Source organism: Podarcis gaigeae (assembly GCF_964106915.1).
Source record: "Podarcis gaigeae genome assembly, chromosome: 8".
Taxonomy (NCBI): domain Eukaryota; kingdom Metazoa; phylum Chordata; class Lepidosauria; order Squamata; family Lacertidae; genus Podarcis; species Podarcis gaigeae.
Window position 1 is genome coordinate 3,118,503 of NC_139684.1, and position 125,748 is coordinate 3,244,250.

The 125,748-nt window shown below is 47.1% G+C and overlaps 2 protein-coding genes across 6 annotated transcripts in view; both read left to right on the forward strand.

Moving 5' to 3' along the window:
• The first annotated feature begins 4,405 nt into the window (after nt 1–4,405).
• On the forward strand, nt 4,406–121,521 carry KCNIP3 (potassium voltage-gated channel interacting protein 3). Of its 5 annotated transcripts, none has more exons than XM_083753381.1 (9): nt 4,406–4,755; nt 30,721–30,886; nt 106,414–106,538; nt 110,643–110,712; nt 112,340–112,410; nt 114,582–114,689; nt 115,496–115,600; nt 117,334–117,396; nt 119,007–121,521. In XM_083753381.1, the coding sequence occupies exons 1-9, from the start codon at nt 4,741–4,743 to the stop codon at nt 119,052–119,054; spliced, it is 771 nt and encodes a 256-aa protein (XP_083609507.1). In that variant the 5' UTR covers nt 4,406–4,740; the 3' UTR covers nt 119,055–121,521. The 5 variants fall into 5 exon arrangements, with proteins under 5 accessions (XP_083609507.1, XP_083609508.1, XP_083609505.1 ...); XM_083753382.1 differs by lacking the exon at nt 4,406–4,755 and adding an exon at nt 15,504–15,674; XM_083753379.1 differs by lacking the exons at nt 4,406–4,755; nt 30,721–30,886 and adding an exon at nt 46,691–47,135.
• A 2,679-nt stretch (nt 121,522–124,200) lies between these two features.
• The window catches only part of LOC310851180 (oxaloacetate tautomerase fahd2, mitochondrial), a 17,542-nt gene continuing 15,994 nt past the window's right edge, over nt 124,201–125,748 (forward strand). Inside the window, exon 1 of the mRNA XM_083753408.1 lies at nt 124,201–124,322. The gene's annotated coding sequence lies outside the window, so the exon portion shown is untranslated. The remainder of the gene's footprint in view (nt 124,323–125,748) is intronic.

The following is a 125,748-nucleotide window of genomic DNA, read 5'->3' on the forward strand; positions in this document are numbered from 1 at the left end:
CAAACAAACAAAGAAACCAACCAACCAGCCAACCAACCAACCAGTAACCCCCTCCACCCTCTCTCTTCCTTCATAGTAGTTAGCACATTATGATGTCTGAGTTTATCTTTCTATGCAAGTCATGGGGGGGGGGGCGTTCTTTGGAAAAAAACAACAACCCCAACCCCAGTTTCAATAAGCAATTGCATATTGTGGCATGTCTGCCTTGGGACAACGAAGTGTCAAATGGCAAGACCTCTGCTATGAAATAATAAGCAATTGTTTATTCTGTGGGCAAAAATAGAGCTGTCTACTTCTGATCCTCTTATAATCAGGATAGCTTAAGAGCTGAGCTGCAAAAAGAGGCCTTGAGGCAGTATCTATTATTCATATCCTGTCCTGTGCCTGAGCCATGTAGATTCCAAACACCCACATTTTTGTTCCTCAACTCAAGGATAGTGACTACCATGGTTCTCCTTTAATCGTCGAAGTGCGCAGAGATGGCAGCAGTCACATTTAATGTGTACATGACTGACATTTCCTTTCTCAGGCTGACCAAAGGCACTGAGATGCAGTCCGAGCAGATACTGAAATGGTTTCACACTTAAAGGGGCTGGCATTGCATTAAGAACAACCCCCCACTCCAAAAAATCATCAGTTGACGACTAGCTGGTCAAAACTTTCCATGAAAGATGGAGGTGAAAATAACAGTGAAAAGTAGAGCAAGGCTGAAACCTCCAGATAATATTCTTGTAGAGAATCATGGCCACATGGCCTTCCAGTGAGTCAGGCCATTGGTCTCTCTGGCTCAGTACTGTCTACACGGACTGGCAGCAGCTCTCCAGGACTTCAGAAAGAAGCCTTTCTGCTCTAGCACTGATCTGTAGTGTACCATAGTTAACAGAGATAAACAACAGCCTGTATTTTGTAATAAAAGATCATAACCGGAGAAAGAAACATGCCAAACACTTAAATGTTATATCCACATTTGGCTTTGACTGAGGTTGCTTGAAGCATCTGACACAGGCTTGTGTCCGTTAAAGCATCAGTCATTAATTTTGTTGAACACATCAAGGGAATGGTGAGACGCACACATGCACACAGTAGTGGCCCTCAAGGGGAAGCTGATTTATTGATTAAACCCCATGTTCTGCCTTTCTGTGGAAAAATGCCCAGGGCAACTTGCAATTACGAAGTTTAAAAAATGATCATTTTAAAAGAGATATAAAATAACTCTAAAAACAACCACATCTGAAAGTGGTTGCATGTGAGCAACACATGCATGGGGCTTATAATTCTCAGGGCACTTCCAGACAATCCATTTGTGGAACGATCCACCCGATTTGTTTGCAGGGAGGTTATGCCATGTTGTGTTTGTATGTGACTGAATTCCATCCACAAAATGTCTTGAAGCAGCCAACATCTAATTGGATTCAGTTGAAATGGGTTCCATATAAGGGCTTAACTGCTTTGCTGTTTAGCACTACTCATTTAGAGATCGCCTCCCATTGGAAAGACCCCAAAGGGATGGGATGGCAAGGGATGTTTGGGATCTGACTCTTTTCCAAAACAGAAGAGTTGTCAGAGGCCGAACTAAATGCACACATTTTGACAAGGTATGGTTCCCATATATCACCTGTGTAAACAGAAGTGATTTAATGTCAGATCTCTCATGGCTATGCCATGGACAGTTAAAGCACTGATGAGGCATTCAAAGATTCAATTATTTGACAGGCTCCCCACTCAATTTTCCTCCTCCTCTGTGACTGGTGTGGTGTATGCATGTAACACTGCAGGCTTTGTTGGAGTTTATTAATGTTGTTCTATTATAAAACCAATAAAATGTCTATTTTTAAAAAAGGAAATTGGGAAACAACCCATTGATTTCTGCAGAGCTGAGTGCAAGGCTTGTTAATCCTTGAGAAGCAACAGCCCTTGTGAAAATGTGCAAGGAGTATTCCTTTGATATATGAAGCATCTGCAAAACGGAAGCAGGTGGGAGGCAACAAAAGGGAATATAACTTGGCAGCTTTAAGGTGAGGTCACCGATTAAGGACAGCATCCACTTTTTAATCTGATTGGGAGAGATCAAGATGGATTTGCCACTGCATGGGTTGCCTTTGAAAGTGCTTTTTGTCTTGTCCTGGGAAAGGCAGCTAGACAAGCGGCAGGACCAGGAAGAAAGTTGAGCCCATTTGTACCAAGTGCCCAGTCTGTGTTTTGCCTCCATGGGGTTGCTAAATTGTTCAAAGATAATTCCAGGATAAAAGGGGTTACTGGCTGTAAAGCATCTCAGAGTAGAGAATCTGTTAACAGCTGAAGGTTGCAAAGTGAGTATAATCTCAGCTGATCTTTGAGAACAAAAGCAAATTCTTTTGGAGAAAAGCTCAACACAAACTGAATGCCTATTGCTTTTCCGCTGCCACTTTGAGACCCTGACATGAAAGACTCAATAAAAAGAACAAGGGAGACAGGGATCTACTAATACCCCAGGGACAAGATGCTCTTCTTGTGAAAAACAAGGGCACCTACATTGCCTCAGAAAGGATGTGCTGGCTTGTTTGTTGCAAACAAGCCTTTGGTGTCAGCGCGGGTGGGGGGTGGGGAGAGAGAGCAATAAAATAAAAAATGGAGCTGTGGTAGAGGATAACCTCCTTCCCATTTCAAAGATGGCAAGAGTGTGCTTCGATCTGCCTTTGGTTCTACAGGATAGCTTGAAAACCTATGACAACATACATGCTAGGTGGGGTCCAGAAAGCTACCCGTCAGCTTGGCTAAGACAAAGTGCACAGTGTTGGGTAAGACCCAAAGAGGTGGATCTGGGACTCCAATCCAGTTATAATATTGAAAGCTGCCTTCTACTACGAGACTCATTTTGTCCATTGAGGTCATATTGTCTACTCTGATGGGCAGTGTCTCTCCAGGGTCTCAGGCAGCCCAAGGCGCTTCTCATCCCCTCCTACCTGACTCTTTCCTCCTCCAAATTGGAGATGGGGGGGGGGGACTGAACCTGGGAGCTGCATGCAGAGTAGAGTATGTACTCGGACCCTGATCTGCGGCATTTACCTGACCTCTTCCCAAAACAAAGAGGAATTTGGGGTATATTCCCCCCCCCATAAAGTTGCTGTCTGATGTCTAGTTAGACAGTGGAGCCTAGAACACTGGGGTGTATGGGGCACTGCCCCACCATCCTCAAGGTGCTCTCAGCCAGCCCCTAGCAGCGTGCCTCCTTTCTTACAACCCATCAGGGGTTGGCTCTGACTGCTATTTGCTCTGGTTCCGCCTGCTGTTGCTCCCCCTGCCTTCCTGGCACTCTGCCAGTCAGTGCAGACAATACTAGATGACCCCTTTCCAACTCTACAGTTCCATGATGGACCAATGCTCTCAGGACTTATTTTCACTTCCTCTTGTCCCACTGCTTTCCCCCATAGAAAACTGCACTTTAGTGCTCAGTTGGAGCAAACAGCAATAGGGTTTTCTGTGGCTTGCTGTTTGTTCTGATTTAGAGCTAAAGAGTGGGTTTTCCCTGGGGAAAGAGCGGGGCAAGGGGGAAACCACTTGGACTAGGGCTTTCTGGGCATGTGGCAAGTGGAAGTGTGGGTGAGCCCTCAGTCAACATAAATCAGCTCCTTGTGTCCCTGTGTACTTTGAGTGCGCCTTTGAGATGGCTTCTCTTGTTATCTCAGCAGTGGGGAACCTCCAGCCTACAGTAGGCCCACCAGGATTCCCAATTCACCCCGCCAGGCGGCATCACCCAAGCCATGCCCACTTGCCCTACCCTGACATTGCAGATGAAAAGGTGGAACTCCCTGCTGGAAGCAGAATTTGCACCCCATGCCTTTGTCCCACCCAGCTAGGCTTCAAACTATGATGTGCACAAATGAAAATGGGCCCCTTGGGGTCACTGCAGTGCCAGGTGAATTTCAGGTGGGTGCGTGGGCGTAGCTGGGGGGACAGGTGCCCCCCAGGTCAAGTAAAACAATAGAAATACTTAACTAACTGACCAATCATGTTGTTTCTGCCTCACCAACAAAGTCCTGCTCCCCCTAACAAAAACCCTGCCTACGCCCATGGGTAGGTGGCCCACCCACCAGTCAAAGCTGGCTCCCGTCGGGTGGGGGAGATCCAGGATCTGGCCCTCTGGCTGGCCCCAATTCCCTCACTCCTGTGTTCTTCTGTCTCCTTTCCTTCTGGTCAAGGTCTTCCACAGACACAGGCAGCAAGAACGTCTGCCTTTCACAGACCCTGACCCCTCCGTACTGATTGGGGCTGCCCCCTTTAAATCCCCCTGGCGGTCTGCGCGGGGGCCATGGGGTTCATGTATTCAGCTCATGGGCTGCATTAGGAAAGAGAGAGCAAAGGGGGAGGGGGAGGGGGCGCTGAGAGTTCGGTTGCTATGGAAACTGGCAGCCTAGGCTGGCATGTTGCCTAACAGAGAGTGGGAATAATGGTTCAATAGGTAAACTTGGCACAGGGGTGTTCTCTTTTGTTGAGGATGCTCCACAAGGACAAAGGCAGCTGGCAGGGCCACCTTCGCTCCACTTTTCCGCCTCTTCTTCGCTCAGCTGCCAAGGCAGGCCTGGCGAGAGCAGCCTCAAGGGAACAACTCCGAGGGAAGTCGCAGGAGCAACAGCCGGCGCTGTTTGGATTTTGTAGGCCAGAGAGAGAGAGAGAGAGAGAGAGAACACCTCCCACCAGCCCCCACATTGGGACTGAATCCACAAAACAGCCGAAAACCACCCTCAAGTTTCCAGCAAGGAGATGTTTGAGAACCTGGTGAGTAAATGCCACGCGAAAGTGAAGCCTGCAGGTGGGGTGGCAGACGCTCGGAAGAAAATCTCTGCCTCTGAGGTTTCATGGGTCCCATCCACACCTTCCGTTTAAAGGACTCTCATACCACTTTAACAGCAGTGGCTTCCGCCAAAAGAACACTGGGAACTGTAAAAAAGGTAAAGGACCCTTGGCAGTTCAGTCCAGTCAAAGGTGACTCTGGGGTTGCGGCGCTCATCTCACTTTCCGGCTGAGGGAACCAGCGTTTGTCCGCAGACAGCTTTCCGGGTCATGTGGCCAGCAGGACTAAACCGCTTCTGGCACAACAGGACACCGTGAGCACCAGAGCGCACAGAAACGCCATTTACCTCCCCACTGCAGCAGTACTATTTACTCTTGCTGGTACGCTTTTGAACTGCTGGGTTGCCAGGAGCTGGGACAGAGCAATGGGAGCTCAACCCATTGTGCAGATTTGAACCGCTGACCTTCTGATCAGCAAGACCAGCAAGAGGCTCAGTGGTTTAGACCACTGGGAGCTGTAGTTTGTTATGGACCCCCTAACAACTCTTAGCAACCTGTAGCAAACTACAGTTCCCATAATTTGGGGGGAAAGTCATCACTGTTAAAGTGGTACTAGAGTACTTTAAATGGACTATATGGATAGAGCCATAGCCATAAAGTTGTGAAAGTGGTGCATTTCTTGCACAAATGCATGCCTTGTGTTTGTGAATGCCGGCAGCTGGGTATATAGGAAAATTTAAAATATGCATAAAAGTGAAATAATATATGATGCTTGTTCCTGTGATCATAGTTGACTAGTTCACACGTACCTTGCTTAGAACTCATTTTTCCTACACTTGGTGACTAGTAGCAGGCACGGCATGCGTGCACTGAGTCCTTTGGAAAACTTTGCTTAAGGCGGAAGTTTTCAACCTTTTTGGGTCCTTTTTCTGCAGACTCCTGCAGGGCTCAGGAGCCCAGTTATGGCACCTCTTGCCTGCAGAGCCGGCAGCCCCTCCCCCCTCCCTTGTGGAGGGTTCCCTCAGCCTCCTCTTCTCCCCTCTCCTTGGGAGTCCTCTGGGCAGCCGCAGCTGCTGCAACTGGTCTCTGAGCTGCCCCCCCCCCCCGCCTCCAAAAGAGGTGCCTCCTCACACTGCCCCACTGGGGCCTGGGAAACACCTCCTGGTCAGCCCCAGAGGGACCTTTTGCCTGGGGAGCTTGTAGCCAGGGCTGCTGCAACAAACAGCTGTGCAAGCCTTTGGGAGGCAGAGATTCAAGAGGGCATCAGAGGAGGGAGGGAAAGAAAGAGGGACAGAGGCCAGTGTTGCCCGTGGCACCCCTGGCCACCATTCAAGGCACCCCAGAGTGCCATGGCACACGGGTTGAAAACCATTGGCTTAAGGTGATGTGGATGTTCCATCTGTGGTGCCATATCCACACATGCCAGTTGTGGCTTGATGCTGCAGGGATCAACTTGCATGTATGAACTATCTTCAAGTTTATAGCAGTTAATTGTTCAGAAATCAAGAGGTGTATTGGCACGTGTGAGACAGTCCAAGTGTAATCATGTATAATTAAATGATGTGAATCCTACACTTCCAATATGGCCTTCCATTAGATCTTTTGGCTTCCCTTTCACATTGAATGAAGAGCCACATATGATACATTCCTATTTGTGTCCCTATTTACCAGGAACAATCTGGTGCCCATCGTGGTCAGGGTTCAGACCTCTCCTGCCAGGTCTCCAGAAGTAATATTTCGGAGTGGAGGATAGATATGTCCTCTTTTCTCCAACAAACATGCTCTAAAAGATGTGTAAGGATGCACTTCCTGCACCATACATGCTGAGGTGTGTTTTGACCAGTGATAGTATATAATCACACTGGTGTGTTTTGCTAATGTACCGTTAATGAAAAGAAGTAACACCAATTTGACTTTTAAACTGGTAAAGAGCAGAGCATCCAAGGCTCTGCTAGGGTTGCCATATTTCCAAAAGTAAAAACCAGGGAACCATGAAAGTTGTTGAGCTTGACTTGCCTAAGATCCAGGAGAAATCTGGGTGTGTGGCAGACCAGGCCCTGCCCTCCGTGAGCGGCCACCCATTGGCCTGTTTGAACAGCCCCAAGATCCTGAGGCCATGGGGGATTCCCTGCAATGCTGGGAAGTGAGCCTGGCCAGGCGATGGGGATCGAGGCCTGAGCCTGAGGGACGCAAGCACCGCCCCCCCCCCAGGAAAGCCGTGAGAGGCCATTATTGCAGAGTAAGTGCATATAGCACACAACTGAAAGAACAGAGTCCCACCACCTTTGGGGCCCATGGGTCAGGGGCACCACCACAAAATGACTGCTATGTGGGAAGGTGCTTCCAAGCTTTTTCAGATTTCATTTTTCTTTCCCATATGAAACACAGCTCACCGGACCAGTACTGTAGTTGAATAATGATTGCTCACTTCACTGAAGGCTGAGAGACAAGTCGCTTGCTCAAGAAACGGAGTGGAAGGCAGAGTTGTGATCTGAGTGCTAAACTCAAAGCCAATCCTTTCCCTCCACCTTGTTTTGCTGCAGCATAATGCCCATTTCACAGAAGCCATATAACTTGCCCAAGAAACTGAAGGCAGATCCACACCATACATTGAAAACACACTTGACACACATTTTTCATATTGATTTTTAAATGCTGCTTTTAATTTATGTGCTTGTTTGCTGTGGCAAAAGAACAACTAATAAATCATAAATAAATAAATAAATAACCAGCAACAATAAAACACGACTTCCTCCAAAGACACTGGTCTTCCTCTCACAGAGCTACAATTCCCAGCACCTTTAACAAACTACAGCTCCCGGAATTGTTTGGGAGAAGCCCCGTGCTTTAAATGTGCACTGAATGTATTTTATTTGAATTTTTATTTGAATGGTTGTTTGATGTTTAAATGCCAGGTGTGGATTTGCCCTGAGTACAAGACAGTACATTTACTTTAGCGATGTGCAGTTCTGGGGGTGGGGGTGGGAGAGAAAGGTGAAGGGGCTTGGTAATTTATCTATGATATGAGAACAGAAGTGTGGCAAATATGCCTTTATTTGGGTTGGTGCAGCCATCTGAGACCATTTGTGATACCATCTGCCCTGTTCTGGTTGTGTGAGAGGCCTTGTTCCTGCGGGGGAAAACTGGTTTTCTGCAGCACGACCACATTCCTCAAGTAAACCGAGTGTGATGGGACTCCTCACGTGCTCAGTGGTCACATGCACCCACATGCTGTGCTGAATTGTTATCATTATCACAAAACTAAAGCAGTTCAAAAGCTGTCAGGAAAAAGATGCACACTTGAAGACGAGGAGGAGAGCAAATCAGGCATCAGGGCTGGGCCAGCAAAGAGTGACAAAAATAGTTTAGCTGAAAACGTAACACCTGTCAAACTGTAAGGACTGAGATTTTCATATTAAAGAGAAAAAGAGAGAAAGTAGGGCTTTGAAATTCAAAGAAACTCCCTCACCCCGTGCCATTAAAAAAAAAAAGCCACATCATTTTATCTCTCCAGCTGGTTAAACATAGTAGTGAGGTAGCAAATTCAGAAGTGCGGGTGTGTGGGTGTGGGGGGAGAAGGGGGGTCCCCTTCATGCTAGCACAGCCACATCCCCTCACAGCCATGCGAAGGGCCAGCCTTCTAAGATTATGCAACCTTCTAATATTATACAATATAATTATATAATAATTATAATTAGGGATGCACTGCAACAATCAGTGCAGATCTTCCTGTATTGCCTTTCAGCTAGATCTACTGTTTTCTGGGCCTTATAAATGGGCAGTGATTTGGAGTGCTCCAATATCTTATTTCAGAGCAACATAAATTGATGCTCCAATGTATGTAACAGAACTTGCACACCAGTCTCTTGAAAGAGAAGCGCTTTGTGATTTCAGATCACCTAAATGCTTCACTTTGAGCCTACAGAACAACTTCTTGGTGTTCTTCCCGTGTGCTTTCTCCAGTGAAACCAACCCTCAGAGGCTGACTCACCTCATAGAATCAAAGGATTGTAGAGAGTTATAAGGTACCCCAAAGGCCATCTAGTCCAACCCTCTGCAATAGAGGAATCACACATCTTTTCACTCTGATTGGTTCCAACCAGCACAAAGGGAGGCGGTGAAAAGTTCCTATTTCATTCTGACTGGGAGTTCTAGGATGAGGGCGACAGGGACCCTGCTTCAGAAATATTAACACGACTTCAACCATGGACCTCTATACATTTGGTTAGACATCTGGATTTAGATTGGCTCTTAATTCCTATAAACAAAATGATGACAGAGTTCAAAATCAACAGATTTGTTGAGGTCAGCTGTGGTCATTACAGGCACCCTCCAAATTACATGTGTTCAACTAGTGCATGTTCAGCTTTATGCACTTAGCATAATAATAATGGGGGGTGTATCCAGGAAATTTGTTTATTTTTCAGTCCCACCCACCACTGAACCGAATGGTGCTCCCACTATACGTGATTTCACGTATATGCGTGGTACCCGGGAACGTAACCCCTGTGGAAGCAGGAAATCTCCTGTATAGGACAACCTGTTCCATCCTGGTGCCCGGATAGCTCAGTTGGTTAGACCATGGTGCTGATAACGCCAAGGTTGCAGATTCGATCCCTGTATGGACCAGCTGCATATTCCTGCATTGCAGGGGGTTGGACTAGATGATCCTCAGGGTCCCTTCCAACTCTACAGTGCTACGATTCTGCGACTTTCTCATTGCCCTACATACGTTGCTTTGCAGTACATCTCCCATCAGCCCCTGGTGGGGCTGATGATGGGAGGTGGGAGTCCAAAACATCTGGAGGGCACCAAGTTGTTGAAGGCTATTAGAGTAGCTAATTTTGGGGCTGGACCCATTTCCAAGAAGGTACCTGCATTAGTCAATTGCAGCAAAAAGAGTCCTGCAACCCATTAAAGAATAACCAACTGGTTATTGTGGCATATGTTTTGTGGATTACAGTACACTTTACTGATTATGTGGACAAAAGTTTATGTCTTTTGGACTGGAAAGATTCTGGCATTTGGGTGGGCTAAGGAGCAGAGAGAGCCCAATGGAAGCTTAAGGGCAGAGTAGGGTCCAATCCTCCCTGCTAACCTGAGTAGGAAAGGAAGGAAGTCTAACAAAGTTCTGCTTCTCCCCATGAAGACTACTTTGACATTTTATTCAAATGTTGAATTTTGCTTGTTTGCTGGTGCCTTGAGCATATGTTTAGTCTGCTTACTGGATAATCCAGCACTGGTTGGGGCTGATGCAAGTTGGAGTCCAAAGCCACTGGAGGACAGTTGGTTGGTGAACTAATGTTATTTCTGAATAAGGAAATATTGCTGGTACGGAGGGGTCCTTTTAGTGAAAGTTTGGAGAGCAAGCCAGAGGTGAAAGTAATGCCCCCTAAATTATCTCTCTTTATTCAGCACCGAAATGAAAGTGTTCCTCTGCTGCTGGAACACTGACTGGGAATTCATTCCGCACAGAGATTTCCATCTCCACCAGCAAAATCAGACAGCTGCTTCTGGCTGATGGCGAATGAGAGAGAGAGAGACAGAAGGAGTTGCGTTGCAATTATAATTAGATCCCAGAGTCCAAATAAATGTGATAAGGCTGCCAGATACAAATTGTCTATTCATAGTGATTTTGTAAGTTTCCCCTTCGAAAAGGAGGAGTCTATGCCTGCTTTTGTAGGGATAACCTTCTGTATGAGGAAAGTGCAATGCATTTCTTTGGGAATTGGAGGAGCAGCCACAGGATGGAGATTTAGACACTTATGAACGGCATGGAGAAAACAGCCGAAAAGTCTCTTTCTCTGCCCCTCTCATGAAGGGTGGAGAGCCTTTTTCAGTCCAAGGGCCACATTCACTTCTCAGCAACCTTGCAGGGGCCACATGACAGGGGTGGGCAGTGCCAGAGACAAAAACAGGCAGAGCAATAAGTGTGAATTCTGCCTTTGCACACTTGCAAAGTTAGTTTCTTCACACTCACGCATCACTCTCCATCCTCCACCCAGTCATGCAAGAAGCATTGTCAGGGTTCATGGGCGCATTCCAGCCAGGCAAAAACACCCATGAAGAGGGGCTGGAGAGGATGCGGCCTGGGGAGAGTCTGATAAAGAGGTCTTAAGGGCACATTTGGGCCCCTAGGTCTGCGGTTCTCATCCCAGAGGAACATTTAGAGCAGCTCTGCAAATTAGGTCAGTATTAGTTTCCTCGTATTACCTGGAACATTCTAAAGTGCAGTATAAATGTCAAGCATGATTGTATTCTTATGAATGAGCCATTTGTGTGTAGGAAATGGTACAGCTACCAGTGCCATTGTCTGTAAGTGTCAAACAGACCATCCTGACATTCCTTCTGGAATTAAAAAGTGCAGCTACAGAACTTCCACATCAGTGGAGCAGGGATGACGTGCCACTACTTATTTCACAGCAGGGAACAGTGACATCATCTCCTGGGGGGCTGTTTGCCAGTTCCCTGCATGCCAACTAAATAAACTTTGCTCAGGGAGAGACCCACCAAATAAATGAGCTCAACAGAGGAAGAGGCAGATTCTGTTAGCTGAAGTTCCTTCATTATGACGAAATGTCATGTCACATAAATGCAGCAAGCTTTTGAGCCACCAAGAGCTCTTCATCGGGCTGGATGTTACATAACTTGGGAGGCAGGAAGTGAGAGAAAATCTGGCTCTGCATTGATGTTGCAATGTCTGCATTGGTCAAAATTCATTTTTGTTGCATAGTCTTAGAAGCTGTGTGGCTCTGGGGGTTGCCATGAAGAAAGAGCATCTGGGCTTTGGAAATTTCCCACTATGCTCCTGTTCTGCGTGAGAATCCTGCAACAATGACTCAGAACGGAAGGTGAGAGGTGGAGTGCCAAATGTTGGCCTCGCAACAGAGCACTGTTGCATCACTTCCTGAATGCAGGTGTACTTGATCTCACTGTCAATCAAGTGGCAACTTTTAATGTGATGTAATTGCTGGTGTCTGTGCTGAGTTTTCAAATTCAATATTGGGGTGCAGACTGCCCTGTTTTCTCAGTTCTTGTCCTTCTTGCTTGATAAAAGTTAGGCAGGGGGTTGACCGGCAGGGGATTGACCGGGGATTCACCAGTTTCAGGGACTGGTGAATACCTTGTTGCAGGAGAGGGAAGTGCCAAAGCAAAGCCTTAAAGGAGGCTGTGTTGTGCTTCTCTGGACCCAGAAGTTTACACTATAACTTTAGTTCAGTTGCAGATATTCCCTTTGGGGGCAAAGTACTTTGGGTAGGTACAGACATGCTTGGAGAAAACAGAGTACAGTGGTACCTCGGGTTACAGATGCTTCAGGTTACAGACTCCGCTAACCCAGAAATAGTACCTCGGGTTAAGAACTTTGCTTCAGGATGAGAACAGAAATCGCATGGCAGCAGCAGTGGGAGGCCCCATTAGCTGAAGTGGTACCTCAGGTTAAGAACAGTTTCAGGTTAAAAATAGACCTCCAGAATGAATTAAATTCTTAACCTGAGGTACCACTGTACCTGGACCCATTTTAATCCAGCTTCAGGCCTGGATTTGGCACTGAAACTGCCTCTGTCACCATGATTGATGACCCTTATCAGGAGAGAAGGAGGGCAACCATGTAAATAAACCATGATACCTCTATAGCTTCTAATACCATTGACTGTAGTATCCTCCTGGGCCACCTTCAGGGATTGTGTGTTGAAGGCCCTGTCTGGGAGTAGTGGTTCTGATCCTATCACCAGATGCTGTTCCTGCTCATTCCCCTGGGGACTGACTTGCAGGGTCCCACACGGCTCAGTCTTCTCTCCCAGGCTCTCTGAGATCTAATTGAAGCTGTTGGGAGCTGCCTTTCGGAGATTTGGACTGAAGTGTCACCAATATGTGGATGGCACCAAGCTCTAACTCCCTTTAACTTGGCTTGAGTTTTGCTCTTAGCTGCAGCCCTTAAATGTTCTCCAAGCACCATTCCCAAGGCACTAGGCAGAGACAGCCTGCCCTCACCCCCTAGGTGTTATCCTCCAGCTCTGCCCAGGTGCCACTAGGCTCCGACTTTATCCCAGCAGGCTCCATCCTGACCTCATCCTAATCTGACATAGAGCGGGGGTGAAATTTCCAGGAAGTCTGTCCCCTCCCCACAACAAAATCCATTGAGGGTTTTCTTTTTGGAACCCCTCACCAGATATCATCAGCTATTAATGCTATTTTTTAGGAGCAGCAGAGATCTCCTGCATCACATGTCCTGATGATGTTATGTGTCTAAATGTGAATATGTATATTCCCAGGAGACTGTAGGGGAATGAAGTTAACATCCCAGAATGTATCTGATGGAACTGTGTGTGTGTTTGTGGTTTATGTGCTGCACACTCACTGTTCCTTAATCTCAGCTTCCTACATCTTAAGATCAAGCCCATACTGGATCCCTTTGTTTACATCATCTAAAATAGCTGTACCTTTTCTCAACCTCTGTCAAATGCTGGTGGATATGAAAAGTATAATATCAGCTCAGCTCAGAAAGCGGAAGGCTGTGACGAAGCAAACAAGAGGGACAGGCACATCATTCCTTGGAGCAAAGTGACTTTGATGGCACTTTGTAATGTTAACGGTTTGACAATTTGGTTCCTCAGTTGGACCAGCTCCTTTTTCTGAAATAAGTCTATAAAAAAGAAACCAGCAAGAAAACAAATGGGACAGCCTGGAGGCATATCATACATTTTGGCTAAGTATGGACTACAGTTCCCATTGCTAATGACGGTTTTCTCCAGGCTTAGACATGATTCTTTGATTGAATGGGGTGGAGGGAGGGCTGAGCTATTTATGAGCACATATCGGAGAGAGTGGATGTGTGCAATGCACGAGAGCAATGTAGAATGAGAATACGGTGCATTGGATTGGGGTCTGTTTTCCTATATATCTATTAACGAAGTCAAACTAGCTCTGACTTGCCTTTGGCTGCACTTATGGCTGTAGAGAGGTGAATAGGGTGTCAAATAAAACACAGAATATGTAGTTTTGCGGAGGAATAGTACTGGGGCCTTTAGTTTTGTTTTTTGCACTTTATCTCCCAAGTTACACAAATTTACCCAAAGGAGAAGGGGACTTTGCCACCAGTTGCTGCAAACCACAGGAGGGCAGGGTCCTGCTTACACATTTCCTCCAGGCAGCTGGTTGGCCGCTGTGAGAATGCTGGACGGATGGGCCATTGGCCCAAGGGAAGGAGCGGGCAGCACTTCATTCTCCCTCCAGAACCTCCTGGCCATTTTCTTTTGTTGCAGGACTGAGCTAGGATGTGCCTCCCAGTTTATGCTGCACTCCCTAAAGAGCGCTACTCCCAGGTGCAATGGAGGGTGCGATTCCATCTCCACATGGAAGAAAGATGCAGCTCCTGGTCCAGTTAAGTTTTGTGCATTCATGGAATGGGAAGGGCTGCCATCTTGCCCTTTGCCTCGGGCAGCAAAAGGTCTTGGGGTGGGTCTCTGAAACCTCCTTAGTTATTGCCTGCAGGAGCTCTGTCCTTAGCTAATCAAATGAGCTCCCACTCAACATTGAATGAGGGGCTGGAGCACCATGGATCTTCCAGCTGCTGAGATGTTTTCAGCACAAAAACTGTCCCCATGTAAATCCTAGGGAGAGACAGGGTGGTGTGCTGTTGGTGGGATGGGGTTCAGTAGAAAAGGGAGTAGGCGGTGGCACCACAAATAAGCAGGCTATGTGAGTGAGCGGGGGGGGGGGGGAAGGCTCAGAGAAGGTACTGGATGCAGATACTGTATGTACTACAAATGTATGTGGGCCTCCACTTAGCAATCAGTTCATTTTATGGATGCTTTGTATTGCTATTTATTCAGCTGAGATCACAGAATTGTAGAGCTGGAAGGGATCCCGAGTCATCTAGTCCAACCCCCTGCAACGCAGAGATGGTTAGGCTCTATAATTCCCAGCCATTGGGAAATACTCATTATGTCAGATTCCTAATGCCGGCTTTTCTTGGGACATGAGCCTGAGATGGCCGGTGCTACGTGTGGCCATTGAGGCATGTTTCGCTGGGCCCTTGAAACCCACAGGCAGCTTGGCTTCTCCCTGTGCTGAGCTCTTGGTGTGAAGGTGCTCAGGACATGGAGAGACAGAGGAAGCAGCTTCTAGGGCTGCCTCCCCACCCTGGTGCCTTCCAGCTGTTTTGGACTGCCAGCCTCAGCATTGTATGATTGCCTGGTGGCAATTGGAAAAGGCTGTTCTAAGGCTGAGTCCCAGCAGAGTCCAACTAAGCTCGGTCTCCGACATCATTTAATTAGAAATAGAACTATCAGTAGGCATCCATTGCAAGTTCATCCAAACTCCTGTTCCCATCAGAGTAGTTGGGCAAAGATAGGCTGAGAAATGGTTCAGGGGCCCCCAGCAGAATGGGATGACAAGGACCAAGTGGAAGCTCCGGCAGTGCCAGGGGCTGCAAAGAAAGGACCCAACTCTTTAGGCGGGGGGGGGGGGGCATTTGGGCAGAGGCGGCTTCCTCAACCCTCGGCCCCGCCATCGCCTCCCGCCGGCCTCCTTCGAGGAATCGGGGAGAAGGCACAGGAGCGGGGTGGGCGAAGGGAAGTTGGCAACCCCCGAGAGGCAGGAGGGCAAGAGAGCGGGGCGCTGGTCGCTGCCCAGGAGCCACCTGCCCGCCCCTCCCGCTCGCCCGGGGCGGGGGCGTTGCGGGGCCGAGGAGCCGAGGGAGTTAACGCCGCCGCCGCCGCCGCCGCCGTGCAGGCGGGCGGGTGGGTTTTCGCTCGGCATCGGCTCAGCTGCCGGCTTGGGAGGGGACGAGCCGCGCTCCGCCGCCGCCGGTGCCCAGCGCGTTACATCACGGCCAGCTCCGCCGCCTCGTCCTCTTGCCGCCGCCGCCGCCCCACGGAAGCTCCGCCAAGCCCGCCATGCAGGTAAGGGGGTCCGGGGGGCGCCAGGCTGGTCCCCTCGAGGGGCGCCGAGGCAGGCGGGGGGCGCGTCCGGGTGCCCCTCGGGGTGGGAGGCGGAAGGGAAAGTTTCTCTCCGGGGTGGCAGCCCCCCCATCCTTTGGGGGCGCCGGAAGCGGAGCCCAAAGTGGGCGAAGGAAGCGGGTTCTGGGAACTGTTGCTGCTGCTGGTTTTAAAGTGCTTCTCCAGCACTTCTGATGTTTGGACCACAGTCGGGTTTCCTTTCAGCCTTACAACAATCTTGCAAGGTAGGTTCGGAGGGTGGAGGAGGGAGAAAATAAATGGTCAGCGAGGGAGGTTCTTAGCCTGTTCAGCGATCTCCAAACTTGCTGCTTTGTGACTGCCCCCTTTAAAGTGCTCTAGGCGGTGCGGGGGTGTCTGCCCCCCCATCAGAACAGGTTCGGGTGGGTCTGCAAGGGCAGGCCAGGGGGCAACAAGGGCACTAGAGGTGCAGCAATAAAACTGCTAGCACATTTGCAAAGCTAAGCAGGGTCTGGTTTCAATTTCCATGGGGGACCTGTTTTGAGATTCCTGCATTGCAGGGGGTTGGATAGATGACCCTCAGCGTCCCTCCCAACTCTACAGTTCCATGATTCTCTATGACAGGAGCTCCTGTTTCCAGGACTGGCTGCTGAGTGGGGCCATAAGTTAGGAAAGTCTAGGTTTGAATCTGGTCTCTGGCTCACAAGGTGGCTTCTTGCAGCCATCTATGATAATAAGAGGACTGTCCTATCCTACAGGGTTCTTGCAAAGATCACTGAAATAATGCACATGGACTTGGGCTTTGAACAGTTGAGAACGCTGAAAAGTGTTGTTACAGTCGGTATTCATTTAAGGACATGCATCCACCAGGGATCCAACAAAAGCCTGGAAGGTTGAAGCGGGGCATTTTGGGGCTGGCAGCTGAGGCTTCCCACTCCTGCCTGCACGGCAAAGTCCACTGCACACTCAGCTTATATAGGGATTTTTCTAGCATTCTCCCCCCTGCCTTTCCCCCCTCACCATCTTTAATTGCCATCTTTTCCATCCACGCTCCAGACCTACCACTTCCCCAAATTAAGGCAAACCAGCCAGATCATCTGCATTTTGTTTCTAAGAAGAAAATTTAAATTAAAAAGCAAAGCAAAAAACAGGAGCACAGGAGCCAAGGAAGCGCGCTTATACCAAGTCAGACACAGCTCAGAATTGCCAACACTGACTGGCAGCACCTCTCTGGGTTTTCTGAGTGGGGGGAATTCCCAGCTCTTCCTGGAGAAGCCAGAGGTTGAACCCAGGACCTTTTGCCTGCAAAGCAGGTATTCTTCTGCTGTTCTTCTACAGCCTTTCCCTCAAAAGATTTTGAGTCAATTATGACAGTACTCTGCTGCAGAGAATCTTTTCTCCCAAGGAACTCAAGGTGGTGCCCATGGTGCTCCTCCCCATTTTATCCTCACAACAACCTTGTGAAGTAGGCTTGCCCAAGGTCACCCAGTGAGCTTCACAGCTGAGCGGGGATTTGAACCCTGGTCTCCCAGCACTCTAACCATCATGCCACACTAGCTCCCCACCCTGCTCCCCACATGCGCAGCAGCTGGCAGGAATCTGGTACTGTTCACATATATTTCCTAGAGAGGAAAGTGGGTCTTTCTGTGCCTAAAATGGAGCATTTCCCACAATTATTCCCCTGCAGGAAACCACTCAGAATGTGACAAGAAGAGGTCAAAACTGGCCCTTTCTTGCCAAGTAGCTGGCGAAATGGGCAACTCTGGAGCAAGCCTGGAGTGACAGGAGCCTGTCAGAGAAGCCTGGAAGTCAGAGTGGCCTCCTTGGGTTTTTTGAGGTCACTTGGCAGACCCCCCCCCCCCGTGTTATGCAAAGTCTTTCCTTGTTTTCCACAGAGGAGACTTTTTCTCCTCTTCACATTATCATCCTCACCATTGACCTTAATTCCCCAGTTCTAACCCCTCTTTCATGCACTCTGCCAAAGCAGCATGTGAGCAACAAGTTGGTGTTGCCTAAGAGTGTGAGCTGCTTCTAACCTTAACCCCTGCCACTGGACAGCTGTGTGCTACAAAGCCACTGCTCTCAGCCTCTGCCCCACAACTGGGGGGGGGGATAATTACAGTCACTGACTCACCTTGCAGGGTTGTTGTACAAATGACTGAGATAATGTCACTGAAGGGGCTTTGAACACACAAAAGATGCTCTAAAAATGCTGCCTATATTTTGGCTGCACCTCAGCCGCAGAGCACCTGTTTGCCTTCAGAAGGTCTTATGTTCAACATCCAGTGGCCACAGGCAGGGAGAAGTGGGGAGGGGGGCTGTCTGAAACCCCCGAGAGCCACTGCCAAACAGTGTTGACAATACTGTCAACTGTCAATACTGGCTAGCTGGGCCAATCGTCTGACTTGGTATAAGGCACTTTCCTGTGTTCCTATTGGAGGAAGAGTTATGGCTCAGAGGTAGACCACCTGTTTAGAATGCAGGTCTTCCCAGGTTTAGTCCTTGTCATCTTCAGACAGGGTTGGGAGAGACCCCATCTGAAATCCCAGAGAGCTGTTGGCAGTAAAGGAAGACAGCTGAGGTTTCATTCTGGGGCATAATTTAGCCCAGGCCTTGCATGTTAGCGGTAAGTAAGTTCCACGGAGTTTGATCGACTGTGCATGGGGTTGCCACCTGAGAGTTAGGGCTCAGAGCAATTGCTGCACCACCTCCCAGTTTCAGTGACCATTTTGTGTATGCTGACTGTTGGCAGTGCAGATGTGCTGCAGTGCTAGCCCTATTCCACCCCTGGGTATGTCCCTCTTTTTTATCGCCTTCACTCCCCTCTTAGCTTGTTCTCAAAATCTCTTCCAGTTAGTCTGTGTAGTATCATATGTCTGCGCATCTTCTTCCATGACAAGAGCCCCTATGAACAGTCTGCCCAGGAGATTCTGGAGTTGGGGACTAAGGTTGTAAGAAGGCTGTTCTCACCTGTATTGGTTACAATCAGTGCTGTCTCTGTTCTGCTGCAGTTTGGTTTCTCCCAAATTGTATGTTATTCGTCTCACTGTCCACTATTTAATGTCAGTTGCATAAGTTTTGTAACTATTTCATAGAATCATAGAATCATAGAGTTGGAAGAGACCACAAGGGCCATCGAGTCCAACCCCCTGCCAAGCAGGAAACACCATCAGAGCACTCCTGACATATGGTTGCCAAGCCTCTGCTTAAAGACCTCCAAAGGTCTTTATTTGCATAACATAAGTTGCATTCATTTCAATGAAAAGGGAATGTGAAAAAGAATTCTATCCAGGGCTGTTATCAGGGGTCCCACTCTCAGATTTCCTGCTCTTCCCCACCACTTTTAATCATATTGTTTTCTTTGCTGACAAGATGTCTGAGCTCCCTGCAAATCACAGTTGAGACCTGAGCCATCCACCATCATAACATGATCAGAGGCAAATGTGCCCTGAGTCTTGGAAGTACCTACATGCCATGCCCCCAATTCTGTCTGTGGCATTTTGACCTGTGACAGCCATTTCACCACAAGTGCATCACAGTGCTCTCATCGAGGGGAGAACCTGCATGTGTGAACTTGCTTCTGAGGCTGTTCCAATCAAGTGATTCCTGCACTGCAGGGAGTTGGACAAAAGGGCTCTTGGGATCCCTTCCATCTGTTTCACTATGGCTGCTCATCATGATATCTTAGAAGGCCTTCAGAGAGTGAAGTGGGTTGAGCCACAGTGGCTTGCAATCTTGGCATATCCATAAGAAAATACCACATCAGAACCCAACCTCCCCCACCCCACAAGTCATCCAGAGATGGGGGGTGGGGTGGGCTAAAGACTGGAGCTTGAAGACCTCGATTCCTGCACTGCTTGAATCAGCTGGTCGATTACAGGACTAAGTCCCAGGCTGAATATCTCAACTCAGCCACAGACTTGTTTTGTGTTCTTAGACCAAGCATCCTTCACTTTAAGAGACATTCCTACAACACCATCTGTAACATGTGGATAATAATAATCCAGGGTTTCCTTACAAAAATTATACAAATTGATACATAAGTTCTAAGGATCATTTCTTACTGTTTTAGCTACATGTTATCTGGGCGACCACAAGCAACTTTCTCAGACTTGTTTCCCCATGTGTAAAATCTGAATAATAGCAACCTGTTTCATAGGGCTGTTGCAAGAATGAACCTAGGTTGTGGAACCTGTGTCCCTCCAGATGTTTTTAGAGTCCAGCTTCCACCAGCTCCAGTTTACATAGCCAATGGTCAGGAATGCTGTGAGCAACATCTGGAGGCCCAAAAGTTCTCCATTCCTGAATGAGAAGTTGTAACACTCTTTGTGCAGCGGAAGAACCCATATCAGCCATCTCAAATCTACATGCTGACTGGGGCTGACGGGAGTTGTAGTCCAAAACAAGCGGAGGGCACAAGGTTGGGAAAGGCTGGCAGTGAGACTTGGCCTCTCCCCCCAAATCTGAAATTTCTCCCGCTTTCCTTTGCTCAAACTATTCTTGCTTCCCCCCACATTGGACTCCAGAGCTTCCTATTAGCCTCTGACCCCACCATTCCTCTATCTCCTTCTCCATTTGTCTCCTTCTTCTTATGCCACACAGTCCTCTTGGGTGAACCCAATGCCAGCTTCAGTGACTGATGCCTTTCTTATCTCAAAGAGCAGCTGCCAGCTGAAGCAGCTGCTATGCCAACTGACCCCCCACTTTTTCTGCTGAGGGGGGAGGACAACCTCTCTTTCAGGCAGCACAGATATGAGAGAGAGAGAGAGAGAGAGAGAGAGAGAGAGAGAGAGAGAGAGAACATAAGAAGAGCCTGGCTGCTGTATCAGGAAAAGCATCTCTCTGGTCCAGCAGCCAACCAAATGCCCTAGTAGGAAGGCTCCCAAACAAGACATGAGCACAACTGCACTCTCCCTATTTGTGATTCCCAGCAGCTGGTATTCGGAGACATTCAGCCTCCAGCACTGGACGTAGAGTATAGCCAGCATGGCTAGTGGCCATTGAGAGCCTTTAGGATATTATTTACAGAACGACATAAGCAAACAAGTAAAACAGGTCCTTGCCTTCACTAAATTTATGCTAGTCTAAAATTACACAAACGGGTGAATGAGGAGGAAGACATCAGGAGAAGGGAGAGGAGGTTACAAGGGATGAATGCAATAGCCCATGAGATTACACTGACTTCGTAAGAAGAGCACAGCTGGACCACGGCCAACTAGATGCCCCAAGGGGAAGCCCATAAGCCGGGCATGAGCCCAACTACACCCCACCTTTCCAGTTCCCAGCAACTGGTGTTCAGAGGCTTGTTGTCTCTGACAGTGCAGGCAGATCATGACCATCATGGCAGAGGAAGACAAGCAATGAAGACCCTTCACCCATTATCTGCTTTAGGTGTACGTTTAAAAGCATAAAGTATGAATGGAGCAAATAATAAGTTTGCATGTGTCACAGGGATGTGCTTGTCAGGGAACCTGGACTGTCGGTAGAGCCTGTTAAGTGCACACTTGTGTTGGTAGCAACTCAGAGTGTGAAAAGATGACCCAGAGAAAGACCATGGATTCACTGGTTCAAGAGTTTGCTTCCTCTTACTGCTTTTTGCACTAAACAAAAGCACAAAGCTGAAAATTGGGAATGACCTCCCCCCCCCCTCATTTTTATGTCAATTGCAATTATAATACAGGAAAAATTAATTGAGTTTGCATTTAAAAGTGAACCTACCTAATTTGCACTTCCTGAAACAATATACAAATCAACCTTCAAAATTCGCACTTATCTGATTTTTGCAGAGCTGTTCTCCCAGCCAAGAAATGTATACAAAAATGCATGTACTGGGGGGAAGGTGTGCATATAAATGCACATATGAAAATAGCAGATAAAAACACATTATTTTAGGGAAAATATATTTGGGAAAATTGCATGTAAAAACTAATGCTTTAGGATAAATTTGCCCTAAAATGCTAATGAATTTTCATGTTAACTAATACAAATTGATGTAGAAATGTGGAGAACTGGATTTAAGATTGGGAAAATTAGAAACTGAGAGAAACTGAAAAGGACAGATTCACCTCTCTCTAGCTGCAAGGCAGCCAAAAAGTAACGGAGAACAATTGCCCACAGAACATATGGTAGACTTTCAAAAAGATGTTAGAAACTGGTAATCCAGCTCTCAGCAGATCATGGAAGTTTTTCCAGCTTGAGAGGGCAGTGGCTGGAGATGCACTTGCACAAACAGGAGGAATGAAGTGTTTTTTGCTTAGATTGGCTTGAAAGGCAAGCCCATAAAAACTTACACTGGTCCAGAATGCCTGTTCCCACAACAAGAGCAGAGCGTCTGCTTTGCAAGCAGAAGGTCCAGTTTCAATCCCTGCCGTCTCCAGGTAGGGCTGGCAGTTTTCCCTGCCTGCAGCTCTGAAGAGCCGCTGCTGGTCAGTGTAGATCATACTGAGTTAGATGGACCAATGGACTGACTTGGTGTAAGGCAGCTTCCTCAGTTCTTATTCAGGATGATCAGCAAGCACCGTGGGTGAAAGAGGCATCAAACACGTATTAAGCCTCATGTGCGCAGATACCCAGTAGCAGTTGTTGTTGGCATCTGTCTGTCTTGAGAGACAATGGAGTGTGCCTCCAGGGGTGAAATTAAACCGCTGTGTTACCAGCACCAAAGTGGGTGCAGTCCTGGGTAGTGTGTATGGAGGTCCTGGGCTGCCCAGACGACAATATCCTCCTCTTGCCCTTGCTGATGTGGTCCAAATGAAAACAGAGCAATACATTTGACACCAGCTTGGCTGCAGGAGCTGCTGGAAGGAGGCCTACAAGATGCTATCCAACAGTCTAAGGGACTCCACTATGGATTTGTTTAGAGTTTACACACAGAATCATAGAGTTGGAAGGGACTCTGGGTCATCTAATCCAACCCCCTGCAATGCAGGAATCTCAACTAAGGCATCCATGTCAGACGGCCATCCAACCTCTGCTTAAAAACCTCCAAGGAAGGAGAGTCCACAGCCTCCAGAGGGAGACCATTCCACTCTTGAACAGCTCTTACTGTCAGAAAGTTATTCCTGATGTTTAGTCAAAATCTCCTTTCTTGTAACTTGAGTCCTCCCCTCCAGAACAGGAGAAAACAAGCTTGCTCCATCTTTCAGGTGACAGCCCTTGAATATATGAAGATGGCTATCATCTCTCCTCTTAGTCTTCTCTTTTCTAGGCTAAACATACACAGCTCCTTCAACTGTTCCTCAATGCAGGGAGGGAATTGGTATACCTGTCTGACTCTCACAGAGGCTGATTAGAAGGAGATAAGCCCTGAACAATGATTCACACTGAGCCGCTGAGTGGGACTTCAGAGCTCCCTGAAGCCCTGCCTTGATTGGTTGATTTTTCCTGGCTCATGACTTGTGAATTACTTCCCTGCTCCTCAGTTGGATGAGGGAACACTGGGCATTTCAGGCCAGGTAACGAACACCTGGTTCTCTAGAACACACTTCCCCAACCTGGTGCCCAACAGATGTTTTGCACTAATACTCCCATCAATTTAAAATTGTGTAAATACACAGACTTCTTGGGGAGGTGGGAGAGGAGAGTAAATCACTTGTAGTTTTGCTGGTTGGAGGATTTGGATCACAGAGAGAAGGGACAGTGGCTGGAGAGAAGGGGGGAAAGGGAGAAATGGAAGAGGAGTGAATTAATGGAGGGTGGGGAGCAAAAAAAAAAAAGTGAAATATAAAAAGGAAGGATAAGTTGGAGCAGGATGGAGGGAACAAGAAAATGAATTGAGCTGAGAAGATTCCACCTAAATATTAGGAAGAACTTCCTGACAGTAAGAGCTGTTTGACAGTGGAATTTGCTGCCAAAGAGGTGGTGGAGTCTCCTTCTTTGGAGGTCTTTAAGCAGAGGCTTGACAACCATATGTCAGGAGTGCTCTGATGGTGTTTCCTGCTTGGCAGGGGGTTGGACTCGATGGCCTTTGTGGTCTCTTCCAACTCTATGATTCTATGAGGAAGAGAAAAGGGAGGGGTCAGGAAAGGCAGCCAGAGGCTGGGTAGATGGAAGGATGAAGACAAAGAAAATAGGAGAGGAAGTAGGAGAATGGTTTGCTCTGGCATCCTTGCCTAGCTCTGCTGCAATGCCTATGCAGGTAACAGTTATAATGATGGCCATTCTCATTCTCATCATTAATTATATCCTTAATGAATACAAGTAAAACATAAATATGTAGATAGGGATGAACTACCCCCCCCCCTTTATGGTGCCCTGCCCCCTGAACTCTAAGGCTGGCTATGGTTCCTGCCTGCCAATCATGACCAAATACTGTCTTGTGGCAGAACCATTTTTGGGATTGTTGGAGACTCTGTGGCTCTTTGCGGAATGGACCTCCTTCAAAGAGCGGCTTGATCTTCCTGTGCCGCTGGCTTTTGAAACAGGTGTGCCAGCCGGTGGCAACAAGGCCGACACCAATAAATAATGAACAGCCTGCGAATGCCGAAAACAAAAGGGGGAGACACTTGTCTGAATTATTGATGCACCCAGAGAGAAGGATCCAGCAAAAAGATAGAATATAATGACATGTTTACCTGGTCAGTTATATGTACTTCTTAGTTCATTGTCATCTGCAGTTGGACAAACATTTGCTGGTCTATGTTCTGAAGCTGCTTCTTGTAAAAATAGAACATGTTAATACAGTGGCACCTCAGTTTTTGAGCGTCTTGGAAGCCGAAAGTTTCGGTTTCCGAAGGCCGAAAAACTGGAAGTAATTGCTTCCATTTTCGAACACGCATTGGCAGTCGAATGGCTTCCGCTGCGTGTTTTTCAGTTTTTCAGTTGCAACCAGACCTTTGCACCTCAGTTTTCGAACATTTCAGAAGTCGAACAGTCTTCCGGAACGGATTACGTTTGATAACCGAGATACTACTGTACTGCACTTTGTTGTTCTCGCCATTCTCAAATCATTTTTTTCCTTATGTCTTTCTGTTTTAAGAAGGAATGTAGGATGATCCACTGTTTCTGCTAAAACCTACATTGAATATATTTTGTTGGCATAGAAACATCAAACCGTGCCCAGAGGGCTTTTTTGCATAACATACCAACAAGACAGCCTGAACCAACTTGGCGACTGCCAATTGTCTTGGACTACAATGTGCAGGCTGGGGCTGATGGGAGTTGTAGTTCAAAACATCTGGAGGACATCAGGTTGGCAAAGGTTTACATTACATCAAGTTTTACGTTTCCGGGGGTGGGAGAGGGGATTAAAGGGTTTCCTGCTCTTCATAACAAATGTTAACTCGCTGCCTTGGGGAGCTGACTGTCATCAAGCATTATGACCCCTTAAGACCTAAGTTACAACCTAAGTTAAGAAGTTCAGTAAATGAGTAAATGTTTTAATGCAAGTCATAGTCTGAAAAGATCTGTTGAAATAATACAGCTGCCTGTGTCCCTGTGACCCGGAGGCAAAATCCAGGAGCAGAAATGAGCTAACTGGAGTGGGAAGATGGAATCTAAATTTAAAGGAGGTAACATCAGCCAGACCTAAAATGGCATCTACATGTTAAAAGTGCTTTTCAGAAAATGATGCACAGCTTCCCCCACTTCTCCAAAAGCGAGGCTTGCTCTCCAGCTATTAAAGATGCTTTAGCTGAACACAAAACCACTTCAGAGGGTTGAATCATCCGCTGTGCCTCTGCAGCCAGGCAGGCTAGAATCCAGAACACATCGGCGGCAGCACCGTGGCCTATTTTCAAACAAGGTGTGCATGAGGGGAGGGAAGCATCTACAGTAGCCAGCTTACAACAGGGTGTGGTGAGGATTTGCTGCCCTTTGGCAGAGTAGTCACCTTAGCAGAACAGAAGCCAAGCCAAACCTGTCCTTTGTTCGGAATGTTGTTGAGGAAAAGGGCCAATTTATGGAGTATCTCAAGAGAGACTCAGAAAGTTAGCTTGGCTGCAGAGGGGCATTAACCACTTGCTCCACTTTTCTTTTTGCTGGAATGATGATGGTATGCATGCAAGCAATAATAATAGAATCAAAGAATTGTAGAGGTGGAAGGGACACCAAGGGTCATCTAGTCCAACCCCCTGCAATGCATGAATCTCAGCTGACAGATGGCCATTCAATCTCCGCTTAAAAACCTCCAAGCAAGGAATCTAAAATCTCCCGAGGGACACCGTTCCACTGTTGAGCAGCTCTTACTGTCAGAAAGTTATTCCTGATGTTTAATTGGAATCTCCTTTCTTGTCACTTGAAGCCATTGGTTCAGAAGAAACAAATTGCTCCATCTTCCATGTGACAGCCCTTGAATATTTGAAGATGGCTATCATATCTCTTCGCAGTCTCCTTTTCCCCAGCCTAAACATACCCAGCTCTTTCAGGTGTTTCTCATCAGGCTCCTTCGGGTGTTCCTCATCATCATCTAGGTCACCCTCATCTGCACACCTTCCCGCTTGTCAACATCCTCCTTAAATTGTGGTGCCCAAAATTGGACACAGTATTCTGGGTGTGGTCTGACCAGGGCAGAATAGAATGGTACTAATCTGGACACTATACTTCTGTTGATGCAGCCTAGCATGGCATTATCTTTTGTTGTTTTTGCTGCATCACACTGCTGACTCATGTTAAGCTTGTGGTCCACCGAGACCCCTAGATCCTTTTCACACATACTGCTAGTAAGCCAGGTGTTGTCATCCCCCCCCCCATCCTATATTTGGACATCCTAAGTGCAGAACCTTACATTTGGGCCTACTGAAATTTTGTTAGTTTGTGTTTAGTTCTCCAATCTGTTAATATCATTTTGAATTCTGAATCTGTCCTCTGTGGCATTAGCTACCCTTCCCAGCTTGGTGTCTTCTGCAAATTTGATGAGCATCCCTTCAATTCCTTCATCCAAGTTGTTTATAAAGATGTTGAACAACAGTGGGCCCAGGACAGAACCCCATGGTACCCTACTTGTCACTTTTCTCCAGGATGATGAAGAACCATTAATGAATACTCTTTGGATTCGGTCAGTCAACCAGCTACAAATTCACCTAACAGTTACCTCATTCAACCCACATTTTACCAGCTTCCTCACAGGAATATTATGGGGGACTTTGTCAAAAGCTTTACTGAACTCAAGATACACTATGTCCACAGCATTCCCCTGATCCACAAAGGCCCAGAAAGGCAGATTGCCAAGCAGTCTATAGCAGACCCTCACAGTAAGGTTACTGTTGTTTATTTCTTCAACAGTTTTTACCCATTCACTCAGCTTTCCATGCTTTCCATGCTCCAGGTCGTGGATTTCTACACATCCTTTACATATAATGCTCCTCCTCCTCCCTTCCTGTTTGGTCTAGTCCTTTTAAATAGGTTATATCCCTCAATTCCTACATTCCAGTCATGAGTCAAATCCCACCAGGTAAAGCCTATCAGGTAATATTTGCCATCCTGTGTTAAAAGCTCCAATTTGTCTTTCTTGTTTCCCATACATTGCGTATTTGTGTAGAGACAACTTAAACCATGAGTCTTCCTTCCAGCTGCTTCCTTCTTGTAGTTTCTTGCCATTTAGCAGTTTTCTGGAGCACCACTTCAGTTTCCTGTGCGTCAATGAGGCTATTATCCCCAGTATCAGGTGTTCTTCTGTCGTTTGTAATGTTGTCACCCTTCCCTTCAAGATCTGGTTTAAAGCTCTCATGATCAGGTTCTCAGACGCTTAGCAAACACATTCTTGCCAACTTCTTGTGAGGTGCAGCCCATCTTTTGCCAAAAGTCCTTCCTCAAGGAAACGGAGACCATGATCCAAGAAGCCAAGCCCTTCTATAGCCATGCAAAAGTCAGAGATGAGGATGTCGGCCATTGTTGGTCCCAGAAAGGAAAGGTGGCAGAATCAGTCAAATGCCCAGACACAAAACTGGGTAGGTGGGAGGGAGAAATCAGCTTGGCTGGAAGAAACAAGAAATTTGGACAGCTAACTGCAGGGAAAGTTCCCAGGAGCTTGAATTCATTTCCTGCTTGGCCAGACTTTCACTCGCTCTACAGGATTTCACCTTCTTGAGGTGCTTCCAGGCTGTTGCTATTTTCAGGTACAATTTACCGTATTTTTCGCCCTATAGGACGCACTTTTCCCCCTCCAAAAATGAAGGGGAAATGTGTGTGCGTCCTATGGGGCGAATGCAGGCTTTCACTGAAGCCTGGAGAGCGAGAGGAATCGGTGCGCACCGACCCCTCTCGCTCTCCGGGCTTCAGGAAGCTATCTGCAAGCCTTGGGAGCCCGCGGGAGTTCCCACCGGGCTCCCACGGCTTGCGGAGAGCAGCCTGTTCTGGGGGATGGGTCAGGGGAAGCTCGAGCTTCCCCCGCCCCAGCCCCATGCCTGGGGGGGAAATAATTTTTTTTCTTTATTTCCCCCCCAAAAAAAAACTAGGTGCATCCTATGGGGCGAAAAATACGGTAATCACATGTCTGAATATTCAGGTTGTACAATTAAAGTTGATCTGGAGCTCTTGTGCAACAAACCACTTCTCTCCTGAATCAAACAATTTTCAGTAAGAAAGATGTACCAGGAAGTCTGGAACAGCAATTACTTGATGCAACATTGTCTAACCTCCCCACAAACAGATCGGAATGAATGCTTCAGTCACCAATATCTAACCTCCCCACAAACTTTGGTCACACCCACACCATACTTTAAGAACACATTAAAAAAAACACGCTGCTTTTTCCAAAGAATCATGGGAACTGTAGTTTGTTAAAGGTAGCTCTGTAAAGGGTAAACTATGGTTCCCAGGATTGTTTGGGGTAGCTTTGTGCTTTAAGTGTGGGTGGCACCTTTATGCTAACAAATCAAGATAAACACTCAATAAACAGATCATCTAGAACGAAGCTTTATAGTTTTTTTTAAATGAAATATTGTGCTTTGGTGCATTTTCCCTCAAACCAGTTTTGATTTGAGTTGAGATAATGAATGACCTAGCTGCTTTTTAAGCTGGTAATGCCGGATACTAGATCTGCTAACTGGTTTTTAAGGCACAGAGCTACTGATATTGTGGCTGATTTATGCTTCTGCCTCTTCCTTAGCTTTTCTTTGGTTTTGTGTTATTGATGCATTTCTGAAACAATTGTACCGTATTAGCAAGTCAGATCAGCTAGATAAGGTTTGCAAGAGCTGAGCTGCCAAATCAACACATCTTCAAATATCCCAAGGGCTGTCACATGGAAGAGGGAGCAGGCTTGTTTTCTCCTGCTCTGGAGGGTAGGATTCAAACCAGTGGCTTCAAATTACAAGAACGGAGATTCCGACTAAACATCAGGAAGAACTTTCTGACAGTAAGAGCTGTTCAAGAGTGGAACAGATTCCTTTGGAAGGTTGTGGACTTTCCTTCCTTGGAGGCTTTTAAGCAGAGATACTTGAGCTGAGATTCCTCCATTGCAGGGGGTTGGACTAGATGACCCTCAGGGTCCCTTCCAACTCTACAATTCAATGATTCTATGATTCTAACACTTGCCAGACCCTTGCAAGTTAAGATGAACTATGCAAAAACCAAGTTGTCCTGTCAAAATTGGATCTCTTCATAGAGTCCCCTGATTGTTAATTTAATGCAGAGTTTTTCAGCCAGAGCTCTGTGAGCACCTTGAAGAGTTCCACAAGAAGTTTACAGTCTCTTACTTCAGCCACTTCATATTCCTCTCTTCTCCTAGCCATCCCCTGCCGCCTGCCAGTCATAGTCTGCTTCCAGGCACCCTGTTTACTGAGCACTCATTCTGATTTATTTGCACAAAATTTGTGGGAAGCATAGAAGACATTGACCTTTTATTGAGCATTCATTCTGGTATTTGGGGAGCAATTATACAGAGCTGCATCAAGGCAGTGTTAACCCACACTTTCCAGTGTATTTTCCTCATCACCTTCCTTATGGCCAAAAGTTTGGTGTGTGTATGTGTTGCCACCTGTGACTTACCGTATTTTTTGCACCATAACACTCACTTTTTTCCTCCTAGAAAGTAAGGGGAAATGTCTGTGCGTGTTATGGAGTGAATGCCTGCAGATGGCGGGGGGGGGGGGATCTGCTGCAGTCGTGAGCAGAGGATCCATGGTTCCCCATCCTTCCCTCCTCCGTGGTTACAAAGCATGGATCCACATGGATCCTCAGGATTTTTGCATTGGGCTACCCCAAACTCATCGTCAGATCACATGTCTGTGGCCACAGCATGAACCACAAAAATCATATATCCACTATTTCATTTAGAATATTTTTTTTTCTTGTTTTCCTCCTCTAAAAACAACGTGCGTGTTATGGTGTGGTGCGTGTTATAGAGCAAAAAATACGGGTAATTCCAATACCAACTTAATAGCGTCACCTGAATTTGCTTTACCTTTACCTAACTGAATCACACCCGAAAATATCAATGGTCTGGAAGTGCCTGGAAGACCAGTTCAGTCTTGTGATGCCTCTTGGAATCTTCCATTCTTCGGGGCTGAATATACAAATCCAGTCTCAATTTGTGAGTAGTGTGAAAGGCAGGGTGTGCCTTGTGTTTTACCAGTTTATTACCAGTTTCTACATAGTTTGTCATCAAGGACCGCTTATCCCCAGACCCTGCTCTGCTTCGTGTGCCTCCCCCATGAGACGTCTGGAGGGCGACAACATGAGAAGGGTCATTTTTGCAATGACTTCCCTCTTGTGGAATGCTCTCCCCAGGGAGGCTTGTTGTTATGTATGTTTAAAAGTCAGGCAAAAACATTCCTCTTTTTCCAGGCCTTTGGCTAATTATGCAATTAAAAGATCATAAACTCTCTCTCTCTCTCTCTCTCTCTCTCGGATTTGTTTGTTTGTCTGTCTGTTTGTCCCAATAGTATGTATTTTTGTGTTTTTATATTTTAAACCAAGAAGGGTGGTATAAAATTGTATTATTGTTATTGTTATTATTATTATTATTATTTGGTAGTAGGGAGAGTATGGGGCTGGGGCTTCTCAGGATATCACAACGTGTGACATGGAGTATTTGACTAAGAAGGAGTTGAAAACCGCCATTCTGAGGCCTCTTGTACCTGTTCTTTTTTAGGATGACAGCAAGGAGACCGATGGCAGCCTCCTGGGTGATCCAGGCCAGACTCCCCCCGGGAGGAAGGAGAACGTGAAATGGCAGAAGCCGCGGCTCACCCGCAAGGCTCTGATGAAATGTTGCTTGGTCAAGTGGATCCTCTCCAGCACTGCTCCCCAGGGATCAGGTAAGGAGTGCAATGGAAGCAGCTGCTCTCTTTGGATTTTTAAATTTATTTTCAAGAATAATATCTAGGTACAGTGGTACCTCTAGATGCGAACGGGATCCATTCTGGAGCCCCGTTCGGATCTAGAAGCAAACGTAACCCGTATCCACGCGTCTGTGCATGCGTAGGTCACATTTTGGTGCTTCTGCGCATGCACGTGACATCATTTTGAGCGTCTGTGCATGCACAAGCGGTGAAACCCAGAAGTATCACGCTCTGTTACTTCCGGATTGCTGCGGAGCGCAACTCGAATGCACATTTAACCCTGCTTAGGCAGGGAGGCGTGGTGCTCACGTGCGCGACATCGTCACATGCGTGACATTGCCCTCGCAAGCTGTCGCTTCCGGCCCTAACTGTTCCCCTTTGAAAAAATTCACTGCACGTCACTGTTTGAGAGCACCAGTTGTGGATTCATAATTAAATTTTGGGCTATAATTTTCCAAATGTCATAAAAAATGGGAATGTCATGTGGCCTAGAGCTCCCTGGGCTGAGGAGGTTACTGGTTCAATTGCTGGCAAGTCCAAGTGTGGCTAGGAATGGCCCCATCTGAAACCCTGCCAGCAGTGGTGAAGCTGCATACTCTGGCACTGGGGACGGAGAGCAGGGGGGGGCGTGGCTGGTGCGCGTCCTGGGGGGCATGGTGTGCATCTTGGGGGCATGGCACATCACCCGTGGGGTCATGGTGTGTGTCCTGGGGGCGTGGCATGCATACCAGGGGCATGGCGCTTGGTGCGGTGCATGTCCGGGGCGGGCACGATGGTACCCCTCTCCTCGATGGTGCCGGGGGCGGTGTGCTCCCCCCACCCCCCATTCCTCCGCTAGTGCCTGCCAGTCAGTGAGTAGACAATGCAGAGGCATCCACTGTCTGCACTTTCCAGAAACAGGCAGGAGACATTTTTGTTCTTCCAGCTGGAAGGCTTGGTCTCCACCACAGGGACTGCTTGTTAGGGTTTTAGTTTTGTTTTAAATGTATTTGCTGCTTCTGTGTTCATGGTGGTTTAGAAGGCTAACAATAACAACAATAATACCAAGCTGGAAAATACTGAGCTAAGTGGACCAGCGGTCTGGCTCAGTTTAAGGCAGCTTGCTGTTTTCCCCTGAGAGCTCGAGGGTCAATTCCCTGGGCAGTAAAAGCTGCCTCTCTTATATTTTGGTCTCTCTGCTCCTGGGTTTTGAATAGGACAATACACAGAAATGTAATTGGCAAAGCTCTGCCCACTCGGCCAAGTGGACCCTTCACAGTTGTTTAAGGCAGGGCCAGAGAGCAGAATGGAGAGAACTGGGGCTGCTGGGGCGATCTTTTGAGCTGAAGTTCAGATGGGCCTCACCCAGGGACTGAATCCTTTTCTTGGGCATTTCTCTGCTATCAGTGAATGGCCGGTTCGACTGTCATTCTTCTGCCAAAGAAGCTGCAGGGTTGGGTGCTGGGTGGGGAGTAATGCACACGCATTCTGTTCCTTTGGTGGACACTTCCAGGTGAGGGTTCGTATCACAAATGGGTTGTTCAGATTTGCTTCTTCTGTGTGTGCAATTGGCACGAGAGCTTTCACATGTTTCATGGGCATTCTGCTGTTTCCTGCCCAGTGAGCAGGGCTTGATGGAACGTTTTGCTCTGGTCCTTCTCCTTAATTGCTAACCGGACTATTTGGCCAGCTAACTCAACCTGTGAAGAGCAAGATTTTGCCACAGCTAGAGCTGGCCTCCAGGAGGGAAGCCTATTTATTTGGAAGGGGCTATTAGCGGTTGCCGTTGGTGGGTCAGTCCCAAGTGGGTTGGCTCAAAGGGGGAGTCATCCTTGGGTTATGGGGAGGGCAAAGGTGATTGGCTGTTGGTGGGCTTCCTCCTAGATGAGAGTGGAGAGGTGGGAATTTGCCCAGCTTCCAAGTGAGAGGGAGAATGCTGGGAAGCTGCTTCTGCCGTGAGAAACATAAAGGCAGCTCAAAAATATATATCCAGTGTGATTGGTGGGTATTTTGTGGTTTTCCTATTTTATATTGCTTTGATTGATTCATATAATATTCCTTTTGTATTAATATGCAGTTTATCGCTTTGGCAGCCTTTGGACCAAAAAGTGGTCCATAAATAGACCATCACATGACATTGCATAACGTATTCTCCTCCACTCTTTAATAGTTCTTCCAGTTCCAGGGATGTACACAGATATTCCTGTACTTGTGTGCACACCTTAAAAAAAATCTTCACAACATGTGCAGCAGCAAACATAGCAGCAAAATAGAGGTGTTTGGTGTTTTTTTAAAGAACGGAAATGTAACATGTGTTTCTTTTTGAGTTTTTAAAAATAATAATAGTAGTGGCAATAAAATAACAACAACAACAACAACAATAATAATAAATAATTTGATGATGATGATGATGATGCCTTGCAGAAGAACTCTGTATTAATTTGTTGAGGTTTCTGAAGTCAAAATGCATGTATTGTGAGGTCAACTCCACACATGCACTATGTAAAGATCTTGACATTATCTGAATTTGCCTTCTGAAATTCAGGGTGCCTGAAACTGGCAATTGGTGGAAATCGGTAAATGGGTATAGTTTGGGCTACTGGAAGCAAAATGGTGGTCAGCTGAGGAGCAAATGGTTTTAGTGGGTGTGCCAAGAGTCAGTGGCGTAGCGTGGGGGGTGCAGGGGGGGCCGGCCGCACCGGGCGCAACATCTGGGGTTAGGGCAAATCCACGGGTTAGGGGGCGCAAATCCACGGGTTAGGGGGCGCAAATTACTTGCCTTGCCCCGGGTGCTGACAACCCACGCTACGCCACTGCCAAGAGTGATCACTCACCAAAATAACATGGCAAATTACCCACCAAAAGGATGCGCTAAGAAAACTCCCCACCAGCCAGCTGCTATGGCAAATTTATACGTTTTTACTTTTCAGAGTTTTTGTTTGTTTGTTTGTTTTTCGGCAGAAAGGGGAAATCCGGCTTTAATTTGGGGGGGGGGGATACAGGCTGGCATTTCGGTTTTAGCAATGTTGTCTGAATGCCATGAAGAACCCGAATGCAGCGCTCCTTCCAGAACAAACTCCTTTCTGGAAGCTCCTTCAAAAGAACTTCGCTTTCGATTTGTACCCAGAGAAGAAGGGACTGAGGACCTAAAGTACATATTGTTGGGTCACTGGCTCCCTCTAGTGGCGAACATTCAATTTACTGTCTGAACTACTTACAGATAGGTAGCCGTGTTGGTCTGCCATAGTCAAAACAAAACAAAAAATCCTTCCAGTAGCACCTTAAAGACCAACTTGGTGCTACTGGAAGGAATTTTTTTTGTCTGAACTACTGTTTTAGCAAAGGACTGTCACGCTGATGCTGCAACCTAACAAATCTGACTTAGGAGATCCAAGTCTGCCCAGTGTACTTATGGGTTGCCACCTTTTTAGCTGGCCCTGTTCTGGTGCCTTTAATGTTGCCATGCCACTCAGACATTTGGCAGCTGAAGCTTTTTCTGTCGTTCAAGGGGGATAGTTTCACTTGCTGAAGTCCTCTGTTTGTGTCAGCTTACTGTCAACCTAAACAGGGGTACAGCACAGCCGGTTTTAAAATAAAAGAAAGGCAGCCAGCTGCATCATCATGAACTGTGATGCCCCACCTCTATTTGTTCCCAGGTCAAATGTCTACCGTAGAAAATGTCCCAGCAGCTGGGATGCAAGAGATCAGAGCGATGTAGCCCTGTATCTTCCAGCTTCAGCTTTGTGACCAAGACCTGGTCTGTGTAGGACTGGCCATGTCATTCAGCAGAATGAAGAAGCCACCTTGGGCGGCAGAAGCAGAGGGGCAGGAAGTAGACAGACGGGGGGGGGGGGACATGGCCTGCCAAGCCAGCCTGATGCACTCAGGTGCCAGGAGGGATCCTGCCTCGCCACCAGGGAAGGCACCATCTTGTACTTTGCCTCAGGCACCAACATGCTTTGAGCTGGCCCTCAATATAGCGAACAACTGTACTAAAAATACTAAAATATTTGAGCTCCCCTCGCCCCAAGTTGATGGGCATTGCCATTCAAATGGTGTGTGTGCACTATGTCAGGTGATCAATTAGGCGGGGTGGGGCTTACCTGCCCCCCATATTTTGTTCAAGTTGGCACCCCTATGGCAACTAGCCTTTGACAGCCTGGCTGAGATGTCTGTAGTGGTGTCTCCAAACTGCCAGGCCAGTCTGTAAGTGTGACTTCGCACTGGCCCAGCTCAACAGTAACTGTGAGCCACACAGTTTAACATAACTGAAACTGGAGATGTTGGTTTTAATAACAATAATAACAATTTGTTATTTATACCCCACCCATCTGGCTGGGTTTCCCCATATTGCTACCTCAGGCATAGAAATGAGTGTGATTTATTGGGTGGATTTTGCACATGCCTTTTAGAAACGCTGTCCGTATTTGAAGCTCTGACACACCCTTCTTGGAAATGCATCATGAGCCGGAGTGCTAAAGCCATTATGCATACTAAGATGGCTGTGAGCAGCATAATCTGCATATCAGATTATGCTTATATCATATATCGGGAATATTGCTGCTGCTTGTGAACTGCAGGTGATGAGCAGGCTGAGCTTACTCCACAATATTCTTATTCAGAAATTGCTAATTTTCAATTGTAGAAAATAATAAACTGGAATCAGACCCTCAAACAACAACAACTTTTGTATGCTATACTTAGGAACCATCCAAGGTTACAAAACAAAATGAGTTGTGCTTCTTTTAGACTTGCCTGCTGATTTCCGATCCTTTAATATTTTATTGTCATGTTTGCAAACTTGAGGTCTCAAAACTTACTTTAAAGAGAAAGCCCAGCTCCCATTTGTGGCCTTGAAATTGTATACTTCCCATTCTCAGTCTTGCACATCTGAAATCCTGCAAGATCTCTAGGCAAAGGCATCCATAGTTAACACTTTCAGTAGGAGAGGAAATCCCTGACGGCAAAAAAAAACACATGTTTTGTCACTGAGAAATAAATCAACCAACCTTTATTGCAGTTTACAAACCTGATCTGAAACCCAGATTGTGGCTTTCAGGAGAGCATGTTCCATGAACCCACCTGCGTATTTTCTACACTGGCCTTGCCAACCTGGTGCCCTCCTAATGTATGGGACTACAACTCCCACCAGCCCCCGCCAGCACTGCCGTATGATGCTGAGGCTGGTGGGAGCATGGCCATGTTGGCTGTGGCTGATGGGAACTGTGCTCCAAAACATCTGGAGGGCACCAGGTTGGTGGAGGCTGGTGCAGGTCAGTATCTTGTATCTGCCTCCTCTCGATCAAATACCTTTCAGCAGGGTTCTCCTTTTTCCTGCCCTCCTGTAGTACTGGCATGCTGAGCCCAGAACTTTAGCTGGTGAAGCTTTCTCCATCAGTGACCTCCATGCCAGGAAAAAGCCACACCGGTCCAGTGAGGCCTCCTGCCTTCAGGACCAGCCTGGCCTCTCTCGGCTGATGCTCCCAGGGTTGTTTTTCAGAGTTGAAGAATCCCAGCTTCAGCTTTTCCTCTGTGCTGGTGTCCGATAACACAGGGGGAAGCAGGAATGGTCTGGTGCTGAGCTCTGTCACTGATACACCTTCCCGTGGGATCAGGATTTGTGGACACAGCATTTCCTGGTCTGAGCTGTAAACCAAGGGAGGTGGTGGTGGGGAATGGACTGAGATATCACCTGCAAGGGAGGAGAGGAGGCTGGTTCTGCACTTGAACGGAGAAGCAACTTGAGCTTGGCCAGTTCAGAGTGTGTATAAGAGGGGGGAGACCACCTTAAGAGCCTACAACAGCTGGTAGCCCGCTGTGGTTGCTGCTCCAGGGCTGAGAAATCAGTGTGGCTCAGGCAGGGCCACGTTTAGGTGACAAACCTTCAAGGTCATTGCCCAGAGTGTGTTGCATGAAGGAATGGGACTCTTGGGGTGCGGCAGTTCCTAGAGAAAGCTTCATAAGCCTGGTGCCTTCCAGATGTTTTGGACTACAGTTCCCATCACTCCCAGCCAGAGTGGCCATGTGCTGCTCTGGCTCATGAAAGCACAGCTGTACTGGCTATGGCTGATGGGAGTTGTGCTCTGAACATTTGGAGAGGCACAGGTTCCCTGTCCCTGATCCAAGTCTTACACGTGCATCATGTCATATCTTGGCTACAGCAGCATTTCAGGTCCCAAAATAAAATGGTTGCAGAGGCGCCGAGTTGGTGGCACCTGTGGGAATGTTCTGGGGTGCAGGAGAGGATATATTGACTAATTATATCCTTATCCAACTTGTACTAACAAGTTCCCAAAATATCAGCAGAGTTTATAGACATTCCCCTTTAAGTACGCAACGGTAACGTGTGCACAGGTTCGCTAGAACCTCTATAATAATTACTCTGGTAATTTCCCCTTTGTTCCCTCTTAAAATACAAGACACGACACAGTCTTTATAAAAGTATAAAAGAGTTTACTCACGTTCTGTTCACAATATGATCCCAGAAGGTAGGCAGGCTTAAAAAGGTTACATACACTTAGAAATCTATCTTGTAGCAAGATAGCCCTTATCTCCTCTCTTGGCTGGGAGCCAAGAGAGCATCCTTAGATGTTTCCTCATGGAAGGAAGATGGCAGAGAGAGGCAAGAGGCAAGAGAGAGAGATGGCTGCCTGCCCTGTGCTTTTATCATTTACCTGCACAGGTGAGGCCACACCCACCTCTGGTCACATGCGGAGGAAGTCCGTCCCCAGGAAGTTTACCTGCTTGCTGGACAGACATCCCTCCCCATGTTCTAACATGTACACTCTAGGAATGTTGTCATTGACTGCTCCTGTGTTTACATCCCACATACCCCTTCTCAGGCAATACAACATACACAAAACATAAACAACTTTATTCAACCACCCAGAGTCCCAGCTTGACACGTAGATTCTGGAAACTCTCTCTTGGTAGGGGTTTAGTCAGGATGTCAGCAGTCATCTCTTGGGTGCTGCAGTAGGATAGTTCCACAAGTCCATCCTGGATCATCTGGCGTATGTAGTGGTATTTAACCCCAATGTGTTTTGTTCTTGCCAGGAACTTCTCACTCTGCGTCAGCTTCAGGCAACTTTGATTGTCCTCTAGCAAGCTGACAGGCCCTTTTCTCACCAACCCAAAGTCCTTTATGAGTTGATCAAGCCAGGCGATCTCTCTGCAGGCTTCTGTTGCTGCAACGTATTCTGATTCTGTGGAAGATAATGCTACACAGCTCTGTTTATAACTGCCCCATGCAACAGGTCCATCCCCAAACATGAAAACATGACCACTTGTTGATTTATAATCAGCATTATCCCCAGCCCAATCCGCATCAGTATACCCAACCAACTTAGGGTCTCTGACGGCTGGTAACCTTAATTTACAATTCATGGTACCCTTCAAATATCGCACCACCCTCTTTACACCTGCCCAATCATGCTCAGTGGGAGAATTCACTTTTCTGCTAAGAATCCCCACAGCATTAGCTAAGTCAGGTCTACATGTGGTAACTAAATACAAAAGTTTACCAATCGCCGACCTGTAGTCATTGTTGTCTGGCAACTGCTTTGAATCCTGCTGATTCTTCAGGAAGTCAGTGGCCATCGGTGTAGCAACTGGATGTGCGTCTTGCATCTGCATGTGCTCAATTAGCTCGTGGATCTTCTGTCTTTGGCTGAGAAGAAATGAGCCGTCCTCTTCTCTTTCCACCTGGATTCCGAGGTAGTACTGGACATCTCCTAGCTCCTTGACCTCCACCTCTTTGCTAAGGTGTTTTACTATCTGTGTATAGTCTTTCTCACTTGCTGTGGCAATAATCAGGTCATCAACAAATGCTAGGATATATGAGAATTGTCCATTATTTGACTTACTGTACAAGCACTTGTCAGCGTTGCCTTGCTTGTACCCAAGTTGCGTCAGCATTTTATGCAACTTCTGGTTCCAGGCTCTAGCAGCCTGTTTAAGTCCATAAAGTCCTTTCTGGAGTTTGCACACTAAATGTGCCTCATGTGGTTTCACGAAACCTTTAGGCTGTTTCATATAAATTTCCTCAGAAATCTGCCCATGTAGAAAAGCGGTAGCAATGTCTATGTGTTTCACTCTCATTTTCTTGGAGGCTGCAATGCTTAAAAGCATTCTTACGCTGCTGTACCTCACGGTTGGTGCAAAAACTTCATCATAGTCTTCACCAAAATGCTGTGAAAATCCCTGTGCTACAAGTCTAGCTTTGTAGCGCTGCACTTCTCCTTCTGACCCCTTCTTAACCTTGAAAACCCATTTACTGCCAATGGCCTTCTTACCGGGAGGCAGCTCAGTGAGTGTCCAGGTCTTGTTCTGATGCAGTGCATCCATCTCCTCCTGCGCGGCCTTCCTCCAGAGACTGGCTTCTGCAGCTGGCATCTCCTGTATCTCTTCCCAAGTGGAAGGTTCCTGTGGAAACGCCGACCCTGCAAAGTAGGACAACCGTAATGGTGGGACACCTCTGTTGGTTCTGGACGAGCGTCTGACCTCTGGTTCTGGGACCGCATCAGCTTCCTCATCCTCCTCCAACGCAGGCATGTCCCCATCTGAGTCCTCCTCTTCGTCTCTGGTGCCGCCAGGGTTCTGGTCCTCTGCGTCTTCTGGTGCGTCGCCTGTAGGGGGCGCTGCAACACTTAAAGGCAGATTATTACTTTGTGGGGTCTCAAAAGGGAAATATACAAACTCTTGAGTCCTTTCTGACACATCAGAAGAATCCACAACAGTGTTCTTAGTGTCTACTTTTCCATATTCATCAAAATAAACTGCATGGTATGCATTTGTCTTACCAGTTTGTAAGTCCATAATTCTGTATCCTTTGCCTCCAGAGGCATATCCCACCAGGATACCTGCTTTTGCCCTGGAGTCAAGCTTGTGTCTGTGTTCCTTGGGCACGTGGAAGTAACACGGACTTCCAAACACACGTATGTGGGACAGATTGGGAGCTTTCCCATGCCAAAGTTCAAATGGTGTGCGCTCTGCACCTTTAGTTGGCAGTCTATTCTGCAAATAGACCGACGTGTACACTCCTTCGGCCCACAGCTTCTGTGGCAAACATGCATCCTTTAGCATGCACCTTGTCATGTCCATAATGGACCTAAACTTTCTCTCAGCTATGGCATTCTGCTGTGGTGTGTAAGGAATTGTGGTTATGTGTGCAATTCCTTCCTTGGCCAGGAGAGCCTGCATTTCATTTGAGCAGTACTCACCTCCATTGTCGCTCATTAGCACAGCTGGAGCTCTCTGGAATTTGTTCTTGACCATGGCAATGTATTCCTGGAGCTTGTCCACTGTCTCACTCTTCTCTTTGAGGAAATATACAACACAAAATCTTGAAAAGTCATCCAGAAATATTAAAATATATCTATTCTTTCCCAGTGAGGGAACGTTCATGGGTCCACATATGTCAGTGTGCACTATGTCAAGCACTTTGTTGCTTCTTTGTTCTGCACAACGTGGAAATGAAGGTTTTACAGCCTTCTCAGTAATACAGCTTATGCACTTTGCTGGAGCTTCGTTGCTCTGCTTTACCTGCAAACCTCTTACAAGATCTCTTTTCTGTAGATCCAGAATGACGTTGGTGTCTCTATGTCCAAGCCTTCTGTGCCACAGGTCCAGATCTGCTTCATCCTTCTGGCTGGAATGTGCCACTTTTGCAGACTGATTCTCTGAAAGATCAATCTCATATACACCATTGATTAGCTTTGCTTGAGCAAACACTTTGCCATTTCTAGTCACTTTACATTCTCCATTTCCAAATGTGATCTGGAAACCTTTCTTGTCCAATGTGGACACGCTGATTAAATTGCAGCTCAGCTCTGGTACATACAAAACTCTAGAGATTGTGTTCTCAATGCATTCATTGTTTATATTGCATTTCAGACTCATGGAACCTGCACCTTTTGCTTTAACAATGTTGCCATCTGCAATCTCAATTTCAGATCCTTCTTCATCATTTATCTCACTAAAATAGTCCCTTTTATATGAAAAGTGGGAGCTCGCTCCAGAATCAATTATCCATTTATTACGTCTATTTTCACAATTCTGGACAGTTAAATTCCTTTCTTGCAGTAACCATGTGCATTCACATTTCCCCTTCTTTTCCCCTTTTGGCTGAAAGGGGTGGGGTTTCTTGGCTTTAGGAGCCTTGCAATTCTTTGCAATGTGTCCTTCTTTGTTACAATTGAAACAAATCACTTTCTTAGGCATCTCTTTGGACTTTGTACACTGCCTAGATGCATAACTGCTGTCTTTGCTTCTAGTATTTCTCACTGGAGATTCAGCTCTATCTCTGCATTCTTCTTTTAAATAACCAATCAAGTCTTTAAAAGTCAGACCTTGTCTATGATCCATCAAACTTACAAATGCGCTAAAGCGTGGTCCAAGCGATGATAACAAAAATGCTATCTTTGTATCTTCATCAAAAGCTTTGGGAGTCAGATCAATTCTTTGAATAATCTCAGTAAACTTGTTGATGTGCTCTGTGAATTCCTCTTTTGAATTCATCCTCACTCTGGTTAATTTACACACCAAGTTTCTGAAGCAGTTTATGCTAGATTCTCCATACACACGCTCAATATCTCTTAAGATTTGAGATGCATCATCTGTACTATTTATTAATGATAGCTGCTCATCACGAAGTCCACTCAAAATTATGTGTCTAGCTTCGCTGTTCATGCGTTTCCAAGCACTTATCTTGGCTAAATCCTCCTCAGACGATCCCGTAGGCTGAGGGTTTAAAGCTTCCAGAATGTGCTTATAATCTAAACATGCTATCAAGCGCTGCTTCCAGTGTATGAAATTGTGTTCATTCAGCACAGGCATTCCTAGCTTTGCATCACTATCAAAAGCTGCTCTAGCCATCTTAAAATCCAAAAATTTGAAAATTCTTCAAAAATTTCAAAATTTCTCAAAATTTTAAAATCAAAATCTCAAAAATCTCAAAATTCAAAACAGTTCTTCACTGCCTTGGGTCACTGTGAACTCTGAGGGAAGGGGGGGGTTGCTTAATCCCCACTGCACAATGGAACAAAGGACCATGTGCTTACCAGGAAGTTAACTCAGAAAAATACTACTCAATTCAAAATCACAATCCAACACAATCCTTCAAAAATACGCAGAAATATGCAATACTGGGGCCAATAACCCTTTGTGGGAATGTTCTGGGGTGCAGGAGAGGATATATTGACTAATTATATCCTTATCCAACTTGTACTAACAAGTTCCCAAAATATCAGCAGAGTTTATAGACATTCCCCTTTAAGTACGCAACGGTAACGTGTGCACAGGTTCGCTAGAACCTCTATAATAATTACTCTGGTAATTTCCCCTTTGTTCCCTCTTAAAATACAAGACACGACACAGTCTTTATAAAAGTATAAAAGAGTTTACTCACGTTCTGTTCACAATATGATCCCAGAAGGTAGGCAGGCTTAAAAAGGTTACATACACTTAGAAATCTATCTTGTAGCAAGATAGCCCTTATCTCCTCTCTTGGCTGGGAGCCAAGAGAGCATCCTTAGATGTTTCCTCATGGAAGGAAGATGGCAGAGAGAGGCAAGAGGCAAGAGAGAGAGATGGCTGCCTGCCCTGTGCTTTTATCATTTACCTGCACAGGTGAGGCCACACCCACCTCTGGTCACATGCGGAGGAAGTCCGTCCCCAGGAAGTTTACCTGCTTGCTGGACAGACATCCCTCCCCATGTTCTAACATGTACACTCTAGGAATGTTGTCATTGACTGCTCCTGTGTTTACATCCCACAGCACCAACCAGTGATGCATGCGCCATTGTGTCATGACATCACTTGCGCCATCACATGTGTGCGAAAATGGGCTCTGCGCTTGGCCACCCCCCCACTGCTTTACCTCCGCTAGCTGTCCACTCCCACTGTGACAACTAGGCCAAGGCCTCTGCCTCCGCCGCAAGGCCTCCATTGAGGCCCGCGACAGCCACAGACATACTTCTGGAAGTGTGGCCTCAATGGAGACCTCACGGTGGAGGTGTTGGCTGAGTGGCTGTGGAGGTGCAGCGGTGGGTGGGGGGCTGAGCAACGGAGGCCTTGACCTAGCCTCGGCGGACAGCAACAGTTCAAGGTGGTCTGGGCCTCATTTGTAGGCAGGGGGGGCAGCGGTGGTGGGGCACGCTGGACTGAGCGCCCAACTTCAGGAAGAGGCCTACTCTGCCCCCTCAATATTGCAGGGCTCAGTCCCCTGTCTACAAATATTGCAGGAGTCGAGGCCCCAACAGCCCCATAGAGATGGTGCCTATGATGGGTTAGTATTGGCAGAATGCAACTGTGCAGAGCTTGGCAGCAGCCACAAGTGGGTTAAACATGCCCAGCTGCACTGAAAAGTCAACAGGGTGGGTCGGAACTTAAAAGAACAAGAGCAAATCACTATGAATCTATTGCTAAGAAATGCTTGGAAGTCACCCATGGAAATCAGAAGGGCTAAAATTGTGTGCCTGGGCACAGGAGGGTGCTGTGAGTATTAATTAGAAAATTGAAAGTTCCTTCTGGTGAGCGCAAAGCACCCATTCCCAGATGAGGCCACCTGCCGCCTCTCTGCAGGAGTCCTTGCTCTGGGCTTGCCACCTTCCAGTCAGCCCCCTCGATTGTGAGTACATTATTCTACATACCTCTACCTTGGGTGTGTGACCACATCATTCATTCGCTGCCCAATGCATCTCTCAGTGTGAAAGTGAACCTTCTCAGGAGCAACTCTGGAGCTTTCATTCCAAAGGGTGTGGGTGTGAGTGTCCTCTAGTTCCCAGAGATGTGGGAAGTGTGAGTGTAACACATTAAACTCTGTGGAGGCCCCATGTCAGTTGTGGGGGGCTCACAAATTATCTCCTAATACTTGAAAATGTTGTATTAGGATCTGGAGTCAGCGGAAACTCGCAACCCACTAACTCACAGAAAGCTTCATACGTGGAGGTTTCTTGTGTGCATGCTGTAGATTTGACTTAGAAGCCTTGCTTGTAATTTTCTTTCAAGACAGAATCAGTATTATTTTGCCCTGTTGTTGCGGAGCCCCTAAAAGGCATGGGGCCCAGAGGCCGGTTCCTACTCTGCCCATTTGGTAATCCAGCCCTGGTGTAACAGAAAGAAAAGAAGCAACAGTGTGGATCTTTTTTAAAGCAGGGAAAAGATGCAGTGAAGAGGATCTGGATTGGGACCCTGGTAAGATTTAGGGGGCTTTAACCAGTTGTCCCCACTGTGGTCCTTAGCTGGATCGGGGCCCTGGGCCTGCCCTTTGCTTTGGAGGAAAGTTCCCCTTGACACCATTGGAAATGCCCCTGTTGTTTACTAAGCAAATACCCATAGATGATGCCATTGTAAATTGCGTGAACAGCGCCGCCCTCTCTCGTTCGGACCCAAGTTCACTTGTTTAGCAAAGCCTGGGATACTCCCACCTTTAGATCTCAGGAAACAGGGATTTATGTCCCCCCCCCCCCCGCCCTTAACACAGCCAGTGTGGTGTAGTGGTTAAGAGCGGTAGTCTTGTAATCTGGGGAACCGGGTTCGAGTCTCTGCTCCTCCACATGCAGCTGCTGGGTGACCTTGGGCTAGTCACACTTCTCTGAAGTCTCTCAGCCCCACTCACCTCACAGAGTGTTTGTTATGGGGGAGGAAGGGAAAGGAGAATGTGAGCCGCTTTGAGACTCCTGAAGGGGAGTGAAAGGCGGGATATCAAATCCAAACTCTTCTTCTTCTTCTTCTTCTTCTTCTTCTTCTTCTTCTTCTTCTTCTTCTTCTTCTTCTTTAGGGCAATCCTATGCATATTTCGTCAGAAGTGAGCCCTACTGGGTTCCATGGGCTTTCCTCTTTTTCACTATTGTAAGAGGCAGGAGACTGACTTTTCCTTTCCATCCAAGAACCATGGCAGGAAGCAGGAGCTCCTGACGTTGCTGCCCTTGGGGGCTCTGAACCTGTCCCTGTACGGCCTGGTCCTGCTTCCATTTGGTAGATGGAGGGCTGGACATCATGGCAGGCGTGGAGTCCTTGCAGATGTTAGTGCCCAAATAGTGGGAATGTGGGATCAGGGCCAGGCCAGATCCAGAGCTGGGGTGAACATTCTCCACTCTTGTGCGGTCAACTGCTTCAATGTGTCAGTTACCCTGACATGGAACAAGGCAGAAGCTTTGTCTGCTGATACGAAGTGTAGTGGTTACTAGCATGGTGGGCTGTGGTGGGTGTTAAAGGAGTGGTAATAGCTCTGGTGGTGGGGACACGTCATGCTCCGTCTGGGGTGGTTTGTGCACCTTTGGTCCCCACCATGTACTCAGCTCTCACCTGTGGCTCCTAGAAGCTGTCAGCCTGCGACAGCGGCCACAGCCTGGGAAACAGCTTCAACTGACCAGCTAAGCCAGGTGAGGGTAGCTGATGGGTCTCAAACCCTCTGCAAGTTAGGGGGTTCACCTGCATGCAAAGACAGGCTCCAGCGGATTGAGCGGACAAGACCAATACTGCATTCAGTGGTCAAGAAGGCGGTTTCTGCATGTGCTGTAGAGGAAAGTGAGGGGCAGATGGGGTCTCTTCAACCCGGGAAGGTAGCCCATCTAGAAGAAGGAAGACTCTGTTCCTAAACCTAGGCTAAGGAATAATCCCTAAGGCAGTTGGATGGCGCCTTGTTACTCCTCCTTTTGGCAACTCCTGCAGCCAAGATGGTGCCAAATGTCTTGCTCTGCTTTCCTTTGGACCACATCAGAAGAAGAAGAGTTTGGATTTGATATCCCGCTTTATCACTACCCGAAGGAGTCTCACAACGGCTCACATTCTCCTTTCCCTTCTTCCCCCACAACAAACACTCTGTGAGGTGAGTGGGGCTGAGAGACTTCAGAGAAGTGTGACTGGTCCAAGGTCACCCAGCAGCTGCAGGTGGAGGAGCGGGGAAGCGAACCCGGTTCACCAGATTACGAGTCTACCACTCTTAACCACTACACCACACTGGCCCTCAGAGAGGTTGGGGGGGTGTCTTGTTGTCTGGGCCGCCCAGGACCTGCAGACACACTGCTGAGCCGAGAGGGCATTGCAGGGGGGGCCACCACAGTGACTTAGAAGGGAAGGCAAGAGGCAGGGGGGCACCATATTTTGGTGTTGCACAGGGTGCTGCTGAAATTTGAAAGCCCAAATTCTGCCACTGTATTTGGTTGTCCACTGTGAGAACAGGATGCTGGGTAGATGGGACCCTTTGGCCTGATCCAGCAGCTGGGCTCCTCCCGTGCATTCCCGCATGGCCAGGTGACACATGGCTGAGTCAGGCAACAGAGCAGACGACCAGTGAATATTGAGAGGCTCAGGAGGAAGGGGCTGAGCCTGGCCGAGGGGATCTGCGCTGGGGTCCCCAGTTCAAGAATCATAGCTGACCCTCAAGCGGCTGGAGGGAGTGGCACAAGAGAGCGATGAGTGCAGGAAAATAGTTGTGGCAGCTTGCAGGACTCTGAGGGTTAAAATGCCTGGATAATCTTTTTATCGCTCTCTCTCTTGTCTCTTCCCCCTTCTCCCTGGAGACCACAGGGGTTGAGTTTGAGTTACTGGTAAGCAGATCCTAGTTGAAGCAGGGAAGCAGGGATTCGGGGGCTCAGCAGGCGCTCCAGGCGGACGAGGCTGACCCTACTACTGATGGGAGTGACGGCTGCCCAGATCGTGCCCCCCAAGAGCCCCTGGCCACAGAGAACAGCCAGAGAGGGGGAGGAGAAAAGGGCTGGACTCCACGGAAAGAGAAAGGAGTTTGTGGACTCCTGCAATCGGGTTAGAAAGTGAGTGAATCATAAGTCGAGGGGAGGGTGGGAGAGAGGGGAGATGGAGAGCAGCCAGCTAGAGAAAATCCAAATTTGGAAGCGGCCTGCCTTGAGAGGCCAGGAGATCCAGAGAGGCAGTCAAGCGGAGGAAGAGGCAAAGCATAGGCAGGTGGAGAGGGGAGCAGGGTCAGTGCAGCAAGAGGCAGGCGCCCGGCTCTCTCCCAAGGCAGCCCCAGCAACTTTGCAAGTCGGGGGAGCCGAAGGCAGAGGGGAGGCGAGCCTGGCAGGGGAGAGGCTGCCGCGGAGTCTGCTGGAGCGCAACGGGATGCCCCTCAATGGAGAGGCAAAGGCATCAGCGTCGTCAGGGAAGCCTGTGCGCTACCTGGAGGTGCGCCTCAAGATCCGCGACTACCGGCACACTTGCAAGAAACAGCTCTACAACCTCATCAGCTGCTTTGTCCGCCTCATCTCAGGCAACCTGTCGTCTGAAGGTAAGCCCAGGGGTCTGCCAGCAGCTTGGAGAGGCAGCTGAGGTCACCAGTTGGGCTTGCTCAGTGGGGGTAGTTACTTCCCTGGATGGTTCCGAGATGGGCTTAGAGAAGCAGATTAATTTTTGCGGAAGGCGTTTGAGCCCTCCTTGAGGCCTACGCTGTGGCCAGAAGGACCTCGCCCTCTAGGGAATCTTTTATGACAGCCTTTGCCAACCTGGCACCCTGCAGATGCTTTGGACCACAGCTGCTATCAGCCGCAGGACTGCGTGGCTGATGGGAGTTCCCATCTAAAACACCGGGAGTGCAGCAGGTTGGTGCCGACTGCAGACAGTTTCCACTTTGTGGCCCATCTTGTTTTCCTCTCTTTGCATACTTCCCCCTTAGCAGGTACTTGGACATTGTGGCTGCTTCTTCTTCCCGACCCCAGATGTGGAAACAGCCGGCACTTCCGAACGACATGTAATGTTACTATTTTAATGCGCCAGACCATTGTTACCCACAAGAGAGGTTTCCGCAACAATAGTTGGCACTTCCAAAAGGAAAAAAATATGTGGTGGGTTCTGGTGGCACCCGGGTCACAGGGTGGTGTTTTTCAGGAAACTGGTAGATTTCCAGCTCAAGGGCTCAGTGCAGAGAGAGAGACTCTGTTTCGGAGAGAATAAGTCATCTCCGGTGAAAGTTTCGTGTTTCTTGCCTGGGTGTTGTACAGGCAGGAGTGTGTGCCGTTGAAGATCAAATGAAAGTGATGTTGCTAGGATGACAAGGTATAATGTTAATTAATCCTGGATGCTGGCCTTTGCTCAGATGTCTGCTGGTGGGGTGAGTTCCTCATAAAGGAGAAGCCTGCTGGTTCACTCACATCCATGTTCCTCCCTTGAGCTCTGCACATGTGGCATTTGTTTAGCCGGGGGACTGGCAGCAGAATGTGTGAACTGGCTCAAATGGAAAGAATTCTTCATTCGGTTTTCTTTTCTCCCCGCCTTTGGTATTTCAGTATCACACCCACCAGAATATTATAGTCTCAAAAGACATAAGCTTCCATGCCCTTCAGTCTGCCTTTTGTGAGTTGAATCAGGTTGCACAGATTAATCAGCCACAGCTGTAATTGATTAATCTACTGGTGAAATTGCTCAGAGTTTGGAAAGAACCCTCTGGCCTTTTCACACTCTCTTCACCCTGGCCTGGTCTCCTGCTGCCAGGGTGCCCATGCGTCTTGTTTTTCAGAATGCGGTCCTCTAATTGGAGGCCAATCCACTCCAAGTACGGCTTAAGTGGTTGCATCCAATCTGACAGAAGCCAACTTCCACTTGGGCAACAGAACGTCCACTTTCTTGCCTGCCCTGCCCTCTGCAGCCCCCAGATCTGCTCCAGAGAATCCTCCACCCTTCGGAGCAAATCTGGAGGACATCCTGGGGGGAGGGGAAGTGTTGTTGCATGTGTGGAAATGTGTCCTGCTTGTGCACAGACACCATTGGGTACAATCCAAAGACCCGTCTTGATTGAAGTTGTCGCTTCATCCTGCACAACAGGCTGAGCAGGAAGGCACAGGTGTCACCTAGTCACAAACGATGTGAATCGGGGTCATCTTTTTAGATGATTTGTAAGCGGCACCTTACCTGCTACATTAGCATAAACGAAGTAGTGGGCTTCTGAAGTTGTCATTGCTTCGTTGCATTATTTTTGTGTGGCAGCAATTCCATATCAGGGCTGGAGCTCCCTTCTTCTGTTGGGGGGCAGGCTGCAGTCCCTGTGGCACTCCATCTCTCTCTCTCTTCCTCCCTACCCAGTGTGTCTGCTGGGGAAGGGGCAGAGGTCCACCTGCAGGGTCCCCTATTCTTCCAGCACTCCATCTGTTCTGTCCCCCCCCCCATTCCTCTCCCCACCCCCCCACCCCCCCGCTCCTTAAACACCTCTCCTTCCAGGCTCCCCTCAGCTGCATGAAGCTTGGCTAATTTCTCCATCTATATCTCTGCAGAGGTTTTATGCCAAAGTGGCACTCTAGTTCCTTCACACCATATACATTCATCCCATTTAGAAGCTCTGGTAGTCCCAAAGTTGAGATGTCTTGAAGTTAGAGTAATTCATAGATAGTCAATGCAGATAGTCCTTCCAGTGCAGTTCCTTCCAGATATTCATGGACTACAACTCCCATCATTCCTGACCATCCTGCTGGGGAGTAGATTGGCAGTCCCTGGAATTAGAGGATTTTGGATGGGCCTTGTAGTTCAGAAGAGCTGTTCAATAGAAGGAGCTTATGGATGGGAATTGCTTAATGATACCTATTTTTTGGGGGGGGGGTGGACAGTTAGGAGTAAGTAGGGGTGGAGAGAATTCTGGTTCGCTCCATATTTGGAGTGAACCTTCCCATTTCACACATACCCAACCCATGAGTGGATTGGAATGTTCACCTGCGGATTAAACTGCATAATTTGACTGACCCACACATGTGCTCACAAGGCGGTCTGAGGGCTGCCACTCTCTTCTTCCAAACATTCTGAGCATCTTAAGCTGCACGGAGCAGTTCCGCTGCCACACAGTAAAATTGCTTTGAAAATGTTCCCAGGAAGCAACTGGATGTCATAATGTGCAGCCCCTTCCTGGGGAGTTGTACAGGAAAACTATACGGCTGCCCCCACGCATGTACTTACGGAAGTGGACCATCATTTTTTCCATATGCTGCAAGGCTGGCAGGGACATTGTCCCTTCTCATGGATGCCAACTGACTGACCTTCCTCCTGGGCACCCACTTACGGTAGTTTCTCTCTCTTGTGACATGGGCAAAACCTGCCCTCCAGACCCAGCAAGGGATGAGATAGAAGCCATGGTGTCTGTGTAATGGAGTGTGCAGCGCACACACTCTACGGCATGGGTAGGCAGACTAAGTTCCGGATCTGGCCCAATCACCTTCCCAATCCGGCCTGCGGATGGTCCGGGAATCCGCGTGTTTTTACATGAGTAGAATATGTCCTTTTATTTAAAAGGCATCTCTGGGTTATTTGGGGGGCATAGGAATTTGTTCACCGCCCCCCAAATATAGTCTGCCCCCCCACATGGTCTGAGGGACAGTGGACCGGCCACCTGCTGAAAAAAGTTTTCTGACCCCTGCTCTATGGCACCCAGGGCTTTGCAGTCTTGCTCCAAGGAGCACCAGGGCAGCTGTCAGGCAGGGGGAGCTCTTGGCCTGGACTTTGCTGTGCAGCAGCAGCCCCTCCTAATGGCCGGGGGAGGCACTGCAGCTCATTTGCCCAGCCAATATAAACTTAGGGTGTTTTGAGGCTGCCCCTATTTTGCATGTGGGATTCAATCACATACTGCCCAATTAAGGTTGTGCAACAAGAGTTGGTTTGGAGTTCTTGCATTACACACCTGCTTCCCCCATGGACACACACACATTGAGATAAGGAAAGTGACATGAAATGCAGGGGGTAGGTGTGGGACAGCAATTGCTGTGACACAATCTCATCTAACCTGCGGACAAAAAGGGAGACTGAATGTTCAATATAAATAACTGATGTTGTCTAACCTCCTCACAAATTTGGGCAAGGTCCAATCTCCTTCTTCTCATGGCCATTCTGGAGGAGAAGGAAGAGGAGGGTGGAAGGGGTCATGGTGCAAGTTGGAGGCTCACTGAGGCTCATTTCTATTTGTTGCTTAGTCGTTTAGTCGTGTCTGACTCTTTGTGACCCCCTGGACCAGAGCACGCCAGGCATTCCTCATCACTGAGGCTCATTTCTATAGTGCTAAATTATGATTTTGCCTTGCATCCAGATTTTCACCCACAGCCTCCCTCTCTGGAATTTAGTCCTAACTTCAGTCACTCATTCCATTACTGATATAGTATTATAGCATTCATCCCCCCCCCCCAAAAAAGATTATTTGCAATGGCTGGTTTGGCTGCCACTGGTAAATTTGTAATTAGAGGATTGTGTTCCTTTTGTGCCATACTGTCCAATGAACCAAACGAGATCACAGTTGGATTCAAAGACGCACTGTCACCTAGTGATTTTTCCCCAGGATGCTTTCAGACAGAAGTGTAGTTGTACTGAGTTGTTGAAAACTTGCAAACAGGCCATTAGCAAGAGGAAGAGGGGTTGATTGTTAAGCCACCTTGGGAATTGTAGCTTCCTTAAAGGAGAACAGGGATCTCTTAACAACTCTCAGTGCCCTTAAGGAATGACAGTTCCCAGGATTTGGCAGGGCTGGTCAGAGATGGCTGTTTAAAGTGGTATGATACTTCTTTAAATGTATAGTACAGATGGGACCAATGGCATGCTGGAGGACACACCTGCAGAAAATCACCAGGCTGGAGAGACCCAACAGGCTGCTCACTTTCCCTCTGCTGGGAAATGTCCTGCAAGTCCACTGGGCTGAGGGACAGCATCTCTCCTGTGCTGCCTCTACTAACGGTTTCAGCCTGTGGTGGTTTGCAGGGAGCTGAGTGTGTGGATTGTTCTGACTCCCTGTGACTTTTCTGACACAGGCTGAGCCTCTGCGCTGAACCTGTCCAACCACTGAGCTTGCCACTTTACATGTACGTATGAGGTCTTTGACAAATAGGTGTATAGATTTTGGACGCTGAGGCTTCAGATTTCACACAGCAGAACAAAAAAAGGGAAAGAAGGCAGTAGGGGAGATGGAAAGGTAAGAGAAGGTCAAATGCAGAGGAACTTTAGGAATCATTGATGTACGAGATAGTGTTGATTTCAGTCCAGCTGAATCAACCTTTGCCAACCAGGTGCTGTCCAGATGTTTTGGACTAAAATGCCCATCAGCATGTGCTAACTAGGGCTGATGGGAGTTGTAGTCCAAAACACCCGGAGAGGGCCAGGTCAGTGAAGGCTGAACCAGATGATATCATCAGGAAGGGACAGTTTTGTTTGGAATGAATTTTGCTGTAAAAGCGCTTGAGCACGTCAGACCCTGAGTGGTGCCAGAAGTGGCAGAATCCTGCTGCTGGCTGCTCAGTGGAACTAGATTGTGTTGTGCCCAAATGCTCAGAAAATTCATTAAGAGCACCGTAACAGAGAACAGATGCTGAGGCCTAGCAAAGGGGGGGGGGTGAGAAAGAGGTACTGTTAAAGTTATGGTTGGGGAACTTTCTTCAGCCTTGCATGCCCACATATGCAACACCACTGGTAAGCAAGCGGATGAAATCTTGATATCGCTTCCCACTCTGAAGAGCACAAGGTGGAGTGCAGTAAAGTGATGAAATTCTTTGCAGAGGGTTTCATGGGGAAGAAAAATACTTTTTAAAAAAGCTATCCAAAGCACCCTGTATTTCACACCTAGGCTAACGTCTCTTGCACCAATTTAACCCTTGGTAGGTTAAGTTGAAGAAATGTAGCACAAGTTTCAACCTAACACTATTTAATTGATCTCTCCTTAAAATATTATTGTCTCTGGTCCATCTGAGATCTCCTGATGTGCTTTTGGTAGCCTCAAGATTGTTTCATCAATTGAAGTTTTCAAAGTAATAAACTGATGGAAAGCTACCCCATGCTAGACCTGCAGCTTTGTCAGTCTGAAACTCCCTTGATCCTAGAAATAATCTCACTATTATACTGGCATTGAAATCTTTGATATCTGTGTATTTGTCCTCATTGTTATTGTTTTATGATGTGTGATGCTGAGGTGGTTCTGAAAAACCCGGATCAAGCTAGGACAGTAGCAAGGTCAGGGCTGTGCCTGTGCTGGTGTTCTGGTGGGAGGGTCAGTGCAATGATGCCACCCCAGCCTTGTCACTGTCCCATCATAACTCCGTTCAGGTAAGCAGCCGTGGTGCTGCTGTCATTGGGAGGGTGCCATTGAAGTTCCCCACCACCCCACACGCCGCTACTGCACCCAAGCCATTCTCTGCATGATGGGGTTTCCAATCATAGCAGATCTTTGCGGTGCCGGTTATAGCGGCAGAGGACTCATCCGTCTGAGTTTCTGAGAGCAGCCACAGTGAGTTGGTTTCTCTGCTTTCGTATGAGCATAAGAATAGGCTGCCAGATCAAGCCAATGGCCCAATGGCAGTATCCTGCTCTCACAGTGGCCAACCTGATGCCTCTGTTGGGAAGACCGCAATCTGGATTCACGCACAAAACCCTCTCTCCTCCTGTGGCTTCCAGCAACTGGTATCCAAAAACATTTCTGCCTCCAGCCATGGCCACTGTGGCTGGTAGCCACTGCTAGCCTTGTTCTCCATGAAGTTGTCTAATCCTCTTTTTATATCACTGCCTCCTGTGGGACGGAGTTCCATAGTTTAACTAGATGCTGCATGAAGAAATATTTTATATGTCCTGAATCTTCCCACATTCAGTTGCATTGGATGTCCAAGAGCTTTATTTTTATGAGAGAAGAAGAAAAACTTTTCTCTGTCCACTTTCTCCATACCATGAATGATTTTATATGGTTCTGTCATGTCACCTCGTACTCACTTTTGATCATTCTGGTTGCCCTTTTCTAAACCTTTTTCAGCTCTGCAATATGTGAGCAGTGTCTTTTTTCTAGAAAAATTGTGTTGTTACCCACTAGTGGCTCCTGCCCCACCATGACCACCACAAGTCCGCTGATCCCTCTTTTGGGGTGTGGCAGCTCCCTCCCCACTGTCAATGCAGAGCTGGGATGCCGGGCGCTCGTCTGGCCAGAGCGTGAACTTGGTCTCGTGCTCCCGGATTGAAATCTGGCCCTGCGTCAGCCTCTCCTGTACTGGCCAATGGCAGGCTGGCACAGAGGGCTGGGCTCTCCAGGAGCCAGAGGGAACATGCAGTCTTCCCTCAGGTCCACTCCTGGGGAACTTCAACAGCCATGCCAGCCCCCAACTCCCAGCTCTTCTTTGTCAGATCAACCCACCCAACTACTCCTTTAATTTTGCATTTTACATAATAAATTGGCCTTGCTATGACTGTGGTGGTCGCCGTATTAGTGTGGCTGGGTAGGAATTTGCCTATCAGGCGAATTGGCTATGCCCTGGAGGGTTTGCCTACCTCACTGCAGTCATCACAACTCTGGTGGTTTAGGCACTGGGTGACCTTAGTCTTGGTTGTGGGGGGGTTGTACCTCATTCCCCCCCGAAATAGGGTATCCCATTAAAGGGATCCATGAAGGAGTTGCTTCTGTCCATATGCCCAGATGGGGGGCTTGGGCCTCAGTGCTCCTACAGGCAGCAATCCCTGTGGGGATCCCCCTATTTGATGTAAGCCCTAGGAATCCCCGCTGCCGGGTTGACCCTGATGTCATTTCCGGCAGATGGACCGGAAATAAATGCTTATTTATTTCCGGCAGATGGGCCGGAAATAAATGTGCCAGACCACTTCATCTGCAGTCAATAAAGTTGTGGCCTCATTTGATCCCATTCAATGGTGTTGTGTCTTTTACTGGTTTTTTCTCTGAGTGGAGGAGGGGGGAGTGCGCAGGTGGCCAGGGCACATGCAGCCGGCAGCAGAGCACAATGCACAGCGGGGGAAGTGTGTCATGTGCCACACCACCCATTATTGCGCTCCTTGGGGAGCAGGACCTGTGCGCTCCAGCCAGCCCTGGGGTGGGGGTGGCGCATGCCGCAGCTCCCCAAGCGACTGAGCATCTCTGGGGGAATGCCAGTCTTAGGTGCCAACTCCCTGGGGCCCTGGGTGCCCGAGCATCCACAAAATTCCCCATGAAGGGGCTGGGCACCCACAAATTTTGGTATCAGGGCCATTCACACTGCATGGCACCCATGGTCCTGGGCAGCCATGGTTGTGGGGCCAAGCTGGCACCCCTGGTGCCAGTACTGTGTACCACTGAGTACTGCCAGCAAAAATGTGCTAGATGTGAGGTGACACAGTATTTGAAGTGTGGTAGCATCATAGATTTGTATAAGGGCACTATGATATCGGCAGTGTTATTTTCAATTCCTTTCCTAATGATCCCTGGTGTGGAATTGGCCTTTTGCAGAGCTGCCACGCACTGGGTTGGAAACCTTTCCTGTTTGTTCTGCTTGGGCAAATCTGGCAGCAGCAGCAGCTGCTGCTGTTTCTGGACCTACCAGATGCTGGTGCTCTGTGCCCTTCACTGTAGACTACCAAGGGCCATTGCACCCATTGGAAAGATGCTTTCCTTGCGACAACATCCTGTGTGCAAAAGAGGGGCAGTAATTTTCCTGAGTCATGTGAGCACCAGGTGACTCATGCTGTTGTTGTGGTCTGAAGCAGAAGGTGCTCCCTGGCTCTGGTGATTGGCAGGCTGAGGTAAAGTGCTGCACAAATGCGGTAATTGAATCGGTCTGCTTGGCTGGATCTCTGCAGTGGCTGGGGGTGAGGGTGTTTAGGTGCAGTGGCAATTGAGGTCAAGGTGGGCCATTTGTAGCACCAGAGTGAGAGAAGCATCTTTAAATTTGCTGCCTGCCAGCAGCAGTAAACTTTCCTGTGCTGTCGTAATTTGTCTGATGTGACGCAGCAGCTGAAGCTCCACGTCCTGCACACAAGTTGCTTCCGTGTGACAAGGTGACCATGCGTCCCACTTTACAGAGGACAGTTCTCTGTTTTGATGGCGCATCGGGAAATCTGAGAAACTGCTTTGGACACAGCAGAATACCCATTTTACAGAATAAAACTTGAGGATGCTCAGAACCTACCCCAACAGTAAGAAAAATAATACCTGCACACAACCCAAAACAAATAAAATGCAGTCAAAAAAAGGTTGCTAACCCCAAAACTAGTAAAAAAAAAAAGAAACCGCCACAGGAACTTAATTTCTATTTAAATCTGGTTTCTTTTTTTCTAAGTTTGCACCTATACATACAAGCTAGCATATTTCAATTTTATGAAAATCTGTGTCCTCTGTCATCTTCTTTCTTGGCCACATCTAACTGGCCACTCCAGTGATGAAACTGGGAAGTGTCTCTGCTGGAGTCCTTTTCAATGTAATATTTTCCTCAAAGAGAGATTGACTGTTGAAAAAAAGTGTTAAGCTCAGTCAGGACACAGACGCCATACAGATTTTTCATGGAAGATCCATTGGGCAACAGGAGGAAGAAGAAGTAGAAGAAATTGTTCCCTGGTTGTTCTATGCAAAATCTGTATTTAAATATAAATTTTCCACTGGTTATTCTTCCAGGGAGCAGAAACCAGAGATGGCTGAACCTCTTTTCCCACTCCTTCTCCTGAATCTGAACTAGTCCAGAAATCCAAACATATTTTGGACTGGCCTAAAAGCTTTCGCTAGGTCTTTCCTGAGTTATGTGCGGACGCTATTGCAGGCATGGGCCCTGAAAATCTTCACTCCTCAATGGTGTGATGATGGACAGCCTAATGCCTTCCTTCCTTAGTGAGGCTCTTTGGAGCAGATGGAGAGTTCCCTCCTGCTGCCTAAAACGCCTCCCACAAGTCTGGCTTCCATTGTGACATTGCAGCATTCAAGGGTTTCCCAGTACCTGTCATTGGCAGCATGTTTCTCATCCTAGTACAAACTGTGCAAGGCGCCTGGATTTCCCTTAAGACTCAAAACTTTCTCAATATCTCTTTCAAAACTTTCTTAGTCTTCAACTAAATCACAGCAAACCAGCCATACCTCAGTATGCTTTGCATGGAAAACATCCCAGGTTCTTTCCCTGGTGTCTCCAGTTCAGCTGGGGAAAGACTCCTAGCTGAACCTCTAGAGAGCAGCTGCCAGTCAGTGTAGACAATATTGAGCTAGGTGGTCTGACTTGATATGAGACAGCTTCCTGTGTTCTTATGTTCTAACTATATGGGCAAAAACCCCCAGCAAGGACTGAGCCCCAGCTCATGTAGTGATGATTTGACCGATTGGCTCAAGGGCTGCCTGCTTGCATCTTCTTCTGCAGCGTCCTCATTAAACAGTGCTTCACAACGGGTTTCAAATACTGCTGGTTAATTGTACATAACTTACCCAGACCAAGCTGTTGTTGGTTTCCTCTCTGCAAGGCTTCTCAGCCATCTGCTTGTCTGTAGGCAAAAACCTCACCAAGGATGCTCCAGATTGGGGCTTAATTTGCAAAAGGGCCCTTCCGATACTGCAACAAGGTCATTCCCCAGACGGGGCAAATATGGATTAAATGGCGGGGCTAGATCAGGATGCAGCAGGAGATTTAATGAGCTTCAAGGAGGTAGAAATGGCGATGCTGGCTGTGCTCTTCCTTCACAGTAAGAGGCAGAAATGCTTCTACATGGCCATTGCTGGAAGGCTCAGGAGGGAAGACTGCTCTTGTGTTCTGGTCCTCCTTGTGGAGCATCTGGCTGACCACTGTGAGTAGAAGATGAGGAACTAGATGGCCCACTGATCTGATTCTGCAGGTTCTTCTTGTATCCTTAGAGAAAGGTTGAGGAAAGCCAACTTCCTACAGAACCTAGGGAGAGATGAAGCTGTGGGGTGATGGCAGCAAGAGAAAATGTGATCTCACAAGCTTGTCATCTGCCCATTCCTGGTGTAGACAGACAGTCCTGACCTAGATGGACCAAGGATCTGACTCAATATAAGGCAGCTCTGTATGTTCTTCCTCTGTGTTTGGGTCAAATATCCTTCCTTCCCATTGCCATCCTAGTTTGACTTGAAGCACATGAGGGACACTTCAGGCAATGCCCTAGGCCAAGTGCTGGCAGCAACCAGAGCTGGACAGATTTAGGAGTAAGGTCACCCAGGCAGCATCCTGGGGCATTGGGCTGGAATGGTGTTTGGACCTTAGAAGGTGTTTGTCACTCTTGATGGTATTCATTTTCAATTAATCAGCTAGCATCTGAAATGCAAAGAGTACGAAGAGTTCAGAAGGTGTAAATAAATATGGATTTCCATGTGTGCAGATCTATAGGCTTATGTGACAGGGATAAATTGTGCAAAGTGTAGTTCCAAGTTAGGAAAGAAACCATTAAAGCTGGACCCTGTCTTCCGGTTGTTAGAATGCTTTATTTCATTTCTGAACTTTTCATTGCTGTTAGTGGTTTGCATTGATGGTTTTATTGTATTTTTCTATAGGGCCGGGTGCTTTTCATTTGTTGTACACTGTTTAGAGATACCATCATATTAAACAGCATGGAAATAGCCTTAAATGAAATAAAATGGATATGAATTCAGTTTTTAAAAAATAATAATACAGGAATTCACAATTGAACCAATGGAAGGCGGAGGCACCCAGGATTCTCCTTGCATGGGACGCCATTGACTGTAGGGTCGGCCTCTTCCTATGTCAGCAGCATTGATCCGGAGGAGGGGAATGCACTTAGTTGCCCTCTGGTGCTGAGGCCTCTTGAGAACGTGAAGGACAAACGATGGGAACTTGACTGGCGCAGGAGGAAGGGAAATGACCCAGATGAGACACAAGCAGCTCCATTGGATTGGAAAAGTGCAAGGGAAGCAGAAGGGCTTGTTCTGCCCTCCTGGCAAGAGACTTTCTAAAGTTAGCTCCTTGGGGTGAATTGAAAGGGTCTGCCAGGGTGAGAGAAGATTAAAACTTTTGCATTGGTTTGTTAACTAGCAAAGCCTTAGTTAACTGGATACTTCACAGAAAAGCAGCTGTCTTCAGTTCTCCCATTTGTTTATCATTCCAAAATGATCTAAATCATTTCTTTCTTCTTTCAAATATATTCATGCTTTGTTGCCCTTTTCTCACCCAAACATAACGTAAAGGTATTCATAATGGCTGAATCCAAAAGTTTTATGAACTCTTCCTCTGTTATGGGGATGGGGAATCTGTGGCCCTCCAGATGTTTGCAGGACTCCAACTCCTTTCAGCTCATCCAGGACAGCCAGGGCCCAGGGATGATGGGAGTTGTAGTCCAACAACAACTGGAGGGAACCAGGTTCCCTATCGCTGCTCCATTACTAGGCGTTTATTTGCTGCCAAGAATCACGTGGAACACAAGTTGTCCCGTCTCTCTGCTTACAGAAATCAGTCAATAATAAGTGAAATATTGAGGGGTCAATAGGAAATGAATTGTGATAAATAGAGGATGAAGAGTCTTTAGGGTTTAATATGGCTTAAGACAAGTCCTTCTGGACCAGTGCAGCATTGTAGTAGTGGGCAGACAGAGGCCAAGGAGAGCCCCCAAGCAGAGCAGGATGGCAAGAGTCCTCCTCTGCCATCTGCCTGTGCCTCTGAGCATACCGGTTCCATTTAGTTATCATTTAGTCACCTCAGGGATCTCTTCTCCCCATATGAACCAGCCTAGACCCTGCTATCTTCACCAGAGGCTCTTCTTCACTTGGGAGAGATGCAGAGGGGGGGCCCACCTGTGTAATGGTCAGGGATTTTTTCAGAGGGAACTCACAGGTACTCAGTTCTGGCACCTCTCAGGTGGGCACCATTGTCATTCTAAGAGAACGAGGGAGGTGTTCGTGATGAGTTCCGGCACCTCTTTTTCTAGACAAATAGCACTGGTAATGGGGAGGTGCACCTGATACCATCCTTGTCAGACTTTAGGAGCCAAGCTAAGACCTTTTTGCTTACCCAGCCTTTGGTTAATTAATGTTGCTTTCTTCTGAAGTGCACATCTTTTTGTGGGGCGGTAGAACTTGTCTTTATTAATAATATGTTGCCGGATGAACATTTTATGTATTTTGTTTTGCTCATTGTTTTGTTTTTCTGGTTTTAAATTGCTTTTATGTGTTGCATTTTACCTTGTCAGATTGCTTTGAGAGTTTAGACTGTATTGCATGGGTAGGCAAACTAAGGCCCGGGGGCCGGATCCGGCCCAATCGCCTTCTCAATCTGGCCCACGGATGGTCTGGGAATCAGTGTGTTTTTTACATGAGTAGATTGTGTCCTTTTATTTAAAATGCATCTCTGGGTTATTTGTGGGGCATAGGAATTCATTCATTTTCCCCCCAAAATATAGTCCGGCCCCCCACAAGGTCTGAGGGACAGTGGACCGGCCCCCTGCTGAAAAAGTTTGCTGACCCCTGGTGTATTGTGTAAAGTGACTGATGAACGTAATTGAGGATGATAATCATCCTGGTGTATCTCTGACCACTTGGGCATTGCATCCTGCCTGCACGGGGTCAGTTCTAGCTTCCTGATCCCACATTTGCAGATATTTGCTTTGGTTACTCACTGATGAAGAAAAAAGACCTGTGAATGTTTGTGGGCAGCCGTTCTTTCTATGCTCATGGCCTGGAGGAGAGAAAATATTGGGTGTGAAATCCCTCCCTAAAAAGTTAATGTCTGCAGTTTGTAATGGTCCTAGGAGGGAACACAGGAGGATTGATGCAGATGAACAAACTCTTTACAAACATATGCACCATATTTCCGCATAAATCTTCATCACCATGCTGTGCTTTAAAAACACCCTTTTTATGTATGTGCTCACTTAAAGAGCTTGCAATGCAATCTTTTCAGGGGACAAGGAAGAGGAGAGGAAGAAGAGGAAGGGAGTCTAACTGGAAATACATTATTTTGTCTCAAGGAGACCCAGTGTGACCTTGGCACTGAAATCCTTGGACCAGCTCATCTGTGCACCCTCCTCCTCCTGCTGCTGCTGCTGCTGCTTCCGGGGACTTATCCTAGCACTCATGCATTTTTCAGGAGAGTGGCTCCCTGTGTCACTTGCTTCACGATTGAAACTGATGGAACAGGAGAGGAACAGGAGGCCCTGAGAAGTATAGACTTCAGTCCCTTAAAAAACAGGGATAGGGGCCTCAATGGTTCATCGGCCCTGAACAGACTGATGGGAGGTGGAGTCTATCAGCCTCTGGGAGGCCACATGGGTCTCCCCTGAAACAAAACAGTTCAGAACTCTGAAATCTCTCTTTTATTTTGTTTCCCTGAGACTGATAGTAAAATTATAGAGTTAGAAGGGACCACGAGGGTCATCTAGTCCACCCCCTGCAATGCAGGAATCTTCGGAGGCTCAAACCTACGACCCTGAGATTGAGAGTCTCATGCTCTAGTGACTGAGCTGGGGATGTGGTTTGCATTCTGCATGGTTGTGTCAGCAAGCCTGGGGCAGATGTTTTGGACAACACCTCCCATCAACCTCAGCCGACACTGCAGTTGTTGTTTTTAATTTCTTGTATTATTTTCATTGTTTCATTGTTTGCTGACCTGGGCTCCTCTGAGGGGAGCGGAGGGAGGGCAGAATAAAATCAACAGCAGTAACTTGATGAAGAGCTTTATGTTGATGTCCTGTAGAGAGCTGAGAGGGAGACAACTTCTCAATTCCAGAGTAAACCTTTCCCTTGTAATCTTGTCCTCTTCCACTAGGGGGAAGCAGTGCACATTGTCTACAGCAGAGCTTTCCAAACTCTGAACACAGCCTCCGAAAAGTGCATCTTTTGGGCTCCATGATCACGCATGCCACATGGGTCATGCAGATGTTGGAGGGCATGTTGCCCTGGACCCTGTCTTCTAATTTGTTGATTCTATTATGCTAATTAAGTACTGACATGGCACACATGCAGATAGCTAAAACCTTGGGGTTTTTTATACAAAAAATTCCCAACCCAAGACATGTGCAAAAGCACAGTCAGGCAATGCTAAATTTCCGTATGCAGTTTTCTGTTTTTGTGCAAATCTGAGAAATCAAACATGGGTGAGGAATCCTCTATTTAGGAATGCACTGGAAATAGTGATGAGCATAGTCAGAAAGGACATGAGAACCTTGAGGAAGCAGTGGGTGTGGAAAGGGAAGTAGCAGGAAGTGATCCATCCGCCCCAAAACACCAGAGCAAATAATCTGCGACCCCAAGTGAAGCAGTTTAGAGCCCAATTTCCTACAACCTGGTGAGTTTATAGAGGGAAAGCATCAATATTGTTATTTGAGGGTAATGTCATGTGGACTGCCCTATTTTAATGTGACTGCAAAGAGCTGTAAACATACAGCCAGCTCCAGTTTGGAGAAGCCCATAGTGCGCGCGCGCTCTCTCCCCCAACCCAGATCTCCTCATGGGTTGTTAGGAGGCTCAAACACCACTCTGAGATTTTCTCAAATGAAGGATGAGATAAAAATGTAGTCAATAGAAATAAATAAATCATGTCCTGGGGATGCTGGTGATCAGCACTGTTATTCCCCCCCCCCCCCCACTTGCTTCAATGTGCCATTTACAAATGATGCAAAAATTTCCAGTCAGATTGTTTAGTACAGTTTGCAACAGGAGTTAAAACAAAGCTTGTCTTGGGTGGTTTAGGATTCCTCACCATTCCTTAAGGAAACTTAAAGATACTAGGCAGCACCCCATGAATGATGTAATTTTTGTAACTTTAACAATGCTGTAAGTTACATTCACCATCCTAGTACCTTCCAGCTGTTTTGGTCGACAACTCTCACCTGCCCCAGCCACACGGAGACACCAGGTTGGTGATGTCTGCTTTAGAGGCTGTGTGCACCTGCCCTCCTGTACAAAACTTGCACTAATTTGATGATTTTTAAAATGGGGCAAAGCCTCTTGGCCGTCGCAGCGATGCCCTGTCATTTCTCCAGCTTGTATTACACCTGTGCAGAAACAAGTATTCTTGCCACATTGGTGTTAGTTCAGGTGCCGAGCGCTGTATTTGGGGGTCATCCATCCCCAGTGCACTAGGCCACTAAAAATTACATGGCTTTGGGTTTCGTTCATCCAGGCCAGAGGATGGACTTTACACTTTCAGCAGCAATGCTAGAAATTAATGTTCTTCACTTCCTTGCAGAGCTCTTAAAAAAAAAGAAAAGAAGCAACAACACCCCCATGGTTTGGAAAACTCACACATGACACACTCTTTTCTTAAGAGGTAACAAAGGTTTTTGCAACTTAGGACAGAGAGGGAGAAAGTGGGATTGTAGTGATTTCATAATACGTACCGCTGCCCTGATAGTGTTCTCGAAGCTACCAGCATGAGTTTGACTAAACTGTGGGAGGCAGTGGAAGACAGGAGGGCCTGGCGTGCTCTGGTCCAGGGGGTCACGAAGAGTCGGACACGACTAAACGACTAAACAACAACAACAAAAACCGCTGCCCTGAACTGGAAGCACCTGATACCTACCTGCTTGCCATGAATTTGCTGTCATAAGCATATTGTGGAGACCGCAGCAAGGAGTGGGACCCAGGGACAACATCATAAGACCTTCCAAAGCTTACTATTATTTATTAATACCACCCTTCATCCAAGAATCACGGGGCAGCTTATAGTAACACACAGGTCCTGCTTACCAGGGGAGTGGGTGGCGCTGTGGTCTAAACCACTGAGCCTCTTGGGCTTGCTGATGGGTAGGTTGGCGGTTCAAATCCGTGCAACGGAGTGAGCTCCTGTTGCTCTGTCCCAGCTCCTGCCAACCTAGCAGTTTGAAAGCACACCAGCAAGAGTAGATAAATAGGTACCGCTGTGGTGGGACGGTAAACAGTGTTTCCATGTGCTCTGGCACTCGTCATGGTGTCCTGTTGCAACAAAAGTGGTTTAGTCATGCTGGCCTTATGAGCTGGAAAGCTGTCTGTGGAAAAAACTGACTCGCTCAGCCTGAAAGCAGAGATGAGCGACACACCCCATTGTCACCTTTGACTGGACTTAGCTTTCCGGGGTTACTTTACCTTTCTCTTTACCTGCTTACCAAACACAATTGTTTGGAAACTGGAAATTGTTCATTAGGTGAGCATTCACATAACGAATCCACAACTTTCATTGATTCCTATGGGAATATTTCTAATCTGGGATTTAGCCAATCTTTTCTTGCTTCCCTCCATGGCTTCTTCCTGAAATGTTTGCAGCCAACCAACAAAAGAGAGACCAGAAAAAAAACTTATTTGTCCAATCTCTGCTGCTCTCTGAATTGTCCGATCTCCCTCCCTGCCTGCCTGCATGGTTTCTACCTGAAAATGGCTGCCGTTGACCAGCAAAGCACAAACAAGCAAGAAAGTGAGGAAGTGGGCAAGCTCCAGGAAACAAACAATACTGACCTCCCCATGTATAAAATTAGCCCAAGGCATGGGAGAAGAGGAATGTTTTCTTCTGGTGCCTAAATGGGCCTTGCTCTGAATAAGCTCCTAAATGAAAAGGCAGCCATATCCCTTGAAGCCTTGGCAACAGCCCCAGTGACAATGTATTGAAAATAATCCAGCCATGACCGGGGAGGGAGGGACCCCCGTGATTCTGACTCTTCATGGGTAGTGATAAAACCAGAATGCAGAAACTGCTAAGAAATCCTACTTGTGTTTTAAAAGATGTGATGGTTTTCCTCCCTGACTAATGCTACAACTCTCTAGCTAATAAATTGACTAAGTAATGCTATAACTTTCTTTCTAACACAGTAACTCTCTAATGCAGTTACTCCCCCTCAAATCCTGTATCTTTCCACCCCACTCTCTAACAACTACACTCCAAAGGCAGACTCTTACCAAAGATCTTGGGCAAGTTATCCAGCAGGAGGAAATGTCACAATGGAAGACGTGCCATTGTTACTTAGCAACCTTGCTTAACAATGGATTTGCTCCTCTTGATAGCAGTTTTTGATACCTTTCACTGGTTTATGCCATTGTATTTTATTTATTTGTGTTAACTTTAAAAACCCTCCTAAATAGACCACCCCACATCCAGCGGATTCTAGTGAGTGTCCCACCAAAATACACCATACAATAGAAGAAGCAAGCTTGCATTGGAAATTCACTTTCTTCTCAAAGCTTCTCCTTTTTTATGTCCATGGAGTTTTCTTTTTTATATATATATAAAAATTTTATTAAAATTTCAAAGATTTTAGCAAAAACATACAAAGACAAAAAATAAGCAAAAAAAAACTAAAAAGAAAAAAAGAAAAAACACGTATAATTTCAACCCTTATTTTCTTATAACTTACTTTCCCAACTTCCTCGTACCTCCCCTTTCTGTATCCCAATTTTTAACTGAATATCTCAGCAAATCCTTCCCTTGCTTTTAACTTAGTTACAATGTTATCTATTTTCTTTATCTTAACCGTTACCACTAATAACCACTTATTTTCTAATCCAACGTCATTTTAACATTCATTAATTTTACAATACTTCTTTAAATAGTCTTTAATTTTTTTCCAATCTTCTTCCGCTGTTTCTCTCCCCTGGTCTTGGATTCTGCTCGTCATCTCTGCCAAACCCATATAGTCTATCACCTTCATCTGCCATTCTTCCAAGGTGGGTAGATCTTGTGTCTTCCAATACTTTGCGATGAGTATTCTTGCTGCTGTTGTAGCATGCATAAAAAATGTTCTGTCCTTTTTTAACACCAATTGGCCGACTATGCCCAGGAGAAAGGCCTCTGGTTTCTTAGGGAAAGTGTACCTGAGTACCTTTTTCAGTTCATTATAAATCATTTCCCAGAAAGCCTTAATCCTTGGGCACGTCCACCAAAGGTGAAAGAATGTTCCTTCAATTTCTTTACATTTCCAACATTTATTATCAGACAAGTGGTAAATTTTTGCAAGCTTGACTGGGGTCATGTACCACCTATAGATCATTTTCATAATATTTTCTCTTAAGGCATTACATGCCGTGAATTTCATCCCGGTGGTCCACAACTTTTCCCAGTCAGCAAACATAATGTTATGACCAATATTCTGTGCCCACTTAATCATTGCCGATTTAACCGTTTCGTCTTGTGTATTCCATTTCAACAGCAAGTTATACATTCTTGACAAATTCTTAGTACTGGTTTCTAACAGTTCAGTCTCCAATTTTGATTTTTCCACCTGGAAGCCAATTTTCCTGTCCATCTTAAAGACCTCCATTATTTGATAGTAATGAAGCCAATCTCTCACTTTCCCTTTTAGTTTCTCAAAACTTTGCAGTTTGAATCTGTCCCCTTCTTTTTCCAAAATTTCCCAATATCTCGGCCATTTAACCTCCATATTAAGTTTTTTAACAGCCTTTGCCTCCATTGGCGACAACCACCCTGGAGTTTTACTTTCCAACAAGTCTTTATATCTAATCCAGACATTATATAGTGCTTTCCTGACAATATGGTTTTTAAAACCCTTATGAGCTTTAGCCTTGTCGTACCACAAATATGCATGCCACCCAAAAATATTGTTAAAACCTTCTAAATCCAAAATGTCAGTGTTCTCAAGAAATAGCCAGTCTTTCAACCAGCAGAAGGCTGCTGCTTCATAGTAAAGTCTAAGGTCTGGCAGGGCAAATCCGCCCCTTTCCTTTGTATCAGTTAATATCTTAAATTTTATTCTGGGCTTCTTGCCCTGCCAGACGAATTTAGAAATGTCTTTCTGCCACTTCTTGAAACAATCCATCTTGTCCACAATTTGCAATGTTTGAAACAAAAACAACATTCTAGGCAATACATTCATCTTTATAACCGCAATTCGACCCAACAAGGAAAGCTTCATATTTGACCAAATTTCTAGATCTTTTTTCACTTCTGTCCACGATTTCTCATAGTTATCTTTAAATAAGTTCACATTTTTAGCTGTCATATTTATTCCCAGATATTTCACTTTTTAAACCACAGTTAACCCTGTCTCATTCTGAAACCTTTCTTTTTCAAATAGTGTTAAATTTTTCTCCAATACCTTCATTTTAGACTTATTCAATTTAAATCCTGCTACTTGACCAAACTCTTGAATTAGTTCCAAAACCCTTTTTGTACTAGATTCAGGCTCTTGTAAAGTAAGTACCAAATCGTCTGCAAATGCTCTCAATTTATACTGTTTAGCTCCGACCTGCACTCCTTTAACCAACTGGTCCCTCCTAATCATGTTCAGCAGGACCTCCAGGACTGATATAAAAACTAATGGAGAGATTGGGCATCCCTGACGTGTCCCTTTTTCTATCTTAAATTCTTCCGTAACCACATTATTTACAATGAGTTTTGCTTTTTGTTCAGAATATATCGCACCTATACCGTTTTCAAACCCTTGGCCTACCCCCATACCCCGGAGATTCTTCATCATAAAACTCCAAGAAATATTGTCAAAGGCTTTCTCGGCATCCACAAATATCAAAACTGCTTTAGTATTTATGTTCGTTTCCAATTTTTCCAAAATGTCAACTATATTCCTCACATTGTCTGATAAATGTCTTCTCGGGAGAAAGCCTGCTTGGTCTCTGTGAATCTCCTCCCTCAAAACTATTTTCAGCCTTTTTGCTAAAATGTCAGCAAAAATTTTGTAATCCACATTTAATAGCGAGATGGGGCGGTAGTTTTTAAGTTGGGTCTTTTCCGTCTCTGTCTTCGGTATAAGTGTGATGTAGGCCTCTTTCCATGTATCTGGTGCCCTTTTCCCCTCCATAATTTCGTTACAAACTTCCTTCAAAGGTTGTAATAACCACTCCTTCAATACTTTGTAATATCTGGAAGTCAGTCCATCCGGTCCTGGATATTTGCCCAATGCCATATTTTGAATGGCACCTTCTATTTCTTGCTCTGTTATTTCCTGATTCAAAACTCTTTTACTTTCCTGTGAAATCTTTTTCAGTCCGTTTTCCCCCAAAAATTGTTCTATGTCTATATCTTTCTGCAGCCCTTGTGTATACAATTGTCTAAAATATCTCTGGAAACAGTCTCTAATTTCTGTTCGTTTATAAATGTTCTTTCCATCTACTTCTAGATTTGTAACCGTATTCAATTTTTGTCTCTTCTTTATTTGCCGAGCCAGCAGTTTACCACATTTATCTGCCGATTCAAAGGTCTTTTGTCTCATTTGCTTGATTTTCCATTCTATTTCTTGGTTCATCAATTCCATATACTGTGTCTGATATAGCTTAATTTCTTTCAGAATGTCCTGTGATTTTGGTTTTGATCTTAATTTCCTTTCCTTTCCCTAGTATGTCCATGGAGTTTTCATGGCAAAATACTGGAGTGGTTTGCCAGTTCCTTCTCCAGGTGGATCACATTTAGTCTAAACTCTTGGTGATGACCTGTCCGTCTTGGGTGGCCCTGCACGGCATAGCTCAGAGCTCCTTGGAGTTATTCAAGCTTCTTGGAGTTATTCAAGCCACAACAAGGCAGTGATGCATGAAGGAGTAACTATGAGCTATGTGTGAATAAATGCTTCCTTTTCTCTGTCCTGAATCTTCCAACCTTCAGCTTCATTGGAGTTCTCGTGTAATGAGAGCGGCAGAAAGCCTTCTCTAAATGTATTTTAAAAAACCATAAACACTATTCCACATCAAAGCCATTGCCTACAGCAATTCCTTTCGCCCCGCAATGAAACTATTCCCCCTGCTCTTGGCCCCTGTCCAATTAATGATGTGGCTAAGAGCTAAGAGACCTCTGGGACTATCATACCAGCATTACATATGATTGGGGAGCATTGTCATAGACTGAATCAGGAAACCATCAGTTAAACTTTTAGATATCTATACTACATACTTATGTCACGTATATACCAGTTTAATTGTTGTGACTTCCTGCAAAACAATCCTGAGAACTGTAACTTGGTAGTAGGTGCCAAGAATTATCTGACCATGGTTCCTTAGGGAGAGGGGGTGATGTTAGAACTGGTTTAAGTCTGTGATGTAGATGTATCTTTAGATTGCTAATATAGGTTGTTTCTAGACTGGTGCTCTTTTCAGGATAAATTCAGATTGTACAGTTAAAGTGGATTGGGAGGTATTGTGCAACAAACCACTTGCCCCAAAGTTCAGACTTTTGCAGTAAGGAAAGCGATGGGGAAATTTGGGATAACACTTGCCTTGACAACATGGTCTGTTCTCACCACAAAAAATCAGGACAAATGCTCAATAAATAGGTTGTCCGTAAGTGCCTTTATTGTTACAGTTATATGCATGTCTAGTCAGGGGTAAGCCCATTGAAATTTAGTGATGCTCACGCCCAGGTAAATGTTTTTAGGAGTGTAGCCTAAAATTCCCTAGGATTGTGAAGGGCCAAAACTCAATGGCAGAGCACATGCTTTGCATACAAAGGACCCCAGGTTCAAACTCTTGCATCTGCAAGTGAGACAACTCCTCATGTGTGCAAGTTCGGCACATGCGTGGCCGCTGGCATATGTGCCATTTTCAGCACCGGCAGGGGGCGGGGTGAGCATATGCATGTCCCTCTGATGCGCCTGGTGCCTCGGAACACAGTAAAGGTAAAGGTAAAGGTACCCCTGCCCGTACGGGCCAGTCTTGCCAGACTCTGGGGTTGGTGCGCCCATCTCACTCAAGAGGCCGGGGGCCAGCGCTGTCCGGAGACACTTCCGGGTCACGTGGCCAGCGTGACATCGCTGCTCTGGCGAGCCAGAGCCGCACACGGAAACGCCGTTTACCTTCCCGCTGGTAAGCAGTCCCTATTTATCTACTTGCACCCGGAGGTGCTTTCGAACTGCTAGGTTGGCAGGCGCTGGGACCGAACAACGGGAGCGCACCCCGCCGCAGGGATTCGAACCACCGACCTTTCGATCGGCAAGCCCTAGGCGCTGAGGCTTTTACCCACAGCGCCACCTGCGTCCCTTCCTCGGAACACAACCGCCACATAAAAGAGGAGTTACCTGTATTTTGTAATATTTCTCAGTTTTAATTCCCTGACCCCCCTAAGGCCTGGCTCCACACTAGGCCAGGTCTCAGTTGCAGAAGAGGTGGGGCTTTTTCATAAGCAGTGTGGGTAAAAGAGCCAGAAGCTGGCCAAAGTCAAGTTGAGGGCCAGGAACCAGAGTAGGCAGAGCAGTCGTTATAAATAGATAAATAGCAAGAAGGAGAACTCCTTGGACAGTTGATCAAAAGTCCTCACGTGCAACTTTGCAGTACCTAAACTTGCCTCCTGTCACGCAAACACAAATAGCATCAGCTCCACAGAAAGAGAATGAGCATCCCACATTTTATGCAAAGGTGTGAAGTAATCATACGAAAATAATGCCCTCTATATTTAGCACCTGATGTTGGGAAGGAAAAGACCCTGATGTTGGGAAAGATGGAGGGCACAAGGAGAAGGGGATGACAGAGGACAAGATGGTGGGACAGGGTTCTCGAAGCTACCAGCATGAGTTTGACCAAACTGCGGGAGGCAGTGGAAGACAGGAGTGCCTGGCGTGCTCTGGTCCATGGGGTCACGAAGAGTCGGACACGACTAAACGACTAAACAACAACAACAACAACAAATATTTAGCACATTTATCAGACAGTGTTTTCCTCCTAGCCTGATGCATCCCAGTTCTCCTTCTCGCCATTTGATCTTCGAACGCCAACACTTTTTTCAGTTTGGTGGCTGCAGTGGTTCTCTAGAAGTCTTTCCTTGCTTTAGAAATTGAGGCATAGGAGAAGCGAGAGAGAGAGCAGGCCTCACCAACAGGGGCTTTTCAAACATCCAGTTCCCAGCACAGGCTGCTTGCAAAGCAAAACCAATGCAGTTCCAGAACCAAACTCCCTTCCCACATCTACTGCATTCGGAGATGGGTTTAAATTCTGGGAAAGCCTTATAAGCTGTCTTACGACCAGGCGGAATATCTTCCTATATGCATGAAAATGTAAGGCTGTCATCTTGCAGCCCCTATTAGAGGATTTCTGGAGCTGCATCACAATCTCGAGTTTACATAAAGTGCACATCCAGGTTTCCTTTTGTGCTGCATTGTGCAGGTCTGTACTTCGAAGTGCCGTGTCAGAGTGCTTCCCCTCCCCCAGTACTTTCCCCATGAAAATCTTTACCACTGAATTGGAGCAAATGGCAATTGTGGGAAAACTGAATTGCTGTTTGTTCTGATTCAGCGTTAAAGAGCAGGTTTAAAGCATGGACTGGTGCAGTTGGAAAATTTCTTGCTACTGGTTTCTCAACCCAGCCATTTAGGGTCCCTAGTAAACAACTTACACACATTTTAATTTTCATGGTATGTACATGAAAGCAGAAGCAGCATAAAATTCAGTAATTCTGAGTTGTATTCCACTTCCTGCAGGGGCTGATGCTGGAGTCCACCACATGGCACTAGCCTCCATCTCCCAAATAATCTCCTATTCAGCAAAGGGGGCTGAAACATAAGGCTGTGGCCAGGGCTTCTCCATCTGCCTGCTTGTGCGTGGTTGCCAGCTTTTGGGCTAAGTGCTTCTTCTTGAGTAACTCTGGTTTCTGGCTGACATGGGTTGCATATGCACCACTCAGAGTGCACACACCAAATAATCATGGGAACCATAGTTTGTTATGGGTGCTGGGAATTCTCACTGTGGCCAACAAGATGCCTGTGGGAAATCCACAAGCAGGAATCTCTGCTGTGGCTTCCAGCAACTGGTATTCAGAAACATCACTGCCTCAGACCGTGGAGGCATACGCATCGTAGCTAGTAGCCATTGATAGCCCTCTCCACCATTGATTGCCCCAGTCCTCTTTTAAATTCATCCAAGTTGGTGGCCATCTCTGCCTCCTCTGGGAGCGAGTTCCATAGTTCAACCGGTGGAAGAGTTCAGTCAATAAAATAAAGAGCAGTAAGAATGGAGGGCAGACTTAGGTCTTATGCATTCTTCCTCTTGTCCCACTGCTCCTGGGGGGAAATGATCTTTGGTGCTCAATCAGAGCAAACAGCAAGCAGAAGTGGGGACAAGACCACAATGAGCCGTGTCAGGCGTGGGGAGGCAGGACAGAGGATTTTGAATGCTGTTAAGGCTGGTGCAGTGAGAGGCTGGTGCAGTGTCATGTGCATTCACCACTCCTTCTCAGTGGGCCTTGCGGAGGAGAACTTCCCCATCCCATGTGCTCCATGTTAACTAGGGGGCACAAAGGGGACCATATTCTGGATTTTCAGCCTCTGACACCACAGTCTCTTGCGGTAATTCAAGGAGCTGCTGAAATAAGTGAAATTCAAGGAGAACCAGAAGGTTCTTCCTCAGGCAACTTTTGGGGGTTGGGGAGCTTTTTTGAGGGGGACAAAACTGCACACTCTTAATAAGGTTGCTCTTCCCTGGAAGTGGTGGTAGAAGATTCAAAGCTGCTTGCACTGCTACCCCATTCCGAAACCCCAATTTGGCCCGTGCTGTTTATTGAACGCCCGTGTTAAGTACACGCTTGGCCCGGTCCCAGGGACACAGCTAAACACACAACCGTAAACTCAAGTAAACATCTGGGCCCATTAAACTGGCACAGACATGAGGGGCTGATTGATTGCCTTCGATTTCTCTTCCCACAGTGGAATAATACCTGCTTACTCATGCTTTATTAAAAACAGCCTCTTTCCTTTCTGGCCCTTTAATAATTCATGGCGCTAATTGTGTAGAAACGCAAACTTTAAAAAGCCAGCTGAGTTCCCTCTCTGCTCCGAAACGCCCTGCCCATCCTTCACTGGCTCCATTATCCATCACTCCTCCTGCTCATCGCTCCTGCCCCCACCGCAACCAGCCCTGCATACTGTGTCTGCCCACCCTAGTCTTTTTCTCTGACTGCATTAGCCACCCCGCCTCCGATGAATCCTGCCCAGGGCCCTGACTCTGCACATCAGATGCCACAGGGCTGAAATAAACCTTTCTCCAATTTCACTTGAACATGCAACTTGCTACCAAATTGCATTAAGCAACTTTTTGTAAGGGATTGGTGACTGGTGGGTGAGGAGGAATAGGTGGTGTGGTGGGTTTTCTGGAAACCACAGTGTCTTTGGTTGCTGCTGCTACTGTGGACATCTTTTCTATCTTTCACCAACTTTTTCTGGTGATTTGAGGCCAAAGAGACACTGGGAGGAAGGCTGAGATAAAATACTTCCAGTCCTTTAAAGGTGAATGTGCGGCCAGTACATTACCTTGGGAGGCAGGGCTGCTGCAACAGGCAGCTGTGCAAGCCTTTGGGAGGCAGAGACATGAGAGAGGGCATCAGAGGAGGGAGGGAAGGAAAGAAAGAGGGACAGAGGCCAGTGTTGCCCACGGCACCCCAGACTATCATTCAAGGCACCCCAGGGGGCCACAGCAGACTGGTTGAAAACCACTGGTGTACAGCATTCGACCTGTGCTTGTGTACGGTGGGTGGCAAATTCATCTTGAAATGCATTCGGGGGCTGGGACCAACCTTGCGGCATTTTAAGTGAGTAATGTGTACACAGCCACAGTTCATTCTGCAGCAATTGACATGTGATACCCATCATCATCTGCAGGCTATGAAAAGCTTCAGCTGCTGATTTCTGCAGATTAAGTGGCTACTAAAGGCGCAGGAGGAGGCCAGGCTGATTTCCCCCCTAAGAATAACCCTCATCCCCAAATGCAGTCTGGGTGCAATTAACTCTTGGCCCAGCCTCTTTCTCGAGGTACTTCCAGCATGTCACTGTTTTGTGAGAGAGATTCAAGCTCATACTGGAAATTTGTTTGTGCAATTAAAGCAATTAAATCACCCTGTTGCCCTAGCGCAACAAATCTACTTTTTCTCTTTTAAAAAACCCAGACTTTGTGGTTAGGAAAGTGATGAGAAAATGTGTGGAAGAGCATGGGATAATGATTAATGAGAAGATATGTAAACACCTCGCAAGCAAATGAGCCGTGAATGCTCAGTGAAGACACAGATAAGCTTTGTGCAAGCAGATCAGGACAAATGCTGAGTAAACATATCACCTGGAGGAGCCCATTGCCTTGGCCACTGGCCAGGAGCTGAGGTTCCTTTATGTGTTTTACTGCATTGTTCATTGCTTTCCTCCTCTGCTCATTGTTAAGCATCGCACTAAGTGATATGGTGATGAAGATGCCCTGGTGGTGTGTTTGTAGTTCATTGACTGCTGGTCTGGGGGCGCTCAAATGGCAGATGACTGAAAGTCCTCCCCCACTTACCTGAAGTATCTTCCTCAGTTTGAACGAGTCACCAGTCTGCTGGTATGAGAGGGTTAAAAGTGTGCTTATTTAACATACGTTCAGTTCTAAGGAAGCCTCCAGACCATCACTGTTTCAGGGGAAAGATTTTTTAAAAATATTATTTTTGTGCAACTAAAGTGGATTGAAGTGACTGTTACCCTGGCCTAGCACAAAAAGTCTACTTTTCAAAATAATCTGACTTCTTGTGATTAGGAAAGTAAAAAGGAACTGCACTGAAAATTGTGGGATGAGTGGTGGTTTGCGAGTTTCCCACAGGCATCCAGTTGTGGGCCACTGGCCTGACCCAACAGGCTCCAGAACATCCCTCTTCATCTTTCCTCCAATCAAGAATTGACATAATCACACTTCAGCTAGGCAAAAGCACTCCAGAAGAGCACAGAGCAGTGAAAGGTGGAGCTTATGGAGGTGACCTAAGCCAGGGGTGGGGTAGGGTGAGGGATCGGTGGTCCTCCAGGTGTTGCTGAACTGTAACTCCCATTGTCCTTGACCATTGCCCTCAGCTGGTGGGCGTTGGAGTCAAGTAACACCCAGAGGGCCACAGGGCCCCCATCACTGGCCTATGGGGGGCCTCATGGACCACAAAGAGAGCCCTGGAGGGCCACATTCAGCCTCTGGGCATGAGGTTACCATAGCAGGAAGGTGGGGACCACTCAACTGAAGGTCTCTTACTGGGATGACTTTTTTTATAATGCGGGAACTGGGATTTGAAGAAGTGCATCTTCCGGGGGTCCGGCCAGCATTTCAAGCTGCTCTAGAAGGTGAAATGGTGAAGGACAGGCAGGGCTGCATGGAATGAGAAGTTTTTGGAGTGGGTTCAGCTAATTAACAGAGCTGTACGCAGGTCACCCTGGCTCAGCCATCACTGCTCTGTAGTGATCAGTTCACCACCCTCACTTATCTCTGCAACTGTTCTCAGAAGGCAGTGAAGGGCAGGTTGCTCAAAGCTTTTCTGGGCTTCCCAGTGTAAGAGGTTTGGGATATTACGGACCAAGATCCTCTGTGTCTGTTGACTGTGTAGGTCTGGGACACAGGCAGCACAGTAGACAGGCCATCTCGGCTTCTAATGGGATCAAGCATGGGGTCTAGAGGTGGTGGTGGGAGCAGAATTCCAGGGACTCTCTGGGCTAATGGGGAAATCCCACAATTCTTTCCCCTTCTGCTCCAAACACTTGGGAATATGAGGTACTGTCAGGACCTCCTCAGAAGAAGAGGCTGGCGGCCCCTGCAGTGAACCCTGCCCCGCTTCCTGAGCCATGCCTTAATGTCCAATTCTCCACCACCACCTCTGGGTCTCAGGAGTGAAGGCACCCATAGACCTGACAAGACATTCAGAGGTACAGAAAGAGCACCTTTTTGGCTGCCGGACAGCTCTCTCCTCGGGGGTCTACTTCTGAGGAGGGACAAGACCCAGCTGCCAACAATGACCCAGCAGAGGACCAGGTAGAGGAGGGCTATGCACACTCTGTGTACACTGTGCACTTACCGCCACTGATGCTTGAAGCTGAGTATACATGACATGATAAGCCACAATCCATATGTATCCTAGAGTTTCTTGAGAAATACGTTTGATGTGTTTCCCCTCAGACCAGCTTCCAATAAGCTTGAAAACCTAAGCCGAGGTGTGCACATTTGACACAGCCATTGCACATGTGACTGATGACAGCTTCGTTGAAAAGGAGTTTGGGGGGGTTGCAGGTGCAGGGAAACAACCAGGTACTGCGCATCAGGTGAAGAGCAGCCCTGGGGGTGGGGTGGAATTAACATGGTCCTCTTTGCTGGTTTCTTTTTTGTGCCAGAGCGACAGAGTGCCTTAACCCATTTTAATTGTGTGAACCTAAAGTTCTGTTATTTGTTTGGATTCCTCCTGCAAAACACTGACAGCCTGGATCCGCCATCCTTGCTCAGTCTTGCCTGAAATGTCTTCCTTACTATAAGATCCATGATGTCATTTTTGCCAAAGTGGCCAAAATGGACTTTGAATCCATGAAGAATTGTGTTAATTCTAAGGAGTTACTTAAATTTCTGATCATAGCAGCACAACTATCGATTGCCCAGATTTGGAAAACATGGCAGGGTTGGGGCATTAAAGAGGCAAGAAAATCCTGACACATTTAATGTTGCTTGGCATGACTTACTTATACAAATGTAGTCCGGGGGGGGGGGGGTTCTGCTCCTTTGCCATCCTGTCTCGAGACACAATGGAGTGTGCCTCTGAGGGTGAAGTCAAACCGTGGGAGAATCACAGTGCGTGGTGTGGCTTCAGAGACTGGTAACTCTTAACTGGTGTCTTTTGCTGCATTGGCAGCATGGAAGTGACCTTTTTGGGGCACAGGCTTGGGCAGTGTATATGGAGGTCCTGGGCTACGCAGACAACAAGGCCCTCATCTCAGCCTCACTGATGTGGTCCAAAGGAAAGCAGAGAAGTACCGTTGGGCACCAGCTTGCCTGCTGGAGTTGCCAGAAGGAGGCATAGAAGGCACCATCCAACCGTCTTAGGGACTCCACTCTGGATTTGTGTAGGGTTTTCGTCTTCCAAAGATGTCCTACAAGGCAGCGGGTAGAGTTTTTTCCTCGGTGTTTACCCCTAAAGTCTTTCTTCTGAATAGATATAGCCTCAAGGCAGCAGAGGTTTAGGGTCAGAGTTTTCCTTCTCCCAGATGGACTACCTTCCTAGGTGGATGAGCCCCATCTGCCTCTCACTTCCCTCTACACCAGGTGCAAAACCTGCCCCCTTGACCATTGGACCCACTCTTGGTCCTGTCTGCTCTATCCGCCAGGCCTATCTTTGCATGCAGGGCAAGTCCCTAACTCACTGAGGGTTTGAGACTCATCAGCTACCCTCACCTGGTTTCGTCAGCTAGTCGGAGCTGTTTCCTGGGGTGTGGCCTTTTCCTAAAATGAATAATGTCAGAAGTGAAGTCTTTTTGTACTGTGATTTTCTGTTCACACAAATATGGCTTGTGGAAGAGCCTCTGTACTTGACCAGGGTGTCTTTGTGTTTTGTTGCTACATATTTAGTGCAAAAAGTAATAAATACTAGAAAGGGTTCTACAGTTTGTAGCTAGTGACATTATACTCATAGTTGACCCACTGAAATTAATGTATCTAACCTCATCAGGTCCATTAACTTCAGTAGGTCTATTCTGAGTAGGACTAACTGTGAATACAACCCTAAGTCCTCAGTGTGGTATATTAAAGTTAAACCCAACCACAAAAGGGTTGTCTATCTGGGAGAACTAACTTTTCCCTACCCTGTCTGATATGAATTTACTCAGCTTAGATTTCTAAATACACCCACATACCGGTAATATCTAGCTGTAAATTCTGAGATCGGTCAAGAGATGACCACCTTTGTGTTTGTGGACCAGGCCAAGTTGAAGCGATTGCACACAATATTTTTTGTTGCCCTTCATGTAGTTCGCTGAAGGAGAGATACCTCTGTTCATTTCAGAATTTTCAAAAAAAGGCAGCTGTACTAAGCAGCAAGAAAGTTATGAACTACCTCTTGGAGTGAAAACAGTGCCAAGTGCCAAGGGGATTAAAAATATATATAAATTAGTTGGAGAACTTTACAGTTTTAATAAGCTTTGATGTTTGACAGTTCTGAAAATTGATTTGTTCTTAATTTGAATATCATTGTGGTTTGTTGGTTTGTTTATCAAACTTCTATACTGCTTTTTAGGGCAATCGCCTCACAAAGTGGTAAACAATCAGTAAAAAAAAAAATTGTGATATTGTATCATGTAGCCCCAATTTATAGCTTCCCTTGCCTAAGAGCTGTGCTGGAAGTGAGCTAGCTCACGGGTGGGGGGTGTGTGTGTGTGTGTGTGTCCAGGATCATTTCTGCCTTCTGAGGGAAATCTTCCAGCCTTTTGCCCTGAGAATTAGGGCCGGCCTCTATAGACTGGGGTGTTTTTTCCATGCATGCGATTGACGCAGTAATAGTACAATAATGGTAGATTTATACTGAACTATCCACATATAATTCTGCTTTATTAGTTGTTCTGTTATGCTTTCTGAATATTACCACATTTCTTGCCTTCTGGAAGGGCTCTCCTGCACAGCAAAAACACGACAAAAAGTACACCAAGCATTTGTGGCATGAAAAGTGACAGAGTATTGAAAGCAGGATTACCTGTAGCTGCTCTGGTAACCATGAATGCGAATCATCATGAGTGGCAAATGAAAAAGACCTTTGGAAGGGCCCCTTATACCCTGCGTGCTCTCTCTAATTTCCATTTATATTGTCCTGGCCATAGGCTGGAAACAATTAAAATCTGACTGCATGGGAGCTCCCACACTGTCACTATTTCCTGGTGGGATTCACATATTCAGGTTGTGCAATTAAAGCTATCTGACATTTTTACACAACAAACCCACTTCTCCCCCACCTCAAAAAAAAAAAAAAAACACCAAATAAACCACACCCTGGATTTTTTACAACAGGGGAAGTGACAAGAATATGCCCTGGGAAGTTTGGTGCAACTTCATCTATCTTCCCTGCAAACCAATCATAATAAATGCTCAATACATAGCTGACATTGTCTCGTCTCCCAGTGAGCTTTGTGCATATCAGGATGGATACTCAATAAGCATGTCTTCTGCAAAGGACCTGAATGAATGAGCTGAGATGAGCAAACAAAAGGAGATTCCCGGTGGGTCGTTGGCCGCCGCCTGCTGCCCTGTGGGCTGCCTGAGCTGCGTGCCAGTCTGACCTGTGGCCACAGCGTTGTGCATTTGCCAGCAACTGTGGTTCAGCACCCAGGAGGGGGGGCGAAGATGTGACGTTGAGTGAGGAGAAATGAAGACAAGCACATCCATTTCTCAATGGCTCTCTCCCTCTCCCTCTCCCCACTTCCTTTCTAATGGAACAGAGACCATAGCTCAGCAAAACCAGCCACCTCCTTCATATTGCTTATCTTGGGCCAGAGACTCCAGTCTTCATTTCCATCTCACCTTTCCCTTGTTGTGGAGTCTGCTGTTGTAGGTGAAGGGTTTGTGGGTGGATGTCTTGACAACAGGACCTGGAGAGAGACAGAGAGCAGGATGAATTCTCTGCAGCAGCAGGGACATCCTCACCTGCAAGGTGTGCACTCACCCCACTGTCGTCTCTGTTCACAGATTTCCCAGGTCAGAATTGATCACTAAACTTCTTTGACTGGGTCCACATAGTTCAGCAATGTCCACGCTGGCTGCCAGGGTTTCAAACAGTGCATTCTGGGCCCAACCTGGAGATGCCATTGCCAGGAGTGCACGCAGGAGCCAGACCCTGTGACCAGTAGGGCTTTGCAGGACTGGGGCTTTCTTAAGTTTCTTCTGAAGAGGCAATGCGTGGCTGTCCAGGTGAGGCCGCTTGGTAACTCACAGCACCTGGTGGCAAGAGCCAGGAAGGGATATAAGGTCAGCATTTCCCTTTGGCTCTTTGCCACAGCAACATGCTTCCTGCCTTGCTGCATTTGGTTTCTTGACTCCTTGCTTCATGATCCTCGGACCCTTGACTCCTGGTTACCCGACCCTCGGACCCTTGGCTTCCGGGCTCCTGGCTCCTGGCTTCTGGACTCCGATTCCTGCTCCCACCCCGCTTCCTTGCCCCTGGTCCTGATGTCCTCTGCCAGGACTTCAACAGCCACAGACTGAACCTAGGTCCTAGAAGAAGAGCCTGCTGGATCCACTCCAGGATTCTGATCTCACAGTGGCCAACCATTTTCCCCAATGGGAAGCCCACAAGCAAATACACTCACACTCTCTTCCTGTGATTCTGTATACACAGGCATAATACTTCCAACACTGGAGATCATACATAGCCCTCATTGTTGGTGGGCATTGACAGCCTTAGCCTCCATTAATCTGTTTCATCCCTTTTTAAAGCCATCCAAGTTGGTGACCATCGTTGCATTAGCTAGGCTCAGTGTGAAGAAGTATTTGCTGTGCTGTGCTAAATGTATTTGATACCAGTTTATTGTATCGGCTTCATTGTTCTAGCAACTGGAGCTGCCGTTTTCCAGATAAAATTTCTCTTACCAAAAGTTACAATAAAGTTACAATGAAACCTATGAGTACGGTGAAATTCCATCTTAAAATCTGGGCAATATCAGGCAGGGAGTCTTGGGAAATTTTAAAGGGCAGCCAAAGAAGAACATGCTAAGGCAGACTGAGGGGGCACAGAGAGAGCCGCTGCGCTCCTGGGCCAAGGCTGACCCTCTGCGACTCGCCATGTGGGGCCGATTCAGACTCTGGTGAGGGAGCCTGTCATGGGGGCACACTCCCTCAAAAAAGTACGCCCAGGGCCAGGGCCAGGGCCCCAAAGCCCCCCAAGCTACACCACTGCAGAGGGCAGAGCTTGCCAGAAGTGGGCGGTTCGTGCCAAGGCAGAACCTGCTGGAATTAGATTTTAATAGATTTTTAGGACCCTGGTATCCATTATCTGTCAAAACGCCAACATCTTTCCATACTGCCCAACAGCATCTGCCTGAGGAGGCCACCTCATGCTGCCTCCTAATGAAGCCAGCCCTGCCTGTCACTCATTATTAACAAAGGACCTTACGGTGGGTTCCTGCTGGGCTTTTTTGCAGGGTGGGTGGGGGTCTCGCAGGCAGGTCACCCAGCAAGCTATTAGGTGCCATCCATTAAACTGACTGGCCGGTGGCTCCTAATGCACCACATATTGGAAAGAATTCAGGTCTAAAGCTTTTATCCATTTAAGCATCTTTAATATTTTACATTGAGAGAAATAAGGATCAATGTCTTGTTTATAGAGCAGCGTTTATGAAGAAACTAGTCAAGCCTTTTTCTGCCACTCCTTTCCCAGCCAAAGTGCAGTTCTCAAGAGGAAAGAAACAAATGGGAGAGGCAAGAAGGAACGAGATTTTAAAAACAGTAGCAGTGCCCCAGGACGTGCGAAAAATAGGAGCACTCGGAAATTATTTTGGTGTATTAAGGAAATCAGAATACATTCTGGTTTAGGAAGCAGCTTTTCACTCTGAAGGATGAGGAACAAATTGTGTGTTGATGGTGTTGTGATCAGCATCCCTTCCAGGTGTGTCAGGGGGGGATGCAGCAAGTGCATGCAGGCGTCATCAGTTCCTGCTGGTGATGGAGGTTAGATGATGTTGCTTCAAGCAAGTATTATCTCACAATTTCCAGGGCATTTCCCCACATTGCAAAAAGACCTCCCAACCAACTAATTGCACAACTTGAACCCTGACAGTCCAGAAGCCTCCAGCATCTGCCATACACACAGAAGGTTCCAGGCTCAATCCCTGGGCAACTCCTGAAACCCTTGAGAGCTGCTGCCAGTCAGTGTTGGCAATGCTGGGAAAGATGAATTGATAGACAACTTCCCATGTTTGTAGAGTTACACATAGCTGTCAACGTTTCCCTTTTTTAAAGGGAAATTCCCTTATTCCGAATAGGATTCCTCGCAGGAAAAAGTCGACAGCTATGGAGTTACAGCCATCCCAACCATGTCTACTTAGAAGTAAGTCTTCTCAAACTCAATGGTGCTTAGGATTGCAGCATAAATTAGTGGCAAGTCCAGCTTCTTCCACACAAGCCTGCCCAGCTTCTGGGCTATTCTCCTCCTCTCTGTCCTGCCCACATCAGATGTACATTCTCTTGGTTGCAACTTGAGAGGGGGGACGGCTTCCCAAGTGCTGCCCCCAGGCTCTGAAACTCCTTTTTGTGAGAGGCCAGTCTAGCTCTTATTGGCAGGTGTCTGTCTTTTTTATTTAAACATACTTTTGGCACACTGAGTAGATTTAATCTTTTTTCTCTCTGCTCTCCACTTCAGTTTGTGATTTCATTATGATTTTAACTGGCTGCTGCTTTTTGCTTTTTCCCCCACCCGTAGTTGCTCGTTCTACCATTGCTATTTTAAATTATTTTCATTTTATTTACTACATTTATGTAGCACCTTTATCTTCCAAGGAATTCAAGGCAGTGTACGTGGTTCTCCTTCTTCCCACTTCATCCTCACAGCAACCCTGCGAGGAAGGCTGAGTGGAGAATTTGAACCCGGCTCTCCCAGGTCCCAGTCCAACACTCTAACCATTCTGCAACACTGGTTCTGCTATGTATTTTATTGTAAGTCTCCTTGGGCATTCTGAGTGAAAACTGTAACAAATAATAGCATTTAGATCAGCAGAAATAAATACACAATATTTATTTATTATATTTGTTTGTCACTTTTTCCACAAAAGTATCATATTTTAAAACCACAGATTAAAAGCAAGAGTTAAAACCTGAAATGAAATCTAAGATCTCAGCTGTAATATGTCAGTTCATTAAGCATTTTTACCCCTATTAAGCATGCATTCTCCATGCATTTCATTGCAAGCTTTTACCTCTTTGCAGGAGTGCCATCTTGGCCCCGCGACCATGGGTGCCCAGGGCTGTGGGTGCCGTGCAGCTTCGTGGGGAATTTTATGGGTGCTCGGGCCCCCAGGACCCCAGAGAGTTGGCACTTCTGCCTCTTTGTCTGCAGGGAGTGGAGGGGGGTCTCTTAGCTCCGTTGGTTCAAGTGTGGCGCTGATAACACCCTAGTTGTTGGTTTGACAGCTGCATATTCCTGCATTGCAGAGGTTGGACTAGATCATCCTCAGGGTCCCTCCCAACTCTACCATTCTGTGATTCTTTAGAAAAAGCTTACCTTCTGAGAACCACAGGCCTGCCACCTTGGGTTGTGCGGTGGGAGAAAGATGGGATACACGTAACATGTAAGGAATCAGTAATAAATAAAATATATTTGTATTTGCCCCTAAAGAAGCTGTGAATACAAAATAGGAAGATTTCTAAGACATGGATTTATTAATTTTGAAATGCATGCACCACTTTTCCTAAGAATAAGTATTTCGTTGTCCCCGAGAGGGGGCAATGACAATAAAGATATTATTATTATTATTATTATTATTATTATTATTGCCCAAAGATGCTGACATCAACAATAAAGCAACAAAAAGTTTAAAAATTCAGTGCACGCCATGTATTTAAAACGCACCCCACAAAAATCCTGAGAACTGTAGTTTACTCCTCGCAGAGCTACAATTCCCAACACCCTTAGCAAACTACAGTTCCCAGGATTTGGGGGGGGGGGCAACCTGAACTTGATTACTAAGAACACCTTCACCCAACTTTGTCCCAAACTAACTAACCTCAGGGATAGTCAGAACATGTAAGAAAACCTCTGGTGATGATCTTAAGAAGTGGGTGGGTTCACATGGGAAAAGGGAGCCTTTCTGATAACCCGGCCTTAAACCCCTGGCAACCAGATTTTTCAACCTGGCGCCCTCCAGGTGTTTTGAACTACAACTCCATCAGCCGCAGCGTCATGCAGCCATGCTTGCTGGGGCTGATGCACATCGTAGTCCAACATGTCTAGAGAGCAACAGGATAGGGAAGGCTAGTCCTAGTTTTTCGAGAGATGGAGTGGAACCATTTTTAGAGTTGCCAGTAAAACAGGATGTGATCTAATCTAAGAGTTTTGCCCACTGATCTCTGCTGATGTTGCAAAGGATCCTGGGATTGTGCACTGCAACCTTTTGGGTGGCCAAATGTCTATCTTGGACCAATCCTTTTTGGGACAATCACATAATAAGCAGAAACTGTACAGTGCAGTATAGGAAAGTGTATGATTTATAAACATTTTTTAAAGTCCCTTTCACAACATTAGTATTTGTGCAAATGCTTTTGGAGGTTTGTAAAAATATCGTTTCTTCAGTAGCTGCTGCCTTATGTCAGGCCAGGCTGTTGGTCTGTCTAGTCTGGTATTTCTTGACAGCAGCTCCCTAAAGTCTGTTCCGTCTCCCATCTCCCCGATCCTTCTGGTGAGTTGGTTGTACCTTCTTCGTGAGAAGCTGGTGCTCTGAACTATAGCCCCTCTCCACTCTTGCCTTCCCAGCCAGCATGAGATGTAAAGGATATGAATACTTTATTTTGTGGTGTAATGCTATCCTGTGGAACTACCTGTCACATGATTTCACAATTCCTGCTTTTGTGGAAGGATTTTTTAATTTAATTTTTTATTTATTTTCTGGTGGAGGGGGGTTAAATGAGTTGTTCAGCAAATTGCTCTTCTACGTTGTGATTCGTCCCACCACAGAGGTTAGGAACAAGCTTACCGTCCACTCAGTCATTCAGCACTTAAAATGAATAATTAAAAAACCACTGCAACATAGAAATAGATAAGGGGCATAAACCTTCTAAGCCACAAGACATAAATCAAAGTTCCCTGTTCTTCCTGGCATGAATAATTGAGTTTTTTACACCTTTCATTGTGAGGAGTGAAGGCAGGATGCTTAAGTGAGGGTGGGGAGGGGTGGATCTGTCAAACTGATGTTTAAGTACAATCTGGCATTTTTGCTGAGGTTTTTGTGCCACTTATTTTCATTTTAAAATAAAATAAAAATAACATCTTAATATGTTTGAAATGGGAGGGCAAGGTTCAACCCTCCACAAGTTTTGAGCAACTAAAATTGCAGTCCTTTAATGAACTAATTGAGAATAAATCCCATTAAACTCAATGGACTTACTTCTGAGTAGATGTATAGGATTGCTGTGTAACTCAGGGGTTCAACAACTAGTCTGCGGACCACCATTGGTCCATGAGCTTCATTCATGTAGTCCACAGCATTTCTGAAAATTATGATTGAAGGCAGGAGATGGCACTTCCATCATGTTAAAGATTTGTGTTCATTATTAATTATATTTCTATTGCTTCTTTTATTTCTTACATTGCATTTTATTATATTACAAATTGAATTATATGGGAAAGAAAATAAGCAATTAAAAATTAGACAGCATCTAGCACAGTGCATTACAAATGCTGAAGAGGCACAAAAATCATTAAGTGATCCTCCAGGACCTTCAGCAGTTTTCAGATGGTTCATTGGAACCATTGCTATAAAATGTATGCGATTCAGTAAACAGAAGGAGGAGCTGTATTCTTTGCACTAAAATTTACCGAGGGAAAGGGGGAGAATAACAAAAAGAAAGGAGAATTCTGAAAGATCCACAAAGCAGTCCATGAAAACCCATGTTGAATCAAAAGACTTCCACAGGGGCAAATGAGGCAGGGGTCTACACATGCCGCAGGGTTCAGTGATGGGATGCTGAGATGATAGAATCGCTGGACAAACATCAACAGAACTTCCTGCAAATAGAAAGCCAGCACGGGAGGCAAAGGGTGAGGCTAGAACCTTTATTGCTTATTCTCTGTCTGGAGGTAGTTGCTAGAGTTTTGCTTGGAGGAATATTCCAAAGCAATCTCCCCCACCTGTTGTTTGAGGTGGCACTGTCTATTTTTCTGTCTCTTTATTCCACTGCATCAATTGATTGCGGTCTGCTCTGGGCATGCAGCACTGTGTGAGGTGATAGAATCCTGAAGCAGTAGAAGGTGTTGTTTTAATGCATGCCCCCATCTAAAAATAAGACCTCCCTACGAGTGAAATGCTCACATATAAAACCACAGAATTGGAGAACTGGAGAGTTGGGAGGGACTCCAAGCTTCACCCAATCCCACCCCCTGCAATGCAGGAATCACAGCTGGCCATGACAGCTGGCCATCCATCCTCTGCTTGTAAACCTCCAAGGAAGGAGAGTCCAGGCAGTGCCGTAGCCACGGAGGGGGCGAGGCCAGCCCGGTCTTTTGCCCCAGGTTAAGCCTCCAGAATGGCACCATTGAGGCTCACAGCCTGTGTGTGTATGTATGCAAATGCAGAGGGGTGTGTGTGTGCCAAACTGGGTCTTTGACCCAGATGAAATAAAACCTAGTTTTGTCCCTGCCCGATGGAGTCGGTTCCACTGTCGAACAGCTCTTACTGTCAGAAAGTTTTTCCTGATGTTAAATCAGAATCTCATTCCTTGTCATTTGAATCCATTGGTTTGGGCCCTCCCCTCCAGAGGAGAAGGAAAGAAGCTTGCTCCAACTTCCATGTGACTGCAATTTAGATATTTGAAGATGGCCGTCACATCACCTCTCAGTCTTCTCTTCTAAACACGCACCGTTCCCCATAAGGCTTGGCTTCCAGATTCTTGAGCATCTTTGTTGTCCTCCTCTGCACACATTCTAGCTTGTCAATATCCTTCTTAAACTGTGGCATACAGGACTCCAGGTGGGGTCTGACCAAGGTAGACTAGAGTGGTACTGTCCCTTCCCTTAATGTGGACACTAGACTTCTGTTGAGCAGGGAGAAATTTTCTAGATCAAGCAACTTCCTGCAATGACTGTTCTTACAGGGATTTCTTTTTAAATAAAGGGGGAGCATTAACAGTGTTCTAAAGTAGTACAATTCATCCTGCCACTCAGAATACTACTGTAGTCCACTGATGTCTGCATGCGCTCAAAGGTACTTTGTCTTTATACTTTTTGGGAGCAGAGTTGGAGGTAGGAAGGAAAAGTACTTTTTCTCCACATGCTCAAAAACATATTGCTTTCCAGTCTCCTGTTTCTCTTAAATCTGAAGCCAAAATGTTCCCTTCAAGGAAAGGCTCTTGGCACATGGTCAGGGTCACTCATGGCCCATCCATACCATGGTTTAATGTGGATTGTGACCCCATTTTGCCTCCTTTAATTCCCCCTTAGCCATGTGGCATTCTCCACCTACTACTGTCCCACACTTTCTCTTCCCTGAATCCAAAGACTCCCGATGTTAGAAAATCCAAATAGGAGGCACTACATTGATTGCATAGGAAATCTCTGGATTTAGAGATAAGAAAGTGTGGAGCAGCTATTAAGCCAATGTATCGATAGGCCCATAACTCTTGCGTGCTGGAACATTTGAAAGGAAATGGTATTGCATTGTTTTGTTTTATTTTGGTGCACCACTCTGTGTCTTTTCAGCCAAAAAAGCAGCATAAAAAACAAGACTTGTAGCTTAACATATCACAAAGTAACTAGCAGTGCCAGAGAGTGCCAGCTGTTTGCCTACCAGCAGGGCTGCCTCCTTCTCTGCTCTTGCAAACACTGAGAGTTTGAAAGAAAGAAGAAGCAGCAGCAGCAAAGTGTCCAAAACAAACCACTAGTTTGTGTAAAAACACCACTAATGCTTCTGCTGATCAGCCTGCTCCTTGGAGATGAGGCTGGACCACAGCTTCGTCGCCATGGTGATTCTTCTCTCCTGCATCCTGGACTTCCCTGCCAGATGAGCCCGGAGAGAGAGACTCCCAGCCCTCCTCCTCCCTCCTCAGGGTGGGGGCTGATATTTTATAGCTGCCCTTGCAGCCAATGGCATTGCAGACAGCTGAGATGCCAGCAGCCTGGAAATGCTCTCCTCTTCATCAAGGGTGCATTGCAGGGCGTGGGGGATGCCCCTCAGAAACTCTGGCTGACCCCTGCCGCCTGTGCTGGACAGGGCACGTGCCCCTTTCCTTAACTGGCCGAGCTCAGGAGACTTCGCAACAATGACATTCTCTGCCTCTGAGAAGAAGCAGCCAGAATCACACCGGGAACTTGCTGCAGCAGCTGCCGGGGAAGTTTTGCCCTCCAAGTTTTGAAACTTTTAGAGGCTTGGTTTTTTCCTTCATGATCCAAAGCAGCGACAAGCCCCTCTTGGGTGCCGGCCGTCACCCCCACCACCTTACCTCTCCCCCGTCCCTCCTCCTCCTCCTCCTCCTCGTTCACATTCCCCCTGCCCTGCAGCATCCCAATGGGGCAAGCCTGAAGGAGGCTTTTGCCCTTCCTCACCCCTGCCAACCGGAGGACTGGAAGATGTGAAGCTGCAGGGGAAGGAAGGACCTGCTCTGCTCTGCTGCAGACAGACTGCTCCGGCTCCTCATCACTCTGGTTCCCAAGGGAGCTAAGCTGGCCCTGGGGGGTGCGAGTCGCATGCCCCCAGAGCTGTGCTGCCCATCGCGGGACGCTGGCTGGCAATGGCGATCCAGGGGATGGAACTTTGCGCCATGGCGGTGGTCATTATCCTCTTCATCGCAGTCCTCAAACAGTTCGGGATCCTGGAGCCCATGTCTATGGAAGGTAACGAGAGCATGTGCCCTTGGTGTCCCCTTTCACCCAAGACCCTCGGTGTCGACCCAGTTGCCTCCCCACAACCCAGGCTGCCTTGATCCCTGACCAAACAGCAGCCCACTGGTGAATGTAGAATGCTTAGTTTTTGGAAGCAAGGGGGTCTGTAACAATTAGACAATCTGCTCTCTCCATCTCATTCTGTCTGGCTGCCATTCTGATGGAACTGGACATAAACCTTGGACCAAGCTTTTCTCTTAGTCTTCTAGTGATTCTCTGTGATTTGGTGTCATTTCCTTGCCCCCAAATAACTCCTCTTCTTTTGCTGGTTTCTATATGATGTTGTAAGGAGCTATTCTCCCCCCCCCCCCCCGCAAAACTTGTTAGTTCCAGTGGGGCTTTCAGCTGGGGGAAGAGAAGGATTTATCTACTAGCAAAAACTCTCAGCTGCCCTATCCTCCCTTCCAAGTGGCTGAAGAATGAATTTTCCCCAGGATCATCTCCCCTCCCCAATTTCTAGAGAGGACCAAACACCAATACCCTTTTTATTTAAAGAACCAGCCCTGTGGGGTGGAATATTTTGAGTCCCACAGAGCTCTTATTTGGCCTGAATGTTAAAATAAGGAAAATAAAGGAGGGGGGGCATTGATGGGCACCACAGCCTTGAGATGGTAATGGTGAAAACATACGCAGGCCAATTAGACTAGGACCTGTGCATGCAGAGAAGGAGAAGCACTAGGAGGCTGGCTGGAGGTACGAGGGCACCTGATGCTGCAGCAGCCTTGAGGGAGTTAAGCAGGTCAGTCTCTGGGTAGTGCCTGGAGGGGAGACCCTCTCCCCGGGGACCCTGCATATGCCTCTTTCTATAGGAAAGGCAGGATTTGAATGAAACAAACAGTAGTAAACATACATGTAGACCCTCCTGTGGAAATGCCCCTTGGGATGCCACATTCCTCATTCCCCTTCTTGTCCATGGAGGGTGCTTTTTGATTCTGGAAAAGGCTGAGGCTAGAGGACTGGAGCTCAATAACAGAGGAGCAAGTCAATGGTCCCAGTTCAGTCCCCAGCTTCTCCAAGCAGATTGGAGAAGTCCTGTCTGAAACCCTGGAAAGATACTGCCCATCATTCTAGCCCAGGGCTGGGGAACCTGAGGCACTCCAGAAGTTGTGGGACTTCAACTCCCTTCAGCCCCAGGCAGCGTGGACCAATGGTCGGGGATGGTGGTAAAACTTACGGAAAGTCACCCTGAATACCTGAGGGCACCGGGGTTGGCAAAGGCTAAGCTCAATGGGCCAGTGATCTGACTTGGTATAAGGAAGCTCTCCCCACCCTCCTGGTTTCTCTCAAAGCACAGCTAAGCCCCAGACGACCAAAAGTCCTAAAAGGGACAGGAGAGAGGGACCCTCCTTGGGAATCTCCCCTGCTTAGACCAGCTGGGGGAAAATTGGCTTCTCAGCCTAGATTCACATGACCCAAGTGATGAGATGTGAGTTGACTTTGTTTGCCCCCTCACCTATCTGCATGGGGGAAAGGGTTGTGTGAGTAGCTCCACCAGAACCAACTCTACCCACTTCACTGCAAAGCTTTGTCATGTGGCTTGAATGTGAGCTTAAGACGGACCGTGTAGCTGGATCAGGCCAATAGCCCACCCAGTCAAACCCTGTTTCCCACAATGACCAAAAAGTGTGTCTCTGGAAAGACTGTAGTCAGGGCATGAGGGCAACACCCTGCTTTTGATTCTCAGCAACTGGCATTCTGAAGAATACGGCCTCCAACCCTGGAGATGCCATCTTGCCTTCAGTCATAGGAGTCGGCTCCTAGGGGCCAGGGTCCCTTCACACACACACACACACACACACACACCCCTAGAACAATTGAGAGTTAATGGGCATTGCCAGTCAAATGGGTGTGTGATCAATTATGCTAGACGCCCCTCACTCCCATATTTTATTCAGGATAGCATCCTTGCCACTAAAGGCCTTATCCTGCATGTGCCAATATGGTGGAAGGTTATAGCCTGATGTGCCAGAGCACATTTTACGACCCTTTGAATGGGAATAGAAAATGGTTTTTAAGTTGAATAAAATGGGCAGCCACCCCTCTTTCAAACCTGCTTCAGCATTCTGGAAAACTCTTCCCTGTTTCCCACCTTTATATCCTGATGAGAAAAAGCTCAAACCACATTTCCCTCCACTAGTGTCTTGACACTTGAGCACAGCTGTGAGCAAATGGCCCTGTTCTTCAGCTCAGCCTGAACTCACATGTTTCAAGTGTGTTATCTCCCAAACTGTGGCCTAGTGACCCAAGAATGGAACATTCATGTGCTTTCTATGACCCTTGCGAGGAAAAAGCTTTCAGAAAATAGTTAGAACCCTTCCTTTTAAGGAAGGCATTTGATTTTTAATGTTTTTTGCATCCTTTCTGAATATTTGTTTCATGGCTGCTGTTTCCATGTTCAATAATGTGCCAAGGGCTGGCCTGGTTGGGCGTCCGCTGTGGCTCCACATGGCAACAGGGGGCTCACTCACTGGCCCAAAGCCCCCTGGACCTGCTCTCCTCTAAACTATTGCAACCTGCTTCCTTGTTCCCCCACCTCTGGCTCTGGCCCAGACAATGGTGGTGGCAAGGAGGACCAGTCGATGCCACTGCCTGTTTGCTTCTTGCCTGTCTGCCTGGCAAGCCAGCACATAGCAGCAAGGATGCAGGAGAGAGGCTGGTGATCATGGCAGTGAGATTCCCTGAAGGAGGAAGGCCCATGGAGCCAACTTGATCCAAGGTCCACCAAAACCTAGAGCCAACATTGCAAAGGATGCTTTATTTAAATTATTAAGTGTGTGTGTGGGGGGGGGTTTGTTTCGCTCTTGTTGGCTACCTTTATTTACAGTGGTACCTCCGGGACGGGATCTGTTCTGAAGGTCCGGTCGGATCCCAAAGTTTCCATAACCAGAGGCGCCTGTTCTGCGCATGTGCGCGGTGCAATAGAGCACTTCTGCACATGCGCGAGCAGTGAAACCTAGATTTAATTTTAAAATTTATATACCCCCATCATCCATAGATCTCAGGGTGGTCCACAACATAAAAATACAAAATACATAAAAAAGAAAAAACAACAACCCACAGACCAATAGCTCACCAGTTGAGCAATCCAGATGAAAGGTGGAATATAAACATTTAAAATAAAAAACAATTAAAACTGGCTTCAGAATTGAGCCTTATGTGATTTGTTCAGGTAGTTTGGGTGCCACATGATGGTCACTGCAGACAAAGGGCTGCAGAGACAGGTGGGAGCCATAGTCCAAAATAAAGTGGTACCTTGGTTCTCAAACTTAATCTGTTCCAGGAGTCCGTTTGGCTGCTGGAACGGTTTGAAAACCAAGGGGTGGCTTCCGATTGGCTGCAGCAGCTTCCTGCACTCAATCGGAAGCCATGTCAGATGTTCGGCTTCCAAAAAACATTCACAAACTGGAACACTCACTTCGGGGTTTGCAGCATTCGGGAGCCAATTTGTTTGACAACTAAGCCATTTGACAACCAAGGTACCACTGTATATGGAGAATCACAGGTTGTGGAAGACCGGTTTAGTGACTGCAAGCCTGTAGGAGACAATAATTTATATGGCTTTTGGAGAGTTAACGTAAGAAGAGCCTGGCTGCTGTTTCAGGAAATGGGGGCCCATCTAGTCCAGCATCCTGTTCTCACAGGGGCCAACAGAAGCCCCAGTGAGAGTCACGCAAACAAGACACAAGCGCAGCAGGAGGGCTCTCCCTGCTTGCCATTTCCAGAAACTGGCATTCAAAATGCTTCAGCAACATTAATTGGGCAGATCTCAACTGGGTAGTTTATAAAGGGTGCTGGGAATTGGAGCTCTGTGAGGAGGAAACCACAGTTTCCAGAATTCTTTGGGAGAAGTTATGTGCTTTGAATGTGCGTTGAATGAGCTTTAAATGCATGATATGGCTATCCCAGGACTCCATCACAAGATTCCTTACAACACCTCTGTTGCTTGATAATAATACAGTAGAACCTTGGCTTACATTACCCTTGGATAATGTAAACTTCGGGTTGTGAAAGTGGCAAACCCCGAAGTATTCTTCCAGGTTTCACCGCTCATGCATGCACAGAACAGCCACCTCCAGTTTCGGAAACCTGGGATCCGACCGGAGTTCTGAACAGATCCCACCTGCAACTGGAGGCACCACTGTATAATAATAATAATTTATTATTTATACCCCGCCCATCTGGCTGGGTTCCCCAGCAAGATGGGCAGCTCCCAACAGAATATTAGTAATAATAAAGGGATAAAACGTCACACATTAAAACCTTTCCTAAACAGGGCTGCCTTCAGATGTCTTCTAAAAGTCAGATAGTTGTTTATTTCCTTGACATCTGATAGGAAGGTATTCCACTGAGTAGGGCCTCTGCCTGGTTCCCTGTAACCTCCCTTCTCGCAGAGAGGGAACCGCCAGAAGGCCCTTGGTGCTGGACCTCAGTGTCCGGGCTGGACGATGGGGGAGGAGATGCTCCTTCAGGTCTACTGGGCCGAGGCCATTTAGGGCTTTAAAAGTCAGCACCAGCAGTTTGAATTGTGCTCGGAAACGTACTGGGAGCCAGTGTAGGTCTTTCAGGACCAGTGTTATGTGTTCTCAGCAGCCGCTCCCAGTCACCATTCTAGCTGCCACATTCTGGATTAGTTGTAATTTCTGGGTCACCTTCAAAGGTAGCCCCACATAGAGCGCATTGCAGTAGTCCAAGCAGGAGATAACTAGAGCATTTACCACTCTGGCAAGACAGTCTGCAGGCAGGGAGGGTCTCATCCTGCATACCAGATGGAGCTGGTTGACAGCTGCCCTGGACACAGAATTGACCGGCACCTCCGTGGACAGCTGTGAGTCCAGAATGACTCCCAGGCTGCGCACCTGGTCCTTCAGGCACACAGTTACCCCATTCAGGATCAGTGAATCCCCCACACCTGCCCGCCTCCTGTCCCCCCAAAACAGTACTTCTGTCTTGTTGACCCATCATTATCATCTCCATATGCCCAGTGGGGTAGAGGCTGAAACAGGGCATCTTACCTTCGGCCCCTGTGTGAGTTGATGGCAGAGGCAAGAGTTGAATCAAGGGCTCCCTCTCTTAAGCCCTTTTGCAGCCAGAGAGTTTGACGTGCATCAGGGGCACCCCTTGGGGGTCTCTTGCTTTTTGGCACATGTTCTCCATGGCTAATCATATTTCCCCAGGAATCTCCATGTATATATTTATCCACACTGTTCCGACACCCGGGAAAATGCAGAGGCAAGAGGTATCAGTAACCACAAAGTCATCTTTGCAGCCGATAATAAAATATTAACCAAGGAGGAAAACCTGCTTGCTTGCATCTTAAACCAAGAAACTGAATCTCTTCTTTCCTGGACCCCTCAAGGATGAGAGTTTCTCCCCTCCTCTGTGATGCCTCTTTCCTTCTGCACCTTGGCAAGAGTCCAGGAAGGTCCAGAAGGCAGGAGAAGGAGGGAGGGAGGGACCAAGGAGGGAACTGGAGAGTGGAGAAACCCCAGACATTCTCTACCCCCAAACCCTTCTGGGTGGCAGGAAGGAGGGAGACGTGTGTGAGAACAGCTTGCCCCTAGATGGAACATCCCACTGCTGAGTCAGCAGTTTCAGCCATCTCTCAGGGTGGGTTTAGCACGGCGGCAGCTTAGTCCTATTTTTAAAATATGCTCACAGTTGCTGCATCATTGTCCCAGGCTTGCTCTGACCTTGCTCAAGGGAACATATCACACGCTGCATCTCAGTTTCTGGTTAAAGATATATAATCATAATAAATCTGCTTGACAAGAGATGGCCCTATGCTGAGGTGAAGATTTAAGACACCTTTAGGGTGGCCAGATGGGAGACTGATGACTAGGATGGCGCATGAATTGCTTTGCTGGGCAAGAGCAAGGAGAGGTCCATGAGGACCAGCCTCCTGGGAAGGCAGGGTGCATCTCTGGCCAGTCGTTCCCAGCGCCAGATGCACAGAGCTATGCAGCAGGCCTGCCCTTTGAGCCGGGGGTTAGAAGCTGAGGAATGGGACAAATGCTATAAATCTTGGTGCCATCAAGTTGTTTTGAACTACAGCTCCCATCAGCCCCAATGCGAGTTGCAGACCAAAACATTGGCTGGGCACCTTGCAAAGCCTTCCCCCCCAAAACCCAACAACTTCTCCCAAACTCCCCAGATTCCGATATGGAACCAAACGGTGCCTATCGCCTCTGTAGCCGTGCATCTTTTAATTGGGCTTTTCTAGGTATAGAATGTGAAATCTTTTCAAGCGGACTTGGGGGTGGAGGAGGTGAGGAGCCTTGCAGAAACGAAGATGTTCTCCTGCTCATTTCAACCTCTCCTTGTTGCACTGTAACTAAGTGCAGAACTCCATCATGGGAGATGCAGAAAAAGGCAACCAAAAGGATAAGGGGGCTGGAGCAAGTTGCCTGCAAGGAAAGGTTAAAAAACGTGGGTCAAAAACAACAAAAAACAACCCATTTAGTATTTATATGGGGTGTCAAGAGCATTTATGGTGCTTCTTATATGTTTCCTTGTGGTGATATGAGGCCTGCAAGGGGGCCTCTCCCAAACTGGTGCCCTCCAGATTTTTTGACTACAGCTCCCATCAGCTTCAGCCAACATGCGGGTAACCAGCAGCAGGAAGCCCTGAAATGGAGTGTTTGAGGTTGGGGGACCAGAAACTTGGAATCCAGAGGATCTGAAGCCACACACGTCCCACAAAGTTCTTCACCTGGGCCAGCCTGGAGTTGGTATGCAAAAAAGTAAAGTGTGGTGAGCCACTTCTTACTATGCACATGCACGCATATCTTCTGCCCTGTGCAGCAGACAGTGGATCTGCTTCCCTGCTTCTCACAGCTCTGCCGATCTCCAACCCAGTGAGTTTCCTCATGTCTTACAAAACAGCCTTAACCATGACAACTGACTGATAAACCTCTGTGCAAGTGTCGCACCAGCAAATCAGGACGGTGGCTCAGTTAACAGGTCCTCTGGAGGAGCCTTAGAACGTGCATCCAGGTCTTTGAGGCCTGAGCCATGTTGCCTCTGGGGCGGCACAGAACCAGATCTCCTCTTCTCTCCAGCTGGAACACCAAGGTTGCCGCTCCTGGCTCTGGCACTGTCCATGGTAATAAAGATCCTGCAATTAGAACTTAGTGAGCAATTCTGTTGACAGAGCACAAGATGCATTAGGATCTTGCTCCTTCTCTCACGGCTGGGTTGATCCTGCAGACATAGCAAAAATAATGAGTAGGAAGGATTTAATCATCCACAGAAGTCTTTCCTCGGGACCTTGAGTCTGAGTCGAGCCTTCCCTGGGACAAATAATTACTGCGGAAGACCTACTTTGACAACAACCTTCAGACTCCTGGAGATCTTGCCAGGAGGGGGAGAGAGATCTCAGTCTGTTGAGTGTCACAGGCTGCCCACCCACCCCATCTAAGCGCTGCTGTTTCGGGGGCTTCAGTCGAGTTGTCAGGATGGTTCTGCTGCTTGGGATGGATCCAAAAGGACCCCCCCCCCCCGCAGTGCTTCAGGGCTCATCCTTGCTCTTCTGGAATCCTTGGCTGCCCTGTCCTGCAGGGGAGGGATCTTTTAGCATTGCAAGGGTAGTCATGATACCCCATCTCCAGCCTCCTTACCTCACTCACTTTATTCTCTCAAAAAGACAACTCTCTACTGAGGTTTCAGTAATATGCAAGTATATTTAGATTGGAATAATTGAGTTTAGGGAAGTTTTTAATGTTAGATGCTTTATCATGTTTTTAATATTCTGTTGGGAGTCGCCCAGAGTGGCTGGAGAAACCCAGCCAGATGAGCTGGGTATAAATAAATTGTTGTTGTTGTGGGTTAAGAAGGCTTTTGACTGATAGTTTTTTGAAGTTTTTACACTGCTGTCTTAATTGCAATATGTTTAAATGTTGCTTTGCCTTGTTACTAAGTGATACTATTATTGTGAGCTGCCTTGGGCTCCCTTTGGGGAGCAAGCATGAGATTGTTATTACAGGGTGGGGAAGCTCAGGGACCTCTCTGTCTGGCTGCTGGCTGTCCACAGGCCACTCACCCTCCTGAGACACCCTTCTCACCACCCCTGCTTCATACTCTCTTGGAGTGTTTCTGCCTGGCTGGAATATGCCCGTGAACTCTGGCCATTCCTTCTGCTTACCTGGGTGGGGGGGGGGTCATAGAAAGGGGCATATGAATACAGGACCTAGGTAAAATTTGTGTTCATTGCTCTGCCCTGTTTTGCCTCTGGCCCTGAGCACCACTGGCATGTGACCCCTGGAAGGTTGTCCAGAAGGGAATGGAGATAACTCAGCTAGTAGAGCATGAGACTCTCAGGGTTGAGGGTTCGAGCCCCATGTTGGGCAAAGGATTTCAGCCTTGCAGGGGGTTGAGCTAAAAGCCGCTTGTTGTCCCTTCCAACTCTATGATTCTATAATTTGCAGGCCCCCAAGCCTGCTTTAATTTTACAGTCATGATTATGGATATGCTGAAACAGACAGGTGAACCAAATGTCAATTTCTGAGGTCAGAAGTAACAGTTTAGATGCTGTGTGCATCCTGGACTGCTGTCTATATTTATTCCATCTTCCCAATGTTTCCTTGCCAGTTAATTTTGGAGCATCATGTGATCTTTCACACAATGTAAAAGCCACTTCTGGGTGGGGTATTATTATTATTATTATTATTATTATTATTATTATTATTATTTGGAGCCTAGTGAAAGTTTAGCACATATGTCTGTACTAATTATTTCCAGGGTAAAAAATCCACTTTCAACCCTGTTCACTTGGGAAATTGCAGGAGTTTTGCCCTGTAATTTCCCCCAGTTTGCATGAGCACAACACCACACTTGTGGGATGAAATGTGGGGTGGTATCCTGCATACAGTTCTTCTCCACCCTTTAACATTTAGCATAACAGGACAGCATATCAGTAAAAAATTCACAGTTCCATAACACAACTGGTACCACAGTGCAAAGGGAACATCAGATATCTTGACAGAAGTGCTATCATAACCAGGGAAACTAATGCAATCAACCTCACATCCAAATACAGCGAGTGCATTTCAACCCAAGTGTGCCACTGACAGCACTTAGCGGCTTGGGTCCAAACTTTGGCTTGCCACCTGCTAATCCTCGGGTCTGTCTGCTTGTTTTGCGGTGCCACTACTTAGCTAGCCACACACCATCTTTGTCTTTGATCTTCTCCCAACACAATGAAACTCCTTCTGCTTGCTGCAAATGCCCTTCCCTATCTCCTGCTCAACATCAAAAAAACTAAGATCCTGGCCACTGGTCCCATCACCTCCTGGCAAATAGAAGAGGAAGAAATGGAGGCAGTGAGAGATTTTACTTTCTTGGGCTCCATGATCATTGCAGATGGTGGCAGCAGTCACAAAATTAAAAGACGCCTGCTCCTTGGAAGAAAGGTGATGGCAAACCTAGACAGCATATTAAAAAGCAGAGACATCACCTTGCCGACAAAGGTCTGTATACTTCAAGCTATGGTTTTCCCAGTAGTGATGTATGGAAGTGAGAGCTGGACCATAAAGAAGGCTGGTCGCCAAAGAATGGATGCTTTTGAATTATGGTGCTGGAGGAGACTCTTGAGAGTCCCATGGATTGCAAGAAGATCAAACCTATCCATTCTGAAGGAAATCAGCCCTGAGTGTTCACTGGAAGGACAGATCCTGAAGCTGAGGCTCAAAGACTTTGGCCACCTCATGAGAAGAGAAGACTCCCTGGAAAAGACCCTGATGTTGGGAAAGATGGAGGGTGCAAGGAGAAGGGGACGACAGAGGACGAGATGGTGGGACAGTGTTCTTGAAGCCACCAGCATGAGTTTGACCAAATCGTGGGAGGCAGTGGAAGACAGGAGTGCCTGGCGTGCTCTGGTCCATGGGGTCACAAAGAGTCGGACACGACTAAACGACTAAACAACAACAACAAATCTCCCTTTTTCTCTGTTCCACCCTATCACCCACACCTGGCTTCCAGCCGCTTGCTGTTTTCAGGTGGGATTCAGTTGTGTACTGGCAAAATCAGTTTGTGCAGTGGATTTGATGATTGAGCTTCCACCCCAAACTGCACCTTTTGCAATAAGAAAAGTGGTGGGAGAGTGTAATGGGAAATGTGTGATAATGAATGCTTGATGCAGCTGTAGAAATGAACACATCTGAATCCTCAATAAACAGTGGAGGTCTTCTGAACCTCCCACAAGGTTTATGAAAACAAGTCAGGATGAATGCTCAATAAGCAGTGATGCTAAAATTACACTTTGCGTGTCTCTCCTTGACACATTAGCTAGAGTGGAGTTCATGGTTTAATGGGAAGCACCCTCTTTGGGTGACAAGGCGTCTTACTTACTTCAAAATGTGGTAAATTTCAAGATCAGTAGGCCAGGGCATTGCATTTTAAGTACTGTAACTTAAAATGGTGGGCAGCTTAGGGAGATCATGGATGAGGCCGAGCACAGCCAGTTAGGTGCCACTGCAAGCCCCTGGGGCCCTTGGTCTGTGACCAGCCTGGCCGGCTGCTGGTGGCAGCCCTGCAGGAAGAGGCTTGTTGGTACTCTGGGCCACCTGATCAGATGCCGAGTAATCTGGCAGAATTGGTAATCCTGTCCAGAGGTGGCACCTTTGGGAGTTCACCCAGCAGCGCCTACTGCAAACTTGGAGGCCCCTGCCTGCCAGGAGCACCTTGGTCTGAGGCCCCCATTTGTGCATCTGGAAAGTCTTTGCCAGCTTTTGCGTTGCAGTTCTGTTCCAAGTGGGGAATGGGGGTCTAGCTGAGAGGTGCAATGAACGTGAGGCTCTCCCCCTGCTGTTTTTCCTTATACTTCTCATTGCCTTGCTGTAACTCCAGGTTTTGCCCACTTTCCTGGAAATTAAGCTAGAAGAAGGAGTACAGAGAGGTCCTTGGCAGCAAGCAGGACAGGACAGAATGATACTTGCTCCCATGTGCACAGGTGATTCCAGACTGAAAATGAGAGGACAATGAACTCCATTGGCTCAGCCCTAATCCCATAACAGTTGCCCATGGTTCTATCATACATACAGTCATCTGATCTATCTTAAAGCCATTTTTTGCTGGCTACTGGCCCACAGCAAGGAGTTCCAAATGTTATTTGCATATAATTTGACTAAAAACTTCTCTGCTGCCTGTCCATTTCAGTGGATGAGCCACCCTGGTCTTCCAAGGTCAACCCGATCTACCTGAGAGCCTTTTAGCCTTGGGAAGAGATGTGTCGGCCTATGGAGTCTTCTAGCCGGTGCCATGACAATTACAGCTCATGAGAGGCTGGGTGCCAGAGCGCACAGCAAGCAGAAAGACTTGAGAATCGGTTGTGATTTCCTTTCAGTGACCCTGTGTCCCTGCTTTGCTAGAGGATCCTCCAGTTCGGCACGTCTGTGGGTGGGGTGGCTCTATTTTTAGGAAAGGGATATGAAATTCTTGGCTGGTTGGAATCCCAGAGGTCCTTGAAAACGAGACTTGTGGCAGAAAATAATGTGTTATCTGGAGCTATTCTGTGAAGCCGGAGTTCTGGATAGAGATAGATCAGTGGTCAAAGCCTCTGTTTTGCATGCATCAATCTTGGATTGATTTTGAAATCTGTATTTTTCAACCAAATGCGTAAGTATGAGACAATGGTCTAAATTGGGGCAGCCTTTGCAAAAAACCTATTTGTTCTTTCCCTGGTAAGTTGAGATTTTTCGTCCATGTAAGCAGTTTAAGTAACAGGTGCTTAGCATAGATTTTCCCTGTCACTGACAGTAGACTTATCAGCCTATAGTTCTTTAGTTCACCTGAGTCACCTTTTTTAAAGATGACTTTTTTAAAAAAAGATTGGAATGATTATTGATCTGAGCCATATTTCGGGGATGATTCCATATTTATCAGTGAGAGTAAATAATTGAGCTAGGGGTTCTGCCCACCAGTCTATGAAAGTCTTAAATAATTCTATTGGTAGACCATCCTGCCCTGGCGACTTGCCTAGTTTAAAACTATTAACCATTCCTCTAATTTCTTTCTCTTTCACCCTTGGCCACTCCTCTAGTCTGTCCAGTTTGTTATCATTGCTCTCTTTTCCATTCAATTCACCTTGCAGGTCATAGGGATATGAAATACTGGGTCCATTTGGATTCTGCAATTGGTGGAACAACTAAATGGCTGCCAAGTTTCAGGCCTCCATACACTAACAACCAAAACGCTGTGTTGTTTTTGTTTTGAATGGAGTCGAGCAACTGGGACCATTTTTGAGAGGCATATTTTTTTCTTTTCGGCCAAAATACAAATATATTTTCGTTTTTCAGCGAGGTAGACAGTTCAGTACGGTTATCTTAGAAAATTTGGCACATTTTCTTTTAAGTTGAAAACATTCATTGTCGAACCAGGGTCTAGTTCTGTATTTAAATGCCCTGACAATTGGTGGAATGTTGAGTTGTTCAGACATTTTGAAAATTTCACTATATACTTTCAGAATGTCACTGTGAGAATTGATATTCTTTAGTTTAGACAGAACCTGGTTTCTCAAATCAACTGTAAGTTTTTGCCCCACTACTACACTCATTTCCTGAGACCATTTAGTTGGGTCATTTGCTTGTTTTGGCAAAATTTTGTGCTATTCCAATTAGTTGTTTCTAAATTGAAGTTGAAATTTATAGACATCAGCAGTGGTTGGTGATCACTTTCTGTACGCGTCCCAGTTTTGAAGTCCACTATCAGATTTACAATATCGTAAGGGACGCAGGTGATGCTGTGGGTTAAACCACAGAGCCTAGGACTTGTCGATCAGAAGGTCGGCGGTTCGAATCCCCATGATGGGGTGAGCTCCCGTTGCTGGGTCCCTGCTTCTGCCAACCTAGCAGTTCGAAAGCACGTCATGTGCAAGTAGATAAATAGGGACCACTCCGGCGGGAAGGTAAACGGCGTTTCCATGCGCTGCTCTGGTTCGCCAGAAGCGGCTTAGTCATGCTGGCCACATGACCCGGAAGCTGTACACTGGCTCCCTCGGCCAGTAAAGCGAGATGAGCGCCACAACCCCAGAGTCGGCCACGACTGGACCTAATGGTCAGGGTTCTCTTTACCTTTTTAAGGGACCAGTATGTATCCTCAAGGGGAAAAATATGTGAATTCCCCGTTTCTATCCCCAGCTGTTGAGCCATTCACAATTTGTAACTTAAAATTGTTACACAACTTGAGCAAACGTGTACCTTCCTTGTTTATAACCTTGTCTCTAGAGAGTCTTGCTATTTTCATTGAATATGCAATATCATCGGAGATATTCCAATATAAAGTGGTACGAAATTGTTATCAATTCCCACCCTAGCATTTAAATCACCTGCTGTTACTAATGAGGGGTTTGGGTTACCCTCTGTCAAATTTTCAATGTAAGAGTTTAATTGTGACCAATTTTCTACGGAGATAATCTTTGTGGTAGGGGGGAAATAGACATTTACAAGCAACAAGATATCATTTTTAGTAGTTAAAAGTAGAGCTTGTGCAATTGAAGAGCATTTTTCTAACTGTTTGACTTCAAACCTTAGATTGTCTTTAACCAGACAGCAAAACCTGCTTTGGATGCAGAAGGTCCCAGGTTCAGTCCCTGCAATCTCCAGGTAGTGAGACCCCTGCCTGAATCCCTGGGTTGCCATATGTCCTCTTTTTCCAGGACACGTCCTCTTTTTCATGGGTAAAATGAGAATTGTTATAGCCATCCATAGTTAAAAGTAGAAGTCGGCAAATGTGTCCTCTGTGTGGGTGCTTAATCTTTTCGTTCGCTTGCCACTTCTCTGCTCTGCATTGCAAACCATGGGCTCTGCTTCCTGGCCTCTTCCCCCTGCCCACCCCCCCTGGGCGCCACAGGCACATTTACTTTTTGGTGCGCCAATGGCAGTTCTGCGTAATTTTATTGTGGGTTCAGTGCTGCTCAAACACACAGGTTTCATGCAGCATCCTCATCAAAATGCCACCGTATATTATTTTTACGTTTAATCTAGTTAAATGTTTAAAGAGCAGAAAGGGATTAAATAAGATATGGGGACCACATTTTGATGAGGACAGCATTGGATGGATGCTTCAGCAGCTCATAGCCACAATGGCTATGTTCTCGCTCCGCTGAAGGCAGCGTGCCCCTGCACACCAGTTGGTGGGAATCACAAGTGTTGAGTGAGAACAGGGTGCTCAGACTAGATGGGCCTTTTTGCACCAGCAAATTCACCATAAGCTGCCACGTGGAAGCCCTCCAAACCACCAACTCTCAAAGAGGTGTTCCTCAAAAACCCAAGAAAGTTCAGCTAGAGGCATTTGTGTATGTCATGTAGTAAAACCACCTGTGGCACAAAAGAGGGGTCTCTTCCAAGCCCTGCAACATCACTTCCTGTCCATTGAGGCACACACTCTATTTTGCACTATAGCAGCTCTCCCATATTAAAATGATTTTTTTTTGTCTTTCATACTTGCAAATTAGCATGACAACATTTTAAATGGAATGTGCAACATTGGGGAGACCTCTGAGGTTTCTGAGATGTGTCACACATTTATCTATGTTTTACCAAATTTTGGTTATAATTAGTTATAAACCAAACTACTGTAGTTTTTACAATTTGGTGTTTATTTCTTCTATTGCTTTATCTTTTCTTTTTTGAAAAAAACCTTTATTAAATTTCTTTCACTTCTCCAAGGTGACAAGTGCCACTCAGGCCATTTCCAAACATTTTCTTTATAATAAATGCCTACTGTAAAAGCTAAGCCAACACTAAATAAAGATTCCCAAACCTCATTTGGTATCTCCATCTGATGATCTTTCTGTGGGATAACCGGCCTCATATAACCAAGATGCTAATTAAAGTCTAATTAATGCATGAAGGGGTTAATACCATAGAGTAAGATGCCCTGCTGGGCTTAGCTCAATCCTCTTTCCCTCACCTAGGGAGGAACCAGGTAATCAAGGCCAGTGTTTCCCAACCTTGTGCCTCCAGATGTTTTTGGCCTACAACTCCCATCATCCCTGACCACTGGTCTTGCTAGCTAGGGATGATGGGAGTTGTAGGCCAAAAACATCTGGAGGCACAAGGTTGGGAAACACTGATCAAGGCTTTGTTCTCTTCCAATCTACCTGAGAAGCTCAGCATGTGAAGAGGTTTGGGCTCTTGCTCCAGCTCGCCTGCATGGCTCTCACCAGCCACTCTTCAGTTCATATACCAATAATCTAGAAACATTTACCCCTTTATAACTAAGCTAACTTGCCTTTGCACGTTTTCTGAAGCATATGAATCTGAACTTCAGAGAGTTTGTAAGTAAACTATTTCTTTACTTACCAAATGTATGGTCCCCCCCCCCCCCCATGCTTGGAGAAGAGGGAAACTTTGGAAAGAAATTTTTCAGGGGACATTTTAGAACTCACCTGGAGGGGCACATATTTTAAAAGTCTAACAGCCTATATTTCCATGCTTTAGTTTGCTGCATTTTTTGTGATTTTAAATCTCTGCTAATAACGTCACGCGCATACGCAGAAGTGGTGAATCGCCACACGCGCAGACACAGGTTCTGGATGTGAACGAGGCTCCAGAACTGTACAATGTGCCTGTGCTTCACTCTCCCACTTTCGTTAGTTAATATTTGATAGATAATTTGGTGAGGGCTCTGTTGTGTATTGAGTCAAAGGATTTTATATCTGTATTATTATTGTCTGTATTTGCATTAGGGTAAAGTAACTGCCTTTTGGTTCCAGAGGGTACAACTACTATTGGTTCATTTAAGCTGCTGTATTTGGATCCTCTGCCTTATTGGTTTCCTCCAAAAGGCAGGACTGTGATTGCCTGATATTGTTCCCTCCAAAATGTATCCTTTCTAGCTGGTTCCCTGTCCCTATAAATGTAGCTCTCCCCTCCTCAAGTCTCAGTCTTGTTTGCTTTAATAAAGAAGTGTTACTAGAGAACTGTCTCCAGCATATTATGTCCAGAGAGCTGAAATCACAAACCCCATGTCACAACAGGCTCCCCCCCAAAAAAATATGTATTCTCAATTAACATTTCAAATTCCATTTTTGTTGTTGTTCTTAATTCCTAAATATGTTTTCATTTGTATAAATTGGAACGGGGTGGGGTGGGATGTTGAGGTGACTGTTCACATTCATCTAAAATTTGCCAAACATTTTCAGCTATAAACCTAATTACAATAGTTTCCAGTGTCTGTGCATCTTAAGAGTTAACTACCATTCATTTCCAGGGCATTGTGCAGCAGATGTGCTTCCTGGATTGTGCTCATGGGGTCAGATCTCTCTGCCTCCCACTTCCCCCACTTGTAATGACCACCCACATCTGCCACTTCCGCCAATTCCTACATTTTTATCCTGCTGTTGCTCAAGGAGCTGTGGATGGTTTACATGCTTCTCCTCCACCTCAATTTTATTACTACAACAGCCTTTGTGGGCGAAAGAGGATTTGAATCTGGGTTTCCCTGGTCCCCCCAGTCTGACATTCTAAGCACTACTCCATGCTGTCTCTTGCCCTGAAAACAAGGTTGTATCTCACCACAGACACACCCAGGACCTTAAGGCACTCTATTCCCTCCTTGTGATTTTAAAAATAATTGTCAGGACTTAATTTGTACCTCAATCTCTCCCTGGCATCAGTTTTCAATTGCAGCGCATAGTGAGTAGTGGACCAAGTGTGAATGGTCCTTGAGCATGTGCAGAGTACATTAATCTCATGGCAGAGTGAACAGTTTCCAGGTCAGAGGGTCAAGTTTCTTGACTTACCTGAATCCCTGGCATCTCTTTTTCTCGAAGGTAAACCATGCCCACTCCACCTCCCTGAACTGCCCCCCCATGCCTGGGTTTGCTAATAAAATTGATCTGCTAATAAAAGAGAGTGAGACAGATTCTGCAGGCAAAACTGTTTTTGCTTTCCATTAGTTACACTTAGGAAAATGAGCTGTTTTGACCTTGATTTAATGGAAAAACTTATTATGACTCAGTTTGAAAACTCTTTGAGGCCACATGACAGCAGCAGCAGCAGCCGCCACCACCGTGTTCGCAGAGCCAGTCCCCTCCAACTCACATTCCCCAATTCCCTGGTGCCTAGTAAGACAAGGATAGTTAAGCATGTGCAACCCCCCCACCCCCCCACCCCCCGCTCAAAGTAAACAACAGAGACACATAACTTCCATAATATACCCCTTTGCCATTATGACTATCTTTTAATGCTTGATGAACTTCTTGTAGTCATTTGCATGCTTGGGTAAAATGACTTTCGCCAGAAATGACTCTTTAGAAGTTTGTAGGGTCAGAACTCAAAGATCAGACTGGCTGAGTCAGTTTAACCAGTGGTGCTCACAGTATTCTATAGTGGGGGGGGTGTCACTTTTTTTGATATGTGGGCTCTAATCCGAAGGGCTTGCCTGTGCATATACTGACAGAATAGTGTACAGACATCTCACATCAACCCTTAATAGCTAATCACTGGATGAGCCAAACACTGCATAACCTTTTGACAGAAGTGGATGAAATTTCCAGACATAGCCAACATTAGCTAAGTGGATGAAGCCTGTCCAATTTCAAATAGGTGCAAAGTGGGATGTTCCTTCTAAATGTCTCCCCAAAACAGTGTGATTGGACGTGAAAATTGAGGGCACTGTTTGGAAGCTTATGCTGTCAATACCAAAACTACACTCCCTCCTCTCCCTCCCTCCCTCCTGATGTCTTTCTTATATGAAGAACTTGGGTGGGCGTGTATATATATCTTCACAAGCAGACTGTCTGTGTCCCTCCAGATCTCCAAATTGGCTCTGAAGCTAAATAAAGAACCAAATTCTGTTAGGGATTATTCAGAGAATTCCCGCTTTGTTTCAGGAAAGACCCGAGTATCCCCAAAGCAACCCACTTAAGTTAGAGATTATGAAAACCAAGTGCACATCCATAATTAATACTACACATTTCTCCTAAAATATTCAGGATAAAAAAGTTTTTTATTGTTTCCCAAGACTTCATGAGATTTGACTTAGAGAAAGCATGTTTCAGAGGTGCTGTAAGTTAAGAGGTAAAACTGAATGCTTTACTCTCCTCCAAAAAAACAAAATCTTGTGCTTCAGCTTCAATGGAAATTGAAGAGCATGTTGTAAAAAAGATTTCAAAGACACATTTTGCAGGGTCAGCTTTTGTGAAAACCCATTTTGACAAAGAAGACTTGGGGATCTGTAGTCCAAAAGAGCTATCATCAACATAGCAAGCTACCTTACAGTGACTCAGGGCTTGTCCACACTTCCGCTTGCCTTGTGCCTAGAAAGCCCTGGTCTGGGGGGTTTTCCACTTGACCCGGACTTTCTAGGACTGGTCCAAACGGTTTCCCCCTTACCCATTCCTTTCCCAGGGAAAATCCACTCTTTAGCACTACATGCATTTTCCAGTGTGGACAAATGTGTAGTTTGTTCCTTAAGCATCCCATGAAGGCAAGAACGCCCAGACCATCAGGGGGTGTCTCTGATGCTATGAAGATGACCTGCATATGGACATTCTCTCTTTCATGGGATATTTTACTGCGATAAAACGTTGTCAGTCAGGAAGTGATTTGATTGATGCTATTTGAGCAGGCATTCTTCCTGACAGGTCCGCAGGGCAGGGGCTGTTGGGAGCAGGTGCTCAGTTTGCCCCTCTTCTCTTTGCAGACAGCAGCGACAGCGAGCTCGAGCTCTCGACCATCCGGCATCAGCCAGAAGGGCTGGACCAGCTCCAGGCCCTGACCAAGTTCACCAAGAAGGAGCTGCAGTCCCTCTATAGAGGCTTCAAGAACGTGAGTGGGAAGCTTCCACTGGCTTCTTGCACCCTCCCAGGCATTTCCCAAACTCCAGACTTCCCCAAGCCGCGGGAAATCTCAGAGCATCTTTTCAGGAGATCAGATTTTTCTATCAGGGTGGGCCACTGAAGAGTCCCAGTGTTTTTGTGCCAGCTTGTTTCAATAAGTATTTTTACCCCGCTCTTTGGATGAAAAGGAGCTCCTAAAGCAGTTTACAAAGCTTCATAATCAAGACAGTCTCTGCTTGCAATTTAAAAGATGTGGCACAAAAGGAAAGGGGATTAGGAGGGAGAAGGAGGGAAAGGAAACTCAGGCACTGGCTCTTAGTTAAAAAGTTCTTAAGAGTGTTCTTTCTGGCAGGGGTGGGAGAATCAAGTTCCCCATAACTAGGAGTTTCTAACCTGCACACTACAAGGGGTTGTAGGACTACATCTCCCATCAGCCACCGCCAGCCAGCATGGCAGGTGGTCAGCGATGATAGGAGCTATAGTTCAACAATATCTGGAAGGCTACGGGTTCCCCTGTCCCTCCAATATCCAGGCATAAGAAGAACAAATCTACCCAATGGACCTAAACCAGTTAAAGATGTGATTTCTCTCCCTGTGGAGCTGTAGTTCCGTGAGGAAAGACAGGGAGCTTTGGCAGAGACTTGGATTATTGAGCAGATCTGCCCAAGAAGCCTCGTCATTTGGCTTCAGCACCAAGTGCCTTTCAAGAAACCACCCTGCCTTCTGTTCCATGTATCTTTAATCACTGTTTCCTGTAATACTTGGCTCTCGGGCATCATCGAAATACTAAGTTAATTGTTTCTCTGCCAGCGCATATTATTCCATTTTCACTGGGATCCATCTCAGAATTGACTGATGAATCAACAGCCTTTATTTTCTAGACAGACTTTCATGTTGAAACTTTTTTAGTATTTCTTAATGGAGAAGGTTTGACGTTCCACTTCCTCTGAATTCATGACACTTGAATTTGACTGCAAGGCCTTCTTGCACCCCAAGTAAAAAACAAAGCCCCCAGTTTCCCTTCACCTCGGCAGTCAGATCCTATAACTTAGTTGCTCATGCAACACATAGTTAATCTACGGAACTCGCTCCCACAGCCATCTTAGATGGCTTCAAAGAAGATTAGACAAAAACAAGGGGGGAAAGGCTATTAAATGGCTCAGGAATGCAATGCCTCAAGGAGATAATCATCTGAGGCCCTTCTCCAAGAGAGGTCCAGAGGGTGACAACATGAGAACAGGCCTTTTCTGCAGTGGCCCCCTGTCTGTGGAATGCGCTCCCCTGGGAGGTTCGCTTGGCGCCTTCATTATACACCCTTAGGCCCCAGGCAAAAACATTCCTCTTTAACCAGGCCTTTCGCTCATTCACACCCAGTGCCCTTTTAATATGGGGGGGGGCGGAGTTGTTGAGTTGCTTTTGTTTTTATTTTGATTATGTGCTTTGTGTTTTTATATTGTGATTTTAAGTTGTAACCATCCTGAGACCTGTGGGTATAGGGTGGTATGCAAGCACCATTACCATCAGTGCTCCTGACCATGATGACTATGTCCTGCCTCCACAAGAGTATTCTGAATACCAGGTGCTGGGACTCACCTGTGGGCAGAGTGCTTATGCGCTCGTGTCCTGCTCGAAGGATTCCCACCGGCATGTGGTTGGCCACTGTGCAAACAGGATGCTGGACTAGAATGGCCACTTGGGGCCTGATCCAGCAGACTCGCCTTATGTTCTTAACCCCACTCAGCTTCCTGGTGTGAGTGTACATGACTTACTGAAGACCTGGAGTCACCAGTGTGGTTCCCACAGGTTGTTTTTTTTTATGGTGCTCACAGGGACACACCCCTTGCTTAAGCCTTCTGTTGTTCACAATAGAGTAGGTAGCCATGTGTGTTTAGTTGTGGTGTGTGCAGTGGGCCCTCAACAATTTATTGGGATTGCAAATGTGAGAAAAAAGGCTGGCAACCCCTGCTCAAGACTGTCTGGCCCCACCTCACAGATGCCCATGCATTAGCAAGGTTGCCTGGAAGAAACAGGGGACTCAGCTACATAAGTAAAAAACCAGGATTTGAATGCGTTATAAACATGTAACACCAGATGGTGCCAGAGAGCAGAAATTTTGTTTATATGTGATTTTCCAGAGGGTTTTTTCCCCCTTTTATTATAATGATCTAATTTCTGACTTCTTTATAGCATTTATTCCTGTGTATAGATTCACCCAAAGTCTATACACATGTGGCAGGTAGCACATAAACTTCCACATGAAGGTGTCATTCTGGTCACGTGGAATCCTGTACCTCCTTCTTCTCCATAGATCAGGGTGGCATCCTCCAGATGTTGTTGGACTCTTAGCTCCCACCAGCCCCAGCCAGCATGCCCAATGGCTATAGTCCAGAGCAAAGGAGGGCAGCACATTATTTATCCCTGCTGTCATGGGTGTGGCTAAGGGGGCAGGGGGCAGCTGCCCCCCAAATCAAGTAATTCAATAAAAATACTTAACTGAGGTTCTGCCCCCCATAACATGAAGCCTGCCCCCCAACATAAATCCTGGCTATGCCCAAGCCTGCCATAGGTGGCCATGCTAATTCCTGGGGGCCTGGAGGTGGGGCTGCAAGTCTGCATCAGGAGAGGCAGGCTTGCAGCCCCACTCCCCAGGAACCATGTGATGGTGACACATTTCCTGCGTATCAGGCTGTTGCTAAAGGCACAGGAGCTGGGCCAGCAAAAATGAAAGGTGGCCAGAAGACAAGTGGAAGTCAGGATCCCTGCAGCTCTCATTTTGGAGCTGGTTTAGGGGGAAGGGCCATAGCTCAGTGGAAGAGCATCTGCTTTGCATACAGAAGGTCCCAGGTTCAGTCCCAGCAGCATCTCCAGGTGGGATTGGGAGAGACTCCGTGTCTGAAACCCCATCGCTGCTGAGAATATTGAGTTAGACCAGTCATCTGACTCGGTAAACAAGGCAGCTTCCTTCAGGAAGGACTGCAGCTCAGTCCTTGGCATGCAGAAGACCCCAGGCTCAGTCCCTGCCGCTGCCGCTGCCAGGGTAGGGCTGCGAAAGATGCCCTGCCTGAAACCTGCCCCTGCAGTCAGTCTGACAAAGTATAAGGCAGCTTCCTGCATTCTGTGTTGCGCATTCACAGCTCTCTGCAGAAACAAGAGTGAGTCACAGTGGGTGTCTTTAACTCTGTGTGCAAATTACGCATTACTGAGTTTGAGGACAAATTAGAGCAAAGCTTTATGTGTAGTCGTCATAAGACATATGTGCCCCCTGATGCTTCCCAAAGTCCCACATTCTTCCATTCTGTCAGTGACTAGTTGTTTTTTTCCTGTTAATTTCCTCAATTTACCTGACTTTTAAAAAAAGCTCCGGCTGCCTTTTCTATGGAAGAGGCAGCTTTTTATTACATTTCCAAAAAACTTTTTACCTGCTTCTATGGCTTGGAGAAAGTAAGTTCCTTCCCTCAGCTTTCTGAAAACCAAGTGGGATACTTCTGCAATACTACATATGCAATATATGTGTCTGTGTGTGGTGTACTAAAGTTAGAAACCAGTAGATGGATTGGTCTGTTGTAAGGACCTTCTGTATACTTAATTAAGAGCAACCCTTTCAAATTCTTTTGTTTTTGTTTTTTTTAAATATTTATTGAATTTTATAACAATTAATGATACAAAACTTATTCATCATGTTATTTACAATTATAACCCTATCAAATCCAATCGGGCTTACTTCTGAGTAGACCTGCATAGGACTGAAATTTCTAATGTGAGGTACCCATGGGGAAAACAGAAGCAGGATTATCATTATTCCATATTGGTTCATCCAATACCCTTTTCTCTCTCCAGCTACACCTAGCTCTGGTTCTGCCTGCTCCTGGCACGTGGTTCCTTAAGACGTGACGGAGTCGACTCTGTGGGGCAACCTAATTTGGTTGAGGATGGTCTTGTGATTTTTGTTTTGGGTCAGATGTTGGGCCATAACAGAAAGTGAGGGTTGGGGTGGAAGTGCACATGGGACCTGAGTGAGGCTTTGCTGCTATTTGCCAGGATGGCCAGTGGGTGAAGCTCCAGAGGGTAACTTCCTTCTGACTTGCCTTGATAGGAGTGCCCCAGCGGCTTGGTGGATGAAGAGACCTTCAAACTGATCTATGCTCAGTTCTTCCCGCAGGGAGGTGAGTCTGGGACTGATGTCTTCCTTTCAGCTGCTATTTGGGTTAAGGCACTGAGCCCCCTGTGAGAGTGATGCTGCCACAAAGCTTCCCCCAGAATGGCAGTCCATGCAAAAGCAAGAATGCCTGGCCAACTTCTAATGCTGTGCCTCTTGCCAGCCTGGTGCGCTCCAGCTGTTATGGACTACAACTCCCATCAGCCTACCAGGTTGGCAAAGTCTGCTACAGATACACCCAAATATGTATTGCTGCCTATATTGGCTGGTGAAGGCAGGTGAACATGGCAAGGATGTGGGTGGATTCCTATGGTAAAAATACCCAGGTACCTAAGCAGAACTTGAATAACCATCAAACCAGTTTAATTCCCCCAGGGAATTCTGGGAACAGTAGTTTTATTAGGGGTGGCTATATCTGTGCTAGAAATTGTCAGCATTCTTAGCTCCCTAACTAAGGTGCCCACTTAAGCATTGCCAAAAAAAGCAGAAATGTATCACCAAAATTATAGGACACAGATTTGTATATAAAGTTTGAGTAATTGTAATTTGATGAGGATGCACAGAATTATTTGTACGCTATCCCCTGGTCAAGGGGATGATAATTAAACCAGTTTAATTTGAAGGATGGATGTAATTGTGCCTATAGAAAGCATAGCCAAAACCAGTGAAACTTGGGTTCAAATCCTTTCTCTCTCATGCACAACTTAACCTCAGGATTATTATTTTTAAATAATATTTATTAAGTTACCCAATTTAACAAGCCAATAAAGGCAACATTAAAAACATTCCAAATTATAAAATAATCAAACAGTCCAAACATTAAGCCAAATCATATATCTTTGTTTGACTGAGGTTGGAGGATTGCCATCATCTCACATTTGCACTGCTTTCTTAATTAGTCTAGGTGATTCCTACAAATCAATCCTATGTTAATCCTTCGTTCGTTTTCACAGCCTCTGAGTTCGCCCCAACTTAACCTCAGGATTGCTGTGATGATAAAAATGTGATTATAAAAAAAAATCCTTTGCATGTCATCTTGAGTCCTCAAAATAAATGCAGGACATGGATAAATGGCCTCAGCAACATGGGGACATTGCTCCAGGAAGCTGTGTGGTGGCCGGGCAAATAATGTGGTTCCTTCACATGTGCTATTCCATCTTGCTCAAGAGAAAGATGTTGCTGTGAAGTGGGTCCTTTCCTGCTGCTAAGATGTGTGAGCCAGGGAAGGGCCGTCACTCAGTGCTAGAACACATGTTTGCATGCAGAAGGGGCCGGGTTCAGTCCCCAGGCTGGGCTGGGAAAGACTCCCTGCCAGAAGCCCCTGAAGAGCCCCCACCAGTCAGCACTGACTAGGATTGAGGAAGATCTGTGGCCCCCTAGATGTCGCTGGACCCTGGCTCCCATCAAGCCCAGCCAGCAAGCTGCTTGACTACAACTCCCATCGTCCTTAGCCATCAAGGATGATGGGAGTTGGAGTCGAGCAAGTCTGGAGGGTTCCCACCATGCTGAGCTAAATGAACCAACCCGCCTGGCAGTATCCAGCACCTTCCTGTGTTCCTGCTTCGTAGGCAGAGTGAATAAGCAAGACCCCACAAGCCCCTGTAGCCCACCTGCTTCTGCTGTTCCCTCTGCAGATGCCACCATGTACGCGCATTTCCTGTTCAATGCCTTTGATGTGGACCGGAACGGAGCCATCCGCTTTGAGGTAAAGTGCTCCTGTCTCTGTTCCTTGGGTTGTGGCTCCAGGCAGTTCTTGGTGAGCCATTTGGCAGGTAAAATCGGTCAGAAGCAATGGGACAGGTGGGGAAGGCCTCTCTTCTCGTGATCTACACGCCAACAATTCTTTTGCTGAACATCACCTTGCTCAAAGAGGTTTGGGGTTGGATACAAAACCCTGCCAAACCTGTTTCCAAGAGGCGAAAGTAAGGGTGAACAGGTATACGCTTAATCTGCAGGCTGTTGCTCTGTGGAAAAAACCCAAATGGGTGCCATTTATTGCGTGCCATTTCCCAGACTTAAACATATCCCACAAGTGTTCCATTTTAAACGGGACATCCAGAATCCCAGAAGCCAATCCCAGCTTCTGTTTGCATCCCAGAATGTCCCTTTTTCAGTCCTGTGCTTTGGTGTGAGTCCTTGCCCCAGACCAAAAGAACCCTGCTGAGAGCCGGATCAGAGAGCTGGACCAGAAAGTGTATCCCTTCTGATGTCCTGATTTGGGGAATGAAAATGTTGGAGGGTATGCCTTCAGCCGATGCACCATATTCACCAGGACTGAATGGGGGAGTGAAGGGGGAGGTGCAGAGCAAAGAGGCACAGGTTCAGCAGCAGTTGGCAACCTTTTGGAACAGTGGGCACATTTGGAATTTTGACAAAGTGCTGTGGGTGCAAGGCACAAAATGGCAGCTACAGGGGCTCGGCATAATGGCAAGATCAGAAAAAGAGGCAGGACCACAAAATGGTGAGGGGATGCCCCCCCCCAGACACACCAGCTGCCCCATCAGTGGGAGAATGGCACCCACATCATCTACTGCTGCACTTGCTGACAAAGAGAAGCTCGTTGCACCTCTCCTCTGTTCAGAATGGATGAAACCTTTCACAGGAGCCATAGTGCATGCAGGCACATGGGAGCATTCTGTTGGTCTCCCCTGCTCTGGGGTCAGTATATCCCCAGCATGCTTCCTTTGCCAGTGCCAGCTCCCAATTTTATGGCAGAGGGGCTTGAGCAAGATCCCTTAGGAGAAGGAAAACTCTGGTCCTAAACCTTCATTGCCTTGCATCTTCAAGAGAAGAAAAGGCTAAGGACTAAATCCTACACAAATCCGGAGTAGAGTCCCTACGACAGTTGGATGGCACCTTCTGGCAACTCCTGCAGCCAAGCTGGTGCCAAACCTCTTGCTTTGCTTTCCTTTGGACCCCATCAGCGAGGCTGGGGGTGGGGGGAGGTCTTGGCATCTGGGTCGGCCAGGACCTCCCTACACGCTGCCCAAGCTTGCACCCCAGGGAGCTCATTTTGGTGCTGCTAACACAGAGGTTGGATGGAGGCACACTTCACTGTCTCTTGAGACAGACAGATGCCAACAGCAACAACATATAATTAACAACTATTAGTTGTGTACATTGCTTCCAAGAGGTCTACTCCAAGTATGAATAACATTGGATGCAACACAGAGTTGGTAGGTGTCAGCATAAAAACTCTCTTGAATCTGCAGTAGAAAAGCCTTAATTGGCCTTAAGGAAATTCACAGACGTAGCAGATTTCAGAGAAGCAGGGAGAGTTCTAGAGTCGTCGGGGAGCTCCTGAGACTTTGCAGATTATACACAGTACACACGTTACAAAGGCACTACATGGAAAGGCTGTAGCTCAGTTGCTGAGCATCTGTCCTGCATGCAGAAGGTCCCAGATTTAGTCCCCAGCATCTCCACATAGAATTTGGAGAAACTCCCTCTCTGGATCCCTGGGGAGCCACTTGAAGGGCTTGTCCACACGTCTGTTTGTTCTGTGCTTTCTAGGCATGGGTCCCAGTGGTTTTACATTTGCAACCCCCCCCCCCCCCGCTTTCACTGCGAAACCTGCTGTTTACCCCTGGATGTCAGTTGGGTTTCCTGTGGATTGACGCTTCTTCTGATTCAGTGATTACCAGCAGGTTTTCCTGGGGAAAGTGGCAGGGCATATGAGAAACCTCTTGCAGCCGTCCCTAGAAAACACTGGGCAGCTAGCTGGACCAAAGGCCTGAATCAGCACAAGGCAGCTTCCTATGCTCCTGTGTTCTTACTATTACGTCCCATTTGGCTGGAAGTGGCTGCCTGAGAGTGGAGGGAAGGTGTGCTCTTTTCATGGGATACCCAATTGCTCTGCCCCTTCCTCTCTTGCAGGATTTTGTCATTGGCCTGTCCATCTTGTTGCGTGGGACGGTGCATGAGAAGCTCAAGTGGGCATTCAACCTTTATGACATTAACAAGGATGGCTATATCACCAAGGAGGTGAGTTTTGTGCGTTTGTGTGTGTGTGTGTGTGTGTGTGTGTGTGAGAGAGAGAGAGAGAGAGAGAGAGAGAGAGAGAGAGCTTGTGCTTGTGCTCTGGCATCCTTGAGGCTACCTTTTAATATGTCTCTACTGTCCTTACTTACAACATAAACCCTGTCTGTCCCTGGTAAAGCGTTGTCCCATCTTTGCCTTTGGGGATGATTTGTTAAAACTGTCCTTCTTGGTAGTATGAAGTTTTTAGAGTCCCTGTTCTTCAGGGTTTAGCTCTGGGCTCATTCAGATGACACCTATTTATTGAGCATTCATCCTGATTTCTTTGCACAGCTCTGTACTTCATCAGGTCAAGGTATTCAGACGGATACTGGGACCTTCTGCATGCAAAGCACATACTCTCCTACTGCGCCACAGTCCTTGAGGTTTGAAGAAAGGGGTGGTTTAAATAGGAAGCTGCCTTATCTCAAGTCAGACCACTGAGTCCATCTAGCTCAGTAAAGTGTGCACTACCTGGCAGGGTGTCTCGAGGGAGGAGTCTTTTCCAGCCCTACTTGGAGATGCTGGGGATTAAATCTGGGGCCTTTGGCATGCAAGTTAGGTGCTCTAGCCACTGAGCTACAGCCTCTTCCCCTGGCTGGAAGTCAGGGCTGATTAAGAAGTGCAAAAATCCTTTACATTACTCTTAAGCTTCTTGCCTCTGAGCAGAGTCAAACTAAAGAGTCCACCTAAGACAGAAAAGGACTGGGGAGAAAGCTGGCTTCATCCAGCCTCTTGACTGCTCTGAAAGCTTTGCTGTCCTTCTCTGCCAGGAGATGTTGGCAATAATGAAGTCCATCTATGACATGATGGGCCGCTACACCTACCCAATCTTGCGGGAAGATGCTCCCATTGAACACGTGGAGAAGTTCTTCCAGGTAAGGGGACTGGGGTTGCGGGGCCAAGAAAGCAGCTGGGAGGCACTGAAAAGGAGCAGGCAAGGTGAAATCAGGGGGCGACGGAAGTTACAGGTGCCTGAAGCTGTTGTGTAGACACAAAGGTCCATGGCAGGATGGTGCAATTCTCCGCAAGCGCCTCCTTCTAGGTGTATCTGGACCACGACTCCCATCATCCTTGGCCATGGCCCATGTTGGCCAAGACTGAGGGGCACTGGACTGTCTCACCCCAGATATTCCTGCCTGACAACTGCAGTCCTCAGCTGGGGTATTGCATGCCCCAGAGCTGCACTTACTGTGCATGCCAGCGACTGAGGGCAGTATCTGACTAACGTGTCCTGTCAGCACAAGGGTTTCTGCTTGCGAAGCGAAGCATCCCTGCCACACATCTGCCACACACCTTTAGATGTGCTCTGGAGGGTTGGGGAACTCCTGGAACAGATTTAGGGGGCTGTAAAGAGAGGAGAGGAAGGAAAGTTCAGTTGCACAAGCAGAAATCCCAGCAGTGACAGGCGGCCTTAATTGGATACCGCCCTGAGGGTTGCATCCAGTGCTTTTTCCCCAAGGGGTACTCAAGGGTATGCAGTACCAGCACCTCTTTTTTTAGTTTAAAAGTGTGACGCTTGTAACAACTTCATGGTGAGCACAGACACCTATTTTTCTAGAAAAGGGGCACTGGTTTTATCCATCCGTGTCATCTCATCCACACAAGGACTTCCTTTTGGGCAATGAAGCTTGCCCTCCTTTCCTTCCCCTACATGCCCCCCAATCTGTTTGGGGGTTCCCACAACCCTCTGGGACAGACTGGGGGGACAGGTGAGTTGAGGGAAGAAAGAGTTCATCGCACAAGCAGGTTTCCTTGCACAACCCCCAGGTTTTTAGTGTTGCAGCTCCAACCTTCTGGAATCAGTGCCCAGCTGAAATTAGCCAAGCACCAAGCCTTCTGACATTGGTTGAAGATGGTTTTTGTTTAAGAAGGCTTTCCCCTGTCATTTTATGGAATAATAAACATACAGTTTTCGAAATGGTTTTATTGCTTTTGTTTTACTGAGTTTGTAATCTTTTGCATTTTATCTTGTTTTGCTGTACATTTCTTTGGGAGTAACTTTTTGTGGTTTATAAATCTGCAGATAGATAAATAAATAAATAAATAAATAAATAAATAAATAAATAACTGGTGGAGGCCCCGCGTTCTTACTTAAGGACTTCGTAAGTCTCTGCTTCATGTTTATGAAGCAAGCATTCTGGTGAAACAAAACTAGCCTCAGCTGGGGTGGGGGTTGCCGTTTACTGAAGCTGTTATAGTTACAGATAGGTAGCCGTGTTGGTCTGCCATAGTCAAAACAAAAAAAATTCCTTCCAGTAGCATCTTAAAGACCAACTAAGTTAGTTCTTGGTATGAGCTTACGTGTGCATGCAGACTTCTTCAGATACACACAGGCTGTTATGTTATGGAAGTTTGAGTGGTGTCCATCAGAGCACATTGGGACTTAACAGCATTGCTGATTCAGACTGCCAATGGAAGCAGAGGCAGAAGCTGCAGGAAAGGGGAAAGGGAACCTCTCAATAGACTGTCCAGTGGGACACTGCAGGCATCTCAGGCAGGCTTGCACACCCTTGGGGAGGAGAAGGGTGGGGCAATGCATTTATAGGGTCTGGACTCTGCATATCTGGGTCAGGCATCTGTTACTCACACAGCGCATTTTGCATTTCAGAAAATGGACAAAAATCAGGATGGCGTGGTCACTATTGAGGAGTTCCTAGAGACCTGTCAGAAGGTGAGCTCAAGAACAGCCCCACGGAATCCTGCAGCAAGAGATCAACAGCCTGGTGCTCTTTTTCAAAGGGGTGGGGGCGGTGTGCTTTGTTTATTTAAAAGCTTTAAAGCTTTTCTGTTTAAGGGGCCCAATAAATACCCACTTTCAAGCTGAGTATGAAAATCTGAAATCATTGGGAACACTTCTTTTAATTTTTTAAAAAAATTTGGAGGTGTTGGCAATTCAAAACTGATTCAAAACGACAGTGAAAAAGTAGCAGTTGTGCTGGTTTGTATAGTTGTCACGGACACCGTCCAATAGGCACTGCCCATGGCTCATGCCTGCCCACCAGAGGAAATTCAGCCATCATGCTTGTTGAGGAAATAATCGCTGGATTCCACTATAACTCCATGATCTTCCATTATCACAGTGTTTCCAGAATGTCAGAGAGCTGGCACATTTATTGCAGAATTAAGATGGGAGGGACACGCTTTCCCTCTTTGTGTAAGGCTTGCCCACTGCATGAGTCACTGATCTGGATTTGCCTCCTGGTTTGTGGATACAGTGGTACCCCGCAAGACGAACGCCTCGGAAGATGAAAAACTCGCTAAACGAAGGAGTTTTTCGTTTTCTTAGCCGCTTCGCAAGACGCATTTCCCTATGGGCTTGCTTCGCAAAACAAAGCTTGCCCCGCAAGCTCCGGGGATAGCGGGGAAGCGCAGCGCGTCTTCCCTGCTGTCCCCGGACCTCTTTTGAAGCAAAGGGTGGCAACGGGGAGAAGCGATCTTCTCCCCGTGGCCGCCCCTTGCTTCAAAAGAGGGGACAGAGGGGAAGGCGTGTGCCTTCCCCGCTGTCCCCGGACCCCTTTTGAACCAAGGGGCGGCAACGGGGAGAAGCGATCTTCTCCCCTCCGCCCCTTGCTTTAAACAGGTCCGGGGACAGAGGGGAAGGCGCGCGGCGCTTCCCCTCTGTCCCCGGACGGTCTCCATAGGAACACATTGATTGATTTTCAATGCATTCCTATGGGAAACTGTGCTTCGCAAGACGAAAAACTTGCAAGAAGAAAAAACTTGCGGAACAATTAATTTCGTCTTGCGAGGCACCACTGTATAAGCCCAGATCAGTGACTTAAGCAGAGATGTCGCAAGCAGCCTCCTCTGATTCTGCTGCCTCTTTGCATTGAAAATTATTGAGCCATCTAGTCAGACCTGTTGCAGAGACAAGCAGAAGTACCCATCCCCATCAGAGGCTGATGAAGATGCTAAGGCCACAGCAATGAATCTTGCAGGGTGGCACTGGGCACCCTCCTCTATGTAGATGACTGCTTTGGGCTTCCTTACCAGAATCTTTAATGAGGGTGTAATGTATTTCTTACTGCATGACGTTTGGGAATTCCTCTAGGATAAGCCTAAAGATGAACTTTGTTCACATTTTTCATCCCAGCCTCGTGTCTGAGCAGTGCTGCTATTGTGCTTCTTCCCAGCTGGCAGGCTCCCCATGGGGACATCTGGTCAGCGCCTGGGAGAACAGGAAACTCAACTGGATGGGCTGCTGGTCTGACCCAGCAGGTGCTCTTCTTAGGTTCCTAGTCAGTCACTCAGACCTCCTCTCTCTTTGTCTCCCTGCATCAGGATGAGAACATCATGACCTCCATGCAGCTGTTTGAGAATGTCATCTAGGGCGCCACCGCCAGGGATCCTGCCACGTCTCTCCCGCCCCACCTGCCACCTTGGCCTGCACTTGGACAGACCTCCCCATCTTTCTTGTGAAGCACACACGTCTTTCCCAGGAAACAAAGAAAACAACCAAAAAACTCTTTTTATATCTCAGGGTGGGGGGAAATAAAAGACAAAAAGGGAAAGAGATGCTGTTTGCTTGCAAGATTTGCTGGATGCTCACAACTGAATGTCTAGGAGCCGAGGGATTGGCGGGGGGGGGCTGGGGGGGAGTGACTGGGCTCTTACAGGAATCTCTGGTACAGCAGGGAATTGCTCCGGGAGAAGAGATGTCTCATCGGAAAGATATTTTTCTAGCAGCATATTGGAGAAGGGTTCTGCTTTTCTGAGACTGAATGGCAGCACTTCTCCTCCCCCAAATTTATTAAGCTCCATTTCTCAAACACCAAATCCTTCAGTACTTGAACAGGGCCGTTTCCCCCTTCAGAGTTGTGCTCTTGCACAGCTGCTGTTCATTTCAGCCAGCCTTGAATAGGGAACTACCGTTTTGCACACCTGCCATCCCTCATGGGGGGCCATCTCTGCCCACCCCCACCCCCCAGCTGGGCCCTCCTGCTCCATATTCTGCATTTCACATTCCCCCCCCCCCCCGCCCTCCACTCTCCCTTCAGCTGAAGTGAGAGGAACAGGAGAAGGATGCACAAGTCGCTTTGGAAACCCTGACTCCTGACTGACTGTGGCCTGCAGTGGCTGTTGGGAGGTGTGCAAGAGCAGCAGAGCTCTCTGGCTGTGTGCTATTTCTGCAGAGTTGCACCACTGCAGGCAAGTCCTTAGATCCTGATCTCCGTTAGCCAGTGCTCGGCTCACATATTCTCATGGAAAGCAGGAGGATGGTATAGACTTTAAAGTCCTTTGGCTTGTTATGGCCCACATGCCTCTTCTGCTGCATATACACACACAACCTTTAAAGCAAATTTGAAGCATATTCTTTCCCTCAAAGAATTCTGGGCACTGTAGTTTGCTCTTCCCAGAGTTACAATTCCCAGCAACTCTTGACAACAGTGCCCAGAATTCTTTGAGGGAATGTCCTTCAAATGTGCTTTAAAGGCAGAGGGTATACACAGCATATGCAAGTGGTCCCACCAAAGATATTTTCCACATTGGTCTGCTCCATAGCTCCTGGGCATTTGCAGAGGGCTCTTGGATGCATTCTAGGGCACAGACACAATTTATGCAGGTGGCTGGGATACATTTCACAGGTCATGTAAAATGCATCCTGGCAGGTGTCCCAGAATGCTTTGTAATAAGCATGGCACAGAGAGATCAGGAATGTTGAGCAAGCTGCCATTCAGAGAATCCTGACTGTCCTTTCCTGACCTTCCTCTCCCTTAATGAGGAAGTCCAGGGATTGCAGAAATTTGAAAAGCAGAGATGAGTTGACCCCACCCTCCCGTTTCCATTCTTGTTGCCCATCTCTGCCTGCCTCTTGGTTTAATTTAGGGATTCTACCATTACTCTTCGCTTTGCAATTGTACCCTTCTCTTACAAGTTACTGATATACACCAGCACATATTTGCACTGATCAAATCACAGTGCAAAACAAAAGGAAAGTGAGTCCTGATGTGATCACATTACAATTCCATTTTGTGGTGCAATTTAATCAAAACACTGATGTCCATTAGTAATTTGTATAGGAAAGGAAAATACCTGAACTGGAACTTGCAGCAAACTCTGGCTTTGCAGGAGTCTGTACAAAGCTCAGGAATCAAAAATTCAGAATGACTGATTGCTTATTCCAGAAACCAGATCAGGGAATCTGGGATGTCAAAACCTGGAGGGGGAGATTTCATGAGCATCCCTAAAAAACCACCATCCGTGCCATAAACCCAAAATGTGACCAGACTCAGCACTTCAAAAAGGAGTTGGCCCTACACATTGCAATGTCCATTTCATATTTCTCTTCTTGTTCTCTCCAGCTGCAGATGGCTACAGTATTGCTCCCCCTGTCACACACAGACTCATAGAATCGTAGAGTTGGAAGGGACCTTGAGGGTCATCTAGTCCAACCCCCTGCGATGCAGGAATCTCAGCTCAAGCATCCATGGCAGATGGCCATCCAGTCTCTGCTTCAAAACCTCCAATGAAGGAGAGTCAATACACAGTCTCTCTGCTCTGATTGCCTTGGGCAAGACAGGGTCTCCCATTGCCAACCAGGCTACAAAGTGTGGTTCCCTTGTCCTCTCCCACCCACACCCCAGATCCCTCTCAGGATGTTGTGAGTTGGTATTCAGTGCTTCCTGACATATGTACAGTATAAGGAATGGCCGCATGTCCCACTAGCCTTTCATTCCAGCATCTCCTAAACCTCCTTTCACAGCACAATATGGGGAGACAGTCGCTGGTTCTTGTTCTCTGTAACTACTTGATATTCAGTCACTGTATATTTTAATAAAATAAGCATCAAAAAAGACCAAGGAGTTTCAGCCCATCGTATTTCTCTAGGGTTGCTGAGATGCCCTTACATTTTGTTCCAGTAAACCAGTGCCACCCAATGTGATGCCATCCAGATGTTCTTGAACTGCACCTTCCCTAATCACTGGCCATCCTGGCTGGAGATGGTGGGAGTTGGAGTGCAACATCTGGAGGACCACAAAGAAGCCACTGAATGGGTAAGGATTACACAGCTTCTGAGTGAAGGAAGTATGTGTGTGTGTGTGTGTGTGTAAGCAGTTGTGGAAGAAATGTCCAGGTGCTCTTGGAGTGATAGGTGAGAAGGACCACAGCTCAATAGTAGATCATCTGCCTTGTATGCAGAAGACCGCAGGTTCAGTCCCTGGCATCTCCTGGGAATGTTCCCTCTGAAACCCCAGAGAGCTGCTGCCAGTCAGTGTAGACAGTACTGAGCTGGATGGACCAATGGTCTGATTCCCAACTTGGGCAAAGAAAATGCTGCAAGGACATTATGGCTGAGATAGCAGAGTTGCACTTTTTGGCTCATTTGGTTATAGCAGTTCGGGAGAGCTGGGCATGTTTAATCCTGATTTCGGTGAAACAAAGCGCTAAACTCTTGGGCATGTTTACTCACAATTGAATCCCACTGAGCTTACTCCCAAGCAAGTATTGTACTATAACACTTACTCATTTGGGGTTCAGGCGTAGGCCTCGTAACAGTATGGGATTGAAGTCATAAATGCACGTAACTGCACCCGGTTGGGGCTATTGCACGCTCTAGCAATCGTTCATTTTACTTTAATTTGTAAATTAAACATTAAACCTGGTGAAGCATCTGGATTCTTAGGGACCAAGAAACCTGCAGACAGGACCTGAGCACAAGAGCTCTCATCCTCCGCCTGTGGTTTCCAGCAACTGGTATTCCCAAGCATTATTGTCTCCAGTTGTGGAGGCAGAGCAGAGACATCCTGGCTGTGAACCCATCAATGGCCTTCTCCTCCATGACTTTATCCAGTCTTCTTTTTAAAGTCATCCAGATTGGTGGCCACCACTGATGCCTACTTCCTTCATTGGAGGTTCTAGTGTTATGTGAGAGGGAGATAAACTTTTCTCTGCTTTCTCCATGCCATGAATCATTTTTTGAACTTCTGCCATGTCACCTCTTACTTGCCTTTTCTCTGTTCTAAAAAGTCACTGCAACCTTTCTTCATGGCTAGAATGACTCTTGTCCTGCAAGTACTTTCTGCACTCGGGAGAAACTAATATTACTGTACTGTCCCCATTCATGGAGATGGCCCAAGTAGGCCACCTGACCACCCCTGCCGTGCTTATATTGTCATTTGTGGATTGTTTTTATCTCCATATTGGGGGGGGGGGGAGGGGAGAAAGTAAGCGCATGAGGGCACCATGTCTGAGGAAGAGGCTCCAACCCCTGCTGCAGGGTGGCCCACTGTTAACATCCCCAAACAGCTCATCAGAATGGTGTGCACTGTGAGAGTTGGGTGGGGCTTAGGGTTGCCACCTGTCCTGTATAACACAGGATTGTCTCATATTTCAAAGTAAAATGCTATGTCCTGTATTGTAGTTTGTCCTGTATCCCCCATATTTCTGCTATGCTGCTGCTGCTGCTGCTCTCTCTGTCTCTTTGCCAAGATATGGATCCTCTCCAAATGTCCCCCTCTGCTCCTACATGGAAGACATTGCTGGCTTGGTTGGAGAAACTGCCTCTTGCTTTTTCTTTTTCTTTTCGCTCCTCACACTCTCTCCTCATCTCGCCCCCAAGGAGGAGCAAACCAGGGCAAGGCTTTCATGCTGCTGCTTCCAGGAAATCAGCCCTGAGTGCTCACTGGAAGGACGGATCCTGAAGCTGAGGCTCCAAGACTTTGGCCTCCTCGTGAGAAGAGAAGACTCCCTGGAAAAGACCCTGATGTTGGGAAAGATGGAGGGCACAAGGAGAAGGGGACGACAGAGGACGAGATGGTTGGATAGTGTCTTCGAAGCTACAAACATGAGTCTGACCAACTGCGGGAGGCAGTGGAAGACAGGAGGGCCTGGCGTGCTCTGGTCCAGGGGGTCACAAAGAGGTGGACAGGACTAAACAAGAAGCCCAGAAGCCCCCATTTTGAACATTGTTATCTGCATGACATTTGAGGGGGGGGGGAGAAAGTAGCTCCCCACAAGGTTTTCCCCATCCCCCACCCCTCCGGCCCATCTCATCTTTTCTCTTTCTTTCAGAAATCTAACATGTGGAACAAAGTTCACCCCATCGTTAGAAGAGAAGATGCCTCCCGCTGTTTCTTTATTTTGCTCTGGCTCTGCAAGGTCAGGTGGGCTGGGATGCTGTTTGGTTTTTGGGTTTTTGTTTCGCTGCAGGGGGTGTTGCTTTTTTTGGTCTTTCTTTTGGATGTTGTGATTTACGTGGAAATTGTTCAGTTTGGTTGCGCATATTTTGATGTTTTATTTATTGCTAATGACAACTTTCATTGTGCTGCAGTTATGCATATTTTCATGCCTTGAGCATGCTTTGACCTGTGGAAAGACAAATAAAAGTATGCATATCTGCATGTATGTGGGGGTTCACAGTGACATTGCGTCAGAGGGTGCAGTGGCCCGGCCGCGGCTTCGCGAGAAACCTGGCTCAGCAAAAAAACGCGTAAGGCGCCCTTGGTCGCTTCCCCGCCCCGCCTACTTTGCCCCCCCCCCGCTTATCTGATGAGAGCGAGATGCATGCTGGGAGTTGCAGTTTCTGCGGAAGGACTACTGTGGCGCATGCGCCGACCAGGAACCCCTGGGCAGAGGTGGCTGCGCTAAGCCAGACAGGTGAGGGTCCGCAGTTGCTGCAGCGGCGGAGGGGGCCGCGCCCTGGACGGCAAAGGGGCCAGAAGCCTTTTGTCCCGGGCGGGGCTCCTCGTCCGCAGGCGCGGGTTTCGGGACCTCCAGTCCGGCCGCCCCTCGCGCAGCGCCCGCCTGCGGAGCGAGATCGGGGGAAGCAGCGAGCGCGGGGCTGCGCGCGAGATGGAGGGCAACCTCGACCCTTTCACGCAGCGCGCTTCGTGGCAGAAAACTGGCGGCAGGCAGGCTCGGCGCCCCTCCGCGGCCGCGCACTCCCCGCTTTTCGTACCTCTACGGCCACGCGCCCCTGCTGAGGCCGCCGCCGCCGCGCTGCCCCCTGGGAGCTGTAGTCCCGCCTGGGCGGGAGGCCACCCGGCGGAGGGAGAAGGTCCGCCGCGCCTCTTCTAGGCGCCTGACCGCCCTCCTCCTCTTGGGGGTCTCCCCCTCCCGCCGCTCCGAGGCAGCCTTGGCCCGGGGCGCCCTCCCAGCAGCCCGGCCAGGGAATTTGCTTGTTTCCTTGCCTTTCCTCCGAGGAGGCGCCGCATCGAGTTCTCTCCCTTGCTTGATCCTCACAGCAGCCCTGCCAGGGGTCAGGAAACACTTTCAGCAGGGGGCCGGTCCACTGTCCCTCAGACCATGTGGGGGGCCGGACTATATTTTTTTTTGGGGGGGGGGGAATGAATAACTCCTATGCCCCCCAAATAACCCAGAGATGCATTTTAAATAAAAGGACACATTCTACTCATGTAAAAACACGCTGATTCCCAGACTGTCCCCTGGCCGGATCCGACTCTCCAGCCTTAGTTTGCCTACCGCTGGGTTAGGCCAAGAGGGAGCAAGTGGCCGGCTGGCCCAAGGTCACCCGGTGAACTTCATGGCTGAATGGAGATTGTCCCATAGAATCAGAATGGTAGAGTTGGGGGACACCCTGAGGGACATCTAGTCCAGCCCCCTTTAGTGCAGTCTCTGTCCCAAGGCTCCTAGGCCTGGCGCCACACTGGCTCTCGGATACGGCTTTGGCCATCAGCCTCTGTGTTACGGGCTCAGCTCCAGATTGCTGCCATTCCAGATGGATGCTCTATTCCAGCAACATCTGGGGGGGGGGGGCAACAGGTTGGTGAAGACTGTCCTAGATCTGCAAGTAGCCCCATATTCTTCCCTTCAGAAAATCTGCCTGTTCTCTTGGAGCCCAGCACTCTTTGCTGCTGTCCCTGCTTCTGCGCCCTTAGCAGCAGGTTACCCCAATGGGGGAAGGCCCCACTCCGCCCCCCATCACTGAATCTCCATGCTAGGAAAAGCGCCACTTGCTCATTTCTGCATTACAGCAGTGGAGGGGGGGCAGGGAGAAGGTTCTGGTATAAGGATTCGCTTCCTCTGTAGGTTTCAGGCTATCTGTGCCAAGAGCAATCCCCTC

Coding starts and splice junctions, on each gene's coding strand:
- KCNIP3 (XM_083753379.1), top strand. CDS start 46,706: ATGGAGAGCAGCCAGCTAGAGAAAATCCAAATTTGGAAGCGGCCTGCC. Junction 110,713..112,339: donor TCAGTTCTTCCCGCAGGGAG/GTGAGTCTGGGA, acceptor TTCCCTCTGCAG/ATGCCACCATGTACGCGCAT. Junction 114,690..115,495: donor ATGGCTATATCACCAAGGAG/GTGAGTTTTGTG, acceptor CTTCTCTGCCAG/GAGATGTTGGCAATAATGAA.